The sequence below is a fragment of the Marmota monax genome, unplaced genomic scaffold, assembly GCF_021218885.2.
Source record: "Marmota monax isolate L192 unplaced genomic scaffold, Marmota_monax_Labrador192_F-V1.1 WCK01_AAM20220418_F8-fsc00130, whole genome shotgun sequence".
Classification (NCBI taxonomy): domain Eukaryota; kingdom Metazoa; phylum Chordata; class Mammalia; order Rodentia; family Sciuridae; genus Marmota; species Marmota monax.
The window spans coordinates 5,139,809-5,272,004 of NW_026693244.1; the positions used below are offsets into that span (position 1 = coordinate 5,139,809).

Sequence of the window (132,196 nt, forward strand, 5' to 3'; positions counted from 1 at the left end):
ATATATTTTAAATATTTATTTTTTAGTTGTAGTTGGACACAATACCTTTATTTCACTTATTTATTTTTATGTGGTGCTGAGGATCGAACCCAGGGTCTCACACGTGTGAGGCGAGTGCTCTACCAATGAACCACAACCCCAGCCCCACACTGTGTATATATTTATCTATTTATCTGTTGATGGACACCTAAGCTGGTTCCATAGTTTGGCTCTTGTGAAGTGTGCTGCTGTAAACATGAGTATGCCTATATTACTGTACTATGATGACTTTAAATTCTTGAAGATACCATGGAGTGGTATATACCATGGTATATACCATATATACCATGGTATATACGATGATGACTTTAAATTCTTGAAGATACCATGGAGTGGTATAGCTGAGTCATATGGTGGTTCCATTCCTAGCCTTTTGAGGAAACCCTTACTGCTTTCCATAGCAGTTGTTATTATTATGTGTATTCTTGAGAACTGCCATTCTGACTAGTGTTGAGTTTTGATTTGCATTTCCCTAATTGGTAATGATGTTGAATATTTTTTTCGTGTATATATTGGCGATTTGTATTTCTTCTTTTGAGAAGTGTTTGTTGAGTTCATTTGCCCATTTATTGATTGCGTTATTTGGTTTTTTGGTGTTTAGTCTTTTGAATTATTTATATACTCTGACTATTAATCGTCTGTTAGAAAAATAGGCAAGATTTTCCCCTGTTTTGTTGGTTCTCTTCACATTCTTGTTTTGTTTGCTATGCAGAAACTGTTTAATTTGATGCCATCCCATTTATTACCCCTAAGCATTATTTCCTGAGCTTTAGGGTTACCATTGAATAAGTGGTTGCCTGTGCTATATATTGGAGTATTGAAATGTTTTCTTCTAGGAGTTGGTTAGTTTTTGTTCTAATTCCTACTTCTTTTGATTCATTTGAATTGACTTTTGTACAGGACGAGAGAGGATCTAATCTCATTTTTCTACACATGGATATCAGTTTTCCAAGCATCCTTTGTTAAAAAAATTGTCTATTCTCCAGTGTATGTTTTTGGCATTTTCATCAAGGATCAGATGCCTGTAGATGTGTAGGTTTACTTGAGTATCTTCTGTACCATTGGTCTATGTGTCTGTTTTTATATGAGTACCATGCAGTTTTTGATTCCCAAGTATTTTATTGGTTTTTTTTGAGGCTATTGTGAATTGGGTAGTTTTCCTAATTTCTCTTCCAGTGGCTTCTTTGCTTATGTATAGAAATGCATTTGGTTTATGGGTAATGATTTTATATCCTGCTGAATTCATTTATTCTAGAAGTTTTATGGTATTAGGCGTAGGGTCTTTGTTCTAGTGCCTAAGTCTTTGATCCACTTTGAGTTGATTTTATGCAGGCTGAGAGTGAGAGAGGTTTAATTTCATTTTGTTTCATGTAGATTTCCAGTTTTCCCAGTCCCATTTGTTGAATGGGCTATCTTTTCTCTAGTGTATGTTTTCGATGCCTGTGTCTAGTATAAGAAAACCATATTTATGAGGGTTTGTCTCTGTCTTCTATTTTGTACCTTTGGTCTACATTTCTATTTTGGTGTTAATATCATGCTGTTTTGTTGTTATTGCTCTGTAGCATAGTTTAAGGTCTGGTATTGTGATATCTCTTGCTTCACTCTTCTTGTTAAGGATGGCTTTGATTTATTCTGGGTCTCTTATTTTTCCAAATGAATTTCATGATTGCTTTTTCTAGTTCTATGAAGAATGTCATTGGGATTTTAATAGGAATTGCATTAAATCTGTAAAACAGTTTTAGTAGGATGGCCATTTTGACAATGTTAATTTGCCTATCAAAGAGCATGGGAGATCTTTCCATCTTCTAAGGTCTTCTTCAATTTCTTTCTTTAGTGTTCTGGAATTTTCATTGTAGAGGTCTTTCACCTCTTTTGTTAGATTGATTCCAAAGTATTTTTTTTTTACCATGCAATTTTTGTTACTACAACCCTGTAGTATAATTTGAAGTCAGGTATTGTAATACCTCTAGCACTGCTTTTTGCCTTAGAATTGCTTTGGTTATTCTGGGTGTTTTATTCTTCCAAATGTATTTTAGAACTATTTTTTCTAGTTCTGTGAAGAATATTATTGGTATTTTTATGGGGATTGAATTGAATCTGTAAATTGCTTTTGGTATAATAGCCATTTTAATAATAATAATTCTGCCAATCCATGAATATGGAAGGTCTTTCCATCGTGTGTCTTCTTCAGTTTATTTCTCAAGTGTTCGATAGATTTCATTGGAGATATCTTTCACCTCCTTAGTTAGATTTATTCCTAGTTTATTTTTTGAGACTATTGTGGAAAGGATTGTTTTTCAGATTTCTTTCTCTGTAGATTCATTACAGGTGTATAGGAAAGCTATTTATTTTCATACATGATTTTGTAACCTGCTCCTTTAGCTTTAGCTATCTTCTGAAGCTTCTCTAAATATAGAATCCTTTCTTTTGCCAAAGTGGTAATCTAAATACTTATTTTGAATTCAGGAGACATCTGTGAAGACACCTTTTCTTAATCCTTCATGTTTTCTCATCTCTGACTATTATGCTGTTGCTTCAAAGGTAAGTTACATAAATGTATTTACATGATTCTTTATTTTCTCTTTGTTCTAAAACAGTAACCAGTGATTTCAAATAGATTATGACATCCATAACCTAAATCCAAACTTCTGAGTTTGTTTTTTTTGTTAGTGCTGGGATTGAACCCAGGGTCTTGTGCATGCTAGGCAAGCACTCTACCAACTGAGCAATATCTCCAGCCCTCAAATCCAAACTTCTGAGTCATTCAGACTGAAATAGGAAATAAAACTTTCAGCTTTTTTTTTTTTTTTTTTTTGGTACCAGGAATTGAACTCAGGGGCACTCAGCCACTGAGCCACTTCACCAACCCTATTTTGTATTTTATTTAAAGACAGGGTCTCACTGAGTTGCTTAGTACCTTGCTTTTGCTGAGGCTGGCTTTTAACTTGAGATTTTCCTGCCTCAGCCTCCAGAGCCACTGGGATTACAGATGCACACCATTGCACCCAGCAGCTTTTTGCTTTTTAAAAAAGTATTCTCTCGGGCTGGGGCTGGGGCTCAGCTGTATCGCACTTGCCTGGCATGTGTAAGGTACTGGGTTTGATTCTCAGCACCACGTAAAATAAATAAAGGACTATCAACAACTGAAAAATAAAAATTAAAAAAAAAAGTATTCTCTTTTTTTTTTAATTGCTTTTATTTTTTAAATACATGACAGCGGAATGCAAAAGTATTCTTTTTTATTCTCACAGTTTCCTAATGTAGTACATTCATGTATCACTTGAGAGGGATATGTTCTGGGAAATACTCAGGAAGTTCCATCTGTTGTAAACATCATAGAATGCTTATACAAACTAATACAACTCTAAGTATCATTAGGCCAATATCAACTTACAGAACTACTGTGGCATATGCAGTCTATCAGTGACTAAAATGTGGTATGTGACACCTCACTATTAATAAAATGCCTATGACTAGAAAATTGCCCTTTGTATGCCATTTTTCAGTGATCTCAATAAACTGACATCCAGGTCATGATTTATGTAAAATCACATGACAGCTAAAAGCCTAAACCTTAGAATTCATCTTTGCTCAGGCCCTGATTAGATGTGTCACCTGAAGCAGCTTCAGATCCTTCAGATTCTTTCCTGAACCATCAACTCTACCTCACAGGATGTCTTGAGAGAGACAGCTATTAAGCATCTTGTAGATTTGGTGACAGATCTGTATAGGGTTGTTTAAAAAATGTTACCACTCTGGGTTTGGGGTTGTAGCTCAGTGGTAGAGCACTTGCCTAGCATGTGTGAGGCGCTGGGTTCAATCCTCAGCACCACATAAAAATAAATAAATAAAATAAAGGTATTATGTCCGTCTACAACTAAAAAATAAAAAAGAAAAAAAAATGTTACCACTCTGACAAAGAAGCTTTGAAAATAGCAATGACTTCTGCCAGAGTCCTACCATCATAACATATATTATTAAGTTGTTGACTTAGCCAATCTTAGATCCCCTATAATCAATCAAACTACTTAAATACTATTGATAAGTATTATACTAATAACTACTTTCCATATAAGTATAAATAAGTAATTTTTGGTTTTCTCCCAAATAATTTGTTTACAAGACATTGGTAAACACTGAAAACTTCATAAAATTTAATAATGTAACTTTATAAATAAAACATCAACATAGAATAGTAGTAAATTTCTTATAGAAAATATAGAAAAAGTTTGATTAAGCTACCTCTTAACATTGAAAACACAATTTATTGCTCAAGATGTAGAAACATGTATACAATTCTCTTTCAGAGCCTTTTTTTGTGGTGTTAGGGATTGAACCCAAGGTCTGTACATGGCAGGCAAGTACTCTACCACTGAACTACATCCCCAGCCTCCAAGTCTCTTGATTTGGAAATCTCTCAGTTCTAATTCCAGCGGGTTCATCTTCAAGAAATACCTGATGGTAAAGAATGGGCTCTCTTAAGAGTTCTTGTGTTATTTGGATCTAGTTGAGGTTGCTGAATTGAACAAATGCAGCCCACAGAATTAATAATTTGGACACTTGAATGTACAGGATCATGTAAAAGAGAGAATTCTGATGTTTTAGGCCAGAGGTTTTTGAGTAGAAAATTCTCTTTCATCAGATTTTTGTTTTTATTCTCTTTTGAGGCAGTGTCTTTTTCTTCCAGTGCCCGAGCAAGCATGTAACTAACTTTTCTTTGATGAGCCAGCGCTTCTTCTTTATCATTTAACTGCATGCAGAGAAATTAAAAATATAATGGTTAGTCAATAAGTCAGAATATAATCAGAAAAAGGAGTGTCCATATTTTATCAAAATATTCAACTCTAAATCTGTCCAGTCAATCTGTATAAGTTGTCACCTGATGCCTAAGTATTATGCTACATTTGAGGATTGTTTTCAAAAAGAAAAACAGAAGACAGTATTACTTTTTTTTTTTTTTTTGGTACTGGGGATTGAACTCAGGGGCATTAAACCAGTAAGCCACATCCCCAGTCCTATTTTGTATTTTATTTAGAGACAGGGTCTTGCTGAGTTGCTTAGAGCCTCACTGTTGCTGAGGCTGGCTTTGAACTCGCAATCCTCCTGCCTCAGCCTCCCTAGCCATTGGAATTATAGGTGTGTGCCACCGTGACCAGCCAAAATAGTATTACTTCTATTGAAAATTTTATAAGTCATCTAGATGCAGGAGAAATGTGTGTGTGTGTACAATATATCAACATTTATTTCTAAAAGAATATTGTTATTCATAAATTGTTTTTATAGATTTATATGCAAATGAGTATTAAAAGTCCTTAGAGTTAAAGTATATTTAAAAACACCTCAGTCACTCATCTTATCTGCAATGGGGATAACAATAATTTCAGGGTTTTGGTAAAGATTAAAAAATATCGTATGTGAGGAAGTGCCTTGAATCTTAAGTGATATTTGTGCCTTATCGTGATATTTACATGTAAATGCAGGCGACTGAGCTGGCTGAAGGAGGGAGTTTCAGAGGTGGAGCTTTAAACATGAGTAAGAGAAATGGAAAGAGTATGAGTTAAGGAGATGGTCACATGAATTTGGAGAATGCTATCCTAAAATAGGAAAAGGGCATAAAAGAAAAGTATAGAGAGATGAAGTGCTGAATTAGTAAGAGGCAGAAGAGACTGGCTTAACCACAACCTCTAATAAAAAGAAAGCAAAGGTTACTAACCAGATCTATTAGCATCCTAAAAACTGCTTGAGGATCATCCTGGTCTTCAGTTCTCTTAGAACTGTTTTCTGAAGGCAACATATCCAACAGTTTCTGCCCTAAGGTCTTCTTACTCCTTTGTGATGAATCTCCTAAAGAACATGAAAACACAGCTGAGACAAAAATGTGTTCATTGAAGTATTTCCAGTAAGGAGATAACTGTGAACCAACATTAATTTCTAAATCAGTCCACACATTGTCCTCTTCAAGAGGCCACTGGGACATGTGAGTCTCCTGAAAAAGATAATGTAGTGGTAGGAGCATGGACTTGAGAGCCAGGAGGGCATCTGCAGGTGACAGGGCCACCACTGAAAAACCCAGGGCCTGTCCTGCCTTTTTATAGCATAGTTGCTCTTTAGCACCAGCTGTTGGCTGTGAGAGAATGCAGTCCATGTCAGAGTAGCCAAAATCACAGATTGAATGGCAAATCTCTCAATGTTAAATATCAGCCGCTAACCACATGATTTGAAAAAACAATGCAGACCCAACAAAAATGTCTGCAGACCACAGAGGCCTCTGAACCATGCTAACGCTGGAGCCAAAAAGACCTGAGCTCAAATCCTTGTTTAGCCAACTTACTAATGAAGTTTTGGATGAGTTTTCTGAGCTTCATATTCTTCACCTCTAAAATGAAAATAATATTACCTACTTCTGAATTTCCTGTGCCATAAATGATTGTTTTTTTAATATTTTTAGTTGTAGATGGACACAATACCTTTATTTTATTTTTATTTTGATGCCACTTAAAAATGACAATTACTCAGTGAGACTCTGTTTCTAATAAAATACAAAAATTGGGCTGGGGATGTGGCTTAGTGTTTGAGTGCCCCTGAGTTCAATCCCTGGTACCCACCCCCCCAAAAAAAAGTAAAAGGAAAAAAATGGCTGAAGGAGCTCGTGCTCATGGATGGGAGAAGGATTAAAGATTGAGTTGATTATCAATGTCCAGTGATTGATAATGGAGCCTCCATAAAAATCCCAAAGGACTGGGTTTGAGAAATTTGTGGATAGCTGAATATGTGTGCAGGCTCCTGATGGGTAGCATGTCCCAGAAGGGTACAGACATTCTGTGCCCCTCCCCACATGCCCTATGCATCTCTTCCTTCTGGCTGTTCATCTGTATCTTTGTAATATCCTTTTATTTTAATCTTATTTTTTTTTTTTTGTCTTTTTTGGAATTGGGGGTCGAACCCAGGGCTTTGCGAATGCAAGGCAGACACTTTGCCATTGAGATACATCCCAGCCCTCCTTTTTTTTTTTAATATTTATTTTTTAGTTTTAGGTTGGCACAATGTCTTTAATTTATATTTATGTGGTGTTGAAGATTGAACCTATGCATGCTAGGCGAGCGTCTACCACTGAGCCACAACCCTAGCACCTGTAATATCCTTTATAATTAACCACTAAATGTGTTTCTTAGAGTTCTATAAGCCATCCTAGCAAACTAATTGAACCCACAGAGGTGGTCATAAGGAATCCAATTCACTGAGAAATATTAGTTAATAACCTACTTTTATTGACTGGCCTCTGAATGGGGGCAAACTCATGAGACTTGAGCCTTTACACTGTGGAATCTGACGTTAGTAGATACAGTCAGGGTTGAGTTATACTGCAGGACCTGTTGGGTGATGTCCAAGGGAGAACCAATTGCTTAGTGTGTGGGGACATCCCCAACACTTTTGGTGTCAACTGCTGTAGTGAGTGGTGTGTGAAACATTTTGATTTTTCCTACTTCTTACATTAAGCAGAATTCTGGAATATAAAATAGGCACATACTCAAGTGCTGAATGAATATGACTCCACCTCTTAAGAAAATCCCAATTTTGTCTATGAAGCAACATCCTAATGGCCCAACCTCCCCGCAGAGTTGGGTCCACTGTTGCAGGTGACAGAGTAACAGGCTTTCCTAAGATTCCTTTGGTCCTGCTTTCTCCTTTTCTTCTCTCTCCCTCAATATTCCTTTTCCAACAGAATAAAAAAGTAATTAACATCCGATTTCCAAAGGAATCTGACTTCACTTAACCCAGAACACCATAGCTGTCTACACTTTGAAAATCATGCTCTTTTCAAGGGCTTAGCTGAGAAGAAAAGTGTCTGAGGAAGATCACTCTCAACAGTTGTCCATGGTGGAACTAAAATTCTTTATGTTTTCTGTTGATGCCTAGCTAGAAGTCTAAATACACGGACCATGTCAGCTTTTTTCCCCTAGCAAAATCACCTACCTTGAGTTAAACATTAAGGTAGACCTTCAACTTTTATAAAGGAATTATTATAGAAAATAGACATAGATATTAATTTTGTATTTATTATAAATTATTGTAGCCAGGTGCGGAGGCACATGCCTAAAATCCCAGCAACTCAGGAGGCTGCAGCCGGACCATTGTAAGTTCAAGGCTGCCCTCAGCAAGACCCTGTGTCTAAATAAAAAATATAAAAAGGAGAATAAAGCTCAGTGGTAAAGCAACTCAGGATCAATCCCCAGTACCAAAAATAAATAATTGTTGAGGATTTAGCTTTTATATTTGCTCAGTGGACTCTGAAAGCCTCATGTCAGTGACGCTTTTGGAATCTAATTTCAGGACAATGTGACGCCTTTTTTGGAAATGAGAGTTGTGGGATATTCTATTTTCCCTGTAGCCCTAACTTCTACCTGATGAACACTCTAAAGGTATAGCTTTTATGATTTGCTTTTCTGTCTTTCGTAGTTCTAACTACTTATCTTCTCATTATCCTTACAAGCCACTTACCTTTTCATCAAGAGAAGAAGGGGTAAAGTTTAACTAGTGAAGCTACAATTCACAATAGTTGACTTATATGGTATTACTTATGTATACTGATGGAAAAATATTTCAAGTGAAATTGATATCTACTATTGAATTTTTTATTTTTATTTTTTTGATATGAGGGCACTCTACCATTGACCTTCATCCCCAACCCTTTTTATATTTTGAGACAGGGACTTGCTAAGTTGCTACGGCTGGCCTCAAACTTGTGATGCTCATGCCTGAGCCTCCAGAGCATCTGGGAGTATAGGGGTGCAACACCTTATCCAACTCAATTTTTAAATAAATCACAAACAACTACATGTGAAATTTCAATTCTATTCATCTACTCTGGATTAACTGTGTTTCATCAACTTTGATTATAACCCAAAACAACTGAATTTACACCTCATTATTTATGGTCATTATGATTCATAGTTACCATCCTCTTTAAGGTGCTTCCAATTTATCTGTTTCGTTGCTTTTTTACACATTTTATCCATTTGTGTCAATCTTAGTGCCTGGTCATTTTTTCTCATTAATTGTTGCTCAAATGCAATTCTGAATGCATCTGCCATTGTGTAAGCTTCTTCTTTACTCTTCTGCAAAAGTTCCAACTGGTTTTGAAAGAAAGTTCAGGAAGTGTCAGAGGCAAAACCAAAATAGTTTTTGCCTGTACTGAATGTTGAATCAAATTAACATATGCAGTCTCCCTGTCTAATACTGATCTATTGCTGGTATTGATTTAGTTTACCTGCTTAAACTAAAATTACCACTTGCTGATTCTAGAGCCTACTATGATCTGGATTATCAGTAGTTTCCCCCTTGGCGCCTTTCAACTATTTGCTAATCCAGTTCTTGGAATTTTCTACCCTAGACAAGCTCTATGAATGTACTACCCAAATCCCAGGAGGAAGGACTCAACTAGAATTAGAAGGCAAGATGTCAAAGGCTGCATTTTAATTTGGCGTTGGGCCACAGCAAACACCACTGAACACCTCTGGAATACCTCCCAGAGCTTATCACAACTGTGATACATGTAAATGTATACTTTTCTTAGTGAATTGTTAATGTTTAGCTGTTAGCTTGCCCATGTTTTCTAAAGGCTCTGAATTCCATTCCTTAAAAAAAATAGTAAAACATTTTAAAAATTATGGGTCATGTACAAGATTTATAATAAAAGCCCAATTATAACAACAACTATCACTTCATTAAGTGGCACACTCATGGCACTGTGCTAAACATAATATTTCCATTTCCTCTTCTCACTACAACCCTCTAAGGTAGTTACTACCCTCTGTTTAAAATAGAGAAAACTGAGACATCCTGCCCACACTGCAAATAACTGGAGCTAAGGTGCACCCCTAAGTCTGGCTGGCACAAAGTCTGTACCTGGTTGCTTTTCAAGTAATCTCCACGTTTATCTCCCTATTAATCAGGGTTACTGTTACTAATTCCTAGAGATATTAAGCATAAATACAACTTTTCCTTCTATTTTATAGTAATTTTAAGACCATATATAATTGAGAAAAATACAAATTTAGGAAACATTAACTATTGCCTTAGGCAAATGACTACGTGGCTTCAAATATCATACCAAGTACTATTTATATTGGAATCAAGTAAACAAAGTCTCATTTATAAATTAATGCTGTCATATAAAGCTAACTATAAGTTCCACAGCCAAAGGCTACTAAGAGGAATTACTGCATATACCTCCATTTATTCTATTAATAGAAAAAGAATCAAAGCTTCTGCTATTGTGATAATGCAATACCTCGTTTTTGAGCTGAAGAACCAGTTTATGAGTGGATGCTGCCATTCTGGCACAAGAACAGGGGCTCCCTCCAGGACCATGACAAAGGCAGGCTCCAAGGATTGCAAGCTTAAAACCCAAAAGCATTACCCATGTTACTAAGTGTCACACTGTTTTAGCTGTACACAATGCAGGGCACCCCCACATACCCACACATACTACTATTCAAGCATCTGATCCAGAATCAAAGGGAGAAAAAACAGGAGCCTATTCAAGATTGTAACAGAAGATTTCCTGAATTTTTTCTCAGTTGATTTTATTTTCCTTTCTGCTATACAGGTTGAGTATACCATATCTGAAATGCTTGGGACCAGAAATTTTTCAGAATTGGATTTTTTGGGGCTGGGGATTTGGCTCAAGCTGTAGCGCGCTTGCCTGGCATGCGTGCGGCCTGGGTTCGATCCTCAGCACCACATACAAACAAAGATGTTGTGTCCACCAAAAACTGAAAAATAAATATTGAAATTCTCTCTCTCTCTCTCTCTAAAAAAAATGGTCAAATTTATAAAAAAAAAAAAAAGAATTATGGATTTTTTTTGGAATTTGGAATATTTGAATATACATAATGAGCTATTTTGAGGACAGGATCCAGTTCTAAACCAAGAAATTCATTTATTTTTTATGTACACTTTAGACATAGCCTGTGGATAATTTAAAAAAAATTTTTTTTAGTTGTTAATGGACCTTTATTTTATTTATTTATTTATATGCAGTGCTGAGGATTGAACCCAGTGCCTCAGACATGCTAGGCAAGCGCTCTACCACTGAGCACAACCCCAGCCCATCTGTGGGTAATCTTATACAATTATATTTTTCATGCACCTTCATTCTAACTGCCAGTTCCCTCTGAGGAGACTGCATACTCAGAAATGTTACATGAAGCTGGGCGTGGTGGTGCACATCTATAATCCCAGCAGGAGGATTCAAGTTCAAGGCCACCCTCAGAAACTTAGAGAGACCTTGTCTCAAAAAATAAAAAGGGCTGGTTAATGTGGCTCAGTGGTAAAGTGCTCCCAGGTTCAATCCCCACTTAAAAAAAAAAAAAAATGAGCTCAGGACCTTTGAACCTCACTAGCCAAACACCCACACTAGAACCATTAGCAGATCTTCATTCTGATCCTGGCTCAACCACAGGCTATATCGTCACCTTGGGAAAGTAAATGAACTTGTCTAAGTTTTAGACTGATAATACCCACTTTGTAGCCCTCAGAGACAACTATAAAGATGAGATAAAATAATGTGTGAAAGTTCTCACATTGTAAGCCCTTGCCCAGGAGTGAGACACTATTTGACACAGCTTCTGCTGCAGTTGTAAAAATAAGAAATAAATGAGGTGAGAAGCAGCCAGCACACCCTTAATGTCCAAGAATGTCATGCCTGAAGGTCATGGTAGCAGCAAGGTGTGAAAAACTGACCTCTGCAAATCCTTGGGCCTCTCTCACCTTTAGTCTCAAATTGCTAAGTACAGTGCCATCTTTGAACAGGTACCAAGAAAGAGGAAAATAGAAAATCTTCTTCCCACCTGTTCAGCTTCCTTACATACATACCTACCTCAAGACCTGACACCTCTGTAAAGTCATTTTTATCCCGGCACATGTTTTCCTGAGCCATCTTCTGCTGTTTTATATCAAGTATGGCGAGGGCCTCCAAGTATTGTTTATTCAAAACTAGGAAAGCCATACAGGAGAATGTTAGTTATGAATCTAGCCTCATCTAATCTGGCTACACCAGATCAGATATAGTCATTTCTTCTGAGCTACATATATACAACTGACAGATTTGGGGCTCCGTCCAAAAAACCTACTGATTGAATAGCAAGTATCATGTGAAATAACATACAATACTAGAAAAAATTTTTTTGGACCAGAGATTAAACTCAGGGGTGCTTAACCACTGAACCACTTCCCCAGTCCTTTCTATATTTTATGTTGAGACAGGGTCTCACTAAGTTGCTTAGGGCCTTGCTAAGTGGCTGAGACTGGCTTTGAACTTGCCATCCTCCTGCCTCAGTCTCCCAAATTGCTGGGATTACAGGAATGCACCACTACACCCAGAAAAAAAAAAAGTTATTTTTAATACCAAAGCATCTTAACTTTGAATCCCAAATTTGATCCTTGTTGGCTCTGGGAAAATTTGTAGGATTTTAAAAAAGGGAACATGTAAAGGCAAATTATTCAGAATCTGCAGATAGTAGGAGAAATGGATGATGAGATCTCATATATTATATTCATGTTGAATGTACCAGCTGCCACACTTTACCAGATTTTTCCCTATTAAAAGTTTTCATGGGCTGGGGTTGTGGCTCAGCGGTAGAGCGCTCGCCTAGCACATGTGAGGCCCTGGGTTGGATCCTCAGCACCACATAAAAATAAATAAAATAAAGGTATCGTGTCCACGTACAACTAAAAAATAAATATTAAAAAAAGTTTTCATAAGAGGCTCTCAAACTACACATTTAGAACATGAAGGATCCTGCTATCTGCTGGAGAGCAGAAAATAGTACCTTCCTCCTCATGCTATAGTAGGGGCAGGGAAGTAGGAGAGGTTGTGAGTAGCAGCTTCTATACTGACCTAATCTAACACAGGCCACAGCTTTATGGGTTCAACTGCCTGAAACACCATCTGTGTGTGCAGATCTCACCCAGAGATGTTTATACACCTCTGTCACACATGACAGAGAGGCCTCTCAGTCCTGGGGGATGATTTAGAGCTTGTTTTGTCCCCTTCAAGCCACCACTTAGTTTCTGCTAAGGGAGAATTAACATCTTCTCTGAAAAATTTGTAAAAAGTTGGTACCACTTTAATGCTCTTCTAATTTTCATTATATAATGGATATATATTTTTATATATGTGCATACATTTGTGTGTGTGTGTGTGTATTTTGTTTTTCTACTTGGGTTCCTCAAGCATCATGCTCTACTGTTTTACTTTACACTAAAACTAAATAAAAATAAGGAGTAAGGAGAAATGGTTTAATGGGTAGAAGGTTTTTGTGTGTGTGTGTATAGTGCTGAGGATTGAACCCAGGGCCTTGTGCATGCAAGGTAAGCACTCTACCAACTGAGCTCTATTCCCAGCTCTAATGGGTACAAGCTTTTACTTTGGAGAGCTCCAATGTTTTGGAAATAGAAGTGGTTTGGCTACACAGTATTGTCAGTGCCACTGAATTTCTCTTTTAAAATGATAAATTTTATGTTGGGTGGATTTTGAGCTGATAAAATTTTAAATTTAAGAAACCTCAATGATGCATTTCTTCCTTTGATTATCCTTAAAACATATTACTTAAAAATACTAGCATTTTGTTTCTATTATGTGTTCTTACTACATAATACTCTACACAAAACTAATCTTTTTTAATATTTTTGAGTTATAGATGGACACAATATCTTTATTTTGTTTATTCATTTTATGTGGTGCTAAGGATTGAACCCAGTGCCTCACCTGTGCAAGGCAAGTACTCTGCCACTGAGCCATAACCTCAGCCCTGCAAAACTAATCTTTAAACATAATATTTTAAAAGAATCATCAGAAGACCACACTTTACTTACTTGCTTGTTCAGACTTTAGCATTTTAATTTCTTCTGTTTTCAGTTTCAGATTCTCTTTGAGAACTGCATTTTCACAGTTTAGTCTGGAAAAAAGCACCCTTCAAATAACTAAAACATTATCACTTCCTGAATGAGAATAATTTTGTTTCTATAATTAGAACATAAAAACCTAAATATAATTTTTTCTGCTTTAAAGGGCTGGGGATGTAGCTCAGTGGTAGCGCACTTGCCTCGCATGTCTGAGACCCTGGGTTCAGTCCTCAGAATTGAAGAAAAAAGGAGTTTAAAGTATATTTTTAAATTTTGAGATAGGGTCTTGCTAAGTTGCTGAGGCTGGCCTTGATTCTCCTACCTCAGCCTCTCAAGTACCTAGGATTATAAGCATGTGCCACCATACCCTGTCATATATATTTAAAAAAAAAAAATAGAAAGGCAGAAAAGTAACAAAAAACAAGGAACCATTAAGCAGTAAGAATTTTATAATATTTACAGTTAGCTTAAAGAAGAAAGCCTAAACTACATTTGAATTAATGCATTTTAAAGATTCTTTTTTTCTTTCTTTTTTTTTTTTTTCTGATACCAGGGATTAAATTCAGGGGCACTCAACCACTAAGCCACATCCCCAGCCCTATTTTGCATTTTATTTTGAGACAGGATCTCACTAAATTGCTTAGGGATTTGCTAAGTTGCTGAGGCTGGCCTCAAACTTGCAATCCTCCTGCCTCAGCCTCCCTAGTCACTGGGAGGTGTGTACCACCATGCCCAGCAGTGCATTTTGAGGCCCTGGGTGTGATCCTCAGTGTTGTAAAGAATAAAATATTATACAAACCTTTCATATTTTTGGGTCCACGATTCCTCTATATTTTTAAATCTATTCTGATCAAATTCTATTTCCCACTGCAAGGCATTTATTTCCTAGGGAAAGAAAATAGCACTTTCATGGAAAATTACTACAAATATATCATTTCATTTAATCATTTCGCAGAAATGGTTTAAAAAGAAAAAACGATCATTCAAAAGAGTCTTTGACATTTGTAAAAGACATTTGGTATGCCTCTTTAGCACTCAAAGAAATTTTGCTTACTTAAAATTCATTTAATATAAAAAAAATTTCAAATTGTTTGAGTTAAAAATTTGCTGGACTGCACACAGATTTCTCAGTGCCTACCCCTGCCCCATGCAGACAGTATAAGCAAAATTCACTCCTGGAATCTCAGCCTAAATGGCCCTATCAGGTGTGCAACAGTCACAGAAAAGTGATCATCTAGAATGATCCCTAGTGACTTTTACTGTGGTCGTTTATTATTATTGCCAGAAAGATGCAGACCCTGACAAGGAAGTAGAGGAATAAAAAAGGAGAGAAAAATAGGAAGTATCAATTTGGCAGGCTTTCAACTATCATAAATGGAGAAATAAAAGAAACTAACTTTTTACCCATGTGACAATCTGTTTTAGATTGCTCCCAAAGGGAAGACTATCAGAGATTGAAGCATACCTGGAGAGTATGCACAAATGGCATATCCAAAGTATGGTGAGTTTAAGAAAATCCTATTTAAATCTTATTGGATTGAATAAGTCTATGCTAAAAATGCAAATACCTTCTCCAAGGATTTCTTTTGCTCCATAGTTTTTTGAAGCATTGCCTGGGTATGACTTGTGGCTTTGCCAAATACTGCCTATAGAAAATAAAAATAGCACGAGTATAAATCAAATTTCTTTTCTTATTTTTTAAAATTTTTTTTTGCAGTTGTAGATGAACAGCATGTCTTTATTTTATTTGTTTATTTTTATGTGGTGCTGAGGATCAAACCCAGTGCCTCCTACATGTGCAAGGCAAGCACTCTGCCACTGAGCTACAGCCCCAGCCCTCTTTATTTTTTTTTAAGTTTTTATTTTATTTATTTATTTTTATGTGATGCTGAGGATTGAACCCAGTGCCTCACACAGACTAGGCAAGTGTTCTATCCCTGAGCTACATCCCAGCCCTTTTTATTTTTTGTTTTGAGACAGGGTCTCACTAAGTTGCCCAGATTGATCTCAAACTTTCATTCATCCTGCCTTAGCCTTCCAAGTAACTGGGTTATAGGCATGCACTACCATACCAGGCTAAACTAAATTACAGTCACTCTGATATGCACAATGAAGTATAATATTTTATACACAATGAATGTGAACTTCATTAATTCTTAAGAGTTTCACACTGACAGTCTCCCCCTACCCTACCCCAGTTCTGGAGTGTGAACCCAGGGATAGTATACTACTGAGTCATATCTGTGGCCATTTTTCTTTTTTATTTTGAGACAGGAGATAGCTAAGTTGTTTAAGACCTCACTAAGTTGTCCAGGCTGGCCTTGATTTTCCTGCCTCAGGAGGCAGTGGCACATGCCTATGGATTACAGGCATGTGCCACTGTGCCTGGCTCATATTGACAAACTTTTGTGGAACATTTGATATCTCAAATGTCAGAAGAGTTTGATTTGATTCTTTCCCAATAAATGTGGGAATGAATGAATGAATACACACAGAAACTGTACACAGCAGTATTATTCATCATAGTTAAAAAGAAGAAACAACCCACATATTCATCAACCAGTAAATGTATAAATAAAATGTGGTATGACTGTACAATATTTTTGTTTGTTTGTTGTATTGGGGATTGAACCAAACTGAGGATTGCTTGACCTCTGAGCCATAATCCCTAGCCCTTTATTTTTAATTTTGAAACAGGGTCTCACTAAGTTGCTGAGGCTGGCCTTGAACTTGTGATCTTCCTTCCTCAGTCTTCTGAGTCACTGGGAATACTAAGGCAGGTGCCACCACACCTGGCCTCACAGTGGAATTTTATTTGGCAATACAAAGGAAGAAAGTATTGATACATACTAAAACATGCGTTTACTTCAAAAACATGCTAACTAGAAGAATCCAAATGCCAGTGAATCCAGTTACCATATTGTATGGTTGTATTTGTATGAAACAGAAAAAGACAAATTTGTAAGATGATCATTGATCATCTAGGACTATGAATTGGAATGGGGAATGCCTGCTAGTGGATACAGGATTCCTTTTTTGAATGTCTGAAATGTTCTTAAATTAGACTGTAGTGATGGTTGCACAACTCCCAAGTTAGTAAAAATAAATTGTATTGCATTCTTAAAACAAGTGAAATTCTTAGTGTGAAAATTATAAAACTATGGAAAAATCTACACCTAAAAAAACTACAACACAGTTATATTAAGTACTTCTCAGTTTTTTTGTTTTGTTTGGTTTGGGTTGGTTTGGTTGGTTTGGTTTTGTTGCTGGGGATCAGCCTGCTCTTGTTTTAAATGTCAAAAATATATCACTTATTATTGGAATATGTAATTGATAAAAGTTTAAAACTAACTTCTTACCATGCTTTGAAGAATTTTCAATGCTTCCTCTTTACCTTCAAGTTGTCTTTGAGATGCCTCAAGTTCAGTTTTTAAAATTTCTACTTCCTGAGGACAAAAATAAAATTAGTCTTTCTATCTGCAAGACATATAACCCCCAAATTGTCAATTTGACTAGTTCACATTTACCCACAATACAAAGCACCTACAAACGAGGATCTAAATCCCTCTAGACTTTATAAATAAACTATTCAGGCTAAAGCTGAGAACCCAACTATCAAGCATCACTGGTAACAATAAGCCCAAATTTTTTGCTTTTACTGACTTTGGCCACATACTTAATAACATGAAAAAAATATTTAGGCCACATAAAATAAGCACATGGTGGCTATCTATTCAGCTACAGTAGCTGTTGTGGTCTGAACTGTGTCCTTGAAAAGGATATGTTCAAGTTCTAACCCTAATACCATGACTATGACCTTATCTGGAAAGGCGATCTTAGCAGATATGTTTTTTAAAAAACTTTTAGACAAATGAAACTTAACAGTTTAATTGATCAAGGAATGAGATACAAGTTGGCCAGAAGAGGTTGAGAGACCTACTCTTCAAGTTGGGCAGGCAACATTTATAGACAGAAAATGGAAATGAGGTAAAGAAAAGTTTTGATTGGTGGTTATGTCTCAAGCCTTTGCCTTATTTGGGCAGGGTACAGTCAGCAGGCAACATGTAATTGGCTGAAGCTCAGCTGCACTGATTGGCTGGGACTCAGTTGGTTATTACAAAAATATACTTTGAAATGAGGCTTTCTATTTGTTTACATAATATTACATAAAGACTCAAGGTATATAGGAAGGCTTGGGCCAAAGTTAGTTTCATTTAACAAATGTAATCAAGTTAGGATGAGGTTATACTAGATTAGGATGGGAACCAATCTGATCACTGGTGTCCTTATGAAATGAGGGAAAGCTCTGAACACAGACACACAGTGGAGAGCAATATGAGAGTCAGAGGCAGAGAATGGATTTATGGAGCTACAGGCCAAGGACTGCAACAACCACCAGAAGCCAAGAAGAAACAAAGAAGCATTTTCTTCTAGAAACTTTGGGAAGAAGAGAGTCTGCTAAAACCTTGAATCCAGGCTTCAAACCTCCAGAACTGAGAGACATTTCATTTCTGTTGTTTAAAGTCATCAGCTTGTGGTACTTTGTCACAGCAGACCTAGAGAACTTAAAGACAGCCGCTTTCATAAGAGTTTAACACTCTCTCTGTCTCTGTCTCTCACACACACACACTAAAGTGGGCTGGTTTCCCAGGGGACAGGCACCCTGTTATAAACCCCTGTGTCCACCACGCTGGGGCATTCCTCAGATCACCTGAGAGAATCTCTTGACTTCTGACTTCAAGGAGGTTAAATTTTTTTTTTTTTTTTCAGAGTAGAAATTAGAAGTTTATTAAAGGACAGCAGAAAAGACTTCTCCCGGAGGAAGAAGGGGACCCAAGAGGTGGAATCCAAGGAGGTTAAATTAAGACTGATTATTTCAAACCTCACATATAAGGAAAGCAGTTGGAAGTGATAATAATTATTATTTTTATTATTATTATATTATTATAATTATGTGATGCTGGGGATTAAACCTAAGGCCTCGCACATGCTAGATAAGTATTCTACCACCGAGCTATACCTGCATCCCTGTGATAATTATTTTCTCAAAGAGGAGATTAGAGAAATTCAAAGGGAGAACTGGTAGACATGTTTATATAAGTGGCCTTTTTAAGAGATGCACACAGGGTTGGGGTTGTGGCTCAGTGGTAGAGTGCTCACTTAGCATGCATGAGGCACTTGGGTTTGATCCTCAGAACCACATAAAAATAAAGATATTGTGTCCACCTAAAACTAAAAAAATAATAATAATAAAAAAGAGATGGGGGGATGGGGATGTGACTCGTCACATGCATGAGGCACTGGTTCAATTCTCAGCACCACATAAAAATAAAATAAAGATATTGTGTCCACCTAAAACTAAAAAATAAATTTTTAAAAAGTTAAAAAAAAAAAAAAAGAGAGAGAGATAAACACAGAAGAGGCTGATGGAAAGTATGCACTCAAGGAAAAAAAAGCCTGCGGGTAGAGTGCTTACTGGGTGTAGGTGAGGCCCTGGGTTCAATTCCCAGCACCAAAAAAAAAAAAAAAAACAAAGAAAAGAAAAATATCTGGAAAGCCAATATTGGCCTTCCATACAATTTTTGTACTAACAGAATATCTATCAGCAGACTTTATTTACATGAGAATTTTTATATTAGACCAGAGTACCTACCCCTAAAGTTTCATGAAGACGTTGCCTTAAATCTTCATTTGACAATTCTGAATTAAAACCTATTAGAAACAAAAGACACAAAACTGGAACATTTCTTTAGTTAAATATAGGACATTTATTTACAAATATTAAGTACAGTTTTTTTTTTCATAAAGGAAGAAGACTGGGATTAACCAAATAATGATAAAAGTATGTAGCCTCAGTGGTACAATACAGGCCTTGAGGATGAGGAGTAGCCCCACCCAAGCTGCAACATTCCTTATGAGCCACATTTCTTAAATTACAGTTGTTTCTCAATATTGAGGGGAATTGGTTCAGAACCCCCTAAGATACCAAAATCTGTGGATGCCCAAACCCTTATATAAAATTAGTATTTGCACATAACCCATGCACATCCTCCTATATCCTTTAAATAAAAAAAAAAAAATTTTTCTGGTACTCAAGATCGAACCCAGGTGTGCTTTATCACTGAGTCACATGAGTCTCCAGCCCTTGTTTAAATTTTGAGACAGGGTCTCACTAAATGGCCAAGTGGCCAAGTCTGACCTTGAACTTGCTATCCTCCTGCCTCAGCTTCCTGAGTGGCTGGGGTTACAGGTGTGTGCCATATTTAAATAGTTGTTATACTTACTGGGCTTTTATTTGTATTGTTTTTATCATTGTATTACTTTTTTTTTTTTTTTTTTTTGGTACTAGAGATTGAACCCAGGGGTGCTTAACCATTTTCAGACAGGGTCTCACTAAGTTGAGTAGGGCCTCACTAAATTGCTGGGCGGGCCTTGAACTTTCGATCAAGGCCTCCAAGTCACTGGGATTACAGGCATGTGCAATTGGGGCCCTGTGTGTATTGTTACTTTTTATTGGTATTACTTTTTATGATCTGCAGTTGAGGGAATGGGAAGATGTGCCACCCGTGGATTAGGAGGGCTAAAGGTATTTTTATGTTGTTTTAATTTAAATCTGTTCAACTTTCATGGGGAAAGTTTCAGGAGAGAAAATTTTACAACCTGGATTATAAAAAATTCAGCCGGACAGCAGGGAGTGCCCTGGTACAGGCATAGACCTGATTATGAATTTTATTCCTTTTCTAATCTAAAGCATAATTTCTTTATGTTAGGATAAGTTAAGTTTGGTTAGGATAAGTTAAGATTTAGTTTGTTTTGACAATTTTTGAGACTTCAGGATATCCAAAAATAATTGGAAGCATCTATCTTCTGCCTGGAACCTGCCTTTACCAGTTAGCCACCAGATTTGCTCCCCTTCAGAGAAGCCTTCCCATCCCTGGCCTGAAACAGCAGTACCCCACTTCCCCTAATCACTATCTTTTAACTTACCACTGAGAGATAGTATGCATTTGTTGATTTTTAGGTTTATTTTCTCTCTTTTTGTAGAATACATATTAGTGCCCTTGCCAGCTGTGTTCACTCATATTATTGCTAGAACTGAGACCTGTTCCTGGCACCTAATGGAACCCAAGAAGTATTTGTTGACAAAGGAAAAACAAAATAAAAGTACATCATGAAAAAGCAAAGCAGTTAATAATTTATTGATTACTAACAAAAATATTATTAAAGTATAATAACTATTGCATATTTTGTATAATAGTTGGAAATAAACGTCAGTTACTTTTGTACCAATTCAAGGTAAGAATGAATTTCTAAAATCTACTATGGTTACCTATTTTCATGCATTGGAAGGGTGACAGCACTCACAGGGAAAGGAGAGAAACTGAGCATTCTTACCAGTGCTGCTTTGTTGTCTGTAACTGGAAATCCTGGACTCTTGAAGGCAGGTGTCTTGCAAGTTCTTTTGCTTGAAATACTGAAAAATGGCTCCACTTCTCTCTTTCCCCTTTCTTAGAAATGGGGGAGGGCTAAAGTTCTTTCCATCTGATCTTTTTCTAGATGTAAGTAAATGTGAAATGTCCACTTCATAAATTCCACCAGGTCTTCTTCCGAGGCCATATCCTAGATCACCTTCTGTCATGTCATCCTCTTCTGTTCCCCAGAACTGCACCTCTGACTCACTCGATGATCTCACCACCTTGCTCATTAGCCTAATACTGTCTTTATCATAAGGAAAAACAGTAATTAAAAATCAGTCAGTAGGGCCGGGGTTGTGGCTCAGTGGTAGGGTGCCTGCCTAGCATGTGTGAGGCCCTGGGTTCGATTCTCAACACTGCATATAAATGAATTAATTAAATAAGGTCCATCAACAACTAAGTGTATATATATATATATATATATATATATATATATATATATATATATATATATATATATATAAAAGCAATCAGGAGATCCAGCAGTATCCCACTTCCAGGTATTTACCAACACATTTGGAAATCATTATGTCAAAGAGATGTCTACACTTCCAGTTTACTGCAGCACTGTTCACAATAGCCACCTTATGGAATCAAACTAAATGTCCATTAAGGGAAGAATGAATGAAGAAAATGTTCTCTCTCTCTCTCTCTCTGTCACACACACACACACACACACACACAAATGCCATTCAACTTTAATCTCTGTATTGTTCCAATTTTAATATATTTGCCACTGTAGTAAGCACATTGTTCAACCTTTAAAAAGACATTTTATAGCTGGGCACAGTGGTGCACACCTGTGATCCCAGTGGCTTGGAAGGCTGAGGCAGGAGGATCACGAATTCCAAGGCATTAAGGAACTCAGTGAGACCTTGTCTTTAAATAAAATACGAAATAGGGCTGAGGATGGTTAAGTTCAATGGTTAAGTGCCCCTGGGTTCAACCCCTGTTACCAAAAAAAAAAAAAAAAAAAAAAAAATTGTATTTGTTATAGCATGAACAGAATTGGATAGCATTATAATAAGGAAATAAGCAAGGCATAGAAAAGAAAACACCACATAATCTCACCTATATGTGGAATTTAAAATAGAACACAAAGAAGCAGGGAGTAGAAGAATGGTGGTTACTGGAGGTTAGAGGGTGGGGCAAATGAGGAATTGATGCTCAAAGGGGACAAAGCTTCAGTGAGATAGTTAATGCCAAGTAAATTCTCTTTGAGATATACTGCACAGTGTGGTGGATATATCAAATAACAGTGTATGGGGCTGGGGTCATGGCTTACTGGTAGAGCGCTTGCTTAGCACATGTGAGGCCCTGGGTTCAATTCTCAGCACCACATAAAAATAAATACATAAATAAATAAATAAAAGGTATTGTGTCCAACTACAATTAAAAAATAAATATTTTTTTTTAAAAAATAACAATGTATGGGACATTTCAAAATCTCTAAATTTCAAATGTTCTCATCTCAAAAAATAAGGTTTGAAGTAACCTTATTTTGGATATTCCAATTAACTTGATTTAATTACTCCACATCATATTTATTAATCCTAAAATCACATTGTACCACCTAAATATATACAACTATAATTTGCCAATTTATGATTAAAATTAGAGCAGACAGCTCTCTTTGCTTCTTGGCTGCCATGAACTGAGCAGCTTTTCTCCTCCACACCCTTCCACCATGATGTTCTGCCTCACCTTGGGACTAGAGCTATGGAGTCAGTGGATCATGCACTGAACCTCTGAAACCAAGTAAACCTAAGGAACTTATCCATGTTTAAGCCATCAACAAGAAGTTGAGGGATTTAAACTCCAGCTGAAAGTGCCACATATATTCCAGAACATCAGGAGCCTCCATACACCTTTCTGGTTTCATGAGGTACCAACCAAATAACATCCCTTGCACCTTAACCACATGCTGTCAAGACTGGCTTTGCCTTGTCAGGGATCCAGACTAGATTTAAGGACTTGTCACTGAGCGGATAATAGGAAAATGCTGTCTCATTAGAAGGGGAGACCCCAAATCAAAGCTTGCCTCGCTGAAAAGGACCAGCTGGAAGAAACCCAGCAGTCGGCACAGGGCCTGGCACATGGAACTACTCAAGTGATGAGACTTATATGAAAACACCATGCTTGACCTGTTTGCCTAAGGAGCAATATTTGGATTGTTTTCTGTTTCTGGCTGCCACATATACAGCTACTATGAATTTCTATGTCAGGTTTTTATATGAATGAATTTCAGGTTCCTATGCTACTTCAGAGCAACAGGTGGCATCCCTTCTCTTTAGAAAGAATGGCATTGTAGGGCAGGGCTGCTTTTACTTCAAGGAAGACAAAAGAACCTTTCTACGTGTGCAAAAGAATTTATCCTCAAGTAAAAAACTAAAACAAGTTTGGTCTAAAAGTTTTTCTGTATTTAGTGAATTGTAACGTAACTTGGTATGTAAATAGACCATTACCTGTTCTTCTAACAAGTAGCCAAGACTCAGCCAATCACAGTCACCCAACTGTTCAAGTCAGGTTCAAATAAAGCAAATGCCAAACTTTAACCAATTGAGAAATCTCTATCTTCACTTTCTACTTTCTGTATGTCACTTCCTTTTTTTTTCTGCCTATAAACATAACATGCATGGTAGGGCAGAACATTCAGAACCATTTTTGTCCAGACTGCTGTGCAATTCTAAAATCACAAAAGCAAATTAAGATATGTAAAACTAGATTTGTTTTAAACTAGATTTGTTGTAATTTTTCTTTTATCATAACATAACAAAACAAAAACAAATCTCAATATAATCAAGTAGGGTCTTTCTTTTCTTTTTCTTTTAGTACATCCCCAGCCCTTTTCTTTTTCTTTTTTTTTTGGGGGGGGATGCAGGATGGGGTTGGGGGGGGGTGCCAGGGATTGAACTCAGGGACACCCAACCACTGAGCCACATCCCCAGTCCTATTTTGTATTTTATTTAGAGACAGGGTGTCACTGAGTTACTTAGCACCTCCATGTTGCTGAAGCTGGATTTGAACTCTGGATCCTCTTTCCTCAGCCTCCCGAGCCGCTGGGATTATACATGTGCACCACTGTGCCCAGCATCCCCCAGCCCTTTTCATTTTTTGTTTTTAGACAGGGTCTAACAAAATTTCTTAGGGCCTTGCTAATGTGCTGAGGCTGCCCTCAAATTTGCCATCCTCCTGCCTCAGCCTCCTGAGATATTGAGATTACCGTTGGGCACCACTGTACCCAGCTTCAAGTAGAGCTTTAAATGGGAAATTTTTTTTGTTTTTGTAATACAAGACATGAATATCCAAGGATTTAATTAACATACAAATGCCCCTTACAGTCCAATCAGACGTATCTAACATTTCAGCTAGGCCTGGTGGTGCACACCTGTAATCCCAGCAGCTCTGGAGGCTGAGGCAGGAAGACCCCAAGTTCAAATGCAGCCTCAAAATTTAAGGACACCCTGTCTCAAAATATAAATAAGGAAAGTGGGAGCAGGGGATGTGGCTTTGTGGTATAGCACCCTTAAATTCAATCACTGGTATCATAAAAAAGAACAAAAGAGGTACTTATCATTTCAGGACTTTTTAGATAAGAAGATCCAACCCCTCATTTCAAACATTGTGGTGTACTGCAGGAAAGCTGGAGAGGCTTTTACTGACTCCAGTAACCCAGTGATGAGGAAACAGCAGATTAGCCTTTGCTAAGGACACAGAATGCTCTTGAGATAGAGGTTTATAAAGGAAATGTTGCCATTTACACAAGCCTCAAGCAGCACAAAATTCAGAAGTCTCAGCCTGTGTCACAGTGCACGCTTATAATCGCAGCAGCTAGGAAGGCTGAGGCAGGAGGATCGCAAGTTCAAAACCACCCTCAGCAACTTAGCAAGGCCCTAAGCAACTTAGCAATATCCTGTCTCAAAATAAAAAATAAAAAAGGGCTGGGGGAGGCTGGGGTTGTGGCTCAGTGGTACAGCGCTCGCCTAGCATGGGTGAGGCCCTGGGTTTGATCCTCAGCACCACACATAAATAAATAAATAGGGTTGGGGTCATGGCTTAGTGGTAGAGCGCTTACCTAGCATGTGTGAGGCACTGGGTTTGATTTTCAGCACCACATATAAACAAATAAATAAATAAAGGTCCATTAATAACTAATAAAAATATTTTAAAAAAATAATAAATAAATAAAAATAAAGGCATTGTGTCCACCTACAAGTAAAAAAAAGGAGGGTGGGGGTTGCTGGGGATGTGGATCAGTGGTTAAGTGCATGGGTTCAATCCCTGATACAAAAACGAAAAATTCAGAAGTCTCTGAAAAATGACTAAGTCATTCCCAATGACTAAGTGTCTTCCAATGACTAAGACTATCTCGTGTTAGAGAACATTTCCTATCTTCTGCCCTTGTCCCTCTTGGCCCAGCATCTATATTAGGTGTTCCTGCCACTTGTGGTTTCTGATTTAGCTCCACTTACTTAGTCCATCTTTTATTTCAGTACAGACACACTTAGTACAGGTTTTGTATCTGTGACAGTGAATAGATGAGAAGGTAGGTGTCCCTCTTGCTTTTCTCCCTTCCTTTCTCAACTTGTGCAACAGCTGTGTTCAATACATTCCACTATTTGGTAATTCGATGTGAATACAAACTGAAGTCTTGAGATGGCCAAAGGCCCTGCTCTCATCTCTTATCCCATCCCCTGGATGTTAGGATGGCCTCCCTTTGGTTCTTGAATGGGCCCAGGCACTCCTGCACCTCAGAGCTCCAAGTTTCCTCTGTCTGGACTGCTAGTCGCCTAGATATTTGCACAGTTGTTCCTCTCTTTGGGTCTTTACTTCAGAGTCACCTTCTCAGTGGGGCCTTTCTTGGCATCTAAAATCGCAGCTCCACTTCACTATTCTACTTCTCTCTTTTATTTTCCTCCTTAGCACCGAGGACCTTCTAATATGCTCTTTCATATTTTATTTAATTTTCAAATTATATTAATAAAATTGGGGCCAATAAAAAAGGGAAGCTAATACAAAGGTTGAGTGAAGCAGAGGGTGACTCCTTATGATCTGCTTCTCAATAGCTACGTGCCCTGAAATGTGAGGGCACCTGAACATTTTCCTTCTCCATAGCCCAAACCTGCTCCAAACGACTTCATGTAGAATGTAAGTTCTGTAAGGTGAGCAATTTCTGTCTGTTTAGTTCACACTGTATTCAGTATCTAACCCTGGATCTGAAACATAATCCATGCTCCGTAAAGACTTGTTTAATAAATGAGTAAAAAAAGGAAGAAAAAAAAACTGAAATACTTGCCTCAAGGACAGGAAGAGAAAACTGTCACCTCCACAAAGCTGTGCCTAGTCACTGAGGGAGTACTGCCTGCACTGCTTCCTAGAAGAAAGTAAATCCTGGCAACAAGGCTATAGGGAAGTCACCATCACTGAGCCCTCCTGGTCAGACCACCACAGTCACCTACCTGGTCACAGTGGGGCAGCTGAAGAGGCTCCAAACACTCCTTCCAGTGTGGAGTGCAGTTAAGACAGGCTTTCACCACCAGGGATTTCAAAATAGCTGCTTTGCTGTAGTGGTTTAGAAATATTTCATCCTTTTCTCAAATCTTGTTAAAAAAAAAACCTGGGGCCCAGCTTCACATCAGTGAAAAGAAAAAGTAATAAATAAGGAGGGAGAATAAAACCTTTGTTGGGGATAGAAACAAACACACTTGATAATGTTGCTAAAGCAATATTCAACACTGCCTATTGGACTCGTTTTCCAAATTTTTATAGAATCATCTTGGTTCTTTTCTGTGGTGATTTCCTTAAAAAGCAGATCTGTCAGATAGGCATGGAAGCACACATCTATAAACCCAGTTATTCAGAGGCTGAGGCAGGAGGACTGCAAGTTCCAGGCCCATGGCCAGCTCAGGCAATTTAGTGAGACCCTATCTAAAAATCAAAAAGTAAAAATAAAAAGGGGTGGGAATGTGGCTCAAGTGGTAGTGCGCTCGCCTAGCATGCATGAGGCACTGGGTTCTATTCTCAGCACCACTTAAAAATAAAATAAAGGGGTTGGGGATGTGGCTCAAGTGGTAGGGCGCTTGCCTAGCATGCATGAGGCACTGGGTTCGATTCTCAGCACCACATAAAAATAAAATAAAGATATTGTGTCCACCTAAAAATAAAAAATAAATATTAAAAAAAATAAAATAAAGATATTGTGTCCACCTAAAAATAAAAAATAAAAAAAGGGGGTGGGGATGTGGCTCAGTGGTGAACACCCCCAGGTTCTGGAAAAATCCAAGTACAGGGGGAAAAAAAATCTATTCAATTTGCCAAGGTAAATAAGAAATTATTCACTGAATTAAAGAATAATCACTTGGAAGGCAGTCTTTACTCCTATTTATAGATTATTGCTTATTATGTGCAACCTCAGATCTATATTAAGAATGGTGTGGTCATGATAAGGCGATCAGCAACAAAGATAGAATTGGTCAATACAAGGGGAAAAAACAGTAAGAGGAAAAGAGTAATCAATCCACAGGGTGTCTAAGAATATTTTTTAGTGTTTCACATATATTAAGGTGTCATGGGTATAACTTCCTGCTATTCGGAGCTGAATATAATGATTTTTCCCATGCTCCAATGTCCTACTTTGGGGGAGGAGAGGTTGGTACAGGAAATGAACCCAACCAGTGAGCTATATCATGGGCCCTTTTTTATTTTTTATTTTTGATAATTTAGGAATTGAACCCAGGGGAGCTTAACCACTGATCCACATCCCCAGCCCCTTTTATTTTTTATTTTGAGACAGGGTCTTGCTTAGTTGCTTAGGACCTCGCTCAGTTGCTGAGGCTGGCTTTGAACTTAATATCCTTCTGCTTAAGAGGCTGAGCCTCTTAAGTTGCTGGGACTGGGATTGAAGATATGTACCACCATACCCGGCCTCAGCCCCTTTTAAAATTTTACTTTCAGACAAGGTTTCACTAAGTTGGCCTCTCCTAATTAGCTGCAATTACAGGTGTGCACCACCATACCTGGCTCCCCTATTATTATTATTATTTTTTGTACTGGGGATTGAACCCTTGGGCACTCTACTGTGCTCTTTTTATTTTTTATTTTGAGACACAGTCTCATTAAGTTGATAAGGCTGGCCTCCAACTTGTGATATTCCTGCCTCAGCCTCCCAAAGGTCAGGATTACAGGTGTGTGCCACTGTGCCCAGATCCCTTTTTTTTTTCCTTTTTAAAAAAATATATTTTTTTTAGTTGCAGATAGATGGACACAATATCTCTATTTATTTTTATGTGGTGCTGAGGATTGAACCCAGTGCCTCACACTTGCGAGGCAAGCACTCTACTGAGCCACAGCCCAGTCCCACCTAATGTTTTTAAAAAATGTAACTTTGAGGACTGTTGGCTATGTACTAGCTTACATTTTATAAGCTTATAGTATTAATACGTAATACAGTAAAACAATCGAACTTCACTTTTGGGACAGATTACTTCTAAGAAAAAGAAAATATTTAGAATTATCAAGCTTCAGGCTGGAGATGTGGCTCAAGTGCTAGCGCGCTAGCCTGGCACACGTGAGGCACTGGGTTCAATCCTCAACACCACATAAAAATAAAATAAAGATATTGTATCCACCTAAAAACTAAAAAGATAAATAATAATAATAATAATAATAAAGAATTATCAAGCTTCTAGTCGGTTTAATGTGTTAAATTTAGTCTCCTTTTGGCACCACTGCAATCAGGTACAGTTGGCATGATGGCATGATTCTGCAGTCCAGCTACTCAGGAGGCTGAGGTGGGAAGAGTGCTCAGGTTCAGGAGCTCAAGACCAACCTGGGCTACAAAGCCAGACCCATCTCAGAAAGGAAAAAAAAAAAAAAAGAATTTGAATATTAGTTTCTCTATTTATTAAATGAGTGGATGAAATAGGATTTTTTTGTTTGTTTCTTTAGAGCTCTGTTTCTTTATCAGCATTTTCCATAGGATGCTCCATGGAACACTAATAATCTGGACTATTATGTGTTGCTAAGAATAGAAGGGTCCTTTTGGTTTTACTGAGGGATGTAATTTTCCTATTCAGGCATATAGGGCTTGCCCCCAAATAAAAGGTAAGCAGTGGTGGAACCAAGACTATAAATTATATCTGGCTCCTTACCCAGTCCTCTGGCCACTAGCAAAAGGATGCAGATTGGATTAAAGGCTCTTAGCAGTCTTTCCACTTTTTTGGAAAAATGACCAGTGGCTTCCTAATTGTTAAATCCAAGATTAAGTCTCATTCCTCAGCCTCTTCCACCTCTGCAAAAGCTGTGATATTTTAACTCATCATGCCCAGGTTCCTGGAACACCAGGGCTCCTCAACTCTAAAAGAAATTAGATACTTCTCTTTTGTCCCTGATTGCCTCCTATCTGCCAGCTCAGACTCCTTTTCCTCTTCCACTCCCTTCAATATGTTTGGCTTGCACTTTTAACACTCTTAAATAAACATTTTCAGTTGGATATCCTGCCAGCAACTCAAACATAGCTTGTTCAAAAAGAACCATTATCCTTCCTACCCCCATCCCAGGTCTCCTCCTGAGTACTCTATTTCTCCAAAGGCATCAATCATGCTCCTCCGTGTTATCATGGTCCTCACATACCTTTTAGTTGCCATGTTCTCTAGATCCAAAAATGAAAACAAAACAAAACAACAACAACAAAAACAACTTTCCCAAAACCTACCATAATTTTATACATTAACTTCACTGCCCTGGCTGAACCTTTCAGTACTTCTCCTGGACTAAACCAATAGTTCCTAATTGATCTACCCTTAGCCATCCTACACAGCTTCCAAGTCAATAATTCTCTAGCACAGATCTAATGACATTCTTCTCTTGCCCTAAAACATTCCATGGCTCCTATGGCATATATAATTAAAGTTAGTGCCACCTGTTTTCTACTAGACTCATTTTCACAATTTCACCTGTCAGTATTCCTCAAGGGTACTCTATACTTCCATGTAAGGAATGCACCTGCTCCCAGGTTCCCCCTCAGCTGGATCACCTCCAAGCCTCTGATGGTGCCATTTTCTACCCCAGACATGGGTTTTCCTCTCAGGCTCTCCTCAGTTCAGGACAATACTCCTGACCGTAGCCTTCTTGGCTCTATAGGCCAGATGTGATTTTTACTCTCTCTGAGACCCCCCCCCCCCAGCTCTATACTGCCCCTTTTTAATAATCCTTACTTCCTAGCTGCCCTTGGGTTTTACTGCACATGCAACTGAACATCCTTTGGTGCAGGAAGTATCTCCTTTGTTTGTACAAAACAAATTTAGGGGTTGGCCTCGTGGCTCAGTGTCAGAGGCTTGCCTAGCACATATGAGGCACTGGGTTTGATCCTCAGCATCACATAAAAATAAATAAAAACAAAACAGATTTAGTGAGCTTTCACTGTTTCTGTGACCAAAATACCCAACAAGAACAACTTAGAGGAGGAAAAGTTTATTTGCGGTTCAGGGTTTCTCAGTCCATAGATGGCTGACTTCACTGCTCTGAGTCAGAGGTGAGTCAGTACATCACTGGGAAGGATCCAGTGGAGGAAAGCTCCTCAGCATGGCCAGATCAAGAAGTAGGGGGGTGGAGGGGATGCAGGGAGGATATACTCTTCCATTAAAGAAATCAATAAATGAAATGCTGCAGTGTAGAGAAGCAGTCCCATTTTTTCACTAAAGATGATCCAGTGACCCACCTCCTTCAGCCATGCTCCACCTGCCTAAAGTTACCACCCAGTTAGTCCACTCAAACTAGGATGGACTGCTTATAGGTTACACCTCTCAAAACTCAATCATTTCATATTCCTGTATTAATATAGGAGCTTTTGGGGACACCTCATATACAAGCCATAACAAAGATATTTACTGGACGGAAGTGAAAGAGAAGACAGACTCCTGTCCAGAAAGCTTGTACCAGAAGGATCTACACCCACTAGCCTGACAACACTGCATTAGCAAACAAATTGGTCAAACAGACACCTACTTCCTGTCAAGCTTGACAAAGAACTAACTTGAACCCTCTTTAGTGAAAAAATGGGACTGCTTCTCTACACTGCAGCATTTCATTTATTGATTTCTTTAAACAATACTTTTAGATTTATAGTAAATTGCAACGATACTATTGAGAACTCCTCTATATCTTTTACCCCAAATCCTCCAATGCTAGCGTTAGGGTAGGGTACACTTACCAAAACTGAGAAACGAACATCTGGTACATACTATTAACTAAACCACAAGCTTTATTAGGATTTCCTCAGTTTTTCTACTAGGAACTTGTTCTGTTTCAGAATACTACATAGGATCTAGTACGCAGTAGTCTTAAGGTTCAAATGTAACAGATTAAAAACAAAAAAGAGGAAAAAAGAGGAAACAGGATCTTTGAAATCTATTATTCTTTCAATGCCAGATTAGGCCATTGACCGGCACCAGGGGAAAAGGAGTCAGTTTGCCAGTTTGTGCGCTACCTGCGAAGTTTCTACAAATTTGCGCCCCTCTCCCGAACCCTCCCTACTCCGGTCATCACCCGCCCGCCCCCCACGAGGCAACCTCCCCCCGCGATCGCGAGGATCGCTCCCCCACCCTCCCCAGGTGCGCTCACCGCGCGCCGCCAGGCCGGGTTGCGGACGCCGCCGCTGCGCGGCCCCTTGTCACGTGACGGTGTGGGCGCAGCCACACACTGGAAAAGCCGAAAGCCGAGGTTTCCCTGGTTCGCCAGGAGCAGTGGATCAGACGCGCAGCCTGCGGTCTTTGCGTAACCGATGCTGATCTTTCCAAATCCAACTCCAACTCCAAAGCCCACTATGGGTAACGGACATACAAATAGTAGCTTGAGATTTAGAACAGGTCGAGGCGTGCGTCAAAAGTGAAATTAGACGGCTCAAGCGTTAAGTCGCCAGGAGTCCGGCGCGGGAAAAGATGGCATCTGAGCTGAGTAGAGGCGGAGTTTGAAAAGCAGGCGGAGGGCCCGGTAGGTCAAAGGAACTACTGTAGCAAAGGTGTGGCAGTGGGAAGGATCAGATGGAATGGCCCCGTGAGCTTAGAGAGCTGCTACCGGGAACTACTTATTTCAGTTGCTTTTCGTGTAATTCCTAACACCCAACACGCTGTGGCAAATGGACAGACTTTGCAGTGGTCCAAAAATGTGTCTGGATCTAACAATTACACTGATTTAGAATTAAGGACTACTAATAAACTTTTTCCTGCCGTAATAACCCTCTTTACCTTTATCCAGGTACAACCTACATTGCCCTTAATTATTCGCTCCCCTAAAGTGAACATATTATGTACACTGTAAACCAGACTTAGAAATGAACTTTTCCTGGGAGACGTTCTCTCACTACAGTGATTAGTATAATCTTGCACATAAATAACAGGCAGTTTATTAAAAGTGAACTCACGTGGGGCTGGGGTTGTGGCTCAGCGGTAGTGCACTCACCTATCACATGCAAGGTGCTGGGTTTGATCCTCAGCACCACATAAAATTAAGTAAATAAAGCAAAGGTATTGTGTTCAACTACAACTAAAAAGATTTTTTTAAAAAAAATGAACTGACGAAATGTCAAAATTTGCATAGTATATCTTAAATTTGCAGTTTATCTCCGGGGTATTTACTCACTAAACTTGCTCAAATGTAAGAAGCATATGTATTGGGTGAAACAGTAGGCAAGGATGGAATCCTAGGTGGTGTGTCCTAGTTAACTATCACGTGGGTTCATCCCCAGTACTGAAAAAAAAAAAGGTTCAGAGGACTGGATAGTAATTATAAATGTCACTTATCATCTTTCTATGTTTATCCACAGTATGGAACAAATTAGATTATTTGTGGTACTTATTTAGTGGAATTTTACATAAAGATTAGGAATCCTTAAAAAAAAAAAAAAGGGTGGAGGTGGAGCTGTGGCTCAGCGCCAGCGCACTTGCCTGGTATGTGTGAGGCACTGGGTTCGATTCTCAGCACCGCATATAAATAAATAAACATCTGTCAACAACTAAAAAGAAAATTTTAAAAAATTCGAAAAATATATTTTAAAAATAAAAAAAGGCAAGGATGTGATGAAATTTTTCTGGAATTAGTGCTGATGGATGCATAACCTTGTGAATATGCTAAACATAATTGCTCTGACCCACCAATTCCCCACACCCAAGAGAATTAAAAATATATTAATGGAATGAATAGACAAAATGTGATACATCCACATGATGGAATGTTATTAACCATAAAAAGAAACACAAAGCTGAACGTGGTGCTACAGGTCTGTAATCCCAGCTACTTGAGGTAGAAGGATCACAAGTTCAAGGCCAGCCTGGGCGATTTAGTGAGACCTTGTCGCAAAACAAGATAAAATGGGCTAGGGATGTAGCTCAGTGGTAGAGTGCCACTAGGTTTTATCTCTAGTACCTGCCCCAATTAAAAGAGAAAAAGAATGAGGTATTAGTACATGCTGCAATGTGGATGAAACTTGAAAATGCTAAATAAACTACACACAAAAGGCCACCTGTTCTCTGATTCCATTTATATGTCTAGAATATGAAAAGACACGGGGACAGAAAGATTAGTAATTGCAAGGGCCTGGGAGAAAGGAAGAATGTGGAGTGACTGCTAATGGGTCACTTTCCTTTTGAGGAGATGATGAAAATGTTCTGGCATTAGTTGTTTTTTTTTTTTTTTTGATTTTTTTAATATTTATTTTTTAGTTTTCGGCAGACATCTTTGTATGTGGTGCTGAGGATCGAACCCGGGCCACATGCATGCCAGGCGAGCGCGTTACCGCTTGAGCCACATCCCCAGCCCTTCTGGCATTAGTTGTGATGGTTGTATAACCTTGTGACTATACTACAAAAGTTAACTCTACACTATTTTAAAGGGTGGTGGTGCTGAGGATTGAGCCTGTCGCCTCCCATATTCTAAGAACATGATTTACCACAGAGCTACACCCCCAGCCAGCCTGTACATTTTTATTTTTTTAGTTCTGGGGATTGAACCCAGAGGTTTTACTACTGAGCTATATCCCCAGTCGTTTTTTTTTTTGTTGTTGTTGTTAAGACATTATCCAAGTTGCTTAGGCCCTTACCAAGTTATTGAGGCTGCCCTTGAACTTGTGATCCTCCTGCCTCAGCCTCCTGAATCGCTGGGATCACAGGCATGCACTACCACACCTGGTGCCAGACTGTACACTTTAAGATGGCAAGGTTTATTGTATGAATTAGCAAAAAAAAATAAAATAAAAACAAAGTAGGTCGATATTTTATAATTTCCAAATATCTTAAATGAAAAAAGTGTGCATTCTATGCTACTGTATTCTTGTTTTCTTTTTATATTTTTGACCCTGGGGATCGAACTCTGGGTCTCTTAATCACTGAGCTACACTCCCAGCCCCCCTACTTTTAATTTTATATATTTTAAGTTGTTGACAATGGACCTTTATTTATATGTTCTGCTGAGAATTGAACCCAGTGCCTCACACGTCAAGCAAGTGCTCTATCACTGAGCCACAACTGCAGCCCTTACTGTATTCTTTTTTAAAGAAGGGCTGGAGATGGGATTGTGGCTCTGTGGTACACCACTTGCCTAGCATGTGTGAGGCACAGGGTTAATCCTCAGCACCTCACATAAATACATAAAATAAAGGTCATCTACAACTACAAAAATATTGCAAAAGGGGGAGGAGAGTCCTGGAGACATGGCTCAGTGGTAGAGCACTTGCCTGGTATGTGTGTAGCCCTGGGTTCAGTCCCTAGCATGGGAAGGGGGAAGTATATTCACATGCTTTATAGGCATAAAAATCTCTGAATTCAGACACACAGGAAAGTTCCTAAAGAGATGTGACCTGGGAGACCTAAGGATGCTTGGGAGGGAAATCTACCTTCTAGTATATTGTTTTGTACCTTCTGAATTTTGTAAAGAGTACAAGTATTACTACTTCCAATCTTTAATTAAAAAAAAAAAAAAGCAATATTCTGATGCTTTATTTTTTAATAAATCATCTGCATTTTCTTCTATAATAAGCATAAAGAATATCAACTCCTTTGGTCATTTATTATTTAGTAATTAAAGCATTAAATGACAATTTTTACTTTTAATATTATGTTCATATTAGACATTGTTTAGCTTTCATGTGGAGAAAGAGAGACCCAGGCACAAACCTTTACATTATGCACCTGCTAGGCCTGCAACATGATTTTAATAATATTATTTAATAATAATTTTAATAATATGTGGACAATTTCTATGAAGTGGGTAGAAAGGTGTCAATAAGAGTGACTGTAAAGTGGCCGGTCAAGTGTTATGATCTTTGACCCACTGCTCAATCCATTTCAGGATCTGATTTATATTATCTTCTAGATCTTCTGGTTTATTGCTGGGCAGTTGATGCACAATTTCTTCTTTGTAGGATGCTATGGCTTCTTCATAAAGAACTTGAAAAATCTCACACTGAATGTTATCTTTTAATTTCTTCTCACCATAACCCCTAAAAGGCAAAGAAAGGTTAAGCAAACTAAAGGAATTAACCATAGTTTTAAGAACATACCAGAAATTGGACACTTTTTTGAATACATAAAAATAAAAATATTTCTCACAGCTGCATGCCTGTAATCCCAGCTCAGGAGGCTGAGGCAAGAGGACTGAGAGTTCAAAGCCAGCCTCAGCAAAAGCTGGGCACTAGTCAACTCAGTGAGACCCTGTCAGTGAGACCCTGTCTCTAAATAAAATACAAAATAGGGTTAGGCATGTGGCTCAGTGGTTGAGCGCCCTTGAGTTCAATCCCTGGGACCCCCCAACACCTCCCCCCAAAAATCTCTACAATCTCTTCACCTAAGGAAAAGGACTAGTACCTGTAAATTTGATACTCTTTTGATATGAGGGCTAAAATAAGTATACTTGATGAGACCAACATTTTGGTTTGCAATTAAACAGATGAGTACCTACTGACCTCAAGCCAGACTCTCAAGTATGAGATATATGACTATAACAATGGTCCTAGATTTCCAAAAGGATTAAGACAAAACAAACAGATGGCATATATAAAATGAAATATTTTATAAATACCATATACTAATTGTATACTTGATCATACAAATGTGTGTGGAATTTACCAATTCAAAAGGTATTGGACTGGGCGTGATGGTACACATTGTAATCCTAGTGACTAGGAGACTGAGGCAGTTCAAGGCCATCCTCAGCAATTTAGTTAGGCCTTAAGTCTCAAAATAAAAAATAAAAAGGGCTGGTGATGTAGTTCAGTGGTAAAGCACCACTGGGCTCAATCCTTGGTACCAACAAACAAAACAAAGATACTGAAAAAATGAACTTATGTAACCTTTAGGTAAATATATAAATTAGCCAATTAAATAGCTAGTTAAAAAATTCAAACCTGAATTAGTTAGCTATTACAACAATCAAAATTAAATAGAGCTCCATAGAGATGTTTTAAAAATTTGGAGGGGCTAGGGTTGTAGCTCAATGTGAGCACTTGCCCTGTATGCGTGAGGCACTGGGATCCATCCTCAGCACCATATAAAAAATTAAATAAATAAAATAAAGATATTTTGTCCATCTATGACTAAAAAATTATTTTGAAAAATTTTGGATATATGCAAATAATATCTGATAAAAGACTTATATTACATGTATAATATATAAACAACTTATAAGCACATGAAAAGATGCTCAACATTTTTAGCTATCAAGTATGTACAAACCAAAAACAATGAACACTGTCATATTGGCAAAAATGACAGATGTGGGTAAGAATATGCAGAAATTGTTGGAACCCTCATATATAACTAGGGTTAATATGAAATGGTTCAGAAACTTTGGAAAATAATCTGGTCATAATTCAAAAGGTTAATTATAGAGTTACCATATTACCTATCAAGTCAATTCTTCTGTATCTAGGAGAAATGGACACATAATATTGACACAAAAAAATGTGCGCAAACCAAGTGTGATGGTGCATCTATGTAATTCTAGCAACTAGGGAGGCCAAGGAAGGCCTTGGCAAGTTCAAAAACACCATGGGCAATTTAGCAAGACCCTGTCTCAAAAAATAAAAATGGCTGGAGATGTAGCTTAGTGGTAAAGTATTTCTGGGTTCAATTCCCAGGACCAGGAAAAAAAAAAAAAGTACATAAATGTTCATAGCAATTATAATAGTCAACTTAAATGTCCATCATCTGATCCACTGAAATATTAAAATATATTAGAATATCATTTGATAATAAAATGAAATACTGATACCTGCTACAGGCCCTTAAAAACATTATGCTAAACCACAAAAACATCATGTATGATTTCATTTATATGAAATGTCTAAAATTGGCAAATCATAGATAGAAACCAGATTATTAGCTTCTTAGGATTGGGGGGCTGGGAGAAAATAATGAATGACTGCTAATGGGTATGGGTTTATTTCTTTTTTTAGTTGTAGATGGACACAATACCTTTATTTTATTTATTTTTATGTGGTGCACAATACTTTTATTCATTTATTTTTATGGTAGGCAAATGTTCAACCACTGAGCTACAACTGCAGCCCTGGGTTTTCTTTTTTTTTGGTACCAGAGATTGAACTCAGGGGCACTTGAGCCACATTCCCAGTCCTATTTTGTCTTTTATTTAGAAACAGGGTCTCACTGAGTTACTTAGTGCCTTGCCCTTGCTGAGGCTGGCTTTGAAGTTGTAATCCTCCTGTTTCAGCCTCCCAAGCTGCTGGGATTACAGGTGTGCACCACGGCACCTGGCTGTGGAATTTCTTTTTGAGGTGACAAAAATTTTCTAAGATTGGTTGTAGTAATAATTGCACAATTTCATAACATTAAAAATGAACCATATACTTTATTTTTTAGGTATTGGGGATTGAACCCAGGGGTGTTTTACCACTGAGCTACATCCCCAACTCTTCCCTGCCCCCCAGGATCTTCAAGGTTATATATTTAATGAGCATAAACATGGTAAATCAATACAGTTTGTATTTATAAATAACAGAACCCACCCTTTTTGTTATTTTGAGGCAGTGTCTCATTAAGTTGGTTAGGGTCGTGCTAAATTGTGACTCTCAAATTTCTGGGATTATAGGTGTGTGCCACCACACCCCATGATTTTTACACTTTAAATAAGTGAATTGTATGGTTTGTGAAATTATATCTCAAAGCTAGATTTTGTTTGCTGGTTTTTTTTTTTGGTGCTTGACTAGATTGATCTCGGGCATTTTAATCACTGGGCTACACCCCAGTTCTTTTTTCTTTTTTGAAAGATAAGAGTCCAGGGTCCTGCTAAATTGTTGAAGCTGGTCTCAAACTTGTAATCCTCTTGCCTTGGTCTCCAGAGTAGCTGGGACTATAAGCAGGTGCTACCATGACTAGAACTATTAGGTTTTTTAAAAAAGGTTGACTATAACAGTTTTTAATGAAAATGTTCAATGGTTTTAATTGAAAGATACACATGTATCATATGATCTCTATTACTTCTCAAAGAATTTTCTTTAAATTGTTGTGTGTGTGTGTGTGTATGCATGCTAGGGATTGAACCACATGCTAAGTACATACTCTACCACTGAGCTATACCCCCAGTCCCAGTACTCATGGTTTTTCACTGCTTTTAGAAAAAAGATGAAAGTTTAAGGTCTAGAACTCAACCAACTTTCCCTATATATTTGCTACTGCAGTTCATTGAGCAAGTATTTTAACAAGTATCACATCCCAAATAATGGTCAGTCAGGGTTGACTGGAGTCAGTGAGAACTATAGATTCTGAACTTGACTTCAGGTAAAATTTTAGAGTTTTTGTTTGAGACCGCCCTGTAACTTCCTCTGGATTCCCATATGCCCACAGCTTGGCTGAAAAGATGGTAGATCCCAGCTATTCAGGAAGCTAAGGCAGGAAGATGGCCAAACTTGAAGCCAGCTCAGGCAACTTAGTGAGACCCTGTCTCAAAACAAAATTTCTGAAAGGTAGCTCAGTGGCAAAGTGCTTGCCTACCATGTGCAAGCAACTGGGTTTGATCCCTAGTATCCACCCTCACACACAAAAATGGAAAAAAGATTTCTCTAAATATTCCTTTTTCTGGTTAAATCTGATGCTCTATTAGTGGAATTAACTCAAATATAAAGATTATGAAAAGTGGAATTAACTCAAATATAAAGATTATGAAATGTTGATTTATGATGTTAGTGTTTCATAAGCTCTCCCATTCCTGATGTGGAGATAATTTGAATGGCTAATTTTCAAGCAAAGAACATCATTGGTTTAGCTCTCTTCCTTGGAAGAATTGTATCAAGGAAAAAAACATGGTTAAATGGGTTTCCCACATATTTTATTCAATCAAATTGTTAGCTAAGATATGTAATTTACTCAGAAAGTACTTACCTGTCTTACAAATGTATCCATCTGTCTTAGATTCCAAATGACAGTACTACATAGATTTGGTGAGACCAAATAAAGTGGCCACATCTTCAAGTAAAAACTTTTTTTCGTGATAATTTCTGCCAATTTCAGGAATTCAAATAAAAGTTTATATTATACTTTAAGAAGTAGATGTTTTCTTTCTTACCTTGTTTCAAGTCTTTTGTACAATACACTGTTATCTGTTCTCAACACAAAAACTATGTGAAACCAGCGTTCAGGGAAGAAATCACAACCATGGTAATCAACAATAGTTCCACCTTCTCTCATTTGGTTTTCTAACTCATCAACTACCTGTAAGATATGTTTAAAAAAAAAAAGAGAGAGATAAACACTTCCTAAGAAAAATGAGAACTTTCCTTTTAAATTAAATAAGTGCATACTTGGAAAGTCATACTTACTCTATCTTCATCTAAAATGGGACAATCATACTCTTCATCATAGCCATTATATAACTGCCCTAAAAGAGATTTATATCAGCTTATTAAAAATTTCTCCCACCACACTGGAGATTGAACTCCAGAGTGCACTACCAGTGAGCTATATCCCCAGTCCATTTTTATTTTTAGACAAGGTCTCAAAAGTTGCCCAGGCTGGCCTTGAATTTGCAATCTTCCTGCCTCAACCTTCCCAGTCACTGGGATTACAGAGGTGCACCACAGTGCCAAGTTTACCATGCAGTAATCTGGAATAAATGCTAAGGTTCCTTCATATTTTAATTCCTTGGCTCTAAAAGGCTTCTGAACTCTTTTAAAATATATGCTATCTAAAATAGACATTTATACCAACATTAACTTTAGGAATTGAAGTTTTTATACTATAATGTGGAAATGCAAAATTTCTTAAACAATTTTAATGTATTTTAATGAAGAAGTATAGTCCAAACTTTTAAACATTCATTTCCAAAACCATTTATCAAATACATGTACTGGTGACTAAAGAGATAATGAAGTATATAGTGAACAAAATAAACAAAACACAGTTCCCTCAAATAGTTCACAATAAAATGGGAGAAAACAGACGAGTCACCTGGAAATCATGCTAAAAGAGGAAAAACTTAAAGCTACTTCAAAACATTTCAGTTGAAAGCCAAATTTATAGTTGTCTATACACAGGATCTTAATACAGTCAAGATCAAAAAGCTCAATTAAATTACTTAAAATTAGAAAATTAAATCAATTTATCAAAGTTCCATGTTTATTTTAAAAATTGTTATATATATTATTTGTAGAAAACAATTGTGGGGCCAGTTTTACGATAATTCTTACCTTAAAAGACCTTTCTAGGTTTTTTTCTAATATAAATTTTTAGTTGTAGACGGACACAATATATTTATTTTTATGTGGCGCTGAGGATCAAACCCAGCGCCTCATATGTGACAGGCAAGTGCTGCACTACTGAGCTGCAACTCCAGCAACTCTAGATTTTATTAAACTATAAAATCATGTTTTAACTATCATCCTAGAACTTATACTCTCAAGTAGAAGGTATTCTTTAATCATATTGGAATACTAGATTCTTTATTTTCCTGCTGCTGCCAATACTTCCTTTGGAAGCATATTTAACCCCATTTGCCTCAATTCAACAAGCTTATAACTGTAATTAGTTTCAGTTAGAAGTCAAATTTATAGTTTGGCTATTATGAACAATTAAGTTTTTTTGTAAGGCATCTACTGGTAGAGAATTACATGTATAAAGACATGGATGTTAAAAATACCCAGAGGATTTGAGAATAGTAGTATATTGCGGGTACATTGAAGTGGAAATAAGAGAGTGGCTACAGGTAAGACTGAAGGTAAATTGTAGTGCTTGTAAGTATTATGTAAATAAAAAGTTTAAATCATGCCATTTTCTACTACCCTTACCCTTTTCTAAGGAAATCAATGAATATATAAAAAAAGAGACACTGAAGAGATTTAATAGAAAATTCTAGGCACAGTACCAATGATGGTGGGGATGGGACAAGGGTACTCATAGATGTCTCAAGAGAAACTATCAGATTTAGAGACTAAGTAGATCTGTGTGGAAGCAGGAATCAGGAGTGGACAACAAGAGTCAAGCACTTCAGAGCATGTGTTTTAAACATACTAACTTGAAGGTGTGTGCCTGGGAACTATCCAGATGGTTATGTCTAATTAGTGTCTAGAAATTGGACTGTTTTCATTATAAATCTGAATTATCAATATAAGGGAGTTGCTAGTCCTAAGTGAATGGGATTACCAGTGGGAGGGAGAGAAGAGGCCAATGGAGGAATTAACTTTAAAAGCTTCTGGTGGTAGCAATAGGTAAAAGTTAGATTCAGAGGGAGTTAGAGCAGGGATTTACCATCTTTTCTGTAAAGGGCAAGAGGCTTTGCAGGACTTCTTTAGCTTGAGTCATACAAATAGAGCAGTAACTTGTCCACTCCTGGGTTAGAGATAAAAGATTATAAGCATTGGGCCTGAGGCTGTAGGTTGTACAACATGCACGTGCACAAATGGATCCAGTGTCACCATATAACTTTGCCTAGACATAACCCTGGGATTAGGATTAGGCTATGTATACTGATTAAACCGATGGCAGGAAAATTAGATGCTTATATGACCAAAATAACTGCATATGAGAAAAGACAACAAGTAGGGAGGAATCAGAATGGGAGAACAAGAAAAACATTCTTAGCCATTTCTGCTGCTCCACAGGCTGAGGCAGGAGACTGCTTGAGCCCAATCTCTCTAGAAAGAACTTGTCCCCTTAAAAAAAAAAAAAAAAGGCAAGGAATGTAGCTCAAGGGTAGAGTACTTGCCTAATACATGCAAGATACTGGGTTCAATCCCTGGTAAACACCCCCGCCCCAAGCATTTTTATATTAACACAGGTAGGATTCCCAGAAGTTTTAAGAAGCTTAATTCCCCAGTTAATTTTTCCTGCCATGGTTCCAAGTGGAGTAAGGATTCAAACAATAGAGCAATTCAACATTATTATGAGGGTGATAAGTTCTCACAATGTTTTTTTAAGCCTTGTTTCTTGACAGCAGGGTCTCTCCATCTATATACAACAGATATTTTGAGCCTGGTAACTCTGCTATGATGTGGGAGACAGGGATATCAAGTGAACAGTAGGGTTTAGCAGAATACCTGGCCTCTACGCACTGAAGTTAAGTAGCAAACCCTCACCTTCCTTCCCCAAGTTGTGATAACCAATACCCTACAGTATCTTTAAAAATCCTAAAGGGAAAAACCACACCTCCCCTTAAGAATCAAAGCTTTATAGATGATTGCCTAGTTTTTCTTAACATATACCACCACTTTAAAAAGGTGGGGCGGGAGGCTGTAGGAATAGCTCAGTGGTAGAATGCTTTTCTAGAATACACAAAGGCCCTGGTTTGATTCTTGATGACATAAATGAAAAAATAATAAAAAACTAAAGTATGAAAGTGAGGGCAAGCTGGGCACACATGTAATCCCAGCTACTCCAGACTAAGGAAAAAGGATAGCAAGTCTGAGGCCAGCCTAAGCTATTTAGCAAAACCCAGTTTTAAAATAAAACAGGACTGGGTTTGTAGTTCAGTGGTAGAGCTGCCCTTGGGTTCAACCCCTAGTACCACCAAAAATAAACTCTTTAAGTTTTAAAAACTATAACCTAGATACGAGACCTGAATGAAAAATGTGTATGTCATTGGCTTACAGTACAAAGAATATGACAAAGATTCTCAAAACTGAGTTGAGAAAAGGGGTAAGAAAAAAATTGAACTTCTTTAAAAATGGGGGGAGAAAATGGAAGATGCCAAGGGTCCTTAAGAAAAGGAAGGGGCTGGGGTTTTGGCTCAGTAGAGTGCTCGCGAACCACGTGCAAGGCCCTGGGTTCAATCCTCAGCACCACATAAGAATATAGCTAAAAGGGTAAAGGATGGGGGGAGCCTGGAAATTGGGCAACTGAGGAACATAATAAATTCAAGCAAATAAGGACTGTGAGATTTGAAGCCAGCCTCAGCAACTTAGCAAGACTGTAGGCAACCTAATGAGACCCTGTCTCTAAATAAAAAACAAGAAGGGGGCCTAGGGATGTGGTTCAGAGGTTAAGCACCCTTGGGTTCAATCTCCAGTACAAATGAAAGAAAAAGAAAAAAAAAAAAAGAAAAAAATCAGTCACTGTGAATAAAAATCCTGCCCAAGAGGTCTCTCCAAAGGAATCACAGGAATACTTCAGCAATCTGAGATAACACATAAGGATGACTTACACAACAGAGATTATAATTTAAACATCTGAAGACACTGCAGGTGACACTTTAGTTGTAGTAATGAACAGACTAACTGGAAGCTGTTACAACCCTTATTCCTTATGCCAATGAGGGAGAAAATGCTTGCAAAAACACAATTGCCAATTGCCAAACAAATCAATTAACAACTTTATTTTTTACACATAAAGGCTGATGAAAAACCATTACTGGTCCTATTAAAGAAAATTCAACATTGCAATTAAGAATAAAAACTATTATTTACTCATTAAATACTACTTAAGTTTTCTAACACACAGCTTGAAAACATCCAGCATGCTTCTTTAATTTCAGTACAATGGATTTAAGACCAAGTTTACAGGTTACATGCATCAAAGCCAGATTACAAATTATCATAGTCATCATCATCATCATCGTCATCATCATCATCATCGTCACGTTTTCTTTTCAATGCATTTGATGATTCATTGGCAGTATTTTGTGAGGATACCATATTAGTAGTAATAAGAATGTTTTTGGACCCAATTAATGATGGATTAATCAGAACATTCTGAACTGCTGATGTTGCAGGAATTGAGGCTTTTACAGCAGGGGACTGTGAAGTAGGCATCTGTACTGTAAACCTTTGCCCTGTTAGAGACATTGGAGTCCCTACCTTAGTTGCAACAGACATGGTTTGTGGGGTTGGTGTGCCTAGTGTGGGAGTACTTGGTCTGCTAGTAACTGAACCAACACTTAACCGTGGTACTGTTATTCTTCCTGCAGAAGTAGATGCTTTCTTTTGTAAAGACTTGAGCCTATAGTTTGGAGCTGTTAGGCAATATCTATCAGGAGGCAATCTAGGACCCGAATATGGCTTGATCAATGGCAAAGGGGTTTGATTTCTTTGCCTTGCAATATCTAATAAAAAATCTCTCGGGGGAGGAGAGGTAAAAGACTGGTCAGCTCGACACTGGATTGCCAATCGCACATCATCTGCATCGACAGTAGCTTTCTTAGCATGGCTGGAATAAATTTTAGCATCATCGAGAATTGTGGTCACATATCGGAAGGCAAATTCCAACATCTGATTTATAACTCTTGGCTCATATTCTGTAATCCCCATATCCTTCAGGATTTGTGCCATCATCTGTGCATCTTTCGGCATGCTCTTGGGAGAAGCCATCTTGCCAGACTCCATGATATCCGGTGATCAAACTTTAGATCATTTGAAAAAAATATGCGCATTAGATCAAACCAAAATACTTTAGCAGCAACTGTTAGGAACTTAAAATTCTCTGAAAATGTTAAAAATTTAAAACTACACTCAAAATTTAAAACATGTTACATCATTTTAATGAAGCATACTTAAAGTTTGCTTTACTTAAATGTACTGAGATCCTACTCTGTATAAACTGCAGAATACAAAAAGATGAAGACACAAATATGTGAGTGATAAAAGATTAGGGGAAAACAGGGTAAATTAAGTAAAAACATGCACCCTTGTGGGAATATACATAGTCACACAGGCATGCAACTAAATACCACAGGACAGTCACACTTTACTAGTGAATTCAAAATAATCTGTTCTTCCAGTGAGAGCAATATACTCACTATCATATACATATGCTTACCACAATCCAAACCTTTGTCTGCTCAACTCGAAACATTCTTCCTCATATTCAGATTTCATTTAAATCTAATCTTATATTCAGATTTCATCTAAGTCCAATTATTACTGTTTACAGGATTGCTAGAAATTTTGTGGGAGGGAAGGGAAATAGTCAAACAGGGCATAGCTTTGAACACTTAATGTTTTTTATTTATGTGCGTTCCCAACACGGCATAGATTTCTTAACAATAGTTTCCTTCTATTTTTTGTACACTCACAACACCTAGTGGTACTAGCACTTCACTATTAAAAAAAAAAAAAAAAAAAAAAAAAAACTAACACCAAAATGTCCCTTACCTTCTTGAGCTAAATCACCCACATTAATGTATTTCAGTCCTGATCTTGATGCAAGTTCTTTGCCTAGTGTAGTTTTTCCAACCCCTGGAGTACCTGTAAGACAAGCCACAGAAAAATACTGTTCATGAGATACTAGACTTCAGCTGCCTTCTGCCCTAAAAGTTCTTAATAACTGATATTAAAATTTCCCTAATTAGCAATCCTATGTGAAGATACACCATGACCTAATTATAATTTCTCAGAGATGACCATATGTGAGAATCTCACTTGATGTATTTGGCATAGGTTTGAGCGACTCTTATACCAAAATTCTGCCTGCCACCAACATGGAGCTGCCCAGAATGAAACCAGTCATCTCCAATATATTACCATTGTTATTTGCTTTAATAATAAAAATAGGAGTAAGAAATCATTCATGAAAAAATTTTAAGTGGTATGAAGGACGTCTCATTACCACTGAGGACTCTTTATTCTTCCCTAGAAAGAACCACTGTAAACCAATTTCTTACATTATCGTTGCAAAAGTCGTATACAGATATGTATTATACATCGCTCTTTACCTTCCCCTTCTATATTGAATACAATTATATTCTAAGATAAGTGCATAATTTTCAGCTGCTCAGGTTTAATGCCACTGAAATGATTAAATCTGAGCATTGTAATTAAAGGGATAAAATCAAGTCTCCATATGCTTAAAGACAACATGATTGAACTCTGGCTCAATGTATTTTCAATAAAATGCAAGCACAAAATTTTTAAAAATATGGCTTAAAAAGCCAGGACACTATGTCTGACCCATGCAAACTAGACGTTGTAAAATCTTCCCCTTAAGGAACTTTTTTTTTTTTTTTGGTACTAGGGATTGAACCCAGAGCCTTTAATCACTGAGCCACATACTCGGGCCCTTTTGTTTTACTTGGAGACAAAGTCTCACTAAATTGCTGAGGCTGGCTTTGAACTGGGGAATCTTCCTGCCTCAGCTTCCCAAATCGCTGGGAATTACAGGGTTTGCGCCACCACATCCGGCACCTTTAAGGAATCTTAAAGGCTAAATATTCACTGATTGAGTGGTTAATCTGCGGCACTCAGAAACTGGCAAGACTCGCGTGCCGCCAACAAGTTTACGAATTGTTAAATGATAAAACTTTATGATGGGGTTGTAGCTCAGTGGTAAAGCGCTTGCCTAGCATTTCTGAGGCACTGGGTTCAGTCTCAGCACCACATATAACAAAATAAAGGTCCATCCACAACTAAAATATATATATTAAAAAACTTTTACTGCTTTATTTTCACAAAGATACTTCAACTTTTGTGTATGTTGCGATAACATATACAACCATTAGATCTTTGAGTATGGTCCTATTAACTGTTAGGACTTAATGAGTATTCTTAGAGTTAAATAATAAGCGAAGATATTGTTTAAAATCACTACGCTGCATTTCAGTTCCCTTTACTGATAATATGCACCCTGAGAATACCGAAAAGAACCCCACACGCACACCTACACGAAAAACGACCAGAGACGTTCAGGAGACACCATTTTTAACATTAAAAAAAAAAAAAACCTCCGATACTAACTCAACAAAACATATACAGTAAATTAGTCACACCACTCCACAAACATCTGAATTCATTTACCAAAATCGAATCTGAGGAGTGTTTGTTTCTCAGATACAAAGGAGAAAAGAGTCGACCCAGGAAGGCCTACGGAACAAGCCACCCACCATTAGTACATCTACGAAGGCCAGATACTCTTACATCACCTCAATAAAAACCCAGACCCAACCTTGCCAAAGAATCGACAACCCATTTCACAGAAAACAAACAAACAAACAAAAGCCACCAACCAAAAGCCAAAAAACAGATTCGAAAAGACGAAGCAGCCCGCAAGACGGGAGAGCCGAATCAGTCTACCTCTCCACCTCACCGAGGAGCGACTGGCCAACGGAATTAACGTTCCGCGTCCCCTCCCCCCTCCCGCAACGGTCGCGAGGACCCGGTCCTCAGGCCCCAACGACCGCCACGCCACGCCACGAGGCCCTCAACTTGCCCGGTCTGGAACACTTGCAGTCCAGAGCAAAGGCCAACCTTGCCTGTCCCTCCGCCCAGCCCCTTCCCGGCTGCGCGCGCTAACCGGTGAGCAGAATGTTCGGTAACAACATAGTCCTCCACAGCGACCACACAAGCGCCTAGGCTCACGCGCTCAGCGCAGTAGGGAGAGGAGCGGGAAGCGGGAGGCAGCTGCAAGCGCCTGGAGCCTTGGGGTCCTCGAGGCCCCGCGCAGCGTTGTCGACTCACCTCCTCAACCCAGCCACTGACCATTATTTACGTGGCCTTTTATGACACGTTTCCATTGCATGATCGCATTCAGAGGCACAACTCCGGTCTGCATTTCGGGTCAGGCATTATGTTGGGTGCCTAAGTCACTTTCTCCCCTGGTGGCCCCTCCCTTCGAGCTGCGTCGCAGAAGCGTCGGGCAGTCTGGAAGGTCCCCAGGAGGCGGGACCTCCAAAAGGCTGGGTGCTGAGCCGGGAAACGAACTGGAGGCTACCCTTCCACCTGGAGAAGAGTCTGGGCTCCTCGGTTCCTTTCCGCCCAGGAGGGGATGCAGCTCCTAGAAAGTAAGACAGCCGCGGCTGCGGCTGTATTTCTTATATGTCCTAGAGACTCGAGGCCATCTCTGCCTTCACGCCTGCTCGGCCTCTCGTCGCTCCTCCTCCTGAACCGCCCATCCCATTTGGGGATTAGAAGGATGGGGGGGCCGAGCTCTGACCTAGAGCGGAACTTGCGAGTCCGGCTCGTCGCTGGTTGCTGAGTTTTCTGGGAGTGAATGTCCGATCGTTTTGCCCTCTATGTAGTATGTGAGATGGTGGTAGGTTTGCTAGAAGTAGTCTTGAAGGTCTCTTCTACCTGTGAAGTCTGTTTCAAAAACCTGACATCGTCAGGGACAGTTACCTGCTTTTTAAAGGAGGTGATTGTCATCTTTTTTTCAAAGAGGAGACTCCTGACCTTAAAAAGTCCGCGTCTTCTATTTCGACCTGCCAACTGTTTACAAATAATTTTTTTTCATCAACATAATTTTTTGAAACTTTACAATCTAATCGGGAACTGTTTAGGTGTGCGAGGTGAACAATTTGTTTTCTGGTATGTGGAAGTGTTTTACTTTATAGTTTGTGTGTGCCTCCAAACCACAAAATAGTTAAGCACATCTTCGAATGTACGGGTTTGTAGGCTTAAAAGTTTCCTAGCTAATTTACTCAATTCACTAGTTCATAGAAGCATTAAGGAATTAGGAAAGCTGAAAAACACCACGAAATTCTATAATTACATGTTCAAATAATGAAGACAGTAGTAGAAATAATTTGCAGTAGGATTTAAATTAGTTGTCCAAACTGAGTGATAGCCTGAAATCATTGTATTTTCCTTTTTTGAAATTTGGAAATGAACTGATTTGAAGTGGAAAAAACTTCAATTTTCAGCATAAAATTGCTCAAATAGGATTGTCTTATTTTTCTTTATGACAAAAGTAGGTGCACAAATATGTGGTTTTCTGTTTAATATGTCACTGAGTTCACATGAAAAATTTTATAACAGCACAAATAGTTATTTGATACAGTCACAGTCATTAAATTTGAAACTTATTTTAGCATTTTGATCTTATACATTTACTACATTATCTCTCACTAGTTGTTGGTCTTAAAGGTTATTATGTTGATTATATCAGTATAAAATGACTACTATAAGTCTGTATTTACAGTTCTTTTTTTCTTTTTTGATTTGAGGTGTTTTTCTCCCCTGCCCAGGTGAATTATACTTTCATGCACTACAGGTTGTATACTACGGATGGAAACTATTAAAGTTTATAATGTCAAAAACTTTTCTTAGACCAAAGGTATCTTCCACAAAGGTATGAAACACTAAAATAGCCATATAAAAATTGCCTAAAAAGAATTACAAATTTTTTATATGTTCTTAATGATTTAACATTGCTATAAAGTAATGGTGCCCAGTGTTTGTTGTAGTTAGTGATCTAAATAGTCTAGTCATAAGTTATGAAACTGTACACTACAACCACAAACTTAATTTTGAAAAAGTTTTTAGAATCCCAGTCACAAGAAAAAGGCTGAAAACTTTTTAAGGAAAGAGCATAAGTGGAAAGATAAATGAGTGGTATTAGTGGTATTAACCACAGGTTCTGCCTCATGTGGTTCTGTATGTCAGTTCTCAGCAAAATTGTTTGGGTGTGAATGGGGGTCAGACAATATCATGTTCAATCAAGGTAGCAATTTCCCTATTGGTGGCTCTAATTTTTTTCTGATCTTAAATAAATGAGGCTGTGTCCCCCCTCCTCCACTCCAGTTGATGGGAGTCCACCTTGTGTAAAAAATAAAACTTTAAAATATAAAGAATAAATCAGAATTGCTATAAAAGGTTTTAATTATAACAAAGAATTGTTTTCATATACTTTTAAATATAGTGGAAAGGCAAAAATGATACTATCAGAGATAGTCTTTTGACTAGGAGGAAATATGTTGGGTTACTGTGATTTAAATTTTTTTCCAGTGGTTTTTCTTCCTTACCCACTGCTGTTAATATTCCTAACCCTCTGTCTTCAAAGAAGAGTGAAGTGTAGGGGATGTAGCTCAGTGGTAGAGGGGTTGCCTAGCATGTGTGAGTCCCTGGGTCTATTCCCAGCACCATCAAAAAAAAAAAAAAAAAAAAAGACCAAAGAGTGACCTAGCATTCATAAAACACTCATAAGCACCAAATTGCTTCTCCTGAGCCTACTTTTACTCTAGCTTCTGGTTCTTTTTCTTCTAGAGAGTAGCATTATGTAGTAGACAGCTCAAATTGTAGCTATATCAGTAAAACCTTTTTAATGCTCCAGAATACTTTTAGGTTAAAACTTTTTATTTTTTTTTAATATATTTTAGTTGTTGATGGACCTTTATTTTATTTATTAATTTATATGTGGTGCTGAGAATCTAACCCAGTGCCTCACACATGCTAGGCAAGCGCTCTACCACTGAGCCACAACCTCAGCCCTAGGTTAAAATTTTTTAATTCGGCATCTTTATATGCAGTTAACAAGGATTTTAAGGTCAGTCTGGTAACACATACCTGTAATCCCAATGAGGCTGAGGCAAGAGAATCACAAGTTCTAGGCCAGCCTCAGCAATGTGGCAAGGACCTAAGCAATGTAGCAAGGCCGTGTCTCAAATTTAAAAATAAAAGGCTTGGGATGTGACTCAATGTTTAAGCACCCCTGGATTCAATCCTTGGTATTAAAAAAAAAAAAAAGATTTTAAAGAAAAGGAAATTATGGAGAGAAATCAGAGAGGTCAGCAGTTTTTATAGACAAGAAGAACATGAAATAGAATTTACTGATTTTCCTGCTCTATTATTCTAGTACTCTTTTTTTTAAATTTTTTTTAGTTGTCAATAGACATTTGTTTTATTTATTCATATGTAGTGCTGAGACTCGAATCCAGTGCCTGACACATGCTAGGCAAGCACTCTGCCACTGAGCCACAACCCCAGCCCCCCAGTATTCTTTTCTTCATGGGTATTTCTATTACAAATCTCATCTTCCTTGGAAAGCCTGTCTCACTTTAAAAAATTTTAGTGGCTTCATGCACTGAATAAAAATAGTGCTGTTATAATTGTAAATGTTAGTATTAGAATCTTCACCTTTGTCTTTTTTTTTTTAATTTTAATATTTAGTTGTAGCTGGACACATACCTTGATTTTATTTATTTATTTTTGAGGCGCTGAGGATCAAACCCAGGGCCTTGCATGTTCTAGGTGAGCGCTCTACCACTGAGCCACACCCCAGCCCTATTTTTGCAGTCTTAAGGTTGATATGTATTATTTGGATTATGAAATGGTTCTTAGTTTTTTAATATATTAACCTGTCAGGCAGAAGTGTTATTCTTCTTACTGCTATGTCTAGTTAAAATAATATTAATTATTTTGTTCTGCTTTTTTAATAGGTCATTTTAGTATTTATGTTTCAGTCATCCAAGAGTTAAGAAAAATCATTCTTTATCCTGGAAAGATTAAAATTTATGTATGATATTTTATTTCTATTAATTGTCTATTAATGTAACAGCAAGTTTTATATAAAAATAATTTGTGAGATTTTTATTTTTTAATTTATGAATATTTTCTTTTTAGAGTAGTTCAATTATATAGGGAAAAGATTGAAAAATGTAATAATGGTTAACATAAGGTTTTTTGTTTTTTTTTTTTTTTCAGGTAATAGACTGGGTAGACCCAGCATTTGATGATTTTTCAGAGAATACAGTTGTCTCTACTGCAACACCTTTAGGTGTGAATAACTCAAGTCATAGAAGAAAATATGTGCCTCCTGCATTAGAAAGTAGCAGATTTCCAGCTAGAAAAAGAGGAAAGCTATCTTCCTCAGAACAGATTTTTGGTCTAGAAAACTCAAAAGAATATCTTTCTGAAAATGAACCATGGGTGGATAAATATAAGCCAGAAACTCAGGTACTAAATAGCATACAAAGATGTCTACATAATTTAATTTCAGGATGGATGGGAAGGAGAGGAATGTCCATTTTCAAATTTTTAGTTATAAGAAACTAAGTGAAGTAAGGAGAAAAAAACAAATTTCTAGATTATTTTTAATGTTCTAAGGCATTTTATCAGCAGTAATACTCTGTCTATTCCCTACCTTAAATGTATTTCTGGATTTTCAAAAGTTTTATAATTGCAGACTTATCCAAAATTATACAGTGATAGCAGTATAAGGATAGAGTTTTTTCCAGAATAATCTAAAAATTCAAGTATAGTCCAAAAGACTCTATTCCAATATAGCATGTTAATGTTTTACTTTTTTTTTTTTTCACTAAAAATGTTTAGGTTAATAGGTGCTGGTATACCAAAAAATCAATGAGTTAGAAAAAAATTTTTAACTGAAATTTTTATCTTAGCATGAGCTTGCTGTGCATAAAAAGAAAATTGAAGAAGTTGAAACCTGGTTAAAAGCTGAAGTGTTGGAAAGACAATCAAAACAGGTAATTAAATAAGAAATGTGTTTTAAAATATTTTAACATTAAAACTGAGGCAGGAGAATCACAAATTCATGGCCAGCCTTGGCAACTTAGCAAAATCCTATCTCAAAATGAGAAATAAAGAAGGACTGGGAGTGTAGCTCAGTATTAAAGCTCCCCTGGGTTCAGTCCCCCCCCCTCCACCGAGCTGAAAAGGAGGGGAAGGGAATTAACGTCAAATGTTTCTCTGACTTAACAATATGTCGCAAAAAACTAATATTCCCTGGTGTTGTGGTGATGCCTGTAGTCCAAGAGACTTGGGAGGCTGAGGCAGAGGATTGCAAGTTTCAGGTCAGCCTCAGCAACTTAGTGAGGACCTAAGCAACTTAGTGAGATTCTGTCTCAAAATAAAAAAGGATTAGAGAAGTGCCTCGGTGATTAAGCAACCATTGGTTCAATCCTGGTACCAAAAACAAAACAAAAACAAAAAGCAAAAGAAGTTAGTCTTTTTTTTTTTTTTTTTTAAATATTTTTTATTTTATTTTATTAGTTTTCGGCGGACACAACATCTTTGTTTGTATGTGGTGCTGAGGATCGAACCCGGGCCGCACACATGCCATGCGAGCGCGCTACCTCTTGAGCCACATCCCCAGCCCAAGAAGTTAGTCTTTTATGATAATTTCATTTAGGTAAAATCAGACAACCTCCAATAGAAAGTTTCCTGACTTAGGAAATAAAGGTCCTAAGACTCAGATACTTGGAGTTTCCCCCTTGATTTGTACCACCTTTTCCTTCTACTGTCCTATCATCAGCAATAAGGCACAGTAAGCTGATTGGGGTTCTAGTATCTTTAGCATAACAGGTTGTCTCACTAAAGTTGCAGGCAAATTACATACTAATCTTCATCCTAAATATAGCCTAAAACTGTCTTATTCATTTTAGACTGATAGTTTTTGTTTCACTTCCTATTTCTAAAATTATGCTCAGCCCTGGCAAAGTAAAATATTCTCTCCTTCTCTCAGTCTCTTTTTAAACCTTGTGACTCTTCAGACATAAAGAAAAATGGAAGTACTCATATATCCATAATATACCCACCATTTTCTCCTGTAAGCATTTTATAGTAAATTATGAATATTGTGACATTCGATCAGACTTATAGATACTTCAGTATGCTTCTCTTTAGAAATTTACTAATTAATTATACGTATTATTATTGTGTTTAATAAAATTAACTGTAATGTCCTAATGTTATCTAATAATCAGTTCATATTCACATTCATTTGTTCCGAAAATTCATTTTACCAGTTTGTTTCAACTAGGATCTAATCAAGGACCACACATTGTGTTTGATTATTATATCCCTTAGGTTTATTTTATTTTATTTTTTGGATTTATCTTCTCTTTTTCTCTAAGACATTGACTTAATTGAAGAGACCCAGGGTCGTGCAAGGTGGTACATACCTGTAATTCAGCTTCTCAGGAAGTGAGGTAGAAGATTATAAGGCTGAGGCCAGCCTCAGCAACTTAGCAAGACTTTGCCTCAAAAAAAATAAAAATGGCTGGGGATGTAGCTCAGTAAAGTGCCCTTAGGTTCAATTTCCAGTATTGCAAAATAAAAAAAGAGAGATAGAATGAGGCCTGTAGGCTGATGGAGGCCTCACATTCTGAATTTGTCAGGTTGTTTCCTTCTGATGATGGTGAACTTTTTCTGTCCTGTATTTACATTTCCTGTAACCTAAAATTTTTTTGTTTTTGTTTTTTGGTACTGGGGCACTTAACCACTGAGTCACATCCCCAGCCCTTTTTATATTTCTAATTTAGAGACAGGGTCTTGCTAAGTTGCTTAGAACCTCACACAGTTGCTGACGATGACTTTGAACTCATGATTATCTTAACCTCAGCCTCCCAAATCCCTGGGATTACAGGAGTGTGTTCCTGCACCTGGTTTAGCATCTATTTTTTTTTTTTTAAATATTTATTTTCTTTTTGGCGGACACAACCTCTTTGTTTGTATGTGGTGCTGAGGATCGAACCCGGGCTGCACGCATGCCAGGCGAGTGCGCTACCGCTTGAGCCACATCCCCAGCCCTAGCATCTATTTTTGATCCTTACCTGAATCACTTATGTAATTAGGGTTTTGAATGGTTATTTTCTAATAATTCTGTTATTTCTGGAATTAATAATAGGCATTTTTCTTTTTTGTTATTTAGCAAGCATTTTTCTTTGAAAGAAAACTTTGCCATTACTAGCTAGGACTAGTTACTTTGAAATACAGTTTCAACTGAAAAAGCAAGATGAATTCTTAATCTTTTTCTTGAATTTTTTTTTTTGGTACCAGAGATTGAACTCAGGGGCACTCAACCACTGAGCCACATCCCCAGCCCTATTTTGTATTTTATTTATTTGTAATATTTTTGTAGGTGTTGATGTTTTTATTTATATGTGGTGCTGAAAAATCTAACCCAGTGCCTCACACATAGAAGGCATGTACTCTGCCACTGAGCCACAACCCCAGCCCTTGTATTTATTTATTTAGAGTTACTGAGTTGTTCAAAGCCTTGCTTTTGCTTTGGCTGGCTTTGAACTCATGATCCTCCTGCCTTAGCCTCCTGAGCCACTGGGATTACATGCCTGCACCACTGCACTTGGCTCCTTTAATTTTTTAGTAGGCTTTATTTTTTTTTTTTTTTTAGAGCAATTTTAGATTTATAGCAAAATTGAGCAGAAGATAAGAGATTTTTCAAATATCCTCTGCCCCCAAATGTGCATAACCACACTTGTTATCAAGATCTCCACCAGATTGGTACATTTGTTAATATTGGTAAACTTGCATTAATGTGTCACTGACAGCCAAAGTCCATTGTTTGCATTAGGGTTTCCTTTAAATTTTCAACTTGGAGATGAAGGAGTGGTATTTTAGATGCTTTGATGAGAACACATCCTTCTTTCTTGAGTCAGGCTCCTTTCTGTCTGGCATGTGGCTCTAACTGTGTGGTTTAGGGTAAGATAATGGATATGAAGAGATGGTGGAATGCGATGGACATCATTACCCTAAGTACATCACACCATATGTCTGACTGCACATATGGTGTGACGCTACATCGTGTACAACCAGAGAAATGAAAAGTTGTGCTGCAGTTGTGTACAATGAATCAAAATGCATTCTGCTGTCATATATACCTAATTGAAATAAATAAATAAAATTTTAAAAACCTAAATAAAGAAAAAGATAATATATTTGAGGTGGATTTTCAGTGTCAGCCTTTGATATCTCAGAAATCTCACTCATCTCTCTTAGTACAGATTCTTAGGTAGTTATCTCTTCTATCAAAGGTTTGTCTTATTGATTTGTTTTTGATCTGTACCCAAGCTAGTAGTATATATTTTTTATTGTCTACAATGTTTTCTCACTTAGTAATATTCTTTTAGTATAAACGTTATCATGTCTTGAGTCTAGGAAGGTGTTACTATTATGCTACCATTTGGACAAACTTAGGTGTGTACATATAGAAGTATTGGGGGAAGTATTCCTCTACAGTTCTAAAATCTCCCCCACCAAGATGTTGGATTTTAACCAATCATATACTTTTCATTTTACAAATGTTTCAATGATTTAGTAATTAAAAGACATTTAAAAAAAAAAACAGTTGGGGAGCTGCACATGCAAATTTGAGGCCATGCTCAGCAGGTTAGCAAGACAGTTTCAGAATAAAAAATAAGTGGACACAGTGATGCATACCTGTAGTCTCCACAGCTCGGAAGCTGAGGCAGGAAGGAACCCAAATCTGGGTTCAAACAAAACCAAGCAACTTATCAAATCCCTATCTCAAAATAAAAAGGTTGGGGATGCAGCTCAGTGGTAAAAGTACCTGGCTTTGAACTTTTGATCTTCCTTCCTCATCCTCCCAAGTAATTAGGATTACTGACATAGGTCACCACACCAGCTGTTACAGTGTTTTAATAAAGATGAGCTGAGCATGTTGGTGCTTACCTGTAAGCCCACTGACTGAGAAGGCTGAGGCAGGAGGATCAAAAGTTCCAAGCCAGTCTCAGTAATGTAGCAAGGCCCTAAGCAATGTAGCCGGACCTTGTCTCAAAATAAAAAGGGCAAGGGATATGGCTCAGTGGTTAAGCACCCCTGGGTTCAATCCCCAGTAACAGAAGAGATGACCTTCTAGTTATATTACTGTCAGCAAAACATCTGTCACGTGGCTCTAACTACTGTGCTATAAAACAGACACTTAGCTGTCATACTTGAAAAAGAAGTTTATCTTCAAATGTATGGGCTTCCTTTTTTTTTTTTTTTTAACTGATTTGCTTGACAGTATAGTAATTTCTCATTATTTGAAGTAGTCAGAAGTTCATTCATTAGAATACTAAACTGCCGTTCCTAAGAAAATTTCAGAATTGGGTGGCTGTAAACTTTTGGTCACATTTTTGTCAACATATCAGTTTTATATGCCTTATTTAATTTATATTTCTGTTTCATTAACACTGAACTCTCATGGCCAGTAACCGTATAACTCATGTATTGCCATATTTATAGTGGGACTGGCTGTCTTCTAGATTAAAGTACACAGACCCTTACTTACACCGGATAATAAAGGTAAAAGGATGAGCAAGTATTACAACCCATCATTGCATATAGGAAATCTTTCCCCTCATACATTTTTAGCTTTAACCTTGTAATCAAATTTACTGTATAAAGCTGGGTGCTGTTGTACACCTATAATACTAGCGACTAGGGAAACTAGGGCAGGAGGATTCCAAGTTCAAGATCAGCCTCAGCAGTTTAGCAAGGTCTTAAGCAGCTTAGCAAGACCCTGTTTCAAAATAAAAAATAAAAAGTTCTGGGGCTGTAGCTCAGTGGTAAAGTGCCCATGGATTCAATCTCCAGTACCAAAAAGTAGATAAATTTTACTGTATGAGTTAATGATATTAAGACCCACAAACTCTATGTCTGGTAAATATGTTTTTGTTGTTGTTATTGTTTTTTGGTTTTAACCCAGGGATGTTTTACACTGAACTGTATCCCCAATCCCCCCTCCACTTTTTGAGGGTGGGGGCAGTCTCTAAATTGCTGAAGCTGGTCTCAAACTTGCCTCATCCTCCCAAGTTGCTATGATTATAGGTGTGCACCACGATGCCCTGCTAATATGCATTTTAATATACATTTTTTAAAAGAAACTAATATCCAAACAGTCTTCTCAAAAAAGAAGGTTTTGCTTTTATAATATTAAATAATGTTCTGTTGCAAATTTATATATTAAGATTGGTTTTTATGAGTTCAGGAACCTCTAAAAGTCATTGTTTCAGGCTTTACTGCCTTAATTTAGCAAAAGTTTGGTGGTTTTAATTTGGCTACAGAACAGTACATGAGGAGAATGTAATTTAAGAATTGAGGTATTATCAGAAAGGGGGTTTGTTATTTAGGAATTAACATTCTCTAATTTTATGTAAAAAAATTGTTTAACTGAAATTTAGTATACTTCTATCAGATGTTCAATAAATATTTGTAAAAGTAATAAATAATATTTAGAAGGAATATTCAAAATTAATATTGTAGCATTCTAGTGATTTGCATGCTTTGCTTTTGTCTTTTTGTTCTGTTTTTTTCTTTTTGTGGTGCTAGTAATCAAACCCCAGGCTCATGCATGTTAGGCAATCACTCTATTCAACTACACCCTGGCCTTCATGATTTTGTTTTTGTTTTTGGTACTGGGGATTAAAATCAGGCGCTCTTAACCACTGAGCCACATCCCCAGCCCTTTTTATATTTTATTTAGAGAAGGCTCTGCTCAGTTGGTTGGGGCTTTGCTAAGTTGTTGAGGCTGGCTTTGAACTTTATATCCTCCTGTCTCAGCCTCCCGAGCCACTGGGATTACAGGCATGCTCCACATGATTTTGGTGGTTTATTTATTTTTTTTAATATTTCAGTTATAGGTGGACACAGTACCTTTATTTTATGTGGGTGCTGAGAATCAAACCCAGTGCCTCATGCAGGCTTAGTGAGCACTCTACCTCTGAGCCACAATGCCAGCCCTGATTTTGGTTTTTAATTAATGTTTGTATTTGGTTTTAGGGTGGATCTATTTTATTAATAACAGGTCCTCCTGGATGTGGAAAGACAACAACTATAAAAATACTGTCAAAAGAACATGGTATTCAAGTTCAAGAATGGATTAATCCAGTTTTACCAGACTTCCAAAAGGATGATTTCAAGGACATATTTAATTTTGGTAAGGTTTGTTGTGAAGACATTGTAATAACAGGGGAAACTTGTGCTTAATGGAGCTTTCAAATGAAGCTAAATGGGTGCATTTTTCCCATACTTTCCAGTTTCCAAGGGAAGTAATCTCAGCAATAGAAGGGAAAGGTGCTCTTAGGAGAGAATGGCATTCCTTGAGGATTAAATCTTAACTGTTTTGTTAGGTAACAAACTCTTATATTTTAATGTTTATGGAGATTATATAGTGTAAGTTCTTTTCATTTGTTTAAATGGAAATCAAGCTTTAAGATCTGTTAGCCAAAACTGAAATCAATTTCTATGCATGTATAGTTTGACAGGATGAACCCAACTACTATGTAAAACTATAAAGTTCTTAAATACACACACACACACACACACACATATATATATACATATGTGTGTGTTTATGTGTGTGTGTGTGTATATATACATATACATATATATATGTATATATGTATGTATATGTATATGTATATATACACATACATACGTGTATAGCCAAGCCTGTAATCTCAGCAATTCAGGAAGGCTAAGGCAGGAGTATTGCAAATTGGAGACCAGCCTCAGCAATTTAATGAGATCCTGTCTCAAATAAAAAGGACTGCAGATGTAGTTAAGTGCCCCTGGGTTCAATCCCCAGTTCAAAGAAAAAAGATGTGTTAAAGGAATATGCCTCCTGATAAGATAGCTTAGATTAGTAAATACTTGTGAGAATCAAATTAGATCAAAACATAAGGCAAAGAGGGTCTTTGAATTTTGAAGGAGGATTTAAGACAAACATCAAAAAAATAATCATTATAACATTTTAAAGCTATAAAATAGCTTTATAACTTTACACACATGTTTATATACTCTTTTTTTTTTTTTTTTTTTTGGTACCAGGGATTGAACCAGGGGTACTTACCCACTAAGCCACATCCTCTGCCCTTATTTTTTATCTTTCTAAGTTGCCTAGGGCCTCACTAAGTTGCTGAGGCTGGCTTTGAACTTTTCAGTCCCTGCCCCAACCTCCATGGCTGTTGGGATAACAGGCATGTGCCACCAAGCCTGACAAGCACTATCATTTTAATCTTTTGTAGTTTTGCTTATACTATAAAAGGTTAAACTGGGGGTAGCCATAATCTCTTAAACCATTAAGAAGTAAAAGGGGTTGTTTAGAAAGACATTTTAATGTAGAGTATTCCTCAAAAATCTCTTCTCCAGGCTCTTCTTTAATATGCTCTATGTATTTGGCAAATACAACTTTTTGTTGCAAGTACCCCATGCTCCTGGAATTTTTGCTGCTTTCCAAATACTAACATTACTTTTGACAGATAAATCTTCATTTAAAGTCTTCTATGTGAAACATAGCTTAAGAGACATTTTGTCTTTAAGTCGACAAATCAGCCATCCTGTTTTTGTTGTTAAACCTTTATTATCAACAATAATTATAATCTTGCATTCATTTCAAGGGTCTTTTTAAAATATTTTATTTTTTAGTTATAGTTGGACACAATACCTTTATTTTATTTATTTATTTATGCTTGTGTGGTGCTGAGGATCCAACCCAGGGCCTCGCACGTGCCAGGCGAGCTCTCTACCCCTGAGCCACAACCACAGCCCCCATTTCAAGAGCCTTAATTGTGTCATCCAAAGTCAGAGATATTTTTACCAATTGTATGAATTTTATACTGACAGCTGTTTTCTAAAGTCAGCTAACCCCGATACATCATTGATACAGAGAATTTACTGTTGTCAGTATTGATCCTTGTCTTTTTAAATTAGAACAATTTTACAGTATTGGAGACTGTTTCATTATAAAATAATCTTAACATATTGTGGGCTACATCATGTATATGGAAATAAATTTATACATGGGTGTATATATGTGTATAATATTAGTGTATAATTTGTTGAAAATTAAAGTGATAAATGTGTTTTCTTTCAGAATCAAACTTCCATTCATTTCCATATCAATCTCAGATAGCAGTGTTCAGAGAGTTTCTACTAAGAGCAACAAAATATAACAAATTACAAATGCTTGGAGATGATCTGAGAACTGATAAGAAGATAATTCTGGTTGAAGTAAGAAGACCTTTTACAACCCTGTCATAGCTATTTAGTAAACAATTGTGAGATATCTTATGTGTTAACATTAACTCCCTACGTAGTATCAATAATAGTTGCTTTGTGATTACCAAAACATAAAGGCTTTTTCAGTAACCTTAAATAACATAGCTGTAGGTTAACAATAGAGTAGCTTTAAATTAATAGACTTTACAAATGTAATAGCCTAAGTATAGAAAAACAAAGGAAATATTTGGAAAATTATTTCTCACCATACTGTAGCTGCTAAAGTGACCCTGAGAACTTTGATCTGAAAATTGAGGTATTTGTTAGTACATTTTACTATTTAGGCTAACAGCTATTTTATGTTTCTCATAATTTATTTGAAAGTTATGGTTAAAATACATTGGATAAATAAAATTTCTTCTTATCTTAATAAATATAAATCTGAAAATAAGTATGCAGTGGAATACTAATACTAATATTGGTCTTATATTTTTAATAGGATTTACCTAACCAGTTTTATCGAGACTCTCACACTTTACATGAAGTTCTAAGGTAAATATTAGTGAAATACAGTATTCTTAAATTTTGCATTGTCGTTTGGGATTAATGAATGTAGTGTTCAGCTAGCATGTATGATGCCCTGGGTTCAATCCATACCATTAAAGCAGGAGGGTGGGTAATTAAGTAAGTCATTATATGTCAAGTGGCTTAAATGTCAACATTGTTGGTTTTTGTTATTTTAGGAAGTATGTACAGATTGGCCGGTGTCCTCTTATATTTATAATCTCTGACAGTGCCAGTGGAGATAATAATCATAGGTTACTCTTTCCCAAAGAAATTCAAGAAGAGTGTTCTATCGCAAACATTAGGTGAGAAATAAATTTCTGCTTATGATGTTTACATACATGTTGTATTTTGAAATCAATCATTTAACACCATCTTTCTTTATAAAACTTTACAGTTTCAACCCTGTGGCACCAACCATTATGATGAAATTTCTTAACCGAATAGTGACTATAGAAGCTAATAAGGTAATTCTCTGATTAATATTACATTTTATCTACAGAAAGCCCCACTTACATAACATGTAAACTAGAGGAGTTAGAGACGTGGTTTTGGTTTTTAGGATTCAAAAATTTTATAAGGCATTTCATGTTAGCAAATGTAAGAAATATCAATTAAAAAGCTCTCTAACCTTTTTCTACAATTTTCCTTTTGCTTGTCTTATGGCTCTGAATTGTTATCATCAAGAAAGTATTTTCAGGAATCTAGATATCTTAATCATCAACATTTCATTTCTACTATTGTCCCCTTGTCATTTAACAACACACATACAAGCTGGGTGTGGTGGTGCACACCTGTACTCCCAGCAGCTCAGGAGACTGAGGCAGGAGGATATCAAGTTCAAAGCTAACCTCAGCAAAAGTGAGGCACTAAGCAATTCAGTAAGACCCTTCTCTAAATAAAATTCAAAATAGGGCTGGGAATGTGGCTCAGTGGTTAAGTGCCCCTGAGTTCAATCCCTGGAACCAATAAATAAATAAATAAAAAGCCACATATAGGGGCTGGGGTTATCGTCTTGTGGTAGAGCACATGCCTAGCATGTGTGAGGCACTGGGTTCAATTCTCAGCACCACATAAAAAATAGATAAATAAAATAAAGTTAAACACAAACATACATTTTTTAAAAATTGTGGCAATGAGACATACCATAGGCTCAGGACATAGCTCAGTAGTAGAGAGCTTACATAGCATGCACAAGGCCTCAGTTCAATCTCTGGCATTGCAAAAATAAAAATTTTAAAAGTGAAATAATGGTTTATCATCTTAACCATGTAAGAGTATACAGTTCAGTAAGTAATGTTAATAGTATTTACATTATTGTAAAATAGCTGTTGTCACTTTTGATACATCATATTTTCTGTCTTCCAAGTTGCGATGATATTAAAATAAATTGATGGAACTTCTTCCAGCCACATGGTTCTAGGTTGTCTTACTGCCACAAATCACCCAGATCTTGCATGACACATAGTTTTTGTTGCAATTACAAGAAGTGAGGGAAATGTCCAAGGAAGAGATTGTTTTGAGGGTTAAACATTTTAATGAATAAATAACAACTGTTAGGGCTATGTGTATGGCAATTGCCAAGCATGTGTGAGGACCTGTGTTCAATCCCCAGAATCACACACAATAAAAGTTATATTGTATAGTCGAAATAGATGCCATATTTTGTTATGTAATTAACATACTTAACTCTAAATAATTGATGTCAAAGAATGTTAGAACCAGTATAGTTTTGATGTCATCCTTGTTACTTTATATCACAGAAGCAATAATAAATGCACTAGTCAAGTCTTTCAAGCATATATAAGATCATATGTTATGATATTGCCTTAGGCTCTCCAAGAATGATAATGTAGTATAGGCATTTGGAAAGAACGGTTTAATCTCTCATGTCTTTTACCTTAATTATATTAAAAGTGTTGGCATCTTACGTGATTTTAGTCACATTTGTATGTTTGTAATACAATTAACATTCATGGGATTTTCTTTAGCCTCTAAGGATTGTGATTTCAAGTTGCATTTTCTTTTTGGCAAATAATCCATATCTAGATTTTTTGGGGAGGTGGGGTTATTAGAAATTGAAGGAGCACTTTACCACTGAGCTATATCCTCACCCCTTTTTTTATTATTTTGAGAGAGGGTTTCACTAAATTGCTGAGGGTCTTGCTAAGTTGCTCAGGCTGCCTTTGAACTTGTCATCCTTCTGCCTAAGCCTCCCTGGGATTACAGCGTGCATCACTGTGCCCAGCTATATTTAGAAATATTTAAAAACAAATACCGTCTCAAAACAGTGTTTTACCAAGGACTTTTGGTTTTCTGTTTTTTTAATTTTGGTTCTGGGGATTGAATCCAAGCCCCTGTTCAGGCTAAAACACGTTCTACCACTGAGCTACCTCGTAGCCCTCAAAACAGTTTTTTTTTTGTGGGGGGGGGGGGTGTGATAGAGTACTGTGGATTTAACCCAGGGGTACTTAAACACAGAGCTACATCCCTAGCCCTTTTTTTTTTTTTCTAATTCTGAGATAGGGTCTCACCTAAATTGCTGAGACTGCCTTGGATTGTAATCCTCCTGCTTCAGCCTCTCAAGTCACTGAGATTACAGGCTTACATCATGGCACCCAGTTCAGCAAAATGATTTTTGATTAGATGTATTAATAACAAAAGTAAAAGTTAATTTGGAACAGGAATTCACAGCAAAGAGAAAGAAAGTTTTGTAAATGAACAATGAAGGGAAAGACTATCTAAATATAGCATAATCTGAAACTATAGATATTATGACTGTGTCATATTGGCACAATAATAAAATAGAAGAATGAAAAGGGAAGACAGCACAGACATAGATCTACATGTGTAAATGGGAATTTTCTATATAATGTAGGTAGCATTTTAAGTCTCTGGGGAAAGTAGACTTTAAGTCAAAAAATGGTGTTAAAACCATTTGATATACATAGATAAAACCATAAAGTTGTATTTTTACTTCATATTATACACTTAAGAAATTTCTAGGTGAATTAAATGTTTAAATACAGAAATCAATATTAGAAGAATGTAAGGAAAAATATTGAGTTTGGAGAGGGGAAAGAAATAAAATCCCTGAAATCATAAAGAATAACTGATGTAAGATTTACTTTAAAAAATGTAAAACTTAGGAAATAACAGAAGGCATTAACAAAGTTAAATGAAACAAATTTAAAACATAGTCATGAGCACATAAGATAATATTTGCAATTTATAAAACAAATTAACATAGTCATGAGCACATAAGATAATATTTGCAATTTATAAAACAAATTAAACTATAGGGGCTTGGGATGTGGCTCAAGCGTTAGCGCGCTCGCCTGCCATGCGTGCGGCCTGGGTTCGATCCTCAGCACCACATACAAAGATGTATTGTCCGCCAATAACTAAAAAATAAATATTAAAAATTCTCTCTCTCTCTCCTCTCTTAAAAAAAAAAAAAAAAATCTTGAAAAAAAAACTTATAGTTGGACATTGTGACACACACCCGTAGTCCCAACCACTTAGATGGCTTTGTAGACGATCACTTGAGCCCACAAGTTTGAGAAGAGCTTAGGTCTGAAAAGATACTAACTAATGTTAACACTTAAGACAAAGTTTGGGATTTGAGGAGACTTTTTCATAAGGAACTCTTGCAACAGTTTAGTTAGTAAATTTTAAAATAAAATTACACATTGAAGGATTGTAGTATAGTATTATTTTCCTACAATAATCAGTTGTTACAGTATCCAAAGTGGGATAAGTAATGAAGGGTCACGTAAGTCATTTGTCAATAAACCATTAGGGATTTCTGAAGAAGGAGAGGTAGGTAAAATTTTCTTGCCTTATACTTGCACTACAAGGATATGGTAAATTGATATAAACATATATAGATATATATTTAGATTTTCATACATATCTTAAAAATAGACATATGTCTGAAACATATGAAACAGCCTTATTTGTGTATGTGTGCATGTGTACATGTGTACATATAGTGAGAAAATAAGAACTATAAGAAATATAACCTGGTCAAAGTAAAAAGAGAAACAATATTTAATACTCCTAGAATTTTATCTTAAGCTATGCTAAGTCATTGAAACACTAGTGTTTAACATGGAGATATTTTTGCCATTTAAGTTTGAAAGAATATAATTCACCTCCATTAACTTTACAATTTTTTTTTTCTTTTAAGGAAAAGTCTTTCTAAATTTTAATTTTCTCATTTTAGAATGGAGGAAAAATTATTGTCCCCAATAAAACTTCTCTAGAATTGCTTTGTCAAGGATGTTCTGGTGATATTAGAAGTGCAATAAACAGCCTCCAGTTTTCTTCTTCAAAAGGTAACTATAAAAGATACATTTGTATAGCATTAGATAGATGAATGACTTTCTCTTAATTATTCATGAAATGAAATAAAACTAATCTTTTTCTTTCTTTTTTAAATTTGTATTTATTTATTTTTGCTGTTCTGGAGATCACATTCAGGATGTTGGACATGCTAGGCAAATGCCCTACAATTGAGCAATAATCCCAACCTAAATTAAACATATTTTAACTTATAATTGATATACAGTAGTTCCCCTTACCTGTGGTTTAAGTTATGTATGGTTGACTGCAGTCTCAATATACTAAATTAAAAATTCCAGAAGTAAACAATTCACAGGTTTTAAATTTTGCACCATTCTGAATAATCCAATGAGATCTTTTGCTGTCTTACCCAGTAAGTGAATCTTCCCTTTGTCCATTGTTTCCTGCCTGATAGTCAGGAGCCATCTTGGTTATCAAATCAATTATCATGGCATCACAATTCAGGCAACTTATTTTACTTAATCATGGCCCCAAAGTGCAAGAGTAGTGATGCTGGCAGTTCATATATGCCAAAGAGAAATCATAAAGTGCTAGCTTTTAAGTGAGAAGTTGAAAGTTCTTGTCTTAATGAGGAAAGAAAAAAAATTGTATGCTGGGATTGCTGAGATCTATTGATACGAAGGAATCTTTTACCCCTGAAAATATGAAAGGGAAAAGAAATTGTGCTAGTTTTGTTGTCACACCTCAAACTTATAAAAGTTGCATATGGACACAGTACATGATAAATACTTAGTTAAGTTGGAAAGGCATTAAATTTGTGTATGTTATATATGTAGGAAAAAACAGTACATGGAGCATTGTACTATCTGAAATTTCAGGCATCCATTGAGGTTCTTAGAACATATCTCCATTAAGAGGGGATTATACCTATCTACACTTTTATTGATACAGTGACTTAAAATTTTATACATACACACATGAATATACACCCCTTTATAAATATATCATTGTTTACGTATGTAACTCTGAAGCTTGGTGCAAAGAACTTATGTCTGTTTGAGACAAACCTGGATTCATTTATATGATTTGCTACTTTGCCTTTTAAAATTATTTAAAGTCACTTATTAGGGAAAATCCTCTTTCTGTCACTTAACAAGTGGATAGGCCTACCAAGTATGATGGCATGTGCCTGTAATCCCAGCAATTTGGGAGGCTGAGATAGGAGGATCAAAATTTGAAGGTCAGTCTTAGCAATAGTTGGGTAGGCCTGTGTGAGTAACTTCATTTTTTGTGCCTCTATTTTCTTTATATAAGAACCTATCTCATGGGGTTGTATAAAAAGTAAGTGAAGTGCCAGGTGTGGTAGCGCACGCCTGTAATCCCAGTGGCTCCGGAAGTTGAGGCAGGAGATCGCAAGTTCAAAGCCAGCCTCAGAAACTTAGTAAGGGGCTAAGCAACTCAGTGAGACCCTGTCTCTAAAGAAGAGGATCTGACACAGTTCACGTATTTTATAATTATTGTCTATTAGAAAAACAAAAAAGGGCTGGGGGTATGGCTCAGTGGTTCAGTGCCCCTGTGTTCTATCCCCAGTACCAAAAATAAATAAAAAAATAAGTTAAGTAAGCTGGGTACACTAGCACAGGCCTATAATCCCACCTATTCAGGAGGCTGAGGCAGGACTACCACACAAATTCAAAGCCAGACTCAACAATTTAGTGAGACCCTGTTTCAAAATAAAAAATAAAAAGGACCGGGACTATAGCTCATTGGTGGAGCATCCCTGGGTTCAGTTCCCAGTACCACAAATAATTAAACATTTTTTAAAATAAAATCAGAATTTCGCATATTTCTATGGAAAAAACAAAACAAACATGCTTAAGTTTAGTGCTGGAATCTATGAGGTAGAAAAATTAACATGAACCAATTTGGAGTCCTAATGTTACTGCTCTGGGCTCAGAAGTTTTAAAGTGAAGAATATAATTTTTGAGTAGATCAAGAAGTATCTGAGCAATTCCATGGTTTTTCCAATTTAATTCTCTGATCGGCCTAATGAAATAAATACTACGATTTGAATCTGGACTTCTTGGGTTCTCATTATTCACTGTTGACCTTAAGCCAGTTACTTAAATTCTTTATATTCAGTTCTTTAACTGTTATAATTATTCCCCCCTCATAGACTTGCTGTGAGGATTAAATAGTGTATATCATGCACCAAAGGCGGTAAGGTATATATAACACCATGAGAAACCAAGATGATACTAATGCATTAACGTGTCATTATGTATGTGAAAATTTGCAATAGGCATCATGAGTTTTTTTTTCTTTTGGTGCTGGAGATTATGAGATAATTTTAAATAACCTTTTTTTTCCATTTTCTTTTTTCTTTTAAAATATTTTTTAGTTGTAGATGGACACAATATCTTTATTTACTTTTTTATGTGGTGCTGAGGATTGAACCTAGTGCCTCACACAGGCAAGGCAAGCACTCAACCACTGAGCCATAACCCCAGCCCCATTTTTTTCCATTTTTACTAGCCTCCTAAAGAGGATTCTGACACAGTTCATGTATTTTATAATTATTGTCTATTAAAAAAAAATTTTAATTGGAATTAACTGAAATGTTCTTAACTTTAATTTCATATTTTGATTTTATTTTAAGTATTGTCACTTTGGTGTATATTATTTAGGAGAGAGCAATTTGTGGCCAAGGAAAAAAGGAGTATCATTAAAATCAGATGCTGCGCTGTCAAAATCAAAGCGAGTCAAAAAACCTGATAGGGTTTTTGAAAATCAAGAGATTCAAGCTATTGGTGGAAAAGATGCTTCTCTTTTTCTCTTCAGAGCTTTGGGGAAAATTCTGTATTGTAAAAGTAAGAAATTTTGTGCATTTTTTTTTATTGGATATTAGTCTCAAAATGGAAATGACGCATTTTTTTTAAAATGCCATGTATTTGTTTTGTTACAAGAGCCAGGGCTAGGTTAGATACTGTCTGGCAAGGCTTAAGACATAGCAGGAAAGTACATTTTACTATATGAAGTATTTTCTGACTATAAACAGGATTAAATGTAATCCCAGTGACTTTGAAGGCTGAAGCAGGAGGATCTCAAGTTGGAGGCCAACTTCAGCAACTTAGTGAGGCTCTGTCTCAAAAAATAGAAAGGCTGGGATATAGCTCAGTAGTGGAATACCTCTGGATTAAATTCCCAGTTCCACAAAAACAAAACAAAGCAGCAACAACAAAAAACCTAATGTCAGCCATATTCATGTCTTTAAATTATTAAAATTATAGTTTGTTAAAGGTAAGACATCAGTCCATCTAGAGTTTGAGTGGCAAGAATTGCTATTCAGAGTTCTCCTAGCATTAGGCTCTAGGCAAGAGGGTCTTAGGCAAATAGCCAGGTAACTTAAGGTTTCTTTTGCTCCTCTTAAATTTCTCTACTTTTCAATAACTTGCTGACCCCCAACCAGAAGTGTTCATTGCCATCTTCTCCATTTTTGATGCCTTCTGCCTCTTGCCCCATCTATCCCTGTTGCTCATTCCTATCCTCCCAAATTGTCCCTCCTTTGAATGAAATCTCAAATTCCTGTTCTTTATGTAGCCAATATCAGTTTATAGTCAAATAATTCTGAAGGAAGAAATTAGGATTTCTTTGTGGAAACCTTCATGCCACATAGGGAAAATGAAATGGCCATCACTTAGGTGGCAGTAGAAATTTTCCTGTGTCCTGGATCCTCTCACCTCTGTATCTTAGTGACCATTCTCACCTGATTCTTTTCCTTTCACCCCCTTTTTTTTTTCTACAGTGTTTGCCAATGACCTCTCTTGCTTTAGGGAACTGGATTACTGTTCTCCCAGGCAGAGAGCAGCATCTTTGTACATAGTAAATAAAATGTGTAAAGAGTTTTTATATTGAATAAGAGTTTTTTTTTTTTTTTTTTTTTGTCTTTTTTGGAACTGGGGGTCGAACCCAGGGCTTTGCGAATGCAAGGCAGATGCTTTGCCATTGAGCTACATCCCAGCCCTGAATAAGAGTTTTATATTGAAATGAATCAAAGGAAGAAAGCAATCAGATCTAGAAAGGTAAAATGAGAAGTGCTTTGAGAAAGTGGAATGTTTTAGGCTTGGAAAAGCATAATCCAGGCATTGGAATTTCAAATTTAGTTCTTATTAATAGTAATACCATTGGCAAACTTCCAGTTATTTTGTTGTTTTTAATTTTTAATAGCTTGTTCAGTATTTTGGCATTATGTGTCTGAAGTGTTAAATCTTCAAATAAAAGATGCTAATTGTAAAAATGGCATTATTTTAAATAATTGCAGAATTTTTTTTTTTTATAGGAGCACCTTTAACAGAATTGGACTCACCTCGGTTGCCATCTCATTTATCAGAGCATGAGCGGGATACATTACTTATTCAACCCGAGGTAAGGTCTTTATGACACTTAGTACTGTTTACCAAGCATATATTACATATGTGCATATATACAATTATATTTTGATCAAAATTATGTATATGTTTCTGCTTCTTTTTATAGGAAGTAGTAGAAATGTCTCACATGCCAGGAGAGTTATTTAATTTATATCTCCACCAAAACTACATAGATTTCTTCATGGAAGTAGATGACCTTGTGAGAGCCAGTGAATTTCTCAGTTTTGCAGATGTCCTCAGTGGTGACTGGAATGTAAGACCATTTGACCTAAATGTTTATGTTTGTATTTCCTTAGAACTGAGAAAAGAAAGTTTTCTTTTATCCTTAATTATTTGACATAATTTTCTGACTCCTTAATTACTATGCTAAAATGAATTAATCCAATCCAGTGTTTATAAAGAAGCCTCAGTAAGTTATCTGATTTTTCTGTTGATAATATACTTAATAATTATATATAAAAATAATAACCATTTGAAATTATAAAGACAAGGACTGTACATCTTGTTCTACTGTTCATTTAAAAATTAAAAAAATATTTGAAATACAGATTATTATAAAATTTGCATTAACTGGAGGTTGGCTTAATGTAGAGCATGTACTTTGCATGCACAAGGTCCTGGTTTCAATTCCCAGCATCAGAATTGTTTATTTGTTTGTGATTAGGGTCTCGCTACATTGAACAGGCTAGTCTCAAACTCCTGGCCTCAAGTGAACCTCCTGCCTCAGTAAGCTAGGACTACAGGCATGCGCCATAATGCTCAGCCTCTATGTTTTTTCTACTATCTTTACCTACCCTGATCAGTACAGCAGTCACTAGCCACATTCAGTTCCTCAGTCACAATAGCCACATATTTCTAGTATTTGATAGCTACATGTGACTAGTAGCTACTGTATTGAACAACCCTACTACAGACTATTTCCATCATTATAGAAATTATTCTGGACAACACTGTTTTAATATGTTAATATTTCTTTGTTATAAATATTGAAATGGCATTAATAACTATAGATTTCATTACTCGGCATTGTAGTGTGTGTGGTTTTTGTTTGTTTCCTCTAGGTATTGGGGATTAAACTCAATGGCAGTCTTTCTCTAAGCTACATCCCTAACCCTTTTTATGTTTTATTTTGAGACAGGGTCTATCAAACTTGGGATCCTCCTGCTTCAGTCTCCTGATTAGCTGGGGTTACAGGCATGTGCCACCATGCCTGTCTCATTTACTTAACTTTTTTATAATTCTTTAGAAATATTTTTTGTTTACCACGTAATATTTATGAGGCTCAATGTAATATATTGTGATTCGCGTATACAGTTGATAGTAATCAACTCAAGGTAATTAATATATATATCATCATCTTAAACTTCTGTCATTTTTTTTAACTTTTTCGTAGTTGTAGATGTACAGAATGCCTTTATTTTATTTGTTTTTTAATTTTTATGTGGTGCTGAGGATTGAACCCAGTGTCTCACGCATGCTAGGCAAATGCTGAGCTATAGCCCCAGCCCTGACATTTTTTTTTTAATATTTATTTTTTTAGTTGTAGTTGGACACAATACCTTTATTTATTTATTTTTATGTGGTGCTGAGAATCGAACCCAGGGCCTCACATGTGCTAGGCAAGCACTTTACCGCTGAGCCACAACCCTAGCCCTCTGTCATTTTTTATATCTTCATATAATTGCTTCTTTTTTATTTCGAAATTTTCTAACATATAGGTAAGTTGGAAGAATAGTACATTGAAGACCTGCACACCCTTGCTAGCTGTGATGGCACACACCTGTAATCCAGCTACTCAGGAGGCTGAGGTAGCAGTATCACAAGTTCCAGGCCAGCCTTGGCAATTTAGTGAGATCCTGTCTCAAAATAAAAAATAGAGGGCTGAAGGTGTAAGTCAGTGGTAAAGCACCCTCTGGATTCAGTCCCTGATACCAGAAGAAAAAAAAAAAAAGAAAGGTTGTATATTTCTAACTTTGTAGGGGTGCAAGGGATTGAACTCAGGGGCACTTAACCACTGAGCTACATCCCCAGCCCTATTTTGTATTTAATTTAGAGACAAGGTCTCACTGAGTTGCTTAGTGCCTTGCCCATTGCTGAGGGTAGCTTTGAACTCATGATCCTCTTACCTCAACCTCCTGAGCTGCTGGGATTACAGGCCTGCACCACCGCACCTGGCTTATATTTAACTTTTTGTTCACTAGTTTTTTTATGTTTTGAACATTTGCTTAATCTCTATGTATTTACACATTTGTTATTGACTGAATAATTGGAAAGTAATTGCAAACATGACACTTAATACTTAAAGCATTAATAAAGATACTGTTCTATAACATCAAATCTAAGAAAGTTAACATTAATTTATTGTCCCCAGTTGCCTCAGAAATGTATTTAAAGGGCTGGGGTTGTAGCTCAGTGGTAGAATGTTTGCCTAGCATGTGAGAGGCACTGGCTTTGATTCTCAGCACTGCATATAAATAAATATGATAAAGGTCCATCAACAATCTTAAAAAAATTTAAAAATACCTTGTTCTTTTAAAAAAAAAAAAAAGTATGTACAGTTGTTTACCTCACCCCTATCCAAGACCCATGCAGAGTTCTTCCACTGCATTTGGTTTTTTGTCAAAGTTGAATTTGCTTTAAATAATTTTGTAGCACTGTTATTTTTAGGGCTGCAGTAATGTTGGGAAAAGTGAACACATAGTAACCAAATATTTAAGTTAATTTTTATGTATGCCTTAGTAGTATGAGTAATACTATTTTGTAGTCAGATGTTGTGGCACAAGCCTGTAATCCTAGAGACTCAGGAGGCTGAGACAGGAGGATCATAAGTTCAAAGCCAGCCTCAGTAGTTTTGCAAGGCCCTAACCAATTTAGTGAGACCCTGTCTCAAAACAAGAAAAATAAAAAGGGATGGTGATGTGGTACAGTGAGTAAGTACCCCTGGGTTCAATTCCCAGTACCAAATAACAACAATAATAACAATAATAAAAAAATATTATTATTACACTATTTTGTAAATCTCATATATTTCATATCTTGTCTCATTTATTAGACACGCTCTTTACTCAGGGAATATAGTACATCTGTAGCTACAAGAGGTGTGATGCATTCCAACAAAGCCCGAGGATTTGCTCATTGCCAAGGAGGAGGATCAAGTTTTCGACCCTTACACAAACCTCAGTGGTTTCTAATATTTAAAAAGGTAAAAATAAAGTAAAATTTTAAAGTATACTTTGAATGAAAGTGAACTTTATTGCATGTGAATTAAGATATAAATATACATGTATATGTATATATACGACTTTTTTTTTTAATACTTATTTTTTAGGTGTAGATGGACACAACACAATGCCTTTATTTTTATGTGGAACTGATGATCGAACCCAGGTCCCGCCCATGCTAGGCGAGTGCTCTATCCCTGAGCCACAATCCCAGCCCCGACTGTTTTGTTTTTTAAAGTGAAAAAAGAAAAAGGTTTTATTTTAGTAAAATAAAAGTTGATGAAGCCTGCGGTTTTCTTGGAATGATTATAAAAATGTAAAAAGGACCATTTTCTTTAAGGTCTTTTTTAAAAAATTTTTTTAAATATCAAAATTTGAAAGCACAAATTTTACTGAAATCAAAGTTTAGTTACATCCTAGTTTAGTTAAAACCTAGGATATACATTTCAATTAGAAGAAATAAGTTTGAGGTCTGATGTACACCATAGTGACTGCTAGTTACTCATGATGTACATTCATTCATCACTTAACTACACAGACACATTCTGAGAACTTTTAACATTGGTGGAGCATGTTCAAGAACTGCATCGTTGGGGCTGGGGTTGTGGCTCAGTGGTAGAGCCCTTGCCTGGTATGTGTGGGGCACTGGGTTCAATTCTCAGCACCACATATAAATAAATTAAATAAAAGGTCCATCAACAAGTAAAAAAATTACTAAAAAAAAAAAAAAACTACATTGTCAAACAGGTTCATGGTTATATCAACTTCATCAAGTGTTCTTATATAAGCCTATATTATATAGGTCAGTCACTTAGACATGGCCTCTTGATACAGTCAGAATGATTGATAAACACGATGTGTGAGGTTGTTGCTCATGTAACATAATATTAGATAATGCTAGGAAAAATCTTAAAGGATTCCTTCTAGATAAACTCTCAAAAGTATGTTTGTGGTATGTAAACTCACACAGTATGTGATATAATAAACAGTTTATTTGGAACACATAACTATATTTTAAAATTTCATTTTCCTATCATTTTTTTTCCCAAACAGTATCGGGAAAACTGCATGGCAGCAAAAGCACTTTTTTCTGACTTCTGCCTACCAGCTTTATGCCTCCAAACTCAGCTGTTGCCATATCTTGCTCTGCTAACCATTCCAATGAGAAATCAAGGTACTAAGAGGTTTTCCTTTTTCCCAAGAAGTAGTGTTTATGCCAATTTCTTTTTGTGTCAATTTATGGTTATATACTAGTAAGATAAGTTTTTTTTTTTCTTTTCTTTACTTTTTGATCCATAATTAATATATGCCTTATGTTTAAAAAAATTGGGGAGGGGATATAGCTCAGTTGATAGAGTGCTTGCCTTGCATGCACAAGGCCCAGCAGTACCATATATATATATATATATATATATATATATATATATATATATATATATATACCCAGCTGTAATCCCAGCAACTCAGAAGGCTGAGGCAGGAGGATGGCAAGTTTGGGGCTAACCTGGACAACTTAGGGAGACTCTGTCTCCAAATGAAAAATAAAAATGGGCTGGGGATGTAGCTCAGTAATAGAGCCTAGGCTCTGGGTTCAATCCCTCTAGTACCAACTACAATAAACAAAATATGTAAGTACATAAAGTAAAAATTGAAAGTACGTTACCTTTAAGGTTACCTACCTTAGATTAGTGTGAAGTCCCCCCAAGTTTTTTTCTGTGCTTATAGAAATAGGTAGAATGAGACAAATTAATTGACATCTATCACTTACCATGGATAGTATTTCATATTTTATAAGTACTAATGCTAAAATATACTGAAATTAATATATTTTTCAAGATTTAAAAGTTTATTTAACCTTATTGATGAATATTTTGTGTGACTTATTACAACTGGTGTTCATTATAATATATTTTCAAGTTTTGAAATTATAAATAATTCTACAAACACTTAGACAGTACATGCTTGGACAGGTTGTATTTCTTCTGAGATTTACTTTTCTGTGAACTTTACCAGTTTTTCTATCAGTTTCTCTCTTGCTTTCTACAGTTCTGGCAATTGGACCCATTCTACCACTGAGCTACATCCCCCACTCTTTTTGTTTGTTTGTTTTAGAGACAAGGTCTTGCTAGGTTGTTCAGGCTCGCTCAAATTTAGATCCTTTTGCCTTACCTCCTGAGTAGCTGGGCATTATAGACATTTTTTGCACCGGTCCAGCTGTTGTTTCTCTTTTTAATATGTATTTTAAGGGCCACATTTCATTAACAGTCACATGGTGCTAACCTTCAATTTAGAGCAGAGGACACTGAAAATGTTAGTAACCTACCATATACCTCATCAAACTTCTTAGAAATTCTAAAGATAAGAATTTACCTTTTGGGTGATCAGAAGAAAGAACAAAAATATCTATCACCTTTAACACAAGAAACTAATTTTGTAGCTTTTGAGAATATTGATACTTAACATTTTTAAATGTTGTGTATTCACAGGCAAAAGTGTTGAGCAGTGGACATGATTAATCTATAGGTCAGGATCCAGAAGTTTCCTTCTTATTGCCAATTTTTTTTTAAAGAATACACTAATTTTTAAACTTTATTTCAAAGTAATTTCCAATGTAGAAAAAGATGCAAGAATAGTACAAAAAAATTTTATCCATTTGCCTTACATACAGTCTTTTTCTTCCTCTGTACACATAAGCACACATATTCAAATTTTTTTTTTTTTATCAAGTTTGAGTAAGTTTGTAATGTGCATCCAGAAAACAAGGACATTCTATATAGCCACAGTATGCAAATCAAAATCAGGAAATTAATGTTGATACACTTCTACCATTTAGTTTATAGACCCCTTTTAAATTCTGCCAATTTACCAGATAATATATTTTATAAAATAAATTTGTTTTCCTTTTTTCTCCTTTCTTGTTCACAGTCCAATGCACAATCACATGATACCTTTAGATATTTAAGTGCCACATCTCTTTAGTCTCCTTTGATCTGGAATAGTTCCTTAGTCTTTATTTGTCCATGACATTTTAGAAGCATGTAGGACAGTAACTACATACACTATCCCTCAATTTGATGATTTCTCTTGATTGGATTTCAGGATGTGTATTTTGGGCAGGAATACCATAGAAGTTATTCTTTCTTCTCAGTGTATCATGTCAGGAGAATATAATGCTATATAATATAATATAGTTTTATAATTTGGTAAGATGGTATCTCTCACATTTTCCAGTGTAAAGTTAAGTATTTTTGTGAAGAGATACTTTGAAACTGTGTAAAGACCCCAATTCTCAGCTGGGTGAAGTGGCAGACACCTGCATTCCCCTCAGTTTGGGAAGCTGAGAGGGTGGATCAGAGTTCAAAGCCAGCCTTAGGAGCTTAGCAAGGCCCTAAGCAACTTGAGACCCTGTCTCTAATAAAATATAAAAAGGGCTGGGGATGTGGCTCAGTGGTTAAGTGTCCCTGGGTTCAATCTCTGCTACCAAAAAAAAAAAAAAAAGACCCCATTTCTCATTAAAATTTCACCCGTTAGTTACAGCATCCTCTGATAATGAAATTTTGAATCTGGGATGATTTGACACATTTTTTAAATGCTATTATTCCTCCTACATTTGTGTTGGTGAATTGTACTATAAGGTATAACTTTGCTTTTCCCCCCTTTTTATTTACTTATTTGATAGGCTATATATTGTTAGTATGGACTCTTGATTCTTATTTCTTCAGTTGTAATTTCTTGCTATCATTATTTATTTTGACCTCAGGTTGTCCAGATTAGACTAATGGGCTTTGCTTTAAACTAATTCTACCTTTTGTTGTATCCCCAATACTCTTTGAATGTTTCAATTTCTGAAACAAATCATTCCAGATTCCTTGCATACTTTCTCTGCACCAGTTCTGGAAATCAGGATTTTAGTGAGCTCTGTGTCTTTTCAGTGAAATGATATTTATGAGAAAGGATCTGAGCACACCTAGTATGATCATTGTTATTAGAATATCATTGTTTCTAGACCAGTCCAGTGAAATAAAGCTAGGAAATGTGTGTGGAAAACATAAGTTCACAGCGGTACATTCAGTTTCAGTCTAATACCAGTTTATTCTGATGTTTTTCCTTTCCATATTTGTATCTCCCTTTTTTTGTTTTGCTTTTGTTTTGTTTGTAGTACTGGGAACCCGGGGGCACTCTGTCACCCAGCTACATTTCCAACCTGTTTTATTTTTGTTGTTGTTATTATTATTTTATTATTATTATTATTATTTTGGTACTGGGAATTGATCCCAGGGGCGCTTAACCATTGAGCCACATCCCCAGCCCTGTTTTTTTATTTTATTTAGAGACAGGGTCTTGCTGAATTGCTTAGGGCCTCACTAAGTTGCTGAGGCTGGCTTTGAATTTGCAATTCTCCTGCTTTAGCTGAGCCACTGGGATTACAGGCCTGCCATCTCCAAACCCGGCTCCTGTTTTATTTCTTGAGACAGGGTCTCTGATACTGAAGCTGGCCTCAAACATGCAATTCTCCTGTCTCAGCTTCCCAAGTAGCTGGGTTTATAGGCATATGCCACCATGCCCAGCTTGTACCTTCCTTCTGAATATTTAAAAAATCTGTCTTCCATTTTTTAAATGTATGTATTTTTTTATTATTTATTCAGTTTCTCTATATTGTGTAGTGGATTTTGAAAAGATATCTAAGAACCTTCATAATGTTAGATTTGAAAACTTTATAAGGATTATAAAATTTTGTGGTGGATATGTCTTGGCTTTTCTTTTTTTACTGGGAATTGAACCCAGAGGCATTTTACTACTTAGCCATGTCCTTTTTATTTTTTTATTTTGAGACAGTTAAGTTGCTCTGAGAATTTGTTCATTTTTCTTCATTCTGTTTTCTAGGTTTTTTTGTCTGCTGGTTCAGGTCTACTCTAGTGAATTTGAAATTTTGGTTATTGTACTTTTCAGGTCCAGAACTTTTTTAAAAAGTATATTTTTAGTTGTAGATGGATGCAATACCTTTATTTTATTTATTTATTTTTATGTGGTGCTGAGGATTGAACCCAGTGCCTCACACATGCTAGGCGAGTGCTGTACCTCTGAGCCACAACCCCAGCCCCTTGATGAAACATTCTTGTTATAGTTTTCTTTGCTTCTTTAGGCATGATTTCTTTCTTTGAACATATTTATAATGACTCCTCCAAGTCTTTTTCTATTAAATTTATGTCTGGGACCTCTCAAAGGCAATTTCTTTTGCCTGCTTTTTCATGAGTATGGGTCACGCTTTCTGGTTCTTTGCATGTCTAATCATTTTTTGTTGAAAACTCAGACATTTTACACATACACTGCATCAACTCTAGACTCTTGATTCTCTTCCTTCATTTGGGGGGTTGTTTTTATTGTTGTGTGCTTATTTGTTTTGTGACTTGGCTAAACTGTTTAATGAAATCTATCTTCTGCAGATGAAGCCATTGATCTTTCTTAGAGAGCCCTGTTTTGGGTGTGTTCATTCAGTCACCTACTTATGGTAGGCTGGTTTTGGCAAGGCTTTGTCTCTTGATGTTTCTTTACAGCTGTGTGCCTTAGCTGGTATCACTTTCATCTGTTTGGCTACATTAATTACTTACTGGCTGATTGCTCCGTTGTTTTCAACAGTGCCCCCAAATTTCTCCAATCTCATCCCATTATGATTGGGGACAAGTAGGTTTTTTGAGGCTCATCTCCAAGGTTTGTTCTGATTCCAGGAAAGCTCTTAGCTGTCTCTTTTCCTAGTTCTTTCTGATGAATCAATTGGCTTATGTTTAGCATGCTGCTCTTAATTAAGAGGAGCTGGTTGTGGCTCAGTGGTAAAGTGCTTATCTAGCATGTGTGAGGCACTGGGTTCGATCCTCAGCACCACATTAAAATAAAGTTATTATGTCCATCTACAATTAAAAAAAAAAAAAGTTTGAACTTTCCCACACAGTGTTTCAAATAAAACCTATTTCTTTGAGGAGAACTTCAGAGCTCTCTTTTTCTATGAACTGCCTTTCCCCCTGAGCCAGTATACTGGTTGAGTGGTCACCTTCAGACCTCTGATCATCTTAGTGTGAACACTGCTTTACTAATACACTGGGGCCCAGAAGATTGCAGTTGGGTGAGGGTGCAATGCACCTGGGGTAGAAACCCATAACCTCTGGGTGGGGAAAGGGATCCCTTGTCTCTACACTCATTAGAAGGGAGCTCTGCAAGCTTAGCTGCACCCATGTAGGACAAAATTTCCCTTAAGCTGAACTAGGGGTGGGAAAGGGTGGGGAAAGATACTGATTCAAATGCTGCAGACATTCTCCTGTTAGATTTTTTTGAATATCTTCATTTGCTGTATGCTTTTAGGACAACTTCCAGAGACTGTAAATGATTTTTAAAAAATAATTTTTCACCAGTTTTGCTTACTCACTGGGGGATGGGTACACAAGAACTCAGGCAGTCATCCTAGAAATCTTCTGTGTCATTCTTTTTAAATACTCACCTGTGATAAAATACATGTAACATGAAATTTATCATCATAACTCTTTTTAAGTATATAGTATGGATTTTCATTTTATTCTACAACGAATTTCCAGAACTTTTTCATCTTGCAAAACTGACATTCTGTAATCATTAGATGTTTATTTCCCACTTCTCCATTCTCCTAGTCCCTTTCTGTCTCTATGAATTAGACTATCTAGGTACTTCCTATACGTGGAATCATACAATATTTGTCCTATGTGACTGGCTTATTTCATTTAGAGTAATGTCATCAAGGTTCTTCCTTGGAGTGGTGTGCATCATAATTTACCTTCTTTTTTAAGGATGAATAATATTCCATTGTATGTATTTGCCACATTTTGGTTATTTCTCTGTTGATGGACATTTGAGTTTGACTATAGATTGAACATATCTAATCTGAAGTGCTCCAAAATTTGAAACTTTTAAAGCACCAACATGATTCATTGTGGAAAATTCTACATCTGACCTCATATGACTGCATTAAAAATATTGCATAAAATTACCTTTAGGCTGTGTGTATAAGGTATATATGAAACAAATGAATTTTGTGTTTAGACTTGGATCCCATCCCTAAGATATCTCATTATGTATATACAAACACTCCAGAGTCCAAAATCTAAAATACTTCTTTTGGTCCCAAGCATTTTGAATAAGGATTATTCAACCTGTATCATGAGTAATATTACTATGAACAGGAATATACAAATATTTCTTTGAGACTCTGCTTTCAGTTCTTTTGGGTATATGCCCATAAATTTTTGGAATTTCTGGATCATATAATAATTTTGTTGTTTTTTGGATACTGGGTATTGAACCTAGAGACATTTTATCACTGAGCCACATCCCCAGTCCCTTTTTTTAGTTTTCATTTTGAGACAGGATCTGAGTAAGTTACTGAGGCTGGACTTAAACTTGTGATCCTCCTGCCTCCTGAGTTGCTGAGATTATAGGCATGCCCCACCATGACAAACAATGATTTACTTAGGAGCTGTTTGTGGTTTTGGTTTGTGATTTCCTAAAGAATAGTCATGTTCAACCTCTTTGCATATACCTATTGGCTATTCATACATTTTCCTTTGAAAACTGTTTAAAACTTTTTTTTTTGTAACAATATGGATGCTTCTAGAGGTCATGTGCAATGAAAAAAAACAGAGAGACTAATATACATAATCTCATGAGACCTGTTGTACATCGTGACTACGGTTAATATTGTATTTTTAAAAAATATTTTAGTTGTAGATGGACACAATATCTTTATTTTATTTATTTATATTTGTTATGTGGTGCTGAGGATTGAACCCAGTGCCTCACCTGTGCTGGGCAAGCACTCTAACACTGAGCTACAACTCCAGCCCTAAAAATGTATTTTTGAAATTCCTAAGAGTATTTTTAAGTGTTCTCACCAAAAAAGTAAGTATCTGAGATAATACATATGTTAAATTAATTCCTATTTGTCAATTAAAAAATAAATAAAAGAATGATGATGTTTTAAAAATTTTTTAAAAATATCTGTTTTCAGCTCAGATTTCTTTTATCCAAGATATTGGAAGACTTCCTCTGAAGCAACACTTTAGAAGGTAAGAAGAGCTGTTACTGAAATATCCACTGAATATACTCAACATACATAAATAAAAGTTATATGTCAGATACAAAAATACATATATTACATCCAGTGATTAAAGACCTTTTAATTACACTGTTGATCCTTCATTTTATTCAACATCATATGTTCACCCTTTCCTGATAGAATATATCAGAATAGTGAGACCTTATATCAAAATAAAAAGGGCTGGGGCTGTAGCTCAGTGGTAAAGTGCCTCCTGGGTTCAATCCCCAGTATTGCCCCCCAAAAAGGACCAGCTCTCTTTTCTGTCTCCATCCTGAGATCAAGACATAAAAATAGAGGGAGGATAAGTATTTTCTATTGTCTTTTTGCTCCTAAAATATAAGTAAATGCATTGAAATCTTTACTATTTAATCATCGATTCAACTATGTGATCTGACTTGGAGGCAGGATTTGTTGATGTTCTGAATTACAGTGACTAGTACTGTTATCTTTATGTTCCCATATTTAATATCTTGATTCATATTGATAATATTTACTATTTATTAAATATTAACATTTAACTTAATATTTAATAGCTGCATGATTTCCTGTAATTTAACACATACCTTATTTTGTATATTTAGCTCCTTTTCAACTTTTGTTATCATAGCCTTGTAAATAACCCTTTCTGCACATCAAATATTATTTACTTGTATGAACTCATAGAAATGAAATGCTGTGTCAATAGGTCTGTTCCTTTTTGAGGCTTTGGTCTCTGTTCCCAGGTTGCTGGCAAGAATATTTTGTCAATTTTATACCTACTTTCACGGTATTAGTATGTTCTTTTTCTTTAAACTATCCATCAACTGGGTTTTATTACTTTACTGTTATTTTATTTGATTGATTGCAGTACTGGGGATTGAACCTAGGGGCACTCTACCACTAAAGCAACATCGTCAGCCTTTTCTAAGCATTCTTTCTTCCTTTATTTATTTTTTGGGGTGCTAACGATCAAACCCAGGGTCTCACATGTACTAGGCAAGCACTCTCCCACTGAGCACCCCTCCCCCTGCAGCCTTTCTTTTTTCTTTTTTTCTTTGTTTGAGACAGGTCTTGCTAAATTGCTAAGACTGATCTTGAACTTGTGATCCTCCTGCCTTAACCTCCCTAGTGGCTAGGATTACAGGCATGCTTCACTGAACCTTGCTTGGGTTTTATCCCTTCAAAAAGTGTCTTTGCCAGGAGGGCCCATTGGTACATGTCTGTAATCCCAGCTGCACTAGAGGCTGAGGCAGGAGGATTACAAGTGCATGCCAGCCTGGGCAACTTGGTGAGATCTGGTCTCAAAGCAAAAATAAATAGGGCTAGGATTGTAACTCAGTAAAATTGCTGAGCGTGCGCAAGGACCTAGGTTCAACCCCCAGTATGGCAAAAGAAAAAAAAAATTCTTACTATTTTAATTTCAGTTTTAAGATTTACAAAGTTAGAGCAGTTTGTTTAGTAACACTTGTATTTCTTTAATAAGTTTTCTATTTGTGCCCATTTTTGGTGTTTTTTTTTTTTTTTTTCATTTTAGTCTATAGGAACTCTTTACTAAAGACATAACCCTCTTTGCATTGCTAGTTATAAGAACTTATTCAGTTGTTCACCTTGTGGTTGGGTTGCCATCCCACTCCCACCCTAACCCCCACCTCTGAATGGGGATGGAACCCAGAGGCACTTTATCATGATCTACATTTCCAGCCCTTTTAATTTTTTGAGACAGGGTCTTACTAGGTTTCCCAGGGGCTGATCTCAAACTTGAGATACTCCTGCCTCAGCCTTCTGTATAGCTGAGATTACAGGTATGTAGTATGGTACCCAGCTTAGTTTTGGTTTTTATAGTTAAACTAAAGGGACTGGCTAAACAGTGTACACAGTGAAGATAAATGAAGGACCAGAGGAGGTGGTTTCAAAATCATCACACTCATACTATAAAGTAATCCCCTCCTTATATACAATTAATATCTGCACTATGAATCTGACAGATTGAAAATGGAAGCCCTGATGGACAGAGAGCATGGATTGATAGACCCTGACATTGGAAATGAAGCACAGCTTAATGGAGCACAGACTACAGAGGAAAATCAGGGTGAACCCACTCAGACTGCTGAACCAGAAATTCTTCCTTTGAGTCAGAATAGTGGGAGTGAACTGCCTGCTAGCCAGCCTCAACCTTTTTCCTCCCAAGTGGACATGGAAGAAGAAGATATAATAATAGAAGATTATGAGAGTGATGGAACATAGAAATCAGCCTTGACAGATTCAAGTAGTACTTGAACAGAGTTAATATACTTTTCTGGTGAATTATAGACAATTTAATTATTATTATAGTATTTCATCACAAGCAACTTGACTCTTCTGTCATCTTGAATTAAATAGAAAATCAAACCTTCAAGTACTCTTCTTAACTTTTTTTTTCTCTAGTATTTATTTAGTCTTGTGAATGGGTTAGGGGAAGGAGATCAGTGTGTATTGTTTGAACGTTATGCCAAATATCAGAAAATGTGAAGGAATCATCCAGAAATCAAAACCTTTATGTTGTAAATATGAATCACAAAATAGTATCAGATGCAACTGAGTGTAAATAAACTTTGTGCCTTATTTACAGTTTATTGTCTCTAGCTTCTCAGATACTGTTTTTTATATGTTGTACAGTATAATATTTTAGAAACTTTTTGGAAATATTTACATAATTTATTTCGAAATTAAAATGTTGGATTTCATTCGTTTCTCTTATTTTTTTTAACGTTGTTTACTTAACTGCCATGTGTCCCTAAGGCACTGTGCACTCATCCTTCATCCATTATCAAACCTTTCAAAAGGTAGGGAAGGGGACGCTGGCCACCTTGCTCTGAGACTCTCCGGAAGAGGTTGCTTAATTACCTTCTTTCTCAAAGCGCGGTTCCCAGCGGTAGCCGGGAGTTAACCCCGCTGCGAGGTGCTGGGTGGGGGGCACCTAGCAGCTGGGCTCACTGGAGAGTCCGGGCTGACAAAGCCGGGCGGGGCGAAGCTTGCTCGGCCCACCCCTGCCCCGCCTCAGAACCCGATCCCGGTTTCGGTGCCCTAGGCGGCGCGTGCTCTTCCCGGCCGCAGCGCAGGTGAGTGGGGCGCAGGGTGGAGCCGCGTGACCCGAACGAGACGGAAGGGCCCGGCGGCCTCTACAGGTGCGCGGGGCGGGACAGCCCTCAGCCCCTCTGGGCGCCCCCCACCCCCGCACGCCCCCGGAGCTCCCCAGCTGCCGCGCTCTCAGTTCAGGCCCGCGATACCCGGCGACGCAGGCCGGATCCACGGCGGGGACGCACCGGCGGGAGGGCGGGGAGGGCTGGGAGGGCCCCGTCCCGCGGGGTTCCGCACCGCAGGTGCTGCCGTCCTTCCGGCTCGCGGCGGTCGCCCCCACTGGAATTCGGGCTGTCTTGACCTGGGACTTCTGGCGCGACTTAGTTCAGGTCACTTTGGGGCCGAATCCCGAAAGAGTGTATTTTCAGGAGGAACCCGAAGGCGGGACGCTTCCAGGGGGTGGGTAAAGCGATGGACAGTGGACTCTGGGACCCGGTGCCCAAAGGCTCCGGGGGGGGGGGGGATGCTCTGTCCCTGGCAGTCCCGCAGGGGCCTCCCCTGCTCCCCCATCCCCACGAGGCCCAGAAATACCTGAAATCGATCCTTTTCTTGGGCCCAGCAAAATTTGAAAGCCAGGAAAAAGCGGTGATTCTGGGAATGTAAAAGTAACCTGGCGTGATTCCCTTGACACTTCGCCGAGGGAACCATTTCTCTTCACCACCGCTGTGACTTGCCTAAGGTTCCAGCAGAACTGATGGAGTCAGGGTCCTGGTCCCGAATTAAACAAAGACCGGCTCCGCCTAGGCGAGCTGAGGACTCTCACACCCTGAAGGCATTAGGTGTATCCAGATATTTAACATGAGAGAAAATACCGCTGACTTTTCCCTTTTAAGATAAGATATTTTGCTTTTCTACAATTCAAATTTAAAATTGTTGCTTTTAGTTTAAGCATTGATAAAGTGGTCTGACTCAAATAAGCCACTTTTCTCAGGTGAAGATCAGTGAGATTAAGCTCCTGTAGGTTCATATATATCATAGATATTGAGCGGCATTATGTAAAACTTGCCGAAGTTACTTGTGTTTTTTACTGTATGTTTCTTAGGAATGTATTTCAAAAACTACACTAGTAGAGAAAAAAAGAAATACTGTACTAAGTACTGTGCATTTCATTTCCTTTTTTGCTGTGCTGAGAATGGAACCTAGACTGCCTAGCAGGCACTTTACCAACGAATTACATCCCCAGCAGTACTATGCATTTCTTGAATTTAAATATTTTTAGACAATAAAGAGTCTTCTCAGAGAAGTCCTGGAATTCTGTGAGTAGACTGCCTCCCTGACAGCCCTGCATTGCTAACAAGCATCTGAAACTGTTTTCATCCTGCTCTTCTCCAGAGATGGAAAAATGAAGAATTTGCAGTTAAACGGATGTCTGGCATTTGTTTCAATGTAATCTACTGACAGAGGGAATAGGATGGGGGAATATAGATGAAACAAAATTGGCCATAGCTGGGTAATTGTTGGAGCTAATTGATGTCTACCCAAAGGTTCATAATACTGTTCTTTCCACTTTTTATTAAGTTTGAAAATTCCTATAATACCTTAATTCCCTGAACCTAATATTTTACCTTTTCTCAGACTCCATCCAACATGGTCCATTGGATTATTTCAGTGGCTTTCTAGCTGGTCTCCCAGTTTACTTTCTGGTGTATTCTCTGAACACATCATCCAAGTGATCTTGTTAAAACAAATCAGATCGAGTCACTCTTCTACTTAGAATTCTCCAATGACTTCTCATCTCATTCCCAGTAAAGCCAAAGTCTGTTCCAGTGGTTTTCAGGGCCCTACGTGATGAGATGGACTCAGTTCTACTCCACACCCTCTCACTCTGCTGCTGCCATGCTGGCCTCCCTGCCTTCATAGTTCTTAAACTTGTTAGGTGTTCCTGCTAAAGGGTTTTTGCAGTAGTCATTTTATCTGCCCAGGAGCACTCTTCTTGATACCTGCCTAGCTTCCTCCTTTACCTTTAGTTCTGTATTGAACTATCATACTCTCTATGAAAACTTCCCAGGCCACTCCATTTAAAACCATAACACTGTCCACAGTGCACTCCTGGCCCCCCTTTTAAACTTGTTTCCTTAGCATACTACATATTTTATTTATTTATCACCTGTCACCCCCCATTAGAATTCTGTGTCCATACAGGCAAAGACTTTATCCTACTTTGTTCACTGACAGACCAGCATGCCTGATGCATGGCAGGTACTTAGTAAATATTTGTTGAATAACAGGTCTCCATTTTATAAAGTAAAATGAAACAAAGCCTAGGAATATCTAAAATTTTCAGCATCTTAAAGGTGTGGTTATCCATTTTAATTTTGAGAACTTCGTTGTGCAAATACAATACCATGTGTCTAATAACTCTTCAAGAAATATTTAGAAACAATTCGAGGGAGAAATTCAATGTACCTTAAACCTAGTAGTTACTTTAACAAATGGTTTCCTTCTTTTTGTGTATGTGTCCTGGTCATTGATTTCATGAAAGAAATCAACAGACTTGGTAAAAGTACTTTTTCAGTTAGATTGAATATTTTGTAAGTTTTTCTTACGTGACAGCAAATCACCTATAGATAATTGTTCTAGAAAGAATGATATTCCTAGTCACTGATGCTGCTATTTTGTACCTCTGGGAACTTTAACCTTTGGCAATTTTTACCTCTAAGAACCTTTAAAATCTAGTATCAAGCAGGGCATGGTAGCACTCGCCTGTCATCCCAGTTACTCTTGAGGCTGAGGCAGGAGTACTGCAAGTTCAAGACCCCCCGGGCAATTTAGCAAGACCCTGTCTCAAAAAAAGAAAAAGAGCTGGGAACTTTGCTTGGTGGCAAAGCACCGGGTTCAATCCTCAGTACCACAATAATATAAAATGAAATCTAGTATCAAGTGTTACTGTTTTAGAGGGGACAAGTCTTCTAAATGACTTCCTTGTTTTAGGAAGGAAAGAGCTGTGTTTTAACAGACTGCTTCCCTTTGGACATTCCAAAGCAGGTGTGAGTTAATGAAAATGATTATATTGCTGACCCATCAAACTTTGGTATGCTTAGACTCTTAAATATTTTGCTTTAGATGTCTGAAGGAAGGACTCTGCTTGGGATTGTGTTAGCATTATGCAGTGTTAAAGTTTTTCATTTTTGTTTTTTATATTTTACTGTTTATAGGGTTTTTAGATAAATTAGACACACACACACACACACACAGACACACACACACACACACACACACATATGTGCCACCATGCTTGGCTAAATATTTCATTATGTAAAATTCAGAGTTAATAGTTAAAATTTTGATTGTACTTAAAATAGCATAAAGTAGTAACTTGGTATTCTCGAGTTATCTAATTGTTACATATACCTAAAATATACATGCTTATTTTTTATTTTTATATGTCACAATAATTAGATATAATTGTGTTGGTCTCCTGAATACATTTTGCTACAAAGTAAATAAAATCAGCATTATGGAAAGAATAAATAACTAAGCATAAGTAAAAACTATAATCTTTGGTCTCAGGTGTGAAAGTCACAAATGTCGTCAAATGATGGAAGATCCAGGATTCGGGAGAGGGGCTACAATGAGGTCCCAGGGGACTTGCCTCATCAAGATGGCACCATAAGAACCCTCCATACTCTTCACGACAGTGAGCTGGCTGTAAGCGCTGATCCTTTGCCACCTCCCCCTCTCCCATTACAGCCACCATTCGGCCCAGACTTCTACTCAAGTGACACTGAGGAACCAGCCATTGCACCAGACCTCAAGCCCGTAAGACGCTTTATCCCTGACTCCTGGAAGAACTTCTTCAGGGGAAAGAAAAAGGACCCAGAATGGGATAAGTCAGTGTCTGATATCAGATACATCTCCGATGGCGTGAAATGTTCACCTCCTGCCTCTCCATCAAGATGCAACCACCGTTCTGCCCCCAGCTCCTACAAAGATCCTTCTGGAGGGTCAGAAGGCACTTTTAATTCCCCAAAAGAGTCTGATGGGATGTTTCCCCAGGATCCCTATGCATCTCTGGACCGACACACACAGACAGCTCGAACATACAGTGAGAAGGTGGAGGAGTACAACCTGAGGTATTCCTACATGAAGTCTTGGGCAGGTCTGCTGAGAATTCTGGGTGTGGTGGAGCTGCTTCTGGGGGCCGGAGTCTTCGCATGTGTCACAGCTTACATTCACAAGGACAGCGAGTGGTATAACTTGTTTGGATATTCACAGCCGTATGGCATGGGAGGCGTTGGTGGCCTGGGCAGTATGTATGGGGGCTATTACTACAGTGGCCCCAAGACCCCTTTTGTACTGGTGGTTGCTGGATTAGCTTGGATTGCTACCATTATTGTTCTGGTTCTTGGCATGTCCATGTATTACCGAACTATTCTTTTGGACTCTAATTGGTGGCCCCTAACTGAATTTGGAATTAATGTTGCCTTGTTTATCTTGTACATGGCGGCAGCCATAGTCTATGTGAATGATACCAACCGAGGTGGACTTTGCTACTATCCATTATTTAATACTCCAATAAATGCAGTGTTCTGCCGAGTAGAAGGAGGACAAATAGCAGCAATGATCTTCCTTTTTGTCACCATGATTGTCTATCTTATCAGTGCTTTGGTTTGCCTAAAGCTCTGGAGGCATGAGGCAGCTCGGAGACACAGGGAATATATGGAACAGCAGGAGGTAAGTGATTTTACAATCCCTCATTTCTTATTGTTTTGTTTTATTTTGTTTTCTTTAATTTGCTCCCTTGTTAAAAATACATGATAGTTGGAACAGAAGGCTTTTATCAACATCCACCTACCTACCTCTCTCTTTCTCTCTCTTTCTCCCCCCCAACCCCCACCCCTACATATATATGTATTCATGTATCTGAGGTTGGAAAATCCTACCTCAGTGTCTGACGTCTGACTTGCTTTGACTGAGATAAGCCATTCTGGAGTTGCTTGTTGTTGCAAGTAGACACCAGATGTGTAATAGAAAGTTTGTCATCTGTGTTATTATGGCAGTGTGATGCTAAAGAGAAAAACAGCTACTGAACAACTACTGAATTTCAGTAAAGAAAAATAACATACCTGTACAATAAGTGTCTCATCATTAAAATAACTTTGAGAATTTTTTTTTTTTTTTTGATACTGGGTATTGAGCCCAGAGGCGCTTTGCCACTGAGTTACATTTCCAGTCCTTTTCATTTTTTGAGACAGTGTCTCACTAAATTGCAGAGACTGGCCTTGAATTCTCGATCTTCCTGCCTCAGAATTCTGAGTTCCTAGGGTTATAGGCTTGAGTCTTTACACCTAGTTTGAAAACAATTTTGATTCTTTGATATGGTAAAATTTAGCCAGGAACAGTGGCACATGCCTATAATCCTAGGGACCCTGTCTCAAAATAAAAAGGGCTGTGGATGTAGCTCAGTGTTAGAGCATCCCTGGGTTCAATCCCTAGTATTGCAAAAATCAATAAATAAAAATGCGTAATTTTTTTCAGTTGCAGGAGAAAAGTATTCATTGAAGTGTTATAATTAATTTCTTCCAATGAGTTAAATAATGCCAAATAAGAATATGGAAAACTACATTTTTTAAAAAATATTGAGAGGTTGAATTCTAATGAATATGCCCTGAAAACTTTCCTATTGGTTTTAATAATTCATTCTTACTGTGGGTTAAACTATTAAAATTAAAAGCTCTATGCTTGTTTTTATTTCTTGAATTTAACTAATTAAATGTAATGAGAACACTGAGATAAAAACAATGAGAATGATGAGAAAAATAATAATACCTGGAGGGGATAAGATTATGTAGCATCCCTATTTAAAATTATTTTAGTTTAATAGTAGCAAAAGTGTTAAAGTATATTCTGCTAGCTTCATTAAACCCTGAAATAAACTGATGTTTTCCTATCTTCTTAAGAGATATAAGCAATAGGGGTTGGGGTTATAGCTCAGCGGTGGAGCGCTTGCCTTGCACACGTGAGGCTCTGGGTTCAATCCTCAGCACTACATAAAAATAAATAAAATAAGTAAAGATACTGTGTCATCTTAAAAAATATCGTTAAAAAAAGAGATATGAGCAATAGATTTTTCTGTGCCACTGAAAATATCAATATTTACCTTAAAATTTTTCTTAATTTTAAATTAACTGTATTATGAATTTTTCCTTTCCTATTTTTCCCAAAACTTCCTAGATAGTATATAATTGTACATGGTATAAATAAAAATTAAATCCTGTCCTCATAATAACACACATTGACATGTATTTTGTTTTTAATCTTTTGTAAATTTAATATAGAACAATTGTAAATAGTTTTATAATAAGAACCTACGTGTTATATAAAGAACCTCAAAGTTTCAGTGTGATTCATAATTTATTATTACAGAAGACATTCATCTTTCTAGAATCCTACTTAGATTCAAATCATTTCTAAAAATTTATTTTGGCACTCTAAGCATATTTCTTAAATTTACATCTCTCTGTACAAATAAAGAATTTAAAATTTTAATCAGTGTGAAATCCAGATAGTGAGACTCTTCTACATAATTTTATGCTAGTTTAATAAGTTATTAAATTTTAACATTTCAAAGTTCTGCATTAATGATTATCATTATTAGCATGATACTTTATTTTGCCTTTCTCAACAAACATTTGTTTCTATAAGATTTTTCATAACACTTGATTAGACCTGAGTTACCTCTGTTGTTGAAGGCTGTACCTATTTGTGTATTGTTATAACTTCCTAAAGGTTAGAAAATGTTAGTATTCTTGAATTTTTCTATTAATTTTATATGATAAACATGTTAGCTCTTTGATCATTCAAGGTAATGGTAGCCAGGAATAAATAAAATGTCAAGGTAATTCAAGCAATTTACCTAATAGTCTCCACAATCCCCTTATGTCCAAGTCTTCTCTATGCTCCTGATTGACAGGGAACTACAATTATCCATCCTCTGATGGCTGGGGTTATAGCTCAACTCTACTGCTGAGCTATAACCCCAGCCCCTATTGCTTATATCTCTTAAGAAGACAGGAAAACATCAGTTTATTTCAGGGTATAATGAAGCTAACAGAACATACTTTAACACTTTTTGCTACTATTAAACGAAAATAATTTTAAATAGGGATGCTACATAATCTTATCCCCTCCAGGTATTTTTATGGATCTACTGATCCATAAAAATCTAGGCGCATGAGTAAGAGGAACATCCATTAAGTAGAGGATCAATCTCTGTATACTTGAAATTAGGCTGTAAATGCAAGTGGATGAAAATATTTGTAAAGTAACTTAACACACCTTTGAAAAATCATTTTTCACTTTTTGTTCCAGATAAATGAGCCATCATTGCCATCAAAAAGAAAAATGGTGAGAAGAAAGTCTACTTCATGTTTTGCTTTCTCTAGATTTGTTATATACTTTTCTCTTGTGTCTGTTTATCTACATAGTAGCAACATCCATTTGTGAAAGTAAAGCTATTACAATGAGTTCATCAAAAGACTTCCAATTTTTCCTAATACTAAAAAAAGAAAAAAATGACTCTGAGCTATAACTCCTTTTAATTTTATAAATGGAAGTTTATATAAGTGAACATAGCTGGTTTTCCTTAAAATTTAATTTTTTATATGAAAGTAATTTTCCTAATTTGTTTTTCCTTTAGCTGTACTGAGGATTAAACCCAAGGCTTTGGGTTAGGCCATAGAATGCCAAGCACACACTGAGCTAAAAAACCTTTTTAAAATTTTTTTAGTTTGAGACACAGCCTTGCTAAGTTGCTGAGGCTGTCCATGAACTTGCAATCCTCAGGTGTGCACTACCATGTCCAACACATCATTTGTCTTTTAAATTATTTGCTATTCTTTTTTTTATTCTTCTCATCTTGTTTTCAGATGTCAAATATTTGTAATGTTAGGGTGTTCTTATTCCATACTTTACTAGCTGTGTGACAGTAGGCAATTTTTTTTTTTTTTTTTTTTGTACCGAGGATTGAATCAGGGGTACTTAACCACCGAGCCACATTCCTAAACATTTTTATATTTGATTTTGAGGCGGGGTCTTGGTAAGTTGCTTAGGGCCTCACTAAGTTGCTGAGGTTGCTTTGAACTCCAAATCCTCCACCTCAGCTTTCTGGAATTACAGGCATGTACACACCTGGCTGTAGCAAGTTTTTGAACCCTTCCATGCTTCTGTTTATTTTCTTTTTTTCTTTTTTTTTTTTCAGTTGTAGATGGACACAATATCTTTATTTTATTTTTATGTGGTGCTGAGGACCTAACCCAGTGCCTTCCACATGTGAGGTGAGCACTCTACCACTGAGCTACAGCCCTAGCCCTTTGTTTCTTCATGTGTAAAACTGGAATAATAATTATAATTTCTACCTCATAATTTGCTGAGAGGATTCTGTGAGGTGCCATTATCATAAATATTTACGTATATGTGAATAATAATTTTTTTCTGAACCTAGGATTGCTCTACCTCTGTGCTACATTCCCAGCCCTTTATTTTATTTTTTGAGACAAGGTCTCAATAAGTTGCCAACATTGGTCTCAAATTTGTGATCCTCCTGCCTCAGCCTCCTGAGTCTCTGGAATTATAGGCACGAGCCACTATACCCGGCATAGTATATTTTAATAATCACAATTTTACCCTTATTGAAAAGTTCCTTTTCAAGATATTGGGCATTATTTCTAAGCAATAAGAATCAGCCTTTGGATTTGTTTGAAAGGGGTAATATTCTCTTAGTTCAAAATTCGAAAGTGTCTGTTAACAGTCTTCTCTGACTTCTGTACACAGCTTTCCAGTTCTCCTGCCAGTTGGGGGAGGGGGCTGGAGTTTTTATCAGTGTCTTGTGTTCCTTTCAGAAATGAACAGGATATATATATCTCACAAGTCTATACATAGTTACTCTGTTTCCACCTTTTACATACATGTAGGATGCTATGTACTATTAGGTTCCTTACTTATCTCTCTTAATACTTTCTAAGATATTTTCTTTTTTTAATATTTATTTTTTAGTTGTAGTTGGACACAATACCTTTATTTTATTTATTTATATGTGGTGCTGAGAATGGAACCCAGGGCCCCGCATGTGCTAGGCAAGCTGTCTACCACTGAGCCACAACCCCAGCCCCCTAAGATAATTTCTTATTAATACATAAATAGTTTCTGCTCCCCCCCCACCCCCCCCCACCCCCCGCCCTCATACTAGGGATCAAACCCCGGGGTACGTTTTCCACTGAGCTACATCCCAGCCCAAGGATATGCCTTCCCATTTTGATTGCCAGATTGTCCTATTAAGGTTTCTTTTGTTGTTGTTGTTGTTGGATGGTTGGTTGGTTTTTGTTTTGGGGTGGTTGTTTTTGCAGTGCTGGGAATTGAACCTATGGAGGTTTTAACCAGCTTTCATTCCCAGCACTGCAGGTTTCCTCACCTTGTTATATAGTGTGTTAGGAAGTTTGCTGACATTTGTCAAAATGACATGTGAAAAATGGTATTTCTTTGAATCAGTTGAATCAGGAATGAGATTGTGCATTTCTCATATGTTATATTTACATTTTCAAGTTATTGATGGATCTGTTCATATTCTGTTCATTTTTTCCTCTAAGTTGCTAATTTTCACAAATCTTTTAAGTGAATACTTGTTTTGTGGGGCAGGGATAGTACTGGGGATTGAGCCTGGGATGCTTTACCACTGAATTATATCTCCAGTCCTTTCTTCTTCTTCTTCTTTTTTTTTTTTAATTTTGAGATAGGGTCTTATTAAATTGCTGAGGGTTTTGCTGAGTTGCTGAGGCTGGTCTCAAACTTATGAACCTCCTACCTTATTCTCATGAGCCTGTGTAAGTGAATACATTTTGAAGATACCTTATGAACTGGGCACAGTGGCTTACACTTGTACTGTCAGCCCAATGGGAGATGGAGGCAGGAGAAACCTGAGTTCAAGGCCAGCCTATACAACATGGACAACATAGCAAAACCCTATTTCAGAAAATAAAAAATATATATATTCTTCATAATATCTCTTTTAACTTGTAACTTTATTCTTGACATTGTGACACACAAACAATTTGAAAATGTTTTATTCACATTGAAATAAGGGATTTATAAAGAAGATGTACAGTCTGTCCAAGGGATCATGATTAATACATCAATGTCATCATTAATTCATTCACTGAACAAACATGTGCCATTTTGGCTATAGACTCATGATAATGAACATTAAAAAGCCCATTTTCAGAGGCTGGGGTTGTGGTTCAGCGGTAGAGCACTTAGCACATATGAGGTCCTGGGTTCGATGGATCCTCAGCACTACATAAAAATAAAGTAAAATAAAGGTATGTGAATTGTGTGTGGGGGGGTGGGGATTAAACCTTGGACCTTGCATGCTAGGGAAGCACTCTACCTTGGAATGATGTCCATAAAGGTGTGTGTGTGTGTATGTGTGTATATATATATATATATTTCAAATATATATATTTCAAAGGGCTTGCAAATCTAGTGGAAAAGAAAAACAGAAAAATGATTAGCAGTGTGTGATGTGTGTATATATGTAAATGAGAGAGATGGAGATCTTTTAAGGACCATAAAATTAAATAGTTGGCTTACAGATTGGTGCTTCAGCTTATAGATGATAATGTCTCAAATTCAACATTAGTAGGTGGTCAAAGCATCCTTTGGGTTATATAATTAGTCATATTTTTTAAAGAATCAATTGTATTAAACAATTTCTGACACATTGAATTATCTGAATTATAGTTGTTATGGCTTAACAACCTTGCTGGGATTTTTCCGGATAGCCATAGATGTTTAGAAATCAAGTTGACCAGTCTGGAATGACCAGGTATACAGCAAGTGAGGCTGGCATTAGCTGGTTTATGGAAGATTGCAGCACTCCTCTTTCGTGGGGCAGCATAGACATAGTGCTACAAGCATATATATACTTTAAATATTGGGTATAGAATTACAATGATTCTATTTTGAGTGAGTTTCTTTTGGTTTGTTTTTTATCATGCTTTGTCATAACTTCTCATTCTCAAAGTATTTTAGTTAGTTTTTTATTTATTCAAAAAAAATTTTTGAGACTGGGTCTCACCAGTAGCCCAGGCTGGTCTCAAACTCCTGGGCTCAAGTGATCCTCTTGCCTCAGCCTTTCCCAGAGCTAGTGTTAGAGACTTGTACTAGCTTGTATTTTTTTGATATTTATTGCTTGCTCTGAGGATATTCATTTCAATTAGACTTGTTCTTATTCCATGACAGTAGTATTAATTAGAGCAAGTTAAATAAGGGAAGGTACTTGAAAGCTGTGAATTATATATATTGTACACCCTGAAACTGATAATACTGGTTGCCTTTTAGGGAGAGCAGTTGGGTAACTGGGAAGATGAGAGAGGAAGACTTAGTTTTCATTATGTTCCCTTTTAGACCTTTGAATTATATACCATGTGTACAGATTGTCAATTTAAAAATAAAATGTAAAACTTTTTAAAAGTCAAAGGTTAAGGACATCATTCCAAGGAAGAGTGCTTCCCTAGCATGCAAGGTCCAAGGTTTAATCCACACACACACACACACACACACACACAATTCATATATAGGAAATTATTTTATAAAAGATGACAACCTGGGCTGGGGATATAGCTTAGTGGTAAAGCACAGGTATGCATGAATTCCCAGGTTTAATCACCAGCATCACAAACATAAATAGTAGATAAATAAATAAGCAAAACATACTTTTGAGTAGAAGAGTTTGTTAGCTTTGGAGGGTTAAAGTTATATATTTTGTGAATGTTATATATTTTGTCTAGCACCAGGCTGGACAGGGCTGTCTCATTGGGATATAGTGAAAATGTAGCGGTAGTTGCCTTTTTTGCCCAGGGTAGAATTTATGGGCTTCCTGGTCAATTTCTCTGAAGTGGATGATGGGATTTACTAATGGAATTGAATGCAGAACAGAGTCAACCCCAAATGCCAGGACAAATTGGAGAAAGTTGCCCCAGAAGATAGTGCAGTCAATATTATTGTTTGGTAAGAACGTACGAGTGCGGGCTGGGGCTGAGTACTTGCCTAGCATGTGTGAGGCACTGAATTCAATCCTCAGTACCAGATAAATAAATAAATAAATATGTCCATCTACAACTAAAAAATAAATAATTGGGCTGGGGTTGTGGCTTAGTGGTAGAGAGCTTGCCTAGCATGTCTGAGGCACTGGGTTTGATTCTCAACACCATGTATAAATAAATAAAGTCCATTGACAACTTTAAAAAATATATATATATATATATATATATATTAAAAATAAATAAATAAACAAAAAACGAATGTCCAGCCGGGCATGGTGGCACACCTCTGTAATCTCAGAGATTTGAGAGGCTTAGGCAGGAGGATTGGAAGTTCAAAGCCAGCCTCAGCAAAAGTGAGGCACTCAGTGAGACCCTATCTCTAAATCAAATACAAAATAGGGCTGGGGATGTGGCTCAGTGGTTGAGCCCACTGAGTTCAATCCTCAGTACTTCCCCACCCCAAAAAAAAGAATATGCAGGTGGCACAGGATTAGGATGCTCTGTCAGAGAGTTCTGACCCTAGAACTCTTTCAGGCTGCCCTTGGAGGTTGGCATATGGCATGTTGAGGTGTGTTACAGGGCTCCTGATTCTGAGAGGTACTGGAATGGTCAGGTATAACCTTAGTAGATGCTGAAACTTCCAGTCCCACAACTCTTTTGGAAATCATATGAATACAATTAGCTTCCTCTACTATTTCAAAATATGGGAATTAAGCTGGATATGGTAGCACACGCCTGTAATTTCAGCTACTCTAGAGGCTGCAGCAGGAGAACTACAATCGAAGCCAGCCTGGGCAACTTGACTCTGTCTCAAAATAAAATTTTTAAAGAGGAGCTAGGCATAGTGGCGCACACCTATAATCCCAGAGCAGCTTGAGAGGCTGAGGTAAGAGGATCGCAAATTCAAAGCCAGTCTTAGCAATTTAGTGAGGCCCTAAGCAACTGAGTGAGACCCTGTCTCAAAATAAAAAATAAGCTAGGGATGTGGCTTGGTGGTTAAGTGCCCCTGGGTTCAATCCCAATACCAAAAAACAAACAAACAAAAAAACACAAGGAGGTCTACTGTATAGCTCACTGGTAGAAAGCACAGGCCTCGAAAGTACGAAGCCCTGAATTTGATCCCCAATACTGGGGAAAGTAAAAAAAGATAAAAGAGCTAAAGCCAAAAAGCATCCTTTTAACAGTCTCTTTTCCTGGAGATAGATCTCTATGGATGAACAGATTTAGGTATATTCTAGAGATAGACCTCAATGATCTCATTATTTAGTTGATGACTCTCTATTGGATTTGCCCATGAGATACCTGATAGAAAGGACAGTATCTCCAGTTTTCATTGGGTATGATTTTCACCTGCTTCCTTCCTAAATCAGCAGGGAAAAATCCAAGACTAGCCTGGGAGAGGCAGTGGCATGTGATGAAGAGGAAATGAACTGTAGAATTAGCTATCTGAATTATAGTGTCAGAGCAGCTACTTAGTAACTCTGTAATCCTGTGGAAATTACTTACCTTCTCTGAACTTCTGTTTTCTGTCCCTTGTTTGGACTATATACTAGGCCACCCCTTATTATTTTGTACGTTAACAAATATAATTTTTAAAAAGCTAAGGTCATTTGGAAATGAATTAATATACAGACATAAAATATGATCAAATAGAGACAGCAGCAAATTCTAGTAAACCCTCAGTGCTGAGTAGGTATTTCAAGCTGGAAAAGTCAAAATCTAATCTGGGCCTTGAGGATGAGGGTATGGGTTTAGAGTGGAGGCTTTATATTGTTACATTATACCCTCTAAGGGGAAAAGAATTAGAAAACTGACAAATGCACAGAAAAACAAATTCACTGGCTTTCCCTGTTTATAACTTTAAAGGATATATTCAGCCTATTTTTTAATTTGAAAAGCTTAATAATAATATCCATAGCATTACTTGTCCTGTTGCTTAATTATTTTCTATTATATCACAATAAAGCATTTCTGATATTTGCTGACGAAACTGAAATTGGTTAGAAGCAAAGAAAGGTCACATTAAAACTGGGGCTGCAGGCCCTTTCTCCTCCCTTGGATGTTTGTAATTAGGAGCACTATTTAAGAGTGGCCTATCCAAGGGCTGGAGTCTAATATTTCCCACCCATGAAAGCCTAGAGGTTTTAATTCTTTGTCTGATGTTTCGATTTCTTTCCAGTTGAGTTCTCCACACTGATGATCAATGAGATTTACCCAAAACAACAACAACAACAAAATGTTAAGATACCAAATTTTTAAAAATATTAAAGCAGACAACATAGTCTATCTGGAAATTCAACTTCTTAAAAACTCTCTTTTCATATTAAAAGGTAATTCTGAGAATTAGAATAGGCAAGTAAGGTAAATGATAGTTCTTGCTTAACTTTTTTTTTTTTTTTTTTTTAAATCTAGAAACAAATTAATTATGGCTTCTCCTACCCATTGTGACTACCTGGGCAGAATTCATGACTTTGACCAGGAAATCTGAGATTAATGCCTAGGGCCATGTTCCATAGTTGCTTCCTCAGCCAGCACCAGAGAACTAGATCATCAAATGTTTAGAAGCTAAGCTAAAGAAAGATGCCACAAAATGGAAATCCATTTTTTCAAGCCAAAAAAGTGTCCCTTGATGTTTAATACCATGATTCATTTTCAAGATTAAACAGAGGAATTCATTAGGATGAAGAAATGGCACCCTAAAAAAGAAAAAAAAAATGAAGAAAAAAGAAATGGCACCCTAACACAAAACACAGTAGAATGAATACTAACCTCAAAATGTGTTCCCTAAAATATCCTTGCTGTTTCCTCATTCTGTACCCACTTGCATTTCTGCTGCTTTGGGCCCAAGTGGCTTAGCATGTTTTCTGCCTTGAGATGATCTGGTTTCCCTTCCACCCAGTGTTGTGGTGTGGAGCTTCTCCTTTCTGTAATCTCCCTTGGGCTGGTTAACAACCTCCAAAGCTGATCCAGTCCCAGGGGTGTGCTATTTGGTGAGTTAAGAGCTGGTGGTTTTTAAAATGAGCTAATGTTAAGCCAAACCTCAAAGCTAGTCTAAAGTAGGGATGTCAGAAAACAAAGGACTTAAAAAACTGCCTGGCAAGATGGAGAGCAAGGTTTCAAAATCCTGTTTTGTATTTTGTTTGCACTGAATCAGGGCCCCTCCCCAGCCACTCAACTCAGCAAGTGTTTTTCAAAGGCTTAAGGGGTTAACAGAGGGAAAGAAGTAACGGCACCAAAGAAGAATCATGATCCCAAGCATGCTCTGACCTTCCCCTAGTGGTAGAGCATTGCCTGCTCTGTTCCTCTCAAACTCCCCAGTGCTTCTGGAACTTTGGATGTCAACAATACACATTTAAATAAGCAGGTTTCTTGAGGTTATTATTTTTTTATGTTTTAATGCACCATGGGCTAGGAATATGGCTCAGTGATAGAGCACTACCCTAGCTTGCTGGAGTCCCTGGGTTTGATCTCCAGCACTGAAAAAAAAAAAAAAAAAAGTAGCAATGAAAATGTAGCTCAGCGGCAAACTGGTGGCCTTGCATTTGGAAAGCCCTGGGTTCCATCCCCAGTACCAAAAAGAAAGAAAAAGAAGAACCCCACCTAAATAAATAAATAAGAAAGGTTGGGGTGGATAGCAATGAACCAAATAGTTCTGGGTTGTTTTTTTTTTTAACTTGTTTTGTTTTGTTTTTGTACTTGCAAGTGGACAGTATACCTTTATTTTATTTGTTAATTTTTATGTGGTGCTAAGGATTGAACCCAGTGTTTCACACGTTCTAGGCAAGCACTCTGCCACTGAACTATAGCCCCAGCTCTAGTTCTGAGTTTTAATTATGGCTTTTCTACTTAATTGATGTATGACCCTGGAGAATTTACTTAACTCTCTCTTAACCTCACCTCTTTAGGTATAAAATGGAAACCTCCCTTCTGTCATCCACCAGCCTTTCTTGTCCAATGGAAGCTCTGAATAGCCTTTTCCCAACCCTAGAGATGAGCATCCTCCTTTGCCTGCACATTCAGGGTGGATTCTGCTGGTTCTTCCAATTTCCCTTCTCTTAGCTATATCAGCTCTTAAAACCTGTCCCCTAATACTTCTGTGGGCCGTTTCATCTTGCATTTTCTTTCTTTTTTCCTTAAATGATGGAGATTTTTGTTGTTGTTGTTTGTTTTTCTTTTTTTGTTAACTAAAGGGTAACTTACTTCACCATCTCCAGAATCCAGAACTCTCATAGCCCCTTTCAGGAATCACAGTTTAAGGACACTTAGGCAAGTTAGAAACATAGGCTGCCTTTATTCTGTGGTTCCAGGAACATCTCCCTTACATTTAAAAATACTGAGGATCATCAAGGTGTGGTGGCGTATGCCTGGAATTCCCATGGACTTAGGAGACTGAGACAGGAGTATTACAAATTCAAGGCCAGCCTGGGCAATTTAGCAAGAACTAGTCTCAAAATGAAAAAAAGGGTGTGGGAGGGCTGGATATATAACTTAGGGTAGAGTGTCCTGGGTTTTATCCCCAGTACTAGGAAATTTTTTTTAATTAATTTTTTTTAAAGTACATAAGATCAGAAAGAGTTTCTTTGCTCTCTTTTAAAAATAATAAAAATGGTATAACTCATTTCTATTCCTTCTTCTCAGTAGCTAGTTTTTTTTGCTGCCAGGGATGCTGGGGATTTAACCCAGGGGCAATTTACCGCTAAGCTGTGTCCCCAGCCCTTTTTGTTTTTTATTTTGAAACAGGGTCTCACTAAGCACTTAGTTTGGTGATCAAAGATGTGATCCTTCTGCCTCAGCCTCCTAAGAATTCTGGATTACAGGTGTGCACTTCTGCCGCAGTCTGGCTGGGCACACAATCACGAGCCACCACACAGCTTGTAGATTCAAACAGCAACTCTTTATTCCCGAACTCACACCAGCCGTCTACAATCACGTTCTGGGGAAATCCACGTTCTCTTCCCAAATCCACGTTCTCTGCCCAAATCCACCTCCACTGGGCTTCTATCTCCAAAATATATTGTCTGAATCCCGTGAGAACTCAAGGGGAACTCAGGCAGCAGGATACGCCCTATTCCCAGCAGGAATAATCTTAAACCTTAAACCTGGAACCTAAACTGGGAACGCCCTAAACACGATTATCTTAAAACCGGGAACACCCTAATCTGCCTTGGTCCTTGAGCAAGGTCACTTACATTCAATGTCACTGCAACATGTCAGCAACATGGGGTACGCTGGCAAGGAAATTGTCATACCTACTTGGCTAATGGCTCCCAGCATCTCCCCCCTTCTGATTAATTAAACAACAAGCAATGTGGCTTAAGGACCGTGCCTGGTAGGTTGTCCAATTCAACATATGGTTCTTACCCGTCATCGGAAAACTGACCTTTAGGCGTCAGCCTCCTGTCTTAGGTTGATACCACTGCAATTGAATCATACCCGTCACTGACTACCGGTCCAGCATACAGCCATACTTGTGGATAGGACTATGCACCAGTGGGGGGGTGAGGTTCTTTGCCTCACCTCTGTTGGCCCCCAAATTTGGCCTTGGTGCCAGTGGGGGAGTGAGGTTAATGTGGCTTATGGACCGTGCCTGGTAGGTTGTCCAATTCAACATATGGTTCTTACCCGTCATCGGAAAACTGACCTTTAGGCGTCAGCCTCCTGTCTTAGGTTGATACCATTGCAATTGGATCATACCCGTCACTGACTACCGGTCCAGCATAAGCCATTGGCCCCCAAATTTTAGACCATCACTAGCAGAAGGGAGGAGGATACAGAAATGCCACGACACCAAGCCAATTGACGGCTCCTTGGGAAAAATTGCATCACTGGTGACACCATCAGCAAAGATATGCCAGCATTACCACAATTCGCTGCACCAAACGATAGTTACATAGTCCAGGCAAGTTCTGCAAGCAGTTCAAAGCAGAGGAATCTATCAATATGTCCATTTCCTCCCAAAGTAAGTTGACTCTTTGAGCATTACTTGTTGAGTTCTTCACCGGCACTGGGATGGAGATAGGAATTCTGGCAATGATGCTAAAGAGACATTATCCTGAAAAGAATTATTAAATATAATGAAAAGGAAAGGTGAAAGTAAACAAACAGATCTGTTAACCTACTTTAAAAACAATCCTTAACAGCTTTTTACCTAATTTAAATTAGTAAACAAACAGATCTGTTAACCACCTTTAAAAACAATCCTTAACAGCTGTTTACATAATTTAAATTAAACCATTTAAATCACGTGAATAAAAAAAATAATAATTCGGATCCATTTTTTCATGAGCGCTCCTCATATAAGAAATATGGACATACGCACATACAGACATACAACACAAAACACAAGAGTGTACACAAACGTACAACACATAAGAAAATAGTAAAGGCCTTGTAGCTTTACCTAGGTGAAATCTCCATTGCAATGTTTAAAAACTCCACAGTCAAAAAATAAAACTGATCAGAAAAACATTAACCTAGGTTTGTATGAGCTCAAAAAATAAAAATAGAACCTTATGATGTGGAAAAATGCAATAATAAAATAGCTATTGAAAAAAGCATCCTGGTTAATCACTGTCGCAGATGTAAGAATGGCCAAGCTGGAGTTCTGGATATCAGCTGTTATGGATTTGAGTCAAATCATCTTCTTTTCGATCTGTAGAAACTGTTTTAGTTAATCTCTCTGGAATCCAAATGGGCTGCTGTTCTCCCTGTGGAAAAACACAAACAGACCCCCGACTCCAGACAATCACTGGGTCAGGACCTTTCCATTGTCCTGTTAGAATATCTTTCCAAAGTACTTTAGGCTTATGTACATTTTTTGGATACATATGCCTTTCCGCAGCACTAAGTCCTTATGAATCCAAATTTAAAAAGTTTAGTGTAAAAAGGGTTATTTTAAGTTTATCTTTGGGGCATATATACCCCTTAAAGATCATCTTCTAGTTTTCCTTTAAGGTTAGTACATTCACCCTTAGTTGCTTTTTTTTTCCTCCTAGTTTTTTTTTTTCCTATTTTGTGGGTTTAAAATTCTTGTCTTCCTACATTTTTTTTATCTTTCTACATCTTCTTTATCTTTTTTCTTTTTAACTTTCTATACTTCTGTCTTTAAAGTTTTTCACTTTAAATTTTTAATCTTCTTTATCTAAATATCTTTTATCCTATTATCTTCCCATTTTTTTAAAGTAATGCCTTTAAGATTAAGCTTCTTTCCTCCATCATGAAGGCATTTTAACCACCTTCAATTTAACCTTTTAAAGCCTTTTAATTATCATCTATACTGTACTTTTAAATGTACTTTTTCACCACCTACAGCTTCACTCTTTTAAACGAGGCTTAGATTCTGTTTAAATCGCTTTAATGTTAGTTTACATGGCTGCCCTTCAACCAAAGGCTTTTTTTTAAACTCCATTGAGAAGCTTTGTCTCAATCTGCCATGTACAAATACCTTTTTCTTCTTTTTTCCTTTCTCAAGCTTTTAAATTAAGTCTAGTTTCCTCAAATTCTTTTTAAATGTCATTTTACAACTTTTTACTTTACCACACAGATTATATCATCTAGAATCATTTCTTTTTCCTTTAACCTTTTATATTAAAATATATTCCCACATCTTGAATCTTTTTATATCTCTTTTTTAACTGTTAACCCTTTTTATAAATTTACATTCTGAAACAACTCTTATAAAATTTCTGATTTAGACAAATTACTCCACTTTAATAAGATGAAAGACTTTCATGTTTTTTATGATACTATAATACTATAATTGAAACCCAACTGAAACTTCTTATACTCTTTGTATATAAATTACACATGATAGAATCTTAACTCTTAGTAACCTTGTTTTAGCAAAGACACAGACCAAAGCAATATTAAACCTTTTTTCCATTCACCAATTTATGAAAACACACATGCTTAAATATATTACCTTATGTAACTTAATAAGTAAAGAGTGGTTGATGTTTCAACATTTTAGCTTTGTAAATTAATCAGAACTTTGTAGAAACCAAGATCTTAGACAAGTGTAGCAAACAGAACTAGCCATCTCTTTCTTGTTGAAGAAAAATCCTTCTACAGGATACCATGATGGTCTCATTAATATACTTAATAACTCATCTTTAAAAAGCCATGGGCTACATTTTTGTATTGTATCAACATATGCCCTAATTGTTCTTGGTCTCACTGGGGCGCCTCCTTCCTCTAACAATTTATCTTGCTCGGAGGCGAACAACTTCAAACCTTGAGTCAACCATTTTCCCCAGTTTGCCTGAGAAAGTTCTAGGAACAGGCAACTTGAAATAAAAACAAAATAAATCAAAACAATAACACATTGTTTTTTGAAATGTTCACCCATTCTTTCTCTCTTCCTCAAGGGTGAGAAATTTCACTTACCTCTAATCTTCAGAAGTTCCCCATACGGGCCACCAAATGCCACAGTCTGGCTGGGCACAAATGCCACAGTCTGGCTGGGCACACAATCACGAGCCACCACACAGCTTGTAGATTCAAACAGCAACTCTTTATTCCCTAACTCACACCAGCCGTCTACAATCACGTTCTGGGGAAATCCACGTTCTCTTCCCAAATCCACCTCCACTGGGCTTCTATCTCCAAAATATACTGTCTGAATCCCGTGAGAACTCAAGGGGAACTCAGGCAGCAGGATACGCCCTATTCCCAGCAGGAATAATCTTAAACCTTAAACCTGGAACCTAAACTGGGAACGCCCTAAACACGATTATCTTAAAACCGGGAACACCCTAATCTGCCTTGGTCCTTGAGCAAGGTCACTTACATTCAATGTCACTGCAACATGTCAGCAACATGGGGTATGCTGGCAAGGAAATTGTCATACCTACTTGGCTAATGGCTCCCAGCACACTTCTGCACCCAGCTGAATTTCTTATTTTGAACTATTTTAAAAATTATTTTATAATTACTTTATGAATCCTAAATAAGTAAGTACTTAAGACTTCTAAGGCCTCATTTTATCATCTACCTTTAACATATACACATTGGAGCTGGAGGATGTTTTCCCTATTATATATACCATTTTCCAAATGTGAGTCCCCTTAGCTATTACAAAAACAGTCAGCACACCCTGTGACTATAAAACATTTAATTCTAGGGCTTGGGCTGGGGCTTAGTGGTAGAGCGCTTGCCTAGCATGTGTGAAGCACTTGGTTTGATCCTCAGCACCACATAAAAATTTTAAAAAATTTAAAATGTTCAAAAAACCACAAACATTTAATTCTAAAGTGAAATGCTAATTAGGATTTCTACTTTTTGTCTTCCTGCCCTCTCCCTATTGTCCCCTAAGAATAAATTCAGGTGGTTTTGCTTTCCTACTCCTGTGTATATATCATTCCTTTTTTTCTCCCAACCTGCAGTGTGAAATGGCCACCAGTGACAGACAGAGAGACCCAGAAGTTAATTTCAAAGACTTGAGAACAACAAAAATGAAACCTGAATTGCTGAGTGGACACATCCCTGCGGGCCACATTCCTAAACCCATTGTGATGCCTGACTACATGGCGTGAGTATCTACCCCGAATTCTTCAGGGTAGAAGTTGAGGAGTCCCATTTGGGCCTTTCATTTTTTTGCATGTCTCCACATTAATGCTCTGCTTGAAATCATTTATGTGAATAGTTGTTTGTATCCAAGAGATAATATACTGAACTGAAGGTACAGTATAGTCAATGAAGAATAAGCTAAGCTGATTTCCCCTACATCCTGTTTTAGTGATAAAGTTGTAACTTTGGTTTGTTTTTTCCTCAGAAAATACCCTGTGATTCAAACAGATGATGAACGGGAACGCTATAAAGCTGTGTTCCAAGACCAGTTTTCAGAGTATAAAGAGCTATCTGCAGAAGTTCAAGCTGTCTTGAGGAAATTTGATGAGCTAGATGCAGTAATGAGCAGGTTGCCACATCATTCAGAAAACCGACAGGTCAGTGTCTGCAACTGCCTAGGAAGACCACTGAAGTTTAGAGGAGAAATAAAATCTGACCATTTAAAAAATCTGGAACTCTCTGGGCTGGGGTTGTGGCTCAGTGGTAGAGTGCTTGCCTAGCATGTGTGAAGTACTAGGTTTGATCCTCAGCACCACATTAAAATAAATATGTTAAATAAAGGTATTGTGTCTATCTACAACTCAAAAAAAAAAAAAACTTTAAAAAAAATCTGGAACTCTCTATATCTGCTATCTCTTCTAGGGAAGTATTTTTTAAATTTTCAGGATAACTAGTTAAGCTGGGTGCAGTGGTGCACACCTGTCCTAGCAACTTCAAAGACTGAGGCAGGAGGACAGACAGCAAGTTAAGGTCGTCCAGGGGAATTTAGCAAGATACTGCCTTAAAATAAAATAATAAACTGACTGGAGGCATAGCTAAGTGATATAGCATACATGAGGCTCTTGGGTTCAATTCCCACTACCACAAAAAAAGACAAAAAGTTACTAGTTAAGATTACCATTCGGGGCTGGGGATGTGGCTCAAGCGGTAGTGTGCTCACCTGGCATGCGTGCAGCCCGGGTTTGATCCTCAGCACCACATACAAATAGGGATGTTGTGTCCACCGAAAACTAAAAAAAAAAAAAAGATTCTTTAAAAAAAAAAATATTACTATTCAAGGGAATGAGGGTATATAGCTCAATGGAAGAGTCCGTGCTTTGTATATGGTCTTGGGTTTAATCTCCAGCACCAAAGAAAAAGAAATTGCCATCCAAATTGCATGAGTTAATGCCTTTTCCTTTACTTATTAAATTTACTTATTAATTATTTGCCTACATAAGTAAAATATAAATGTGCCTAAAATACATACTCACTCACAGTCCCAAAGAAGGGAGGCACACTCAAATTGAGATGAGGGGAGGAAGGGTATAAGGAACCACCAATGTAGTGCATTTCTCTGCCAGGCCACCAAGGGTTTCCAACCCAGGCTTAGGGCACAGAGAGCAGATCCGAAGCTACAGATGCGAGCTACTAGGTACACTATCAGAGTGATCTCTGTGACTATGGCAGAGGGCCAATGGGACTGAAGCTTTCTGATTGATTGATTGATTGATTGGTACTAGGGATTGAACCCAGGGGTGCTTTACCAGTGAGCCACATCCCCAGCCTTTTGTTTTTTATTTTAAGACAGGATCTTACTAAGTTGTTGAGGTTAGCCTTGAACTTGTGATCCTGTTGCCTCAGGCCTCCAAAGACACCAGGATTTCAATGTGCACCTTTTATATCTCTGATTCAAGAATACCTCGTAATCAGTGACAATTTAGCGAGGCCCTGCTAAAAAAAAAAAAAGAGGAAAAAAAGGCCAGGAGCAGTGGCACATGCCTATAATCCCAGTGGCTCTGGAGGCTGAGACAGGAGGATATGGAGTTCAAAGCCAGCTTTAGCAAAAGTGAGCCACTGAGCACTCAGTGAGACCTTGTCTCTAAATCAAATACAAAATAAAACTGGGGGTGTGGCTCAGTGGTCTAGTGCCCCTGAGTTCAATCCCCACTATGAAAAAAGAAAAAACTGAGGATATAGCTCAGTGGTAAGATGTTCCTGAGTTCAATCCCCAATACAAAAAAAAAGAAAGCAGTGATACAATATATTACACTTTATGTCCGTCATTTCCACTTGTTAACTATTATGAATAATGCTGCTGAGCACATTTGTGTTTTTTTTTTAATGGAGAAAATATATTATAGTCTATTGCTTAAATTTTTTTATGGTATTAAGGATTGAACCCAGGGACATTTTACCACTGAGCTATATCCCCAGGCTCTTTTTAAATTTTGAGACAGATTCTCACTAAGTTGCTTAGGACCTTCCTAAATTGATAAGACTGGCCTTGAACTTGTTATTCTCCTTCCTCTGCTTCCCAAGTTGCTGGAACTACAGTATATGCCATTGCATCCAGCTTTGTATGATTAAAAAATTTTTTAAATGTCAAATGCATTTATGCTTGTGAATATACACATGTGTATATACACATGTATACATATAAAATTTTCACCTGAGAACCCCAGTTAATTGGGCATCTTTGTTTTGACTATAGACTTGTAAGTATATATTTAAATTACTCATAATTATGAGCTGTCTAAACCAAATGTATACTGTAGTGACCTTTTCCCAGTTCTGAAGTGATGGGGTAGTGCTGAGACACTAGTACCATGAAGCAGGAGAAATCTAGCAAATCTAGGATCAGTTAGTACCATTTGGAAAACAAGTCAGGTTCACAAGTCTGAGAAGAGTGACCAAGTTTAAAGGCCATCAGAACGCAGGAAGAGCTGGAAATGGTGGTACAAACCTGTAGTCCCAGCTATACAGAAGGCTGAGGCAGGAGGGTCCAATTAAGCCAGGAGTTCAAGGCCAGCTTGGGCAACAGGCTAAGACCCCTTCCGTTTCATACCCAAAGAAGAGGAATGTAAGGAAGAACAAGCAGACCATAGTGGATCAGCACAGTTGGGAAGAGAAGGCTAAATGAGAGAAATGATCCTGAAAACCCTGATTGCCACTGTAGCCTTTGAGCAGAAACCCAGTGTCTCAGCATGTGTACTTTGTAGGAATGCCCAAGTTCCAGCATATAAGACTATAGTTGGGGGATCCATGGGTTCTGGTTAGAGTGGGGCTGAGAGACTATCATACCATGATGTGCCTACATAATTAATAACAGTCATTACCCCTGATTTTCAATATGACATAGCAAGAAAGTAATAAAACTGATAGGCTCATGGATATAATCTGTGTCTTCTCTGGACCTTATCTAAAGTAGATTCATTAATTGTATCAGAAAAGTTAACTTTTCATAGACCACAGGCTGAGCTTTGTCTTGGCAACAGTCTGCAAGGCTCATTCATTTTCCCACCAGGTCCCTAGGGAAGCTTGGGAGGCATTTCAAAACCCCATGGGCTTATTAAAGCACAGGTTCTCTCACATACCTGGTTGTGCACCCTTTAAAAATAAAACAATCACAAGATTTTTCTGAGACTGTAAAGTAGGAATATTGTTCCAAATAATCCCTCTGGTCCTCACCAGCTCATGAATTCAGTGTCTGTGGCAGGTTAGAGTGAGTTTTACCACTCTCGTCTCTTCCTGCATCTCCAGTACAGCTCCCCAACCCTGGAAGCTAATTTAATCCTGGCCCAGGACCTATAATTGTACATTACCACTGAGTTACCAAGTTCATTTTCACTGTTGGCAAGTAATCAAAACACAAACAATACTCATGGTCTCAGAATATAAAAGATATTGAAGAATTAAAATATTCTGGGAAAAGGATATGGGTAAGTGATACAAAATTGTCTCAAGAGAAATTTTAGGACTATAAATTATTACACTTTTTATTAGATTTGTTGTGTCTGGTAACCTCTATGCATAGTTTTGCATAAAAAAATGAAAGCATTGCTCTAGTAATGCCTTTTGAGCATTTAGTGTTCCCAAAGGGGATATCCTTTGGGAAGATTCAACCCCATAACACATTTTATATTTACTACATGTATTTATAGTAAATATAAAACTTAGAATAAAGTTAGAAGGAACCTTATATTAGCTATTTTCAAAAGTTAAATAGTCTCAATCTCTTAATCGCACTACCAGTTTCTTGAAAGGGAACTTTCCAAAGAAGATGAAAATGATAATAATAGCTAATGTGATTATTCATAAGCATCATTTCAAATAAGTGAACCTTCTCACAGCCCTTTGAGCTGTTTACAATTATGATTTCTACTTTTCCAATCAGGAAACTAAGTCTTGGGATAAACAGCTTGCCCAGGGTCACACAGCTGGCAGAAGATGGCACTAGGAGTAGGGTCTGGTTTTATGCAGTCAGTACCCTTTCTGTCTTGTTCATCCCTGAATCCCAGTGCCTCTCTGGCAGATAATAAGCCCTCAAACATTTTCTCTGTGAATATTGTCATAATAATTTCAGGCAAAAATTGTTTTCTAATTTCCAGTGTGTTCTGAGATATGATTTGAGTAAATGCAAATGTTTTAACTCAAATATACAATATATTATTTTTAGGAACATGAAAGAATTTCAAGAATCCATGAAGAGTTTAAGAAAAAAAAGAATGTGAGTAAAACAGTTTTCTTCTTCAGAGTGTATTCTTACCTGGATACACTGGTGGTAATTGATAAACTAGATTATTTTTGCTAAAGTACAGTAGTCCTTCCTTATCCATGGTTTTAACTGCAGTCAACCATATTCCCAAAAAATTAAATAGAAAAATGCCAGAAATAAACAATTAGTAAGTTTTAAATTGTGCACCATTCCAAGTAGACTGATAAAATCTCACTCTCTCTCCAGCTTGCCCTGGTTGTGAATCATCCCTTTGTCCAGCACATCCACATTGTACTCACCACCCAAGTTGCTTAGGAACTTCCCAATTATCAGATTGACTGTCAAGATACCATATAATTGTATTAAAGTAATAAGATTTCTTAATAATGACCTAGAGCACAAGAGTAGAGATGGTGGCAATTTTACTACAGCATGTTGTTATAGTTGTTCTGTTTTATAAGTTGTTGTTAGTATCTAATTTATAAATTAAGCTTTATCAGAGTTTTATTTTTAATTTTTAATTTTTCTGATTGTAGATTATAGAGATAAAGATATATGGAGATTATAGATATGTATATACACACATACATAGAGAGAGGGAGTTTGCTGTATTTCATTTTTATATGTCTTAAGACATTACTTGTTAGGTACTATGGGTGCTGCAGAAGGTGTTTTCTTGTAATCCCAGGCCTGAATACATTCTGCCCTGTTAGTTTCACAGCTTAGGAAAGTAGGGACTGACCTGTAACTCTTTACCACCCACATGTTCTTCAAAATGATTATTTTACATCTTTTTATGTCCACCCTTTACTTAATCTAATAAATCAATTAGAAACTGGAAAGACCTTATTAATCTTTCCTATACGTATTAATTACTTTTTATTATACTTCAAATTATTGAAGCTGCCTCAGCTCTTTATACTTCCCACTTGATATTGCTATAAAATTGAAGTGGCTTTAATTAAACACAGTCTATTTTTTTTTTTTTAAGTAAGAACTTAACTGCTGTTCTGATTAGGGAGGTTTAAAAATCTTCTGCAAGTTATTCTGTGTAGGACCATTTTCTGGGATAATGGATTTTTGTGTTTATTGCTGAGAAAGCCAAATGCTAAAATAATAGCTATGTTTCTTTTATAGGATCCTTCATTTCTGGAAAAAAAAGAACGCTGTGAATACCTCAAGAATAAACTCTCTCACATAAAGCAAAGAATTCAGGAATATGATAAAGTAATGAATTGGGATATAAATGGTTATTCTTAAACCTTATCTGAAACAACTTTTTTATAACAAATTTGCTATTTATTTACTGCTTTTTTTATGCTAGTCTCTGTGGTAGAGAAGAAAGTGCCTCTTCAATCTGATCCTCATTGGCCTAACTGGCATGCAATGTTAATCAGTATGATTTGCTCAAACATTTCAGAACAGTTTCAGCTCATTGGGAGACTGAGGCAGGATGATTTTTAAGTTCAAAGCCAACTTGGGCAATGTCTTAAGACCCTGTCTCAAAACTAAAATTAAAAAAAGATCTGGGGATGTAGCTCAGTGAGAGAGACCCTGGGTTCACTCCCCAGTACTGGGAGGAAAAATCAAATCTACTAAGGGCCTTCACTGAGATGGGAGAAATCCTGTATTCATCTGTGTACAGTTCCATATTTGTTTATGTCATTAAAATATGTTGTAGAGCCAGGCATGGTAGTGCACGCCTATAATCCCAACGGCTTGTGAGGCTGAGACAAGAAAATCGCTAGTTTTCAAAGCCAGCTTCAGCAACTGTGAGACCCTAAGCAACTCAGTGGGACCCTGTCTCTAAATGAAATTCAAAATAGGGCTGGGGATGTGGCTCAGTGGTCGAGTGCCCCTGAGTTCAATCCCTGGTACCAAAAAAAAAAAAAAAAGTATTGTAACTTAGAGATCATATCTTTGTTGTGTGATGAGCAAGTAGACTCTCCTCCTGGTGCTGCTTTTTCCTATACTCAGGCAGGTTCCTATATTTTTTCTAGGACAAATTTCCTAAGAGAAATTCTTAAAAGGTTCTTCCTAAGGAAAAATGGATGATAGCTTTTCACAGGTGTCATTTTTTCCCTTGAAAGAGAGTTGATTCCCAGATTGACATTATCAGGCTCTGTGATTTGGGGCAAGTTGCTTGACCTCTCTGTACTTGTTTCCTCTTCTGTAAAATGAGACTAAAATAGTACCTACCTCATAGATTGGTAATGAGGATTAAATGTATTCACAGTTGTAAAGGGTTTAGAAGGAGCCTCTTGACAATAAGCACTACATTAGGGTTGTGAACTCTGTAGGAGTGTTTGTGAAGTGAATAAACTTCATAGACTGAGTCTCAAGAAGAGGTCCATGGTGAGCAAACCCAGCCAACTGACTAAAGGCCACATGTCTCATGGTTTTCTTTTTGTCCTGTTAACCCTTATCCACACATGAACTTAGGCAGATGCTTCTCCATGGTTCTGTGGCCCATCGGGGTCCACCTCAGCCTCCCTGTCTTCAATCAATGTCACTCTGCACGACTCCATGTCCCCACAGCCCAGGCTTTCCTGTACACGTGGAGCAGCAGGACTCTGTGAATGTTGTTCCCCTTACATCCCCTTAGACATCCATCCGAATGTCCCCTGATATTATATTGCTTGTTCTAGTGTTTATTGTTAATGTTTCATTCCTTAGTTCCCAGAATGCTTAGGCTGTGCTGTTTCTGAAGAGGTAACACCTAGGGAAGTGTGAGACCAGGAGAGCCTCTGACTAGAGCAACCTCGCCTTCTGTGTCATGTTCTGGGGCCTCACATTAGCATTCTACTTTAAGAAGAGTTTCAGTGCTTTTATTTAAAAAAAGTAAAATATTACCATTTTGGTATACTGTAAATGATTAGATTAATATTGAAACTAAATGTTAAGGAAATTCGACTTTGTGAAACTTTATTTTACAATTGTGTTAATCTTCGAAATAAATGCTATAACACTAATTTTTAAAATTTTTTACATTAATAACTAGGTATATTAAAATTTCAATTACCTGTTATATTTTTGTGTTCTTTATTTTGTATTTGTTCTTTTTTGAAATAAGTGACAGTAGAGTATACTTTAACATGTAACATACATGGAGTATAACTTTGCATTCTTGGGGTCATGTGGGGTTACCTTGGTCGTGTATTCATACATGAACATAGGAAAATTATGTCTGATTCATTCTACTGTCTATCCTAGTCTCATCCTCCCTCCCTTCCCTTCATTCCCCTTTGTGTAATTCCATGAACTTCTATTCTTCCCTCTATCACCCCTTACTGTGCGGTAGCAGCCGCATAACAGAGAAAATATTCAGCCTTTGGTTTTTTGGGATTGGCTTATTTCACTAAGCATGATATTCTCCATTTCCGTCCATTTACCAGCAAATGCCATAATTTTATTCTTCTTTGTGGCTGAAAAGTATTTCATTGTGTATATATACCACATTTTCTTTATCCATTCATCTGTTTAAGGGTACCTAGGTTGGTTCCATAGCTTAGCTATTGTGAATTGAGCTGCTACAAACAATGATGTGGCTGTGTCATTATAGTATGCTGATGTTAAGTCTTGGGTATACAGTGAGTAGTGAGATAACTGGGTCAAATGTTGTTCCATTCTAAGTTTTCTGAGAAGTCTCCACACTCTGTGTGGTTTTATTGTTTGCTTTACTTGAATTCCTGTTTTCACTGTACACGTTCTTAAAAATATTTTCACCAATCAGAAAAAAAGAAACAAACCGGAAAATCATTGAAAACTCACAGGCTATGACATTCGGGTGATTGGCCTTTTCCCCATGCCCCAATATTTACAAAATTCAAAGTCAAGGCCACTGTATTGGTTTCCTAGGGTGGACTTAACAAAGTACCACAAACTAAGTGGCTTAAAACAACAGAAGTTTGTTGTCTCAGTTCTGCAGGCCAGAAGTCTGAGTGAGGTCAAGGTGTACACAAAGCTATGCTCCCCCTAAAACCTGCAAGGTAATCCTTCCATGCCCTTTCTTGCCTCTGGCAGTCTTTAACATTACTTGGCTGGTAGATGCATCTCTCCAATTCTCCAATCTCATGTGGTCTTCTCCCAGTGTCTTTATAGCTGTCATTTTATAAGAACATCAGTTATATTGGATTAGAGGCCTTATCTTAACTGATTGCATCTACAAGGGTTTATATTTCCAAATAAAGTCACACTCTGAAGTAATAGAGACTTCGGCATACCTTTTTTTGAGGGGACACAGTTGAACCCATAATAGCCACTTTTGATAAGTTGTGGGATTCAGAAGAAAAAAATACTTCCCTGTCATTTTTTTCCCCTTCTATCCAATTCTGTCATGCATTTTAAATGGAAACAATATGAGGCTATATCAGTGTATCTAAAACTTGAAAATAGTATTCTTCACTCACCCAGTTATGGTTCATATATTTCATTGTGCCAGACGTTGTTTAAGTGATTTTTATTTTGTTTTGTGGTGTTGGTGATCAAAGCCAGGGCCTTGCACACTCTGGGCAAGCACTACCACTGAGCCACACCCCAGCCCCAGATGCTGTTTTAGCATTGAAAATGTAGTAATTAACAAAACAGAGATCTTAGGGCTGGGGTTGTGGCTCATGGTAGTGCTAGCCTAGCATGTGTGAGGCCCTGGGTTCAATCTTTAGCACCACATATAAACAAATAAAATAGAGGTCTATTGACAACCAAAAAAATATTAAAAGAAAAAAAAATAGAGGAAAACAAAAAAAGAGATCTTAGCCAGGTGAGGTGGCACATGCCTGTAATCCCAGCAGCTTGGGAGGCTGAGGCAGGAGGATTGAGAGTTCAAAGCCAGCCTCAGCAAAAGCAAGGTGCTAAACAACTCAGTGAAACCCTGTCTCTGTTTCAAATATAAAATAGGGCTGGAGATGTGGCTCAGTGGTTGAGTGTCCCTGAGTTCAATCCCCAGTACCAAAAACAAAAAAACAGATCTTAAGGGTTGATAATGAAGTGAGTATTGTTGTTACGTGCATTTCTAGAAAGTTTGTGTAGCGATCCTAATGTTGAGATGCACCAAAGTTCAAAAGATACATAACATAGACCTGTGTGCAGTAGCAAGCACCTATAATCCCAGCTACCTGAGAAGTTGAGGTAGGAGGATTGCTTGAACCCAGGAGTTCCAGGCTAACCTGGGCAACGTAGCAAAATGCTGTCTCAAAAATGTTTATACTATCATTGGGCTGGGGGATATAGAGAGTTTACCTAGCATGCATAAGACCTGGATTTGATCCCCAGCACTGGAAAGAAAAAAAATTGTACAAAAAGTTTTTTAAATAAAATCTAATGACTCTAAAAACTTGGAAAATAGGAGGGGGGAGGGGGGAGGATGGGAAAGGCAGCGGAGCACAACAGACACTAGTATGGCAATATGTAAATCAATGGATGTGTAACTGATGTGATTCTGCAATCTGTGTATGGGGTGAAGGTGGGAGTTCATAACCCACTTGAATCAAAGTGTGGAATATGATATGTCAAGAAATTTGTAATGTTTTGAACAACCCACAATAAAAAATTTAAAAAAAAAGAGAAAAAAAAATGCTTTGCAATACCAAAAAAAAAAAAAAACTTGGAAAATAGAAAATAAAGATGTCTACCACTATAAATTCCACTCCCTGGTAATTTCCATACATATAATCATTTTTAAATTCTCTATTTATTGCTATCAGCTAGGTATGATGGTACATGCTGGCAGTCTCAGCTACTTGATAGGCTGAGGCAAGAGGATTGCAAGTTCTATGCTAACCTCAGTCACTTAACAAGACCCTGTCTCAAAAAAGAAAATAAATTTGGGATGTAACTCAGAGTACCACTGGGTTCAATCTCCAGTACCACCAAAAAAAAAATTATATATATATATATATATATATATATATACACACACACACACACACATACACACACATATATATGTAAATGACAAATTCTAAAATATGACAATATTTTGTCTGAACAAAAACCAGATGAGTGCATTCGACACAGTTCCTTTTTTGTAAAGCTTCAAAGCAGACAAAATTAAAGTGATTTGTCAGAATAGAGGCTACTTTAGGAGAGTAAGACTAAACTGGGAAGGGACATGAGGTTTGAAAATGTTTTGTGTGCAGCTCTAGATGGTAGTATCACCAATAATAGTCCATTTTGTATTTCTATAACAAAATACCTGAGGCTGGAACTTTATAAGTAAAGTGGTTTATTTAGCTCAAGGTTCTGGTGGCTGGAAAGTTCATCAGCATGGTACTGGGATCCTGATGAGATGCCCTCTGGCAGCCTCCCATCATAGTAGAGAAGTAGAAAGTGAGACCCATGTGAAAAGAGACTTAGCACATGGGGTGAACTCTTTTTATAGCAAGCTATTCTTACAAGAACTAAATCACTTGTGGAGATTAGCATTAATCCTTTCCAAGAGCAAAGCCCCATAACCCAACCACCTTGCTGTAGGCCCCACCTCTTAAAGGTTCTACCACCTCAACACTGCCACACTGAGTACACAAATTTTGCAGGGAAAAACCACACCAAACCATAGCCGTGAGTGTATTTATTCATTTATTTATTTATTTAGTGGTGCTGGGGATCGAACTGAAAATATACATATTTAAATAGTTATTGAACGCTCGCTACCCTTGAGATGTGTACACTTTAGGTGTTTTACATATGTCTGTCATGTCTATTATATATTACTAAAAAAGTTATTTAAAAATCTAATCAGTGAGAATAAAATTTCTCTGAGATGAGTATTGGCTGGGAAGGGACATAAAGGAGATTTCTGGGTGTTGTACCTTGATTTGGTTGGTTAAACATGCATACATACATACGTAAAAAATCATAAAATGCTTAAAATGAGTGCCTTTACTATACACATATTATGCTTCGATTTTAACAATTATATCTTTTGAAGAAAAGTATGTTGCCAGTTTTAAAAACTTTAAGTAAATTTAGAAGCATAATCCTTTCGTGAATTGGGAACTGCCTGTAGTGTGTAGTGATCTTTGTAGAACAGTGACACAGTTATAGCAGGGGCAAAACAATCTTGCTCCTGTTGGTTTCTTGAGTCGTGTTTGAAACTCAAGCCTGTGTGTGACCTTGAACCAAACCCCACAACCGGGATGGGAGATGATAACCATTCTTTTCCTCTTTTCCTCTGTCAGCAATTCTAAAACAGAAAGCCTGCAGATAAATGGACCTGTTTAAACATTTTTATTCTAACATTGCATTCATCCCTATGAATTCTCCCTGCGTACAGAGCATGAGGCTGAAGAATGGATGACAAGTGAGGAAAATGCTCTTTGTTGGCAATGTGGGAGAAATAGCAGCTCTTCCCTATTTAAAACCTGTTTGTGGGTTGGGGGTGTAACTCAGTGGTAGAGCATTTGCCTAGCATGTTCAAGCCCCTGGATTCAATCCCCAGTTCCACAAAAAACAAAGCAAAGCAAAAAAAAAAAAAAAAAACAAAAAAACAACTTCTTTGTGACCAGTAAACCTGCCAGTGTTGTTAATATTCAAGGGTACTCTGGGGATTGTTATTGCCCGAGGGCAAACCCAAATTAAACCATGGGAAAAAGCTATTCAGAACCACCACCCCATGTATTTGGAAGGTGCCTGCCAAGTGACTCAGCCACCCAGATGCAACAGGGTGGTAGAAATGGTCATTGCTATTCACATAAATAAGAAAACACTCTGCTGCTGTTACTTAATTGCTAGTGATATCCAGGATTTTATTAGAAACCCTCAGGATTAAGGGTTTGAAAGTAGAGAACATGAAGAGATTACACATTACAAGAATGTTTGTAATCATTGATGTCGACATGGTGTATGTCCAGGAGTAATTCATGAGTCATTTTTGGAGTGTCTTTGTTTCCCTGCAGTTTATTTCTTGATTTTTATCTCTTCTTATGGTGAAAACTGAGGATCAAAGTGCCAAAATTCCTATCTTAGTGATGTTCCCACCAGCAACGTATAAGCATTCCAATTTCTCCACATCCTGGCCAGTATTTCTTTTTTCCTCTCTCCATCCTTCCCTCTATTTATCTCCTTTATAATAATAGCCATCCTAATAGATATTATTTGGTATCTCATTATGGTTTTGATTTGTATTTTTCTAATGATCAGAGATGTTGAGAATCTTTTCCTGTGTTTACTGGCTGTGTATCCATCTTCTCTGAAGAAATATTTATTCAAGTCCATTGAGCTGGATTGTTTGGTGGTTTTATTTTGTTTTTAGTTGTAGATGGACACAATACCTTTACTTTATTTATTTATTTATTTATAGTTGTAGATGGACAGGGTACATTTATTTATTTATTTCTATGTGGTACTAAGGATCAAACCCAGTGCCTCACATGTGCCAGTCTGGTGTTCTACCACTGAGCTACAACCCCAGCCCTATTTATTTATTTTTATGTGGTTCTAAGGATTGAACCCAGTGCCTCATATGTGCTAGACAAGTGCTCTATCACTGAGCTACAACCCCAGCCCCATTTGATGTAGTTTTGAACTTAGTTAAATTCATCTGTAACAATGGGGGAGAAAGGCTTTACCTCTTGTTGCTCCACAAAAAATTTGGGAGTCAGGTTGGCATGAAAATTAGGTTTATTCAAAGCCAACTTTGAAGAATACAGAAGAGACCTGTCTCTTCAAGTCTCCATCTTGTTGGGGGTGAGAAACAGGGGCGTTGAGGGTGGGCACAGGAGGATCAGGGAATGCAAAAAGCTTTCATAAGAGAAGAGGAGGCCCAGTAGGACAATAAGATAGAAAATATACCTATGAAGATTTAGTGAGCCAGAGAACACATTAGTCTCAGCTTCCTTGGCATCTGTCCTCAGCAGGAAGAAGTACAGGATGCAGAAAAGCAGTTATCCAGAAGTTGCTTTTCATTTCAAAGGGAGTCTGTTTCACATCTGTTTGGGATTTGATGCTGGAATTTACTTAGGTCAACAGATGTTATGGCTGGACTGCCGGTTGGACTGGCCAGATTAGTTAAGGACAGTTATTTTAGGTTATTTTAACAACAAAAAAAAAAAGAAAAGAAAAGAAAAGAAAAAGAAAGAAAGAAAAAGAAAAAAAAAGAAAGAAAAGAAGAAAAGAAAAAAGAGCCCAGTGTGCTGGCACATGCTTGTAGTACCAGCTACTCATTAGGCTGAGGCAGGAGGATCCCTGGATACCAGGGATGGGCAATACCAGCCTGGGCAACATACCAAAATCATGTCTCAAAAATAAATTAATGCTGACTCATAATGGCAATGTGGGGGAGCATGGGAGGAATGGAAGAACTTTAGAGCAAAGGAGAGGGAGGGGAAGGAAAGGGGAAGGGGATAAGAATGATAGTGGAATGAGTTAGACATCATTACCCTAAGAACATGTATGAAGACACGAATGGTGTGAAAATATTTTGCATATAATCAGTAACTTAAAAAATTGTGCTCTATGGGGCTGGGAATGTGGCTCAAGCGTAGCGTGCTCACCTGGCATGCATGCGGCCTGGGTTCGATCTTCAGCACCACATACAAACAAAGATGTTGTGTCCACCGAAAACTAAAAAATAAATATTAAAAAAAAATTCTCTCTCTCTCTCTCTCTCTCTCTCTCTAAAAAAAAAATTGTGCTCTATATGTGTAACATGAAATGAATTACATTCTGCCATCATGTATAACAAATTAGAATAAATAAATAATTTAATTTTTAAAATAAAATTAATAAATAAATTTTAAAAAACACAAAGGCATAAAAATCAAGCAACAAAAGTCAAGTCTTCTTTCAGGGCTGTTTTCTGAGTACCAGGCAACTACTCCTGCTGCTGGCCACCCTTCTGCAAGTCCAGGGTGGGAAAAGGAAGGGACTAGCTCCACAGACGGTTTTGGCTGTCTGGATGGGGAGCAGGGTGTGCAGTGTTCTGGTGAGTGATTCGGAGACCTACCAGGTCAAAAGATTCCAAAGAACATGAAATATAGAATATGTACTCAGTGAAAATATTCCCAGACATGGGATGAAATGAGTACATTTAGAGAGTAGGTTCAGAGACATGGAGAGCACAGGAATTTAGATATCAATATTGAATGAGAAAAATACAAAAGACAGTTTTCAGAAATAAACATATGAGGTCGGGGTATTAAAAAGAAAACAATTCAATTATGTTTTTCATCACCACAGCTGGTTTCAGAAACACTATTTTATGGGAATATTGCACCTGGCAGAGTTGTTTTAAGAGGCAGTCCAAATATTTACTTTCATGCTTTGACGTTTGCTTTCTTCGTGGTCTAGTTTAACTGAGCCTCTTAGAAGACAAGAAACAAGCTTAGGAATTTTGAGATAGTTACATAAATATACAAATAACTGAAACGCCCTGATAACAAAAATTGAATTTTTCAAAATAGCAACACAGACTGATTATATCTAATTTTTAAGATGATTTTTAAATCTGGGGCCTGGGGGTATAGCTCAGTGGTAGAGCACATGCTTAGCATATGTGAAGCCCTGGGTTTATTCCCCAGCATCACAATAAAGGAAAGGGTTTTTATGTAACTATTTCATTATAATTATTCAACATATAGCTATCCCAAATAAGAGGATTGAAAGCTTTGTTTAAAATTCTACCTAAACCAGTTAATAAACCCTTTAAATAATAGAAATAAATAAATAACTTTTAAATTTCTGGGTTTTATAAATCTATAAAACAACTTCTTCAAAACAGACCTAAATCATCATAGATCTTAAAAATCATATACATATATACATATATGCATATATATGTATATGATTTTTACATAATTCAATTTAATAGAGAGAAGTGGGTTTTTGTTTGTTTCCTTATCCAAAATTGGAAGAGGACAAAGGGTAAATATTATCTTATTCAATTTTTGCCTGCAGAAGCTGAGATTTAGAAAAAGGTTTATAAATGTGTTTTTGTTTCCACTTAAAAAACCCAAACTTTCTTATTTTGCCTACCTTTAAAGCCTAATTCTTCTTTTCCAAGGGGCTGAGCTCGTGCAAATTGGAGGGTATGGCCCACTGGTTCAAAGGGTGTTGTTGGAAGGGGCGATACTTCCCTTTCTTTACATGTTGTAAAAACTGTGGACAGCTAAGTCCAGTCCCCAAGGATAGGGGAGGATGTGGCGTCACTACTCTTAGTAGCTTTGGGATAAGACCAAAGAAATTGGAAATGCTAGATTAAGTTTATTATTATTTTTAATCCTGGAGGTGGAGAGGGAAAGAGCCTGTGGCTCTGATTTGCAACTCTGGATTTCTAAAGGCATGAGACCTGCCACCCAGCAGCATTCCCTACCTTCCTCATAAAAATCTTGGTTTTACTGTCCACTGGTATATAGCAACCAACTCTGCCATTCCTCTTCTTGGCCCACTCTGAGAGACCCTTTCTAGGAGTGACTATCGTAGTGCTAGTCAATACCTAAAAAAGGAGGTACAGAGGTCTCAGAGAAACTCCATGTTCTCTTAAGTTAAAAGTTGAGGTAGTAACCAGGTATTTCACATGTGTCTGTAATCCCAGCTACCTCAGAGGCTGAGGCAGAAGGATTGCAAGTTCAAAGCCAGCCTCAGCATCATGGGGATCATGAGGATACCCATTTCTTTTTAAGATTTTTTTACTTTTCTCTGTTCAGGGGATTGAACCCAGCGGTACTCTATAATTGAACTACATTTTCAGGCCTCTTGTTTTTTGTTGTTGTTGTTGTTGTTTTGAGACAGGGTTTCTCTAAGCCTGGAATTTGTGATCCTTCTGTATCAGCCTCCATAGTAACTGGGGTTATAGGTGTGTGCCATGCCCAGCAAGAACCCATCTCTTAAAAAAAAAAACAAAAAACAGCCAAACAAAAGAAACTGGTGTGGGGTTGGATCTACTGTTTTTCCTGAAGTTCATTTCTAGACTTTGGAATTGCCTCCCAGTGAAAAGTCTGTAAATTATAATAGCCATGCCAGGGGAGCCCCACCCAACCAAATAAAACATTCATTAAAAAAGAAACAAAGAACCTCTTGGTTTCCTCTCTGCCAGAACCTCTGCATATCTTTCACTCTCCCCAACTTCCAACTTGTGACAAGCTTTTACTTCTTAAGTAGCTCTCACAACTCTTGTCCCCATGATACCTTCCAATCATTTATTCAACAAATTCATGAATCACCTGCTTACTTAAATATCCCCACAGGCTCACATATTAAAGGTTGTGGCACTATTGGGAGGTGGTTGAACTTCTGAGAAGTAGAATCTCATAGGAAGAAGTTAGATCATTGGGGAGGTACCCTTCAAGAGGATATTGGAACCCCAGCCCCTTTCTTTCTTTCTGTTTTCCAACTGCCATGAGGTTAGCAGATCTGCTCCACCATGCATTCTGCCCCATGACATTCTGCCTCACATCAGTCCACAGAACAACAGAGTCAAGAGATCATGGACTAAAACCTCTGAAATTATGAGCCAAATAAATCTTTTCTCTGTTTAAGTTGATTATCAGGTATTTTGTCACAGCAATGAAAAGTTAACACATCTACCTTATGTCGGGTACTATGTTTGCTACTGGGTTTACAGCAGCAAAACAAACATAGTGGAAAACCCAGTGGTGTTTGCAGTCTGAGTTATGCCTCCCAATCAAACCAAACTAAGCCAAGTAGGCTAATCTCTCCTGCAGCATCCCTTGCCTACTTGCTTGCAGTATATACACTTCTTCCCATTTTATAGCTAAAGACACTGAGGGCTGGAATAATTATGTAACGTTCTCAAGGTCACAGAGTTAATGATGGGGTAGAAATTTATTTATCATTCAAAAAGTATTGTCTACCACATGTCAGGCAAGGGATACAGTGGTGAACAGAAAAGACACAGTCCCTGCTATCCTGCAGCCTATATTCTAGTAAAAGAGATAAATAACGCATAAGGAAGACATCAGATAGTAATTGTGATGGCACAGAGAATAGTTGGATGGCTACTTAAAATTGGGTGATCAAAGCTGTGCACAATGGTCCACACTTGTAATCCCAGCAACTCACGAGGCTGAGGCAGGAGGATTGCAAGTTCAAGACCAACCTAGGCAATTTAGTGAGACTCTTGTCTCAAAATTAAATTTTGAAAAGGGCTGGGGATATAACTCAGTGATATAACTCAAGTGAGAGGCCCTGGGCTCAATCCCCAGTACCACACAAAAATAAAAACAGAAATAAAAATTTTCAAAAACTGATGATCAGGGAAGGCCCCCTTTAAGTTTCTGGAGCCTCTGTAAATTCACCTTATTTTTTGTTTTTGTTTTGAGTCTAGGGATTGCAAATATGTTAAGTGCCCAAGCTCTACCACTGAGCTCTGTCCCTAGCCCCAGTATCTTGAACTCTCTACCTCTGTCCATATTTCCAGAGTGACTAAGACAAAAGCCTTTAGGAGTGACAGACTAGTCTTCAGGAAAACAGGGAAGAGAGGATGATAGGTGTATTAGTTTCCTAGGGCTGTATGAACAAAGTACATACCACAAACTGGGTGGCCGAAAACAACAGAAATCTATTGTCTTACAGTTCTAGAAACTAGAAATCCAAGGTCAAGGTGTCAGCAGGTCCACACTCCCTCAGAAACATTTCCTTGGCCCCTCCTATTTGTGGTTTGTAGAAATGTGCAGCATTCCTTGGCTTGCAACGGAAGCACAACCATCTCTGCCTCTGTGTTTCTTCTCCCCTTCTTTAACAACCCCAATCATGTGGGATTAATAAACCAACCTACTCCAGTATGACTTCATTTTAAAGTAACTAAGCATATCTAAAATTGCATTATTTCCAAATAGGCCACATTCCAAGGTACCGATTTCAACTTTTATTTTGGGAGTACACAATGCAACTCCTAACATGGGGCATAGATTGTCCTCACTATTCAACCATCTTTAGTGTTTGAAGCAGAGAACTCCTACCTTCCAGTGGGTGAGAGTATCCAATAAGGGGGAGGATGGTAGGTAGAGGTCTAGGAGGTACTACTAGGAGGAGAACTCAAATCTGGCAAAGGAGTAGATCAGGATCTAACCTCAGGCAAGTCCTTGAGTTCCTAGACTGGGTTAGAAAGGTTCTATAGGTGGCTTTACCTAGCCATCTGTTACCTGGGGGAAAAAATGTTGAGATACCCAAGATTTGAGAGGAATAACTCACGGTAACACTCTCAACTCTTTATAGGCTCACTTATAAATTTAACACTATCCCTATGAAAATATTAATCTCGATAAATTGAAAAAAAATAAGCAAACAAGAATAACCACCAAAAATTCTGTATAATGGGGATATTTAGATCTAGGAGAAATTAAATTATAATAAAGTTGGTAGAGCACATGAGTGAGGTCCATTCAATACTCAGCACCAAAAAATAAAAATAAATAACCCAGGCATTATGGGAGGCTGAAGCAAGAGGGTCAGAAAATCAAATCCAGTTTGGGTAACTTAGTGAGACCCTTTTTTAAAATTAAAAATTAGGCCAGGAGCAATGGTACATGACTGTAATCCTAGTGGTTCGGGAGTCTGAGGCAGGAGGATAGCAAGTTCAAAGCCAGTCTCAGCAAGGCCCTGTCTCAAAAGAAAAAATAAAAAGGGCTGGGGGATATGGCTCAGTGGTCAAGGGCTTGCCTAGATGTGTGAGACTCTTGGTTTGATCCTTAGTATAAGAGAAAAAAAAAAAAAAAGGAAGAGAGATAGCCTAAACAGCATGGTATTGGCTCTGATAAGGGATACCCAGGATGCATATCACAATATAGCAGAGGATCTCATGGTGTGACCATGTACGGAAGAGTATGAAACAGGAAGCCCAAGAGATTCAGGGTCCAGGTTTGCTCTGCTTTGCTTTTTTCTTTTTTTTTCTTCTTCCTTTTCTTTTGTTTGTTTTTTTAAACAATCTGCTCTAGCAATAACTTACCAGCACCCTGTGAGAACCATATTAATTCCTTCCAAGAACAGCACTCCTTTGAGCTAAATACCTTGCACTAGGCCCTACCTCTAAAGGTCCACCACTCAACACTACCATAGTGGGGACCAGTTTTCTATCATGTGAACCTTTGGGGGACACACTCATACCATATCCAAATCATAACACTCACCAACACTTATTACACTTGTATTTTCTATTTCTCCATTTGTTGCTTTAATAATAGCCATCCAAATAAGTGTGAAATATTACCTCATAGTGGCTTTGAATTACATTCCCTTAATGATTTAATATCATTAGATGTTAAATATCTCTTTATGAACATATAGCCAGTTTGTTTATTTTCTTTGAAGAAATGTCTGTTCAAGTCTTTTGCCTATTTTGAATTGGCTTTTTTTTTTATTGTTGTTGAACTGCAATTCTTTTCTTCTCATATTCTGTGTATTGTTGCCTTTTTGTTGGTAGTGTCCTTGTATGCACAAAATTTTTTAACTTTGATGAAGTCCAATTACCTTTTTTTTTTCTTTTGTTGACTGAGCTTTGATGTCATATCCAAGAAATCCAAATCCCAAGTCATGAAACTTTCCCATGTTTTATATAGTTTTGGCTGTCACATTTAGGGCGTGGTCCATTTTGAGTTAATTTTTATATGTGTTAGTAGGGATTCTTGAGATAAACAGAACCAATAGGATAGATAAGAGATAGAGATAAATTGACATATATAATAGATATTAGACATATATATCTATATATCTAATATATGTATAATATAAAATAGACATATAATAGATACATATGTGCATATATATTTATTATACATTTATATATATATTTATTATTATGGGAATTGGTTAATGTAATTCTGAAGACCAAGGAGTCCCAAACTACAAGATCTATGAGTTGAAGGACCAGGGAAGCCAGTGGTATAATTCGGTCTGAATCTGAAGGCCAGAGAATCTGGAGCTCTGATGTATGAGTGCAGGAGAAGAAGAATGTCCCAGATAAGAGGACAAGTTTGACCAGGTGCAGTGGCACACGCCTGTAATCCCAGCAGTCCAGCAGTTCCTGAGGGCTGATGGGGGAGGACTGCAAGTTCGAGTCTAGCCTTAGCAACTTAGCAAAGCCCTAAGGAACTTAGTGAGACTGTGTCTCAAAATAAGAGATTAAAAAGGACTGGGGATGCCACTCAGTAGTTAAGTACCCTGGGGTTCAATACCCGGTCCAACAACAACAACAAAACTGAGTTTGCCCTTCCTCTTCCTTTTTGTCCTATGTTCTATTCAGGCTCTTCAACAGGATGGATGATACCCATCCACGTTGGTGAGGGCAGATCTGCTCAGATTTACTCAGTTTACTGATTCAAATGCTAATCTCTTTTGGAACACCCTCACAGGCGTACCCAGAAAGATTGCTTTACCAGCTCTCTGAATATCCCAATCAAGATGACACATTAGCCATCCCATGGCATAAGGTAAGAGCCCACTTCATTTTCTTGCATGTGTATCCCCAGTTTTCATAATATCATTTGTTGAAAAGATTATCCTTTTTCCATTGAATAGTCTTGGTATTTTTGTGGAAAATAGCACCTTCTTTTTCATATATTTTTAGTCATAGATGGACACAATATCTTTATTTTATTTATTTATTTAAAAATTTAATAATATATTTGTTTTATTTATTTTTATGTGGTGCTGAGGATCAAATGCAGTGCCTCACACATACTAGGCAAGCCCTCTACCACTGAGCTTCAACACCAGCCTGCAACACATTTTTTTTTAAGAGGGGTGGGGGGAGAGAGAGAGAATTTTAACATTTATTTTTTTAGTTCTTGGCAGACACAACATCTTTGTTTGTATGTGGTGCTGAGGATCAAACCTGGCCGCACGCATGCCAGGCGAGCGCGCTACCGCTTGAGCCACATCCCCAGCCCCTGCAATACATTTTTAATAAAGCAATAAATATGTTGTCAATACCATATCATAATACAATACCACAATGTAAACCAGGGATATAATTTATGCACTTTTTCTCGGAAACAAATTGAGGTAGATATGTTACTGGATACATAATATATAATCACTTGGGGTTTTTTGTTTGTTTTTGTTACTGGGTATTGAACCCAGGGGTGTTCTACCACTGAGTTACATCCCTAGACCCTTTAATTTTTTATTTGGACAGAGTTTCAGTATGTTGCCCAGGCTGATCTCAAAATTGCAATTCTGGGCTGGGGATGTGGCTCAAGCGGTAGCGCGATCGCCTGGCATGCCTGCGGCCCAGGTTCGGTCCTCAGCACCACATACAAAAAAAACCCAAAGATGTTGTGTCCGCCGAAAACTAAAACAAAAAACAAAACAAAACAACAACAACAAAAAAAAACTAAAATTCTCTCTCTCTCTCTCTTAAAAAAAAAAAAAATGCAATTCTCCTGCCTCAGCCTCCCAAAGAGCTGGAATTACAGATGTGGGCCAATGTGCCCAGCAATCACTTGGTATTTACTTAATAAGAAAAGAATATGAGATTGCCCACATGGTTCTATATTGTAAAAATGCCTTATAAATTTTAAAATAACTTAGTATGTTTCATTACATATACTTGGATTCCATGTTAAAAATGATATAAAGAGCAGAAATTCATGGGATGCACATAATCAATGAAATGTCATAATGTAAACATAGTTTTAGGTAATTATATAGACACTTAATGTATCAATAATATTAAACCAATGAGCTGGGGATGTAGCTCAGGCATATAGCAATGCCTAGTATGTATGTGAGGCCTTGCACTCAATTCTCAACGCAGCAGAAGAAAAAAAATAAATCAAGCCATACACATTTTAAAGTCTGTTTCTTTGACAATGCAAAGAATAATAATGCAAATAAGCATCTTAAAACTCTTATAACAGCTTAAAGGAAACACCAAATTGGTAATAGGGAAGTTAAACTAATAATAATTGACATTTATAAAGGAAAGACTAAACCAACCTAATCCCTAAAGACCAACCTGAGTCAACATTGATAATGCACCAAAGTCTTCTAGCTGGAAAATTGAGGAATTCCAACTATCTGAGTGTTTGCACAGGAGTAGTTTTGAAATGTTCCTAGAAACTCAACTTTGCAGAACAATCTTGTATCAATTCCTGTGTAAATTTGAGTGAAGGCCTAATACTCTAATTTTTGAATCACAAAAACATGTTATGCTTAATAACTCCTGTAGAAAGTTATTAACTGTCCTTTGTCTTATATAGAAATTTATTCCTGAACAATGAAAAGGAAAAAGAACCCCTGCATTTGTCTATAGGAATCAAGGAAAGGCCTGCCCATTTGGGATTCATGGGTCTCCCCTTGGGAGGTGAACTGGGAGAATATAAAGGTAACCCTGCAAAGGATGAAGGAGCCCAGCTCTGAGATTTTGACACTTGGGTATCTGATGTGGGCAGGGGGATTAGAAATAGAAGAGAGAAGAGGAGAGCTGACTCCAGAGATCCTTCCAGAAAGATGAAAGTGGCCTACATTTTCTCAGTAAAAGCCGAGCTGTTTTCAGCCAAGCATGAAAGAATGTGAGAGCTAAGACAGCTTGAGATTTATGAAGTGCTCTTTAGAATTCAAAGAAGTTTGAGGAATAGTTTCAGCCCTTCAGGAATTTTCCACAGCATTGGGGATAGGGATCTACTTATATTTAAATAACAATTCAAGGGATACTATCCTTGCACATTTATATAGTCATCTCTCAGGATTGACAGCCCTTACAATGCCCTGAGTTCTGGGGATGGAGAGTTTGGAGAGGGTAAGATAAGTGCAGTGGTCAGATTATTTAGCTCAGTTGGTAAAGTGCTTGCTTCGAATGCACAAGGCCATGGGTTCAATCCCTAGCAGCACCAAAAAAAAAAAAAAAAAAAAAATGTAGCCCGTGTCACTTCTAAGTAGGTAAGATTGGCTGGAGGGAAGTCCTCACAACAGCAGAAACCTAGATTAAAGAGGACATAGCTGTCTAAACATCAGTGTACTTAGAACCCTTGAGGATTTTGGCATCAGGAAAGTGCCCAGTTTGGGAAAGATGCATTCAATAGCATTTTTAATAATCAATCTCAAGACAGGCTATTGATGCAGGCCTATAATCCCAGCAATTTGGGGAGTTGAAGGAAGAGGATTGAAAGATGGAGAATTTAATAAGACCTGGGCAATTTAATGATACCCTGTCTCAAAACAAAATATTAAAAGGACTAGGGATATGCTCAGAGATAGAGCACTTACCTAGCATGTACAAGGCCCTTGGCTCAACCCCTAGTGTTGGGGGGGATAATCAAGAATAAGCCTCTGATTTTCCTCCAATCCATCTTTCCATAGTTACCAGGATCTTCTATATTAACACAGTTTCTTTTGTGCAACTTCCTTCAAAATCTCTCTCTCCATGCCTACACCAGGAAATCTAAAATCCCATTGATATAGGACTCTGCATTGTTGACCTTGTACATTGTATCTCAGACTTTGTCTCAGTGATATAAGGGTGGGACAGTACAAGAGACTGTTCACTTCAGGAGCAGGCAAATAGCAGGTGCATTGTCTGTAGCAAACTTGAACACATATATAAAACTGATTAAAACCTGCCTGTTTTTTTTTTTTTGTGTGTGTGTGTGTGGTGTGGTGTGTGTGGGGGGGGTACTGGGATTTGAACCACAGGCACTTAACTACTGAGCTACATCCCCAGCCCTGTTTTGTATTTTACTTAGAGACAGGGTCTCACTGAATTGCTTAGCACTTCACTTTTGCTGAGGCTGGCTTTGAACTCGAGATCCTCCCGCCTCAGCCTCCTGAACCACTAGGATTACAGGTGCGTGCCACCGCGCCCAGCAAAAACCTGCCTGTTCCCCTGTTCAGTGCTGGGGACTGAAACAGGGCCTTGCCCATGGGAAATAAGCGCTCTACCTCTTAGTTACATCCCCAGCCCCTGCTTGCTTTTTTTTTTTTTGTAATGCTTTTTTAGTTGTCAGTGGACCTTTATTTATATGTGGTGCCGAGAATCAAACCCAGTGCCTCACACATGCTTGGCAAGCACTCTTCACTGAACCACAGCTCCAGCTCCCTGCTTGCTCTTTATTATCACCATGTAACAATGACTCTGAATTCAGTCAGTGACTCCTCCTCTAAGTTCTACACAATTTCTATGATTATTGTGAAATTTTAATAATATATTTGTGTGTGTATTATATATACATATGTATTTATTTTTATTTCTTTTTAGTTGTAGGTGGACACAATGCCTTTTTTAAAATTTATTTATTTTTATGTGGTGCTGAGGATTGAACCCAATGCCTCACCCACACTAGGCGAGTGCTCTACCACTGAGCCACAACCCCAGCCCCAAATATGTATTATATATGCATGAATATGTGCATACATATATGTATATATTATATACACATAAACATATATGTATTGTATGTGTGTGTGAGTGTATATATATATATATATATGTGTGTGTGTGTGTGTTTCTAATTTTTTGTAGAATTTTTTAATATTTATTTTTTAGTTTTCGGCGGACACAACATCTTTGTTTGTATGTGGTGCTGAGGACACAACATCTTTGTTTGTATGTGGTGCTGAGGATCGAACCCGGGCCACATGCATGCCAGGCGAGCGTGCTACCGCTTGAGCCACCCCCCCAGCCCTAATTATTTATCCTTAATGAGCATTGTATTTTACATGGAATTTAATTCTAAGACCTTAATTATAGAACTGTCCATCTGACACATGTAAACTCAGCTATTTACATTCTTTTAGAGAATAAAGTTGTAAAGGCAATTGAGCTTCCTAGGCTGCTTATATTGCTACATTTAAACATTTAAGAAGTAGATTTTGAATAATCAAGGATATTACCATGTTTGTAAAGGCAAAAATATAAATTTCTTCAATTCTGTCACTTTATGTGACCACTGAAATTTTTCATTTTCATTCACTAAAATTTTTCAACTTTAAAACATTCAGGGGCTGGGGATGTGGCTCAAGCAGTAGCGCGCTCGTCTGGCATGCATGTGGCCCGGGTTCGATCCTCAGCACCACATGCCAACAAAGATGTTGTGTCTGCCGATAACTAAAAAATGAATAAATAAATAAATATTAAAAAAAAACATTGAAATTAGGAGCTG

General features: G+C 37.3%; 5 protein-coding genes across 13 annotated transcripts; 2 read left to right on the forward strand and 3 right to left on the reverse strand.

Annotated features, from left to right (window-relative positions):
- Positions 1 to 4,284: 4,284 nt before the first annotated feature.
- Ccdc125 (coiled-coil domain containing 125) lies at positions 4,285 to 21,652 on the reverse strand. Of its 2 annotated transcripts, XM_046456149.2 has the most exons (11): positions 21,343 to 21,652; positions 19,601 to 19,659; positions 17,307 to 17,393; positions 15,516 to 15,593; positions 14,747 to 14,832; positions 13,918 to 14,000; positions 11,921 to 12,036; positions 10,331 to 10,438; positions 8,996 to 9,170; positions 5,753 to 5,883; positions 4,285 to 4,789 (listed from the first exon to the last, which is right to left on the reverse strand). In XM_046456149.2, the coding sequence occupies exons 1-11, from the start codon at positions 21,650 to 21,652 to the stop codon at positions 4,484 to 4,486; spliced, it is 1,539 nt and encodes a 512-aa protein (XP_046312105.1). In that variant the 3' UTR covers positions 4,285 to 4,483. The 2 variants fall into 2 exon arrangements, with proteins under 2 accessions (XP_046312105.1, XP_046312108.1); XM_046456152.2 differs by lacking the exon at positions 15,516 to 15,593.
- A 13,809-nt stretch (positions 21,653 to 35,461) lies between these two features.
- Positions 35,462 to 48,271, reverse strand: Ak6 (adenylate kinase 6). Its single transcript, XM_046456161.2, has 5 exons — positions 48,140 to 48,271; positions 46,006 to 46,098; positions 40,246 to 40,304; positions 39,993 to 40,138; positions 35,462 to 35,913 (listed from the first exon to the last, which is right to left on the reverse strand). Exons 1-5 carry the CDS (start codon positions 48,165 to 48,167, stop codon positions 35,721 to 35,723), a joined length of 519 nt encoding a protein of 172 aa, XP_046312117.1. The 5' UTR covers positions 48,168 to 48,271; the 3' UTR covers positions 35,462 to 35,720.
- On the reverse strand, positions 44,205 to 47,996 carry Taf9 (TATA-box binding protein associated factor 9). 2 transcript variants are annotated; one of them, XM_058583090.1, is made up of 4 exons: positions 47,853 to 47,996; positions 46,006 to 46,098; positions 45,671 to 45,789; positions 44,205 to 45,254 (listed from the first exon to the last, which is right to left on the reverse strand). In XM_058583090.1, exon 4 carries the CDS (start codon positions 45,235 to 45,237, stop codon positions 44,440 to 44,442), a length of 798 nt encoding a protein of 265 aa, XP_058439073.1. In that variant the 5' UTR covers positions 45,238 to 45,254; positions 45,671 to 45,789; positions 46,006 to 46,098; positions 47,853 to 47,996; the 3' UTR covers positions 44,205 to 44,439. The 2 variants fall into 2 exon arrangements, with proteins under 2 accessions (XP_058439073.1, XP_046312115.1); XM_046456159.2 differs by lacking the exons at positions 45,671 to 45,789; positions 47,853 to 47,996 and having other exon boundaries at positions 46,006 to 46,104.
- A 202-nt stretch (positions 48,272 to 48,473) lies between the features above and the next one.
- Rad17 (RAD17 checkpoint clamp loader component) lies at positions 48,474 to 84,667 on the forward strand. 4 transcript variants are annotated; one of them, XM_046456154.2, is made up of 17 exons: positions 48,474 to 48,626; positions 49,809 to 49,912; positions 52,264 to 52,515; positions 52,962 to 53,045; positions 59,104 to 59,260; positions 61,199 to 61,335; positions 61,823 to 61,875; positions 62,067 to 62,192; positions 62,285 to 62,354; positions 66,116 to 66,227; positions 68,883 to 69,065; positions 70,535 to 70,620; positions 70,732 to 70,878; positions 73,678 to 73,827; positions 74,900 to 75,020; positions 81,876 to 81,933; positions 83,930 to 84,667. In XM_046456154.2, the coding sequence occupies exons 1-17, from the start codon at positions 48,611 to 48,613 to the stop codon at positions 84,186 to 84,188; spliced, it is 2,115 nt and encodes a 704-aa protein (XP_046312110.1). In that variant the 5' UTR covers positions 48,474 to 48,610; the 3' UTR covers positions 84,189 to 84,667. The 4 variants fall into 4 exon arrangements, with proteins under 4 accessions (XP_046312110.1, XP_046312109.1, XP_046312111.1 ...); XM_046456153.2 differs by having other exon boundaries at positions 48,476 to 48,626; positions 49,788 to 49,912; XM_046456155.2 differs by lacking the exon at positions 48,474 to 48,626 and adding an exon at positions 48,726 to 49,149 and having other exon boundaries at positions 49,788 to 49,912.
- Positions 84,668 to 84,964: 297 nt separating this feature from the next.
- On the forward strand, positions 84,965 to 114,171 carry Marveld2 (MARVEL domain containing 2). Of its 4 annotated transcripts, none has more exons than XM_046456162.2 (7): positions 84,965 to 85,042; positions 88,572 to 89,735; positions 92,373 to 92,408; positions 106,483 to 106,628; positions 106,872 to 107,043; positions 111,105 to 111,155; positions 112,281 to 114,171. In XM_046456162.2, exons 2-7 carry the CDS (start codon positions 88,587 to 88,589, stop codon positions 112,401 to 112,403), a joined length of 1,677 nt encoding a protein of 558 aa, XP_046312118.1. In that variant the 5' UTR covers positions 84,965 to 85,042; positions 88,572 to 88,586; the 3' UTR covers positions 112,404 to 114,171. The 4 variants fall into 4 exon arrangements, with proteins under 4 accessions (XP_046312118.1, XP_046312119.1, XP_046312121.1 ...); XM_046456163.2 differs by having other exon boundaries at positions 85,001 to 85,108; XM_046456165.2 differs by lacking the exon at positions 84,965 to 85,042 and adding an exon at positions 85,281 to 85,390.
- Positions 114,172 to 132,196: the final 18,025 nt, after the last annotated feature.

What these genes read in the sequence shown, in the direction of transcription:
- Rad17 (XM_046456153.2), top strand. An exon ending in AGAAGATAATTCTGGTTGAA is followed by an intron (nt 61,336 to 61,822) that starts GTAAGAAGACCT and finishes TATTTTTAATAG; the next exon opens with GATTTACCTAACCAGTTTTA. An exon ending in ACTTTACATGAAGTTCTAAG is followed by an intron (nt 61,876 to 62,066) that starts GTAAATATTAGT and finishes TTGTTATTTTAG; the next exon opens with GAAGTATGTACAGATTGGCC.
- Taf9 (XM_058583090.1), bottom strand. Translation starts at nt 45,237, where the DNA reads ATGGAGTCTGGCAAGATGGCTTCTCCCAAGAGCATGCCGAAAGATGCA.
- Marveld2 (XM_046456162.2), top strand. Translation starts at nt 88,587, where the DNA reads ATGTCGTCAAATGATGGAAGATCCAGGATTCGGGAGAGGGGCTACAAT. An exon ending in TGCCATCAAAAAGAAAAATG is followed by an intron (nt 92,409 to 106,482) that starts GTGAGAAGAAAG and finishes CCCAACCTGCAG; the next exon opens with TGTGAAATGGCCACCAGTGA. An exon ending in AGTTTAAGAAAAAAAAGAAT is followed by an intron (nt 111,156 to 112,280) that starts GTGAGTAAAACA and finishes TTTCTTTTATAG; the next exon opens with GATCCTTCATTTCTGGAAAA.
- Ak6 (XM_046456161.2), bottom strand. Translation starts at nt 48,167, where the DNA reads ATGTTGTTACCGAACATTCTGCTCACCG. An exon ending in GGGTGATTTAGCTCAAGAAG is followed by an intron (nt 40,305 to 46,005) that starts GTAAGGGACATT and finishes AATCTCTTTTAG; the next exon opens with GGCAGTTATATAATGGCTAT. An exon ending in CCATTTTAGATGAAGATAGA is followed by an intron (nt 40,139 to 40,245) that starts GTAAGTATGACT and finishes CATATCTTACAG; the next exon opens with GTAGTTGATGAGTTAGAAAA.
- Ccdc125 (XM_046456149.2), bottom strand. Translation starts at nt 21,652, where the DNA reads ATGAGCAAGGTGGTGAGATCATCGAGTGAGTCAGAGGTGCAGTTCTGG. An exon ending in CAGACAACAAAGCAGCACTG is followed by an intron (nt 19,660 to 21,342) that starts GTAAGAATGCTC and finishes TGTTTCTAATAG; the next exon opens with GTTTTAATTCAGAATTGTCA. An exon ending in TGGACCCAAAAATATGAAAG is followed by an intron (nt 14,001 to 14,746) that starts GTTTGTATAATA and finishes GCTTTTTTCCAG; the next exon opens with ACTAAACTGTGAAAATGCAG.